Here is a 124,732-nt window from a genome sequence, read left to right as displayed (position 1 = left end):
TCTTGCCAACCCCCTGGCCACAAGCAGTGACCTATAGTGCTTCCACTGCTGCTTCTCCTGGTGGAGCCACCTCAGTTGGAAATTTTAAGGAAAAAGTGCAATGTAGACAAGGCCTTTAAACCTGGTTATTTGGACGTAAGGTCCCAATTGTACCCCTGACTTTACTAGATGAGACGCATCTCACTGGGCAGATCTCGTCTGCTCTTTGAAGAGGGTTAGGGACAGCTGATTGCACCATAATTTTCCTTACACTAGAACCTGCCTGCCAGTGAGGTGGGGGATCCAGGGCTGGGGAAGAGGTAAAGCTCAGGACAGGTGAGCATGTATTCTCTCCACCGTGCACTAGCAGAAAGTGAATGCAACCTCAGGCTGCATTCGCTAACTGCTTCATAACATCTGTGCTGGGTGGGCGGCGTGGTTGACCTTTGATAGGCTTGTAAAATACATACATCCCTATTGTGCCATATATCCTATACAGCTGGGGTTTTAGTTACATAGTTACATACTCGGACATGGGCCACTGTGGTGGGGTGACTGCCCCACTCTGGAGGAAAAAGGGTTAAAGGAGGCCAGTGAGGCTGTGCAGACAGGCAGCCAATTAAAAAGGGCCTGTGGGCAGCTAATCAGGGCCAGGCTGGGCCCTATAAAAAGGCTGCTGAGTAGAGGTGAGATCAGTTTCTCCCTGACCACCAAAGGAGAAGGACTGGCTCCTGGTAGAGGGACTGACTTCCTGACAGCATGCAGGGTAATGGGAGCTTTGGCTGACCACTGCCAAACTGCAGGCCTAGATACACAGGCTGAGTGGGTGCTAAGGACTATGGGGAGGTGGCCCAGGGAAGGCAGGCAGAAGAGGGGAGTGGAGGAAGGCAGCAAGTGGCTGCTGCTCAAGGGTCCCTGGGCCAGGGTCCAGAGTAGTGGGCAGGTCTGGGTCTCCCCCTTTGCTCTGCTGGAAGGGGAGTAGCTAACAAAAAGGACTGCAGTTGTCCCCTGAGGGACAGGCTAGACTTGGAACTACAGTTACCCACTGCTGGTGGGACTGGACTGAGGACAGCCGATTACCCCAAAAGTGGGGAGAATGGAGTTGGGGGGCATGGCTGTGGAAGCTATTTCCTGAAGAGGATGCCATGGTCCAGAGACAGCCACATAGGGCAGGGCTGCCCAGAGGGGGGAGTAAGTGGGGCAATTTGCCCAGGGGCCCCCATGAGAGTTTTCAGGGCCCCTCCCCCCCACAAGAATTTTTGGTGGCACTTTGGCAGCGGGTCCTTCAGTGCTGCCAAACACACCCAGAGTGAAGGACCCGCTGCTGCTTCTACTGCTCCAAGTTGGCGGGGGTCCTTCCGCTCTTTGTCTTTGGCGAAGTGCCCCGAAGACCCCAGGCCCCCTGAATCTGCTGGGCGGCCCTGAGAGAAGGTGGAGACAACAGAGCAGACAATGGGCGAGACACCTGCTGCAGGGGTGCTCCATGGCTGCACTGAGCTAATTCCTGGAGTGACCAGCAGGAGGCGTTAGAGTGGTGAGTCAAACTGCCCTGTTACAGCCAGCTATAACCTATGAGCAATTATTGCAGATGTTGCATCATCTGGACAGCCACATGTTAGTTAATATCTAAGTTGGTTCAAGAGTTTCACCGTTCAGGAAAAAATCACTTAGGAGAATAGCCGAGAGAACTGTGTACAATGATTAAGTTGTGTTTCCATGTTACTTTAACACTTTAAAAATGAATCTCTGTATACAGGAGAGGGCAGAGGTTCTTACCTATTGTCCCAAGTGTTCTGGGGCTTCCTCTTTCCCTAAAGAAAGAGAGCCTGAAATCTTTGTTTCATGCATCAGTCACACTTTGCTCATTGTGCTAACCTTGCCCTGGTGTTGGGAAAACCAAACCCCTCCAAATCCATTTACTAGTACTCCAGGGAGGAAGAATAATCCTGCTAATTCCAGAGCAGCATGGATTTGGCAAAAAGGCTCTAACAGCTAATAATTTGCTCAATAAGGGTGAATTCATCCATGGGCAGAAGGCTAGCAAAAGGTCTAGGCAGAGCTTGAGCCCACTAAATAAAAGCTGAAGCAGGATGTAAGTGGTGTGTAGACCCTTCGCTGACTGTGTACACAGGGTGAATGTCACCTGGGGAGGGCATGGCTAGACTGAGTCACAATATCTACTCTCCTTTTATTTTGCCTTGATCTGACCCTGCTACCACTGTTCAAGCTAATCTCCCATTGAGTTCAAGCAGAATATTTCATGAGTGAGGGCTCTGTTAGGATTTCAAGAATAGTTCCTGTGGGTTCTATTCTGTGTAAATTTATCTGGTTGATACAGTCTGTAAGTTGCTGTTATCCTGTGGGTGGTTTGGATAGGGATTCTCAACCTTTTCCATACCTGGTGCTCAGGACACCCCTCCCATTTAGCTGGGATGTTTTTCCATTTAGTAATGTGGGATGGGTAGAGAGGTTGTAATCCCCAGGCTCAGAACCCCGGCTCTGATTGTCTGTTTCCAAAGGTGCATTACTACCAGTCTGCAGCCCAGGAGACTGAACGTATTTTCCAGTCCCAACTGAAGATGTTGGAACTGTGCACCCCAACTCCTAGAACTCATGAAGTGTCAAACCAGGCATATCACTTTTCAGGAGGAGCCTGTTCAGGGATAGCTTGCAGTGCGTCTCACTCAGGGCCAGAGATGTACCTTTCAGTCCTACAGCTCCGGGTTCACCTTTGGGACTGGGTGGTTCTGTGGTTCCAGGGCTACCTTGGAGAATGGCAAGTTTGTCAGAACTGCTGAGTCCTGCTGTTTTCACCTCTGGGGAAAGAAATAAATGGATGATGTTTGTAAGGAGAACCTCGGGGTCTGAAATATTCTGCAAATTCCAGACTGTCGTGAACACCTTAGGTCAGAGCTCACAAGGCTTCATGGATCTTTCTCACTGTCTAAAAACAAAGTAGCCCCCTTGGTTTTAGGAATTAGCTGGATCTTTAATATCATTACAAACAGTGATACTAAAGGAATGACTTTATATAGATTAAGACATGCCACCAGTAGAGCTAACCTTAGATGTTCCAATACTTACCTGAAAGGTGTTGGTGCATCTTTAGGTGGGCAAAATTCACAATTTTTGTGTCACAGAACTTCACACAATGTTTTCCAGTCTTTTTTGTTTTCTGTCATTTCAACCCCCCCCATCCCCATCAATCGTGTTTTATGGGAAATCAGTGACTTGGCTACTCTTCCCTTGCAAACCTGCAAAAACACAAATTTTCAGATTTTTGATACAAAACAATTTTCACTCAAAGTAGCCCATTTTGCAGAGTCCAACAGGTGCACTGACGAATGATTCACAATTTTTACATACTTTTAACATGGTACTTTCTGAGTCCCTGATTCTGTGACCTAGGGAGGTCGTCTAGTCTAACCCCCTACTCAAAGCAGGACCAATCCCCAATTTTTGCCCTAGATCTCTAAATGGCCCCCTCAAGGATTGAACTCACGACCCTGGATTTAGCAGGTCAAACCACTGAGCTATCCCTCCCCCAGAAGTGCAGGGCCTGCATTAGGGGTGGCAAGCAATATGCAATTGTCTGGGGCCCTGCACCACTGGGGCCCCTGCAAAGCTAAGTTACATGCTTCAGCTCGGGCTTCAGCCCCGCTGCCTGGGGCTTTGGCTTCACACAAGGCTCACAAGTGGGGAAAAAAAAACAGGCTCAGGTATCACACTGAAAGGTAAGTACAATATTTATATTCCAATTGATTTATTTAGAATCATATGGTACAAATGAGAAAGTCGGCATTTTTTCAGTAACAGTGTGGCTGTGACATGTTTGTATTTTTTGTCTGATTTTTTGTAAGCAAGTAGTTTTTGAGAGGTGAGTCTTAAGCCCTGTCAGACCCCTGAGAGGGGTAGGGTAGTCTGGAAAGGCTGAGAACCACTGGACTAGACAGCTAGTGGAATTGCTGCTTGCTGGCCTGAGACATGGGCTTGCATTTAGCTTGGTACCTTTGTTTAGATTATTTAAAATTACACTTTTCCTCCTGAAGAAGAGCTCTGTGTAGCTCAAACTGTTTCTTTTGCCATCAGATGGTGGTCCAATGAAGGGATTACTTCACGCAGCTCGTATCTCTAATATCCAGGGACCAATGCAGACACAACACTGCAAACAACTTTTCCTCCTTTCAGCTGAGTGGCAGAACTAAATATCATGCTATGTTGTATCTGGGCTGTCTCATCCAGCACAATCCAACCATTACCATGTGCCCGACCCCTTTCAGAGTGAACAATCCTGATGGGATCAGAGAGACATATATTAGCTATTACTCTGTGTGACATTAAACATTTGTTTAATGTGATGGAAGGCAGGTGATGGGTCAGTCTGAAAAGTGTTCAATGCAATGGATTAACCTGTTTTCTGACGTCTAGCTGTTCTCTCACATCCACATCATGGTGATTACTTACAAACTGAAACATTTGATATCCTTTTTTGTTTACCGTGACACTGAAATCTACGAATGAGACCATCCTGCAGCACAAATTCTACCAGCCGGTCTGCGAATCAAAGTTGGTCTTCAGTTCCTGGGTTTGTGGTTCCTGGGTCGTTAGCGAACAGCTGTAGTTTTAGAGTTAGAAAGGAACACAAGCAACGCAGTGTTTAGAGATTTTTATTATTATTTTGGAATTATATTAAGAAGGATCTTGCTAATGGTGACTTTAATTGGATCAAATCTTAAGGGCCTTATTGAGCTTCTACTAAGGCAAACTCCAATTTTCTACCATGGGATTTTTCCCTTATTAAGGGCTGAGTAAAAACTTAGTAAAGACCTCAAGATTTGGTCATGGAAAAGGCTTTCTGTTTCACCCTTTTCACCAGCTCTTCCTTTCTCAAATAGCTGACGAAAAGGATGTCAAAATTTTGGGGCACATTTTAAACTCTTTGAAAAGATGCTCACACATATTCTGATTAACCATAGCATGCACCATGCTGACAACTTGTCCTTGAAGAACTGAGCAGCTATTCACATTCAACTAAAATGAATGCAACCATCTTTTCACCTAAGGTTCTCTAATTTCCTGGCAGGTTTTCCAGAGACAGGTGGATGGGTCAGTGAATTTTTTTCCATGACTGGGAGTCATACAAGAGAGGTTTTGGCAACCAGCAGATGGAATTCTGGCAGGGGAACGACAACATTCACCTGCTAACATCTCATGGTAAGAAATCACAGATGCAATTTAACATATATATATATATATAAAATCACCATGCCCTCCGTTTCCTTGGTAACATGGCACAGCGTGATGATGATATGGTAGCTTTATGTAGTGCTTTTCATCTGTAGATCTCAAAGTGCTTTACAAGGGAGGGTAAGTATCATTAACCCCACTTGGTGAATGGGGGTTTGAGGGAAGCAGAGATGAGGACCATATCTAAGTCCAAGTTGTGTATCCTGTCCACTGGACTATGCTGTAGTGAAACTGCTCCCAGAGTCACCACTGGCTGCTCCTGACACACACACACACACACACACACACACACCTGCAAGGAAAAGTTTCTGAGAGAGATTACACTGGAGCTCTTTGGACTCCAGTCAAGGCTAGCTCACCTTAAAGAGCATTAAGTGTACAGATCTGGAGATGTACCAGTCCTTGTTACAGTGCGTAGGACAGAATATCTGTTGAACCATCGGTGCTAAGACAGGAGCTGTAATTGTCCCTTGCTGCTTTGTCAGTGGATTGGTTCTGGCAGAGGCCATAGGGAGATGGATGCTATAGATTCTGGTCACTTAGCTGGAGCGCAGATGTTAGCTATGAGTGCTGTTTGCTAATGGACAAGAGATATAGGGGTATGCAACTAGGTTATTAAAGGCATCCCAGACTGAGCATTCAGGGATAGGCTGGTGGATGAATGATGTACTAAACCCAGATGCTGAAAAATGTTAGTGGAACACGGAATAGCTGATATTCTTCCTGTTTTTAACAGGAAGTAATAAGCTGCGCATCAACCTCATGGATTCTGAAACTGAAGTATTTTGCCAAGTACAAATCATTCCAAATTTTAGGAGAATCTGAGAACTATAAACTGATTCTAGGAGACTCTCAATGGCACAGCAGGTAGGTGCTCGCCGGGTTTTACTGTGATCACAGCTAAGAAGGAATAGCAAATTCAGCTGAGATGTGCTGAAGTCTGGGGCAGCCAGCAAAGTAAATTCTGCCCTGTCTGCACAATCTGAATTTAGCCACTTAGAGAGGCACATGCTCAGGTTCAGATAAAACCCCTGAAAGTTCTGTCCCAGGCCCCTATTGGGAAGATGCCACCTTATGTACCAGTGGGTTAACAAACAGGATTCCTGGGCATCCCTCACACACATTGAGAACATGCTCTGAAATCTCTGACAGCTGGCTTCATTTGGGGGCAGTGAAATGCATTGGTGAGGATTCTCCAAAATCAAGAGGAAGAGCATCTCCTCTTCTCCCAGCGGGATAGAGCAACTTCTCAGTTCTATCCCTCTGATTACCCTGTGGGGTAATGAGCACCTCCCGTCTCTCTCCTTCCCAGCAGTTCTCCCGTGAAGACAGGGAGGGAACATCATCCCTTGGAACATGGCTCCCAGTTTCACTCATCACTGAGGACCCAGGACACTGGTACCAATCACAGAAGTGCTCTTAAATCAAACCCACAGAACAGGAAGTACATCCTGTAGTCATTGCTGTGCTAGCTTTGCCTGGGCCCAAGGTCAAACCTGAACCTGCAGTGGTGGGTTTTGGTTCTGCCAAGAGCACAGACCCAGACTGGCTTCAGGTTTCTACATTTTCCATCTAGCACCTCCTGTCACCAGCCCCAAAGCCAAATCCCGTGGCCCTTACCCAGGCCAAAGTGTCAGGTCACACTGAGATCAATAAGATTTTGGGTGAATGAGGTCTGAGTACAAAGCTCAGGAACAAGGCCTCTGTTTAGAGGGGTTTGAAAGTTTTAGCCCAGTTTTGGCTTAAAACGTGGCCCAAAAATATCCCTTGGATCTGAACCACCAAAACTTTGGGGGTAGTTTGGAACTGGACTTTGTAGCTGGACTCATATCTGTAAAGGGATGAACCAAAATCTCTGATCCAAACTGTCTGAACTTGGGGAACACTTGGATTTTAAGCCAAAGTTTGTGATTTGTGCCATCCTGGTTCTGGCCCTAGCTGTAAAGCTTACGGGTAGTTTTCAGGGTCCAGATATTTGAGCATAAACCCAGTGTAAGCAAGACCGAATGTGTCATTCTCGGAGCACTGTTATAAAAAGCTTCCTCTTCTTCCCTATTCCTGAGAGGCCTCCAGAGTGAAACAGCAGCCTCCCTGCCCTGTACTGTGAGGACTTTGGGATGCCCACAAGGGGAGTGATCAATCCCCACACTGGAAGGCCAGGCCCTGCATTTGGGAGACTGAACTACAGGGAGGGAGGCAGTGTGGGCTAGTGGATCAAGCACTCTGTTGGGACTTGGGACAACGGAGTTCTATTCCTGGCTCTGCCTCTGGTCTCCTGGGTGACCTTGCACAACTCACTTCCCCTCCCTGTGCTTCAGTTTCCCCATCCATAAAGTCAGGACAATGTCTCTGTCAGAGAGTTATTGTATTACAACTTGGGAGACAGCTACAGCTCTTTGTTACAGGTGATGCCTTAACCTACCATAGGAACATGATGTTTTCAACCAAAGAAGGGCTGTGTGTCACAGTGGGGTCATCAAGGCCAGATTAACGCATTGGCAAACTAGGCATGTGCCTAAGGCCCAAGCGCGGTCGGAGGCCCAGTATGTTTTGTTTCTTCCCATGAGAGGCAGCCGGCCAGGCCAAATTAGAGTGAGTGGTGGTATGACCTAGTCAAAGTACTGCTCAGGTTTGGGCCAACCAAACCCTCCATCATGACTATAGATTAACCCCCTGCTTCTGGACTAAGTACTGGTTGGGGGAAGAGCGGGGGTTCCTGCTGCCAGCCCTACCTCTTTGGAGAGGAAAGAGGTCTCTTCGGAGGAAGAAAAGGATGCCCCATGCCATTGTCTGTGACTCCCTGGGAGGGAGGAGGACCCTGCCACCAGCAAGCCAAGTTGGTGGGGGCCATGTTGGGGTACGTCTAGGGCCACGGCTTGCTTTAATCCAGCCCTGGGAGTAATACCAGCGTCCTGAGGCCTGGACTGGGAGTGGGATTTTCTAGTACAGATGTAGCCTGAGGTCCTTGCAGAACTCTTCTATTTGCACCACTGCTCTTTTCCGACATGCCCCCTCCAAGGAATAGTGCTCCTGGCAGAGGTAGCTACCCTCTCTTGCACTCCCCAGTGTACCCAGACAAATTGTCTGCTTCTAGCATGATTATACATTGCCTTCCCACCTCTCTAATTCACCTACTGCACGGCCAGGCATGTTTTTAGCTCTGATGCTATTGAACTGTCTTGTATGTTTTTTTTTTTTTTTTAAATGTCTGTGAAAGGCACATAATGGAGCCAGTGTTTGCTTTACTAACGGAGGGGAAAGTTCGCCAATGGCAGATGCGGCTTCCAAGGGCAATGATTCACTAACAGCAGAGGAAAAATTGCATGACAGTGGTAGGAGCTGTCGTGGTGCCTCTGGGAATGGAAGCAGCAGAGGACAGAACCGAAGAGGAGAAGAGAGATGACCTAGTTAGAGCTGGTTGAAATTTCTGGAATTAAGGGAATGTTTACACTGCACTAAAAGACTTGTGGCATGACCGCAACTGGCCTGGGTCAGCTGCTAGGTTAGACTCGGGCTGGATCCCAGGCGATGACAGCACATAAAGAGGGAGTCTCAGAGCTCCAGCCCCAGCCTGAGTGTCAACACTGCAATTTTACAGCCCTGCAGCTTAAGCCCTATGAGCCTGAGTCAGCTGACCCAGGCACCAAGACCTAGTGCTCTGGGTTTTGTCACAGTGTAACCATACCCTAAGAGTTTTTCTAGGGAGAAATAGCTTTTTTTTTTTTTTTTCAAATGAAATTTTTAATCTATCACTGACATCATTCTAATGTTTTGTTTGACTGGAAAATTCACAATATTTTTTTACTGAAACTCTTTAGCATTTTTTTATATCAAAAATGTTCTCGGGATGATGCAATTTTTATTTTTTTGTGTGTGTATAGAATGCCAGGGCTTTGGTAAATGAGAACATTCAATGGCATTTTTGCTGATGCATATCAGGGGGAAAGAATTGGAAAAAAATATACAAAAAATTAAAAACAAACCCAAAAAACCTTTGAAATGAAAACAACTTAGAAATTTCATTTTTTTCCCCCCACAAAACTATTTTTGCCTTATTGTTACCAGCTCTAGTCCTAGTGCATTGCAGTGGCTGAATGTGTAATTTGATGTCTTCCCTTAGTGGGTGGTATACAAAGAAAATGGCCCCTTACACACAGCTAAAAGATACTAGCTTAGCTCAGGTATTGGGGGCTTGCAGTTATTGTGCTGACAGGTGATGGGCTCTAGCCTTACTTAGGACTTTGGGTCCATATGTATTTTACCATTTATTTAGTATTTTACCATTGTACCATATATTTTACCATTTATTTACTTATGACTTTGGGTCCATATGTATTTTACCATTTATTTGAGCCCATATTTCTACTTTCTGTTACATAAATGGCTGCACATCTCATTGGGTGAGCAGAAAAAAAGACGTAAAAGACAAAACATTATGGTATAAAAAGAATTCATCTGAGCACATCTCCAGCTAAATGATCAAGATGATAAATATGCAAGCCTGTATAAGAACTAAGTGTAATTACTATAACTGCCTCCCTGATTGGCTACACGGGCCTAAATTTCATTTCTGACACCTTGTAGGAGTACTTGTGCCCTTTGCCGGTCTTCCAGTTCACCCCATCAGCGTAGCTTTCATGGGCTCCTCTCAAGTATAATCCATTCAGGTTGGACCAATGACATTCCTTGTACCACCAGGCCCCTTTAAAGGATGTTGCACAGTTACCTGAATATAGGTCATTGTCTCGGTCTTGGGTTGTAAACGGCATGTTGTTCTGCATGGTTAATGAATCCCCTGTGGAAACAACTGTGTGTACAGTATTTACCACATGTTTTTACAGTTCAGGTCCCACGGCCCAGCCTGGCAGTTCTGCAGTGGGGTTGCTAAATTTCACCTTTCACCAGGCAATAAAAATCTCCCTGGAGTCCAGGAGCAAGACTGCATTTCTACTTCCTAGAAGGAAGATTTTCCACCAGACCATATTCTGATCTCGGTGACACCACTATAAATCAAGAGAGTAACTCATTGCAGTCAATGTGCTCCTAACACTAACAGCTTACCAGAGAACGGGTTGAGGATTCAGGTCCAAGGAATCAGAGTCACAGAGATATAGGGCTGGAAGGGACCTCATGAAGTCACCAAGTCCAGCCCCTTATGTTGAGGGAGGATCAAGTAAACCTAGACCAACCCTGACAGGTGTTCAGCCAATCTGTTTTTAAAACCCCCATTGGTGGGCATTACACATCCTCCCTTGGAAACCTATTCCAGAGCCTTAACTATCCTCATGCTGTAGTTAAGTTTTTCCTCATATCTAAACTAAGTCTCCCTTGTTGCAGATTAAGCCCACAACTTCTTATCCCACCACCAGTGGACATGGAGAAGAATCGATCATCGTCCTCTTTGTATGAGCCCTTGAGACTGTTCTCAGGTCCCCGCTCAGTCTTCGTTTCTGAAGACTAAACATGCCCAGCTTTTTTAACCATTCCTCATAAGTCAGGTTTTCTAACCTTATATCATTTTTGTTCTCCTCTGGACTCTCTCCAGTTTGTCCACATATTTCCTAAAGTGCAGTATGCAAAAATGGACACAGTACTCCAGCTGAGGCATCACCAGTGCTGAGTTGAATCGAGCAATTACCTCCAGTGTCTTACATGCAATACACGTGTAAATAGATCCCAGAATAATTCACAACAGCATCACATTGTTGTCTCATATTATTTGCGACCCACTCTAACCCTCAGATTCTTTTCAGCGGTACTACCATCTAGCCCAGGAGATCTCAGACCCAGGGTCATGACACCTCAGGGGGCTGCAAGGTTATAACACGGCGAGCCGCAAGCTGCCAGCCTCCATCCCCAAACCCTGCTTTGCCTCCAGCAATTATAACAGTATTCTTAGACTTGCTGTGTGAAAGGAGTCACTCTCCCAGCGTGGTGTCATCAGCAAATTTTAAAAGAATAGTCTCCGCTCTATTAGCCCAGTCATTAATGAAAAGATTGAATAATACCAGATACAGGACTGACCCCCGCTAGACTCTACTTGATATTCCCTCGCTGTTTGACAGTGAATCACTGATAATTCCGCTTTGCGTATGTTCTTTCAACCAGTTGTGCAACTATCTTAGAGCAATTTCATCTAGATTTCATTTCCTTAGTTTGCTTGTGAGAATGTCATGTGGGACTGTGTCAAAAGCCTTACTAAAATCAAGATGGATCACCTCTATTGCTTCCCCCTTATTCACGAGGCCAATAACCCTGACACAAAAGTAAATCAGGTTGGTTTGGCATGATTTCTTCTTGACAAATCAATGCTGGCTCTTCCTTATAATACTATTTTCCTCTAGGTGCTTACAAATTGATTGCTTAATAATTAAAGGATAGGGCTTATGTTTGCACTTCTCCAGTCCTCTGGTATCTCATTTGCCCTCCAGGTGTTCTCAGAGATAATTACTAATGGTTCCTGGGATGAATTTTGTCAGACCCCATTGACTGGAGTACATCTAACTTATTTAAATATTCTTTAATGTGCTCTTTCCCTATTTTGGCTTTCATTCATTTCCCCCTTATCGCTGATATTAATTGTGTTGAATATCTGGTCACCATTAACCTTTTTAGTGAAGATTGAACCAAAATAGGCATTAAACACCTCAACCTTCTCAATATCATCAGATAATAGCTCTCCATCCCCACTAAGCAGAGGATCTACACTTTCCTTCATCTTTCTCTTGCTCCTAATGTATTTAAAGAACCTCTTCTTACTGCCTTTTATGTCCCTTGCTAGGTCTAACTCTTTTTGTGACTTAACCTTTCTGATTTTGTCCCTGTGGGTGATGCTGTTCTTTTGTACGCCTCCTTAGCATTTCGTCCATGTTTCCACTGATGGTAGGATCCCTTTTTGATGTCCAGGTCATTGAGGAGCTCCTGATGGAGTCCTAATTGCCTCTTCCTATTCTTCCTACCTTTCCTTCACTTTGGGATAGTTTGCAGTTGTCTCCTTAGGAAATTACCAGCTCTCCTGAACTCCTTTTCCCCCTAGATTGTCTTCCTGTAAGACCTAACCTACCAGTTCTCTGAGTTTGTTAAAGTCTGCTTTTTGAAATCCACTGCCCTTCTTCTGATACTTTCACTCCTTCCTCTCTTTAGAGTAATAAAGCCTATCATTTCATGATCAGTTTCACACAAATTGCCTTCTAACTTCAGATTCACTACCAATTCTTCCCAGTTGGTCAGAATTAAGTCTAAAATGGCTGGTCCCCCTGGTTACTTCCTCTACTTTCTGAAACAAAAAAGTTATCCCCAATGTATTCCAAGAATTTACTGGAAATTTTCTGTTTTGCTGTATTACTTTTCCAACAGATGTCTGGGTAGTTATATTCCCCCATTATTATCAGGTCTGGGTTTGCCTATTTTTGCTATTTGTTCTAGAAATATCTCATCTTCCTCGTTTTTACCACTTTTATCTTTATCCAGAGACTGTCAAATGGCCTGCCTCTCACCTTGTTCAAGGCCTCAAAACAAGTGTATATATTCTTGGTGTATAATGCAACACCTTCTCCCTGCCTGTCTCTCCTGAACAAGCTACACCCCTCTATACCAATATTGCTGTAACAATTCTTATCCAACCAAGTCTCTGTGATGCCAGTTAAGTAATAAGAACATAAGAGCGGCCATACTGGGTCAGACCAAAGGTCCATCTAGCTCAGTATCCTGTCTTCTGAGAGTGGCCAATGCCAGATGCTCCTGAGGGAATGAACAGAACAGGTAATCATCAAGTGATCCATCCCATGTGCTCTGGCAAACAGAGGCTAGGGACACCATCCCTGCTCCTTCTGGCTAATAGGCATTGATGGACCTATCCTCTATGAACCTATCTAGTTCTTTTTTCAACCATATTATGGTCTTAGTCTTCAGAACATCTCCTGGCAATGAGTTCCACAGGTTGACTGTGCGTTGTGTGAAGAAATACTTCCTTTTGTTTGCTTTAAATCTGCTGCCTTTTAATTTCATCGGGTGACCCCTAGTTCTTGTGTTATGAGAAGGAATAAATAACATTTCCCTATTTATTTTCTCCACACCAGTCATAAGTTTATAGGCCTCTATCATATCCCGCTTTAGCTGTCTCTTTTCCAAGCTGAGAAGTCCCCGTCTTTTAAATCTCTTCTCATATGGAAGCTGTTCCATGCCACTAATCATTCTTTTCCAATTCCTATATATATCTTTTTGAGATGGGATGACCACATCTGCATGCAGTATTCAAGATGTGGGTGTACCATGGATTTATATAGAGGCAATATAATATTTTCTTTCTTATTATCTATCCCTTTCCTAATGATTTCCAACATTCTGTTAGCTTTTTGAACTGCCGCTGCACATTGAGTAGAGGTTTTCAGAGAATTATCCACAGTGACTCCAAGATCTCTTTCCTGAGTGGCAACAATTTAGTCCCCATAATTTTATATGTATAGTTGGGATTATGTTTTCCAATGTGCATTACTTTGCATTTTTCAACATTGAATTTCATCTGGCATTTTGTTGCCCAGTCACCCAGTTTTGTGGTCTGCCTTTGTAACTCTTCGCAGTCTGCTTCAGATTTAACTATCTTGAGTAGTTTTGGATCATCATTTGCCACCTCATTGTTCACCTCTTTTTCTAGATCACTTATGAATATGTTGAACAGTACTTGTCCAGATACAGACATCTGGGGGACACCACTATTTACCTCTCTCCATTCTGAAAACTGAGCATTTATTCCTACCCTTTGTTTCCTATCTTTTAACCAGTTATTTATCCAGGAGAGGACCTTCCTTCTTATTGCATGTCAGCTTACTTTGCTTAAGAGCCTTTAGTGAGGGATCTTGTCAAAGGCTTTCTGAAAATCTAAGTACACTATATCCCCATTGAAGGGGTGAACAAGATGGAGACAAAGAATTCTAGTATATTGGTGAGGCATGATTTTCCCTTTACAAAACCATGCTGACTTGTCCCCAACAAATCGTGTTCATCTATGTGTCTGATAATACTGTTCTTTACTATAGTTTCAACAATTTGCCTAATACTGAAGTTAGGCTTACCGGCCTGTAATTGCCGGGATCACCTCTGGAGCCCTTTTTTTAAAAAAAAAAAAAAAAATTGCATCACATTAGCTATCATCCAGTCATCTGGTACAGAAGCTGATTTAAATGATAGGTTACATACCACAATCTGCAATTTCACATTTTGAGTTCCTTCAGAACTCTTGGGTGAATGCCATCTGGTCCTGGTGACTTATTACTATTTAATTTATCAATCTGTTCCAAAACCTCCTCTAATGACACCTCAGTCTGGGCCATTTCCTCCAATTTATCACCTAAAAAGAATGGCTCAGGTTTGGGAATGTCCCTCATATCCTCAGCCGTGAAGACTGATGCAAAGAATTAATTTAGTTTCTCCGCAATGGCCTTATCCTCCTTGAGTTCTCCATTAGCATCTCAATTGTCCAGTGGCCCCACTGGTTGTTTAGCAGACTTCCTGCTTCTGATGTACTTAAAAAAAATTTTCCTGTTACTTTTTGAGTCTTTGGCTAGCTGTTAATAATTAATAATTTTAGCTATTGAGCTAATACTGCCAGTTCTTCCTATTCATTTGTGTGTAGACCTCTAAGGTGTTGAGCTGATATCCCACTCGTGTTGCTCCTCTTACCATACATACCCCCCCAACATCTAACCCTGTGTTAAGGTGGCCCTTTTTTATTCTTAGCGGTGGGCTTTGATCACCTACCCCCTTTGAACCTAATTTAAAGCCCTCCATAACAGGTTGGCAAGTTGGTGTGGCTAAGCAATCCTGCAGTGGCCTGCAACAGACTCTGTATGCCAAAGAATGTCTCGGTCTCTAGTGTGTGTGAGTCTGGATGCATAGTTTGCACAAAATGCACATGTTCACCCACTCAGTGACTTGTACCAATCCAGGTGTGCCTACTTAGTTTAATTTAGATGTTTCTCACAGGCATTTAGGTTTAATTTAGGAAAACAACAAGGAGTGGCTGTGCTTAACTCTGCTCAGAATTCTGCCTTCTGTCTTCCTGAGGCAGGATATCCATATTACACTTCATAGCTGGTGTCGCTAGAACATGTGTTCCTGCCAGAATAGTTCAAAAGCAGAATGACTGACCTTTTCCAAGAGAGATCACTTCCACAGATTACATCGCCTTTTGGGGCTACCACAGAATATTCTGCATCTCACTTGCTTTCCATTTTACCATCTGCCACAAAGGGTAAAGGACGAGCTCAGAACCTACCTGCAGTGCCATTAACAAAGGGTCCAAGGATCAGCTTGTATTTCTCTGTCTCCCCTGTAATTTTGAACGATCCGAAGGTAGCAAATTGATACTTGTTGTCAAAATCTCTGAGATCGACACGAAGCTCGTTGGTTCCTTTGGAAAACAATTTGAAAGCAAAAGGTTCAGCAATTTCAATCCAGTCTGTAGCATTCCTCATTAATGTACTGTGAGCGAACCACCGCACTCAGAGGACAAATGCTACTCCAGGCATCATGACTGGAGCCAGGCCAGCTACCCTAGCACTATCGGTTTCAATAGCTTTGTGCAGCAGGGCTGTAAGGAACAGGAAGGGGTGTCTGCAGCAGAAGTGTTACCTTCTACAACTCTATACCCTGTATCTATGGCTAAAGTGATGTCTTTACCAAGGGATGTCAGCAGGTGGATATTGTCGTTCCCCAGCCAAAATTCTGACAGCCGGCTGCCAAAACCTCTCTTGTATGAATTCCAGTCACGGTAAAAATCCACGGAACCATCCACCCGTCTCTGGAACACCTGCAGGGAAACAGGAGGTTCTTAGCTGGGAAATCCCACATTGTTTTCCATCCTACGTAGAGCAGGAGCCCAGAAACTCAGACTGTAAATCGTTGGATGAGATTTAACATGGTCAGATTTATTTCAGCCTCAGGTGACTATCACAGAGGGAGGCTTGTCCCAAAGGATCGTATTAAATCTTGGCAGCAACAGCACTAGGTTAAAGAATCACATGGGTCAAAATCTACAGGACTGGACTGGCAATCAGGAGGCCTGAGATCTATACCCAGTTCTGCCACTTGGGCAAATCACATCCCCTCTGCTTTCTGTCCGACCCTTTGTCTGCCTTGTCTATGGAGACTGTGAGCTGCAAAGGACAGGGGCTGTCTCTCAGTATGTGCGTTCAGCGCAGTGGGACCAGTGGTGAGCTGGAGCCGGTTTGCACCGGTTCGCTCGAACCAGTTGTTAAATTTAGAAGCCCTTTTAGAACCAGTTGTTCCACAAGAGAGAACCGGTTCTAAAAGGGCTTCTAAATTTAACTGGCCAAAAGTGGTGCCTTAGGTGCCGGCTCCATGGGTGAGTCGCAGAAGCTGGGGGGGGGCAGAGAAGCAGAGCTGCGTGGCACATTCAGGGGCAGAGGCGGAGCGGAGGTGAGCTGAGCTGCGGGGAGCTGCTGGTATGTGTGTTCAGCACCCAGCGCAATGAGGCCTTCATCAGATTCTCTAGGCACGACTGGGATATAAATAAACACAATAAATTGGAAGGTTTAAATGTGATGTGTATACAGGGTTCAAACCCCTTGTCTCCTCAGCTCCCTACAATGCTCTCTCCACTCATACTCAGGGGCTGCCTGAGTGACAGAGCAGCTGATGCATCAGGACTTTGACCACGGTAGAAGGAAGAAGGAATTCTGGTTCCAGAGCTTGGGCAGCTATTGAGGAGGCTTTGAGAGCCAGGCGGGGAATAGCCAGGAAAAGGGAAATCTGTGTCAGAGCAGTGAGAAATGTCCCCTCAGGGTCATTTTAGACTCTAAAGCTCCCAGTTCCTTCCATGAAACCCATTGTGTTCACAACCAAGGTGGCTGGAGACTTTGACAGGATTACTAGGAAGTGTATGTGTTTTTGTTCAGCTAACCATGCTCACTTTGTTCTCCTAGCTGCCACCCACGGGTTAAGGGCCACCTCCCATTCTTGGGACAAAAAACTGTTGTTCAAGGAAAAAATATCCAATAAGCTTCCTTAGTCTCTGTTCTTACAATCCATCCTCCGCCATCTGTGTCCATGTCACACAGCACGGTCATGGCTTTACAGTCGTGCGGGTAGATGGTGTACCAGCCGCTCAGGGTGTACCCTCTAACTAACAGCTCCTTGCAGTTCTTTGCTCCTGGTCGAAAGAGGAATTGAAATATGTAAATTGGTTGAATAATTCTCCTTGGAGCAGGGATTCATGGGCTGCTTTACATTGCACTAAGGGCCAGATCAATTGCAGAATCAGGTAACTCGAAAATAATCTTTGAGCCACCATCTTCTCTCCTCCCCACTGTAGTGTTTGGGAATTGGGTAGTATCCCTTTAAATAGTGTATGGTCCCTCTGTGTTCTATCTTTGGAAACCTACCACAGCAGCAGCATACGTAGCGAGCGAGGCTTTTCATGCTCTCTCTAGTTAGCAAACACAATTATTTAGACTTCACTGTGCTAGTGTGGTTCAAATTATATTTGTTTGAAAGAGGAAAAGAGACAACAACTGCCCAACCCCATCTGTTCTGTGTGAGAACAGCTCAACCTGAACAGGGGATTGGCTCAAAGTGTCTTGAAAACTCATGGAAATTGAAATGTGCACAAAGATTTGTACTGGTGGAAGTGCCTGTGCAGCCATTTTGAAATCCCTTGTGAGTCAGAAGGGCTTCTGGTTATCACGTGACTTGGGTGAGCAATCACTGCAAGGGAATATCAAATACTCATAAGAATACTCACATCAAACAGATTACAAGTGAACCCATTGGCTGAAATGTGTTTCCACAAAAGATTCACTAGCTAATTGCACAAATTGTTCATTTAAAAATACCCAACTCTCTGGTGAGTAAAACAGGCTGAGTTGTCATATTAATCATTTTAAAATATTTGTTCATCATTCCTGAGGGTTCAGCCATCACGGCTGTGTTCCCTGGATGGAATGAGATGATAGTTCACTGGTTATAAGAAATGCTCACCTTTCTGACACTGTATATTGTCCAGCTCTTCCTCTCCTGGAGAGGAAAAGAAACAATGGAAGTGAAACTTGAACCAGAAAACATTGTATTGTCTTTTAAATTGTGCCAACCGTGATAGCTGGGTTAGCAATGTACTAGAAAATGCACTAGACAGGTTTGTACTTGTGCAACACCAAGTGTTAATGGAATCACACCCATCTCTGATCTGCGCTTCCTGTCTGGAATAAAAAAGATGTCATTCATAATTAGCCAACACTGTTGTGTAACCCTCTCATGACGTTCCTACTTGCATGGGTAAGAATTGGTCCTTAACGGACTAAATGAATTGCTGGTCAGGAAGTAGAAGCAAGTTACACCTGCTTACACTAGCTGTGAATTTGAGTCAATATGTTATAAAAAATCCCAAGTGGAATAAGTTAAACAGAAAAAGGGGAACTCCTTTAAACGAGCATTTAAACCAGATCCATTTCTTATACTTCATGCTCCCCACCCCCAGTATGTGAGGAGTATAAGGAGGGGTAAGAGAAAGCAGTCTTCTCCAGGATATACATCTGGATCTTCAGCTTTCACTTACATGCCAAATCTTATCTGTAATACCAAAGATCATCTGCTTGGAGTTATGGCAGATTTTGCAATACTGTACTGTTTACTTGTTTTGTAGACAGAGCTATTTCTCTCTCCAAACATTTCAACACTGACAGGAATATTGCTGAGCTCGATACTGTGGGCATGGTAACTATTCAAGAAGCAAGATTCTTAAGCCACTTAAATTAAACTGAAGTGATGTGCTCAGTATAAAGGAAAGTGCAGAGGGTCTCACCAACTGTTCCAAGGGTTCCCAATGCTCCTTTATCTCCTAAAGAAAGAAAGAACTAAGAATAAAATTCTTTTCCCTAGAGATCATCTCCATAATTTGAGCTCTCATTTCAACACCCACTTGGGGGTTATGTGCAGGCGGCTAGTTCACTCCACACAATCTGTTAAAGTAGCCTGCTAGTGGGACTTAAGCGATACATGTATCTTCTTTTGTCCTCTTCACTGGCTGAATTTCACCCTTAGGATATGTCAACACTGCAACTGGGTGCATGCTTCCTAGCTCCTACGTAATGAGCGAAAATGTGTTAGCCTACCACAGTGGTTCTCAAACTATGGGTTGAGACCCCAAAGTGGGTCGCAACCCTGTTTTAATGGGGTCACCAGGGCTGGCGTTAGACTTGCTGGGGCCTGGGGCTGAAGCCCAAGCCCCTTCACCTCGGGCTTCATCCCTGGGTGGAGGGGCTCAGGTTACAGGCCTCCCACCCTGGGCGGTGGGGCTTGGGCTTTGGCCCCCGCCAAGGGCAACAGGGCTCGGGCTGGCTCAGGTTTCAGACACCCCTCCTGGGATCGTATAGTAATTTTTGTTGTCAGAAGAAGGTCGCTGTGCAATGAAGTTTAAGAACCGCTGGCCTAGTGTGGTTTGATTCCTGGAGTAATTTCCTGTGACTGCCAAGGACCTTGTGATATGTCAGACATTATAATTAGAGCTGTTGAAATGTTTTCAGCTAATATATTATTCACCAAAAAAATACAGTTTCATGTCCGAAACAGTTCGCAAATTCAGTTCACATTTGGCAAACACGTACAGCCAAAGTAAACAAACAAAAATAAATGAGGGGAAATTTTCCCACTTACTCAAAAAGTTTTGCTTTGACATTATTAAAATGTTCAAACCTTTCATTTTGAAACAACATTTTGTTTAGTCATTTGACTATTAAGCAAAACCAAAAAGAGATTAGAAAAACCCACCTAAAACCTTTTGGTTTGGGTAAAATGGCACTTCTTGTTCAACCTGACCCAATTTTTTTATTCAGCTTTTTCTTTCAGAGAGAAGACAAAAGGGAAAATTGAACAGTGGCATGGGGGGAAATGTGGCTCCTGGTTCTTCTATCACCGTGAACAGCATCATAAAGTGCCCTGCTCTGCAGTGAGAAGAATCATCTGAGGTCTCTCACCTTTCGCTCCAGGGGGGCCAGCAGGACCTCTTTCTCCTGATTGAACAAAAAATAAGATAGTAAAGACTGATCAGAGATAGCGAGATCTTGACACTGGATCAGAACTGAAGTTCTGTTGCAATAATAAACCCTTTATTGTCAAATATAGAGTGAAGGGGAGCTATGGTGGTTTTTGGAGCCCAGATATTATAGGAATTGGTGTTTTATAACTAGTTCTAATTGATATTTGATCAAAAACAAATTTCCTGTTCTTAGGTCACCTATAGGAAAACACAGTTCTCTGCCCTTTGTTACTTTACCTTTTGGGCCAGTTTGTCCTGCCTTTCCAGCGATCCCTGGAGGTCCCCGTTCTCCTGCAAACACAGAAAATTGACGGAATATTTTCCAAGGTAGCGTAAATACTGTGTATATAATCCTCACCCACCACCCCTATCTGGAATTATAATAACCCACTGGTGTCAAAATTCAACTCATGTATCTGCATCTGGCTCGTTGAGTCCCTGATCTCACATCAGGATCCACTAGCATGGACTCTTGCATGGAGGCCATTGACGTCAATGGGACAAGCACATCTTGCTGCCAGGTGAGAACCAAAGCTGGGAAACAACCATTTTCTACATGCTACCTGTGACGCATGGTTAGAAAGGGTTAAACATCCTGCAAAATAAATAACCCACAAAAGACATGTGGGGAGCTAATGTTTGTGGTTTTGTGTATTTACATATGTATAAGTAGGGTCGACAATGTAATCAACAGTCCCTGTCTGTGCTATTTTCTGATCATTCAGAAGACAAAACAACAACATCTCAATTCAATGAATTGTAAACATGGGATAGCTCTGAATATGAGATTTGGACATTGGACTATGACCTATGAACTGAATTCTAAAGGAACTCTTTGCAACTACAAAGCTCACCATATCTGCTGTGAATCTGAACCTCAGTGAGTTGAACTCATGTTTGTATGTATATTGATCTTTTAACCATACTCTCTCTCTCTCTTGTTTTTTAATAGATTTTAGTTTAGTTAATAAGAATTGGCTGTAGCATGTGTTTGGGTAAGATCTGAAACATTCATTAACCTGGGAGGTGACGTGTCCGATCCTTTGGGATTGGTAAATCTTTTCTTTTATGTGATGAAATAAAATTTACAGAAATTGCCATCATATTTAACATGGGTACCTGGATGGAGGCCTGAGGCTGGATCATTTTAAGGGATCTGTGTTGTTTGGACTTCTGAGTAACCAGTGAGGTAATAAAGAAGCTGTTTTATTCTGGCTTGGTAAATCTAAGGATTGGAATATCCACCAGCTTTTTGGGGATTGTCTGCCCCATTCTTTGCAGTTCACCCTACTTGAGTGAGCACAGCTGGCTCCCACTAGGATCCCGGTCACACTACCATTAAAAAGTCAATGGCTCAAAATAATCATCATCATTTGTTCTTCTCTAGCCCCTCTCATCCAAAGTTCTCACAGTGCTTTACACAGGTCAACGAAATATGCCTCAGATAACCCCTGGGAGGTAAAGGACCATTATAGCCATTATACAGAGGGGAAAATTGAGGCTAAGGGAGAGGAAGTGACTTGCCCAGGGCCACACAATGAGACAGTGACAGAGATGCAGAATGATCTAGAAGACTTGATTGCCAATCTGATGCACCAAAGAGAAAGGATAATATTTCAAAGTTTGTGTATTCTGAAGTTCCAATCCCTCACCAAAGGATATGGAAGATTTGCCCTATGAGTTGGGCAGAGTTTCCTCATATCAGAGTTGAGGGGAATCTCCAAAGTCTGAGCATATTACATAAGTAACTCCCATTTACATCAGCACCATCCATGCCTGATTCCCTTTCCGTGCCTGGGAATGTACCTCTCATTCCTGCAGCTCCTGGGTCTCCTTTGTGTCCTGCGGCACCAGGAAACCCAGGGCAGCCTTGGAGAACGGCGAGTTTATCGGAACCGCTGAGTCCCACTATCCTCACCTCTGGGGAAAGAAATGAATCCATAAATAATATGTGTTATTTTCTCATTGTCTGAAACATTCTGCAGAAAACCAAGCAAACGAGAGCCTAGATAGTTCCTTAATTTTGTTTTCTCTATTAGTGATAAATGCAACATTTTCTTCAGGTTTATGAATTTGAGACAATGCCCTAAAATTAAAGGGTTGGGGGTGATCATTTCTCTCTGTTTCTGTTTTAAGTTTTAGTGAAAAGTTAAAAGAAAAAGACTTATTAAATTTAAGTGATTTTTAAAAAAACACGTGAGTTATTTTGATGTACATATTGCCCTGCCGTGTTTGCATCACAACCATTGTGGAATTGTACCAGTTCATGAGAACCTCTTAATGACGTTAACTAAAGAGAAACAAAAATTACACAGACTAGTCGGTTTTCATTGTGCAAGCAGAATGAAATGCAGAGAAAAAAAAGAAAGCTGTCATTCAGTGAATAAATTGTCCAAAAGCAAATTAATTTTAAAAATAGTTAGTATTTCCTGTAGGCATAGGATACCTGCCTCCTAATTTGGAGCATTTGGGCATAAATCAGAGGTACCAAATGATTTTTTAAATAATTATGAATGTAAGGAAATGAAACTTAAATAGCCGTACTGCTCTGAAATAATACATTAATTTATCCATAAGAGGGTAAATCCTGTATTCATTCCTTTTTCAGCAAAACACCCATTTCCTTCAAAGGGAGTTTGCTTGAATTAGGTCTGTACAAAATTGATTAAATCCTGCATAAGGACCATAGGATTTTATGGTGAACTAAAATTAACCCCCAAATGCTGCTGGATTTTCAATCCAAAATACAGCAGTGAAAGTAAGTATCATTATACAAAGATCTCTATTGTGGATGTCTGCTATTAGATATACAGTACTAATATTTTTTAAAATGATAACCTTAACTTAGTAACCACGAGTTTTAAAAAGGCTAATCTACTATCAGAGGGTTCTGCTGAGCTTTAAAGGTCGGGTTTAGATTTCCTAGAATGTATTAAGTGGACATTTCACAGCTTGTGGGTTGGTCACTTATTGGGTTAAAAATGCTTTGGTGTCAACATACAATGGTGATAAGAGCTTTAGATGGAGAGATTCCAGCAGCAACGGGGGGAGGTTAGAAGTTAGGAAATGAGTGTGAGGAAAAGCAGGTCAAAAAATGTCAGATTTCAGAAAATTTCATTTAAAAAAAAGATTTTCACAAAATTATTTGCAAAAACCGTGTCCTATTTTTGACCACTTCTCATCCGCGGTGGCCATTTCTGCAATACAGATGAATTTTTACAAAGTAATTTTGGTCAAAGAAGCTGTTCTTTTTATTATTTATATTCCACCATGAGCCTGAAAAGTACTTTATAGACCCGTAGGACAACAAAGATCCCTGAAGACCTTACACTCAGCTGCCTTCAATATGTAACAGTTCCCAGTTCTCCAGGGTCCAGGTTGGCAAGAAGCATAGCATGAAATGCTGTTGTGAACAGGGATTGTCTTTCACTCACCTGGGCAGGTGTCCTGAGCCTGACAAACCGTTGCTGCTAGACAGAGTAAAGAGAGGAGGGTTTTCTGGGCAACCCTTTCCATGGCTGGTGCTGGTCTCTGCAATAGCAGCTCCACCCTCTCTTGCCACCCTCTCTTCTGCTTAGCATGTAGGGCTCTGCAAGCTTTTCATATTGAATGACCCATACAGAACTAATCCCACCTCTTAGCACCACCTTCCCATACTCCACAATCCACTGGTTCAACTGAGATTGCAACATAGACAAAGTTCACAACTGTAGCTGATCTAAATGGTCTGGTCGGATATGTTCAGTGTTGGACTAACAGCCACTGCGTCATCCACATGGCAAGCGCAGTATTGTCCAGTGATGATTATTGAATGGAGCTAGTCTGAATCCTGTCTCACAAAAGTTCATGAGAATGTGTCTTCTTAAAGATTAAAATAGGGTGCCAAATAATGAGCCCAATCTGACTTTCTCCTTCCCTTCAAGTCTCCTGTCTCCTTCAGTGGGAAACTTCGGGTGAACCAGGGGAGCAGGATTGGGTGAAATTAATATCCAACTGTGTTCTTGTTATTTTTTGTATGACAGTAGCCACAGGAGGCCTCATATCGGCTTGGAGCCCCACTGTGCCGAGCGTTGTACAAGCCCACAGTAGGAGACAGTAACAGATTGCTAGATTCCAAGGCCAGAAGTGACCATTGTGATTATCTAGTCTGATCTCCTGTATAACACAGACTCCTAGATAAATGATTTCTAGAGCTGATCTTTTAGAAAAACAGCCAATCTTGATTTTAAAATGGTCAGTAATGGAGAATCCATCATGACCCTTGGGAAATGAGTCCAATAGTTAATTACTCTCACCATAATTTCCAGTCTGAATTTCTCTAGGCTTAATTTAAGAACATAAGAACGGTCATACTGGGTCAGACCAAAGGTCCATCAAGCCCAGTATCCTGTCCTCTGACAGTGGCCAATGGCAGGTGCCCCAAAGGAAATGAACAGAACAGGTAATCATCAACTGATCCATCCCCTGTCGCCCATTCCCAGCTTCTGGCAAAAAGAGGCTCGGGACACAATCCCTGCCCGCCCTGGCTAATAGCCACTGATGGACCTATCCCCCATGAACTTCCAGCCAACCCTGCCCCAAAGATGCTACAATGTAAATAGACAAGACAAATGAAGGATGGGAGAAAAGAAAGGTTGTTATTTTTGCAGTACTATATGGCCCCAGATCTACTGAGGCAGTGCTGCTGCATTTTCTGATACGTACATGTGATTTTTCAGTGACTGCCACATGTTGGATGCTCCTGAGGGCAGATCACTGCCATGGTTTATTTCTTTATGTGCTTGTGTGTCTGCATGACTCCAATCTGTAGAGCAAGAATGCCACTATTCTCCCTGGGTGCAATGGGTATTTCCTCTTTACACCGGGGAAGCATGATTAATATTGTATTGTGTTTTCTGGTCTCACACAGGTTTCGTGTGATAGACCTTGTGCTGCAGGATTTACCTTGGGCAGGATCTGCTTCTTTGGGCATGCCATTGCATGTCAGATGGGTTGTACCATCAGTGAATGTTAGTTTGTCCTCTTCTCCAACTGCCAGGGTATGTATTTTTCTCATGGGTGGGACATCAGCAGGAGGAATTGAACCTGGGGCTTCTGTAGCTAACCATATAAGTTACTGACAGTTCATCCGATGAAGTGAGCTGTAGCTCACGAAAGCTCATGCTCAAATAAATTAGTTAGTCTCTAAGGTGCCACAAGTCCTCCTTTTCTTTTTGCGAATACAGACTAACACGGCTGTTACTCTGAAACATATAAGTTACTGCCTCTTTAGCTGAAATACTCAGGTATGTAGCCTACAGTGCTGTAGTAGACTCATCAACCTCTGTCTGTGGCCCAGCCATCACCAGATGAGGACAGAGCACCACACAGCGAGAGGAGGATACAGCGGGGGAGGGGTGAAATTTGGATGGCTGCAACTAGCCAACCCCATCTTACCTGATGTTGGTGCAATGCCTTTGAAAATGTGCTGTGGGAAAATGTGCTAGGCACCGTTCACTTCTCTGCCAGTCCCAGTGATGGACTTAGCTGGCATCATGATCCTGGACCCAGCTCTCCCAGTTGCTGTCACAATACACACGCCCAGTGTCAGATGACCCTGCTATTGGACAGAGAATCTGTTTTATACACTGTCACACTCTTTTTTTCACCAGAGGCCAGTCCACCGCGACCCAACACAATCACTCTTCTGTGTCTGAGATGAGATCTTTGGGGCAGGGACTGCCTTTGTGTTCTGTACTTGTACAGTGCCAAAGACAACAGGATGTTGTGACTGGTGTTCCTAGGTGCTACCATAATCCAAATAATAAACTATTAAGATAAGTAATAATTCCCCTTCATTGTGAGCCCAGGGGGGCATAGGGTTCATTCAGAGCTTCCCAGGGGCAGCTTGAAATTACTATCCCCCGTAGCAGGGCCATCGCATGGCCATGGACCAGCTGGATATTGGCCACACCTCTTTCGTGAGCAGCTCAATTTTTAACAGTCCACCTCTCTTTATCCCTGCCATTGGTCCTTCTTACATGAGCTACAGGATGGGCAGTTTTGCCATTGACCTCGGTGGGAGCAAGATAGGGCCTCTTATGCTTTTGTAAAACTTGGTGTCCGCGACTCCCCACCTGGTCTAATGAGTACAAACATGGAGTGAGCCCACCGATGTTAATGGAGTCACTCTGCGGTAATCAGGGCTGGATTAATGCATAGGCCATCTGGGCACGTGCCTACGGCCCAAATTCAGGGAGTGGGAGGGAGGGATTGTTGTGTTGTTTTGCTTTGACCATGATAGAGTGAGGACCAAGCAAAATGTGATGGAGTGGCATTGCGAGCTGGTGTGCGGGGTTGCAGCACTGCTCAGGCTTGGCCCAGCCACCCCTCCATCATAATGGAGGCTGGCTGGGCCAAATGTGACCTGACATGTGGGGTTGCAGCCAATGCTCAGGTTAGGCCCAGCTGCCCCTCCATCATGACTACAGAATAAACCCCTGCTTCCTGGGTAAGTACTGGGGGACTCTCCTGCTGCTAGCGCTACCTCTTTTAGAGGGAAGAGGCTCCTGCTTCTGGGGAAGAAAAGGATACCTCATGCCTGTCATAAATATAAAGGGAAGGGTAACCACCTTCCTGTATACAGTGCTATAAAATCCCTCCTGGCCAGAGGCAAAACCCTTTCACCTGTAAAAGGTTAAGAAGCTAAGATAACCTCGCTGGCACCTGCCCCAAAATGACCAATGAGGGGACAAGATACTTTCAAATCTGGAGTGGGGGGGACAAAGGGTTCTGTCTGTCTGTGCGATGCTTTTGCCAGGAACTGATCAGAAATGAAAGCCTTCCAACTCCTGTTAAGTTAGTAAGTAATCTAGCTAGAACATGCGTTAGATTTTCTTTTGTTTAATGGCTAGTAAAATAAGCTGTGCTGGAGGGAATGCATATTCCTGTTTTTGTGTCTTTTTGTAACTTAAGGTTTTGCCTAGAGGGATTCTCTATGTTTGGCATCTGATTACCTGTAAGGTATTTACCATCCTGATTTTACAGAGGTGATTCGTTTACCTTTTCTTTAATTAAAATTCTTCTTTTAAGAACCTGATTGATTTTTCATTGTTCTTAAGATCCAAGGGTTTGGGTCTGTGTTCACCTGTACTAATTGGTGAGAATTATTCTCAAGCCTTCCCCAGGAAAGGGGGTGTAGGGCTTGGGGGGATATTTTGGGGGAAGACGTCTCCAAGTGTTCTCTTTCCCTTTTCTTTGTTTAAAACGCTTGGTGGTGGCAGCATACTGTTCAAGGACAAGGCAAAGTTTGTACCTTGGGGAAGTTTTTAACCTAAGCTGGTAAGAATAAGCTTAGGCGGTCTTTCATGCAGGTCCCCACATCTGTACCCTAGAGTTCAGAGTGGGGAAGGAACCTTGACAATGCCACTGCTGGTGTATCCCCTGGAAGGGAAGAAGGGCCCTGCCACTTGCATTCCAAGTTGGCAGAGGCCATTTTGGGGTATGCATGGGGACATGGATTGCTTTAATGTGGCCCTGAGGGCAGGTTTAAGGGTTAGAGCATGGTCATCAAACATGCAGCATGGGGCCCAATGGTCACATCACCGTAGGCTTTTATTTTGAATCATAAAACATTTTTTAAAAACCACAAAACATGCGTCTCTGTGTCCCGCAGGAAGAGGAGGCTACGGAAACGACATGTACCAGCAGCAGCCCCTCCAGCACTGGCCCATGCCCAGTGGCTGCGGCCCCTGCAGGATGGGGAAGGAAACTTCTACTACCAGCACCATGGGCTGGGTGATGGGACTTTCTAGTGCAGGGTTAGCCCGAGATCGTCTCAATGCTCTTCTATTTCCACCCTCACCCTATTTCGACATGACCCTTCTGCAGCCACAACGCTGCTGGCAGAGGTAGCTCCCCTCTCTTGCACTCCCCAGGGTAGCCAGGCAAATAATGTCCCCTTCTGCCCAGGGCACGCTCTGCCCACAATGTTCACAACGCAGGGCCAGGCACATTTGGGCTTTAATGCTATTGAACTGTCTTGTGTGTACAAACAAATCTGAGACGTGGAACTCATTGAGCAGCCCTTGCTTTATTGACAGAGGGGAAGGTTCTCCAGAGGCAGACGCAGCATCTGAGGATAATGAGTCCTGAACACCACAGGAAGAATTGCATGGCAGTGGTAGGAGCTGTCGTGGTGCTTCTGGTAATGGAATCAAGAGACAGCAGAGCCATGCAGGAGAGGAGACATAACCTAGACAGAGCTGGCTGACATTTCTCAAATTATGAGCTCTTCTGTGGACAAACAAACTTTTTAAAAAAAAATATGACATTTTTCATGACATATCACTGATGTGGTTGTAATGTTTTGTTTGGCAGGGAAAAAAATCAATTTTTTAAAATGGTTTCAGCAATTCTTTTTGAAAATGTTCTCAGGGTAACAACCACATTTGTTTCTTTACAGAAAGCCAGGTGTTTTTTTTAAAGGAGAAAATAAAACACTGTCTGGTCCTACATATCAGGGAGAGGAATGAAAACAAAGTCTGCAAAAATGGGTTTATTTAGAACCCTTTGCAATGAAAACAACTTAGACATTCCATTCCCGCCCCCCCAAACTATTTTAATCTTTTTTTATCAGCTCTGGTCCTAGTGCACTGCACTGGGTAAGTGTCTATGATGATGTCTGCCCCCTCGTGGCTGGTGCATAAAGAAAAGATCTTTCGTGTCATCTTCAGATTAATGTTCATTATGACAGGCCTATAATGCTATATAAGAGCTCAGTATAATTATTATAACTGCCTCCCTGATTGGCTACGCGGGCCTGATTTTCATCTCAGACAGCCAGTAGGAGTACTGGTGCCCTTTGCCTGTAGACCAATTCACCCCAGCACCATAGTTTTCATGGGCTCCACTCAGGTATAATCCGTTCAGGTTGGACACATGACAATCCTTGTACCACCAGGACCCTTTAAAGGCTTCAGCACAGTTAAGTACAGACAAGTCGTTGTCATGGTCGTAGGTTGTAAACATCATACCATTGTGTTCAGTTAAGGAATCCCCTGTGGAAACAATTGGGTTTGTTTATTACATGTTTTTACAGAGACAAGGTGGATGAGATAATCTCTTTATTTTTTACAGCTCAGTTCCCACAGCCCAGCCTGGTGGCTCTGCAGTGGAGTTACTAAATTTCTCCTTTCACCCCACAGCAGAACTCTCCCTTGGGTGCAGGAGAGAGACTGCAGTTCTACTTCCAGTGAGGAACATTTTTCACCAGGCCATATTTGGATCTCAGTTACACCACTATTGATCCAGAGTAACTCATTGCAGTCAATGTGCTCAGTCCTTCGGTGTCCTGAAATCAGTTTACACCATTGTGATGGTCTAATGTGAGCCCAATGTGCTCCTAACACTAATAGCTGAGCCAGGAGCCTGCTGAAGATTCAGGATCATAGAATCACAGAATCATAGACATGTCAGGCATGAAGGGACCTTGAGAAGTCATCAAGTCAAACCCCCTGGGCTGAAGTAGCACCAAGTAAATCTAGACCTTCCCTGAGAGGTGTTTGCCCAACCTGTTCTTTAAAACTTCCAGTGATGCAGATTTCACACCCTCTGTTAGAAACCTATTCCAGAGTTTAACTACCCTTATACTTAGAAATTTAATTCTAATTCTGATTTAGTTCTCTTTACCGCAGATTAAGTCCATTACTTCTTGTCCTACCTCCAGTGGACATAGAAAACAATTGATCACAGTCCTCTTTATAACAGCTCTTAATGTATTTAAAGACTGTTACCAGATTCCTCCCCCTCAGTCTTGTTTTCTCAGGACTACACATCATCAGTTTTTAAACTTTTCCTCATAGGTCAGGTTTTCTAAACCTATTATCATTCTTGTTGCTCTCCTCTGAACTCTCTTCAATTTGTCCACATCTTTCCTAAAGTGAGGTGCCCAGAATTGGACACTGTTCTCTGGCTGAGGCCTCTCACCAGTGCTGAAGAGAGCAGGACAATTCCCTACTGTTTCTTACATGCCACACTCTTGTAAATACACCCCAGAATGGCATTAGCTTGTCGTGCAACTGCATCACATTGTTGACTCAGATTCAATTTGCGATCCGCTCTAAATGCCAATTCTTTTTCAGCAGTACTACTGCCAAGCCAGTTATTCTCCATTCTGAAGTTGTGCATTTGATTTGTCCTTCCTAAGTGAATCACTTTGCACTTGTCTTTACTGAATTTCATCTTGTTGAATTCAGACCAATTCTTCAATTTGCCAAGGTCATTTTGCATTCTAATTCTGTCCACCAAAGTGCTTGCAACCCCGCCCATCTTGGTGCCATCTGCAGATTTTATAAGCATGTCCTCCACTCAATTATCCAACTCATTAATGAAAATATTGACGACTACCGGACCCAGGACTGACCGCTGCAGAACCCCATTAAATACACACTCCCAGTTTGACAGCAAACCATTGATAACTACTCGAGTACAGTCTTTCAACCAGTTATGCACCCATGTTATGGTAATTTCATCCAGACTGCATTTCCCTAGTTTGCTTATTCCAAATGTCATGTGGGATTTTGTCAAAAGTGTTACTAAAATAAAAATATATCATCTCTACTGCTTTCTCCTTATCCACTAAGCCAATAACCCTCTCAAGAAGGGAATTAAATTGGTTTGTCAGGATGTGTTCATGAGAAATCCATGGTGGTTATTGCTAATTAATCCTAATGTCCTGCAGGTGCTTAGAAATTGATTGTTTAATAATTTGAGTGAGTGTCTTTCCAGGTATCAAAGTTAGGCTGACTGGCCTACAGTTCCTTGGGTCCTGTTTGTTCCCCCTTTTAAAGATAGGTATGATGTTTGCTGTTCTCCAGTCTTCTGGGACCTCTCCCATCCTTCAAGAGTTCTCCAGATAATTATTAATGATTCTGAGATTGTTTCGGCTGGCTCTTTAATTCCCCTAATATAAATTTCATCAGGCCTTGCTGACTTGAATACTTCAAACTTATCTAAATATTCTTTAACCTTTTCCCTCCTATATGGGCTTTCATTCCTTCCCCCTTGTTGTTAATAGTGTGTTGAGTATGTCATCACCAGTAGCTTTTTTAGTGAAGACTGAAGCACACTAGCCATGAAACACCTGAGCCTTCTTGATGTCACGAGTTATTACCTCTCCATTCCTGCTAAGTTGAGGAACTACACTTTCCTTCATCTTTCTCTTGCTGCTAATGTATTTAAAGAACCTCTTTTTCCTGAACTCCATTTTCCCCAGATTGTCTTCCCACAGGACCTAATCCATCAGTTCTCCGAATTTGTTAAAGTCTGCTATTTTGAAAACCATTGTCCTTCTTCTACTGTTTTTAGTCCTTCCTTTCTCAGAATAAAGAAATCTGTGATTTCATGATCACTTTCACCCAAATTGTCTTCCGCCTTCAGATTCACTCCCAATTCCTCCTTGTTAGTCAGAATTAAGTTTATAATGGCTGTTCCCCCTGATTACTTCCTCCAGAAAATGGTGTCCCCAACACATTCCAAGGACTTATCAGAAATGTTGTGTTTTTCTGTATTACTTTTCTAACAAACGTCTGGGTAGTTAAAGTCCCCCATTACTATAGTACACGTGTAGCAAGAGGTCACTTCTATTTTTTACCCTTTTTCTCTTTACCCAGAGACTATCAATTGGTCTGCTTGGAGCAGAGAACAAATTTATATATTCTTGCTGTATAATTCTACACCTCCTCCCTTTTTACCCTGTCTGTCTCTCCTAAACAAGCTATACCCCACTATACCAATATTCCAGTAATGAGACTTATCCCACCCAGTTTCTGTGATGCCACTTAAGTAGCAATTCTCCTACTATGCTAATCATAGAATATCAGGTTTGGAAGGGACCTCAGGAGGTCATCTAGTCCAACCCCCTGCTCAAAGCAGGACCAATCCCCAACTAAATCATCCCAGCTGGTGCTTTGTGAAGCCAGGCCTTAAAAACCTCTAAGGAAGGAGATTCCACCACCTCCCTAGGTAACCCATTCCAGTGCTTCACCACCCTCCTAGTGAAAAAGTTTTTCCTAATATCCAATCTAAACTTCCCCCGCTGCAACTTGAGTCTGCCACTTGCAATCCTTCCAGTTCTGCCTGTTTATTCCCCATCCGCCTGGCATTTACATTTCGGTATCTGAGATGTTGAGCAGATTTCTTTACTGATTTCCCACTTCTTCCTCCTCTGACTGTACATGCTCCCCCCCCACCCCCAATCTAGCCTTCTGTTAAGGTGGTCCTTTTTTATGCTTAACTCTTGGTTTTTGTCACCTGCACTTTTAAATCTAGTTTAAAACCCTTCTCCCTAGTTGGCTTGTGGGTGTGCCTAAGTAATCCTGCAGTGATGTGTAGTAGACTCTGCATGCCACAGAATATTCCTGTATCTGGTATACAAGAGTCTGGAATGCATCGATTGTTTGAAATGGGGCTTATCTACCCACGCAGTGACTTGTACCAATCCTGGTGTGCCTACTTAGTTTAATTCAGATATTTCTATGGGGCATTAAGGTCTAATGTAGGAAAGAAACCAGCAGTAGGCAGGCTATCCATATTATACTATATGTTTTGTAGTCACTAGACTTTGTATTCCTCCTATAATACTTCAGTTGCAGAATAACTGATGTTTCCTGACAGACATCACCTGCACAGATTACCTCGCCTTTTGCTTCTGCCACTGAATATTCTGAATGCCTTGGATGAAGTGAGCTGTAGCTCACGAAAGCTTATGCTCAAATAAATTGGTTAGTCTCTAAGGTGCCACAAGTCCTCCTTTTCTTTTCGCAGATACAGACTAACACGGCTGCTACTCTGAAACCTGAATATTCTGCATCACTTTTGCTTTACATTTTTCCATCTGCTACAAAGGGTAAAGGATAAGCTCAGAACCTACCTGCAGTGCCATTCACAAAGTCTCCAAGGATCAGCTTGTATTTCTCATTCTCCCCTGTAATTTTGAATGATGAGAAGAGAGCAAATTGATAGTTGGTGCCAAAATCTCTGAGATCGACGCGAAACTCATTTGGACCTTTAGAAAACAATTTGAAAGCAAAATGTTCAGCACCTTCCATTAGTGTTTATTACTATTATTGATTGTTTCTATTGCACAAGCCCCTAAAGGCTCTACACACAAATCAGGCTCCATTACGTTGGGACCATTATGATCATCTAGTTTGAATTGCCTGCATCACACACATCACAGAATTCCACCCACTGATTCTTGCATCAAGCCAATATCTTCCTATCGACTTTATCAATTTAATTTCCATCCACCAACCTGACCTCCCTATTAAAAACCTGCTCCATGTTATGCTTTGCGAAGGTAGTTCAGAATCGATGACCTCATCCAGGCTGTAGCATCCCTTATTGCTGTACTGTGGGCGAACCACCCGAGGACAAAATGCTGCTCCAGGAATCGTGACTGGATCCAGCCCATCTACCACAGCATTATTGGCTTCAGTAGCTCTGTGTGGCAGGACTGGGCTGTAAGGAACAGGAAGGGGTGTCTGCAGCGGAAGCGTTACCTCTACCGATAGTACAACTCTATACCCTGTGTCGTGGCTAAAGTGTGGGAACAAAACTTGGTGGAGAAGGTTGCTGTAAGGAAAAGAATGCATCAGTGATGTCTTTACCAAGGGATGTCAGCAGGTGGATATTGTCATTCCCCAGCCAAAATTCTGACATCCGGCTGCCAAAACCTCTCTTGTATGAATTCCAGTCACGGTAAAAATCCATGGAGCCATCCACCCGTCTCTGGAACACCTGCAGGGAAACAGGAGGTTCTCAGCTGGGAAATCCCACATTGTTTTCCATCCTACAGAATGAGGAGTAATGGTCTCAAGTTGCAGTGGGGGAGGTTGAGGTTGGATATTAGGAAAAACTTTTTCATTAGGAGGGTGTTGAAGCCCTGGAATGCGTTACCTAGGGAGGTGGTGGAATCACCTTCCTTTGAAGGTTTTAAGATCAGGCTTGACAAAACCCTGGCTGGGATGATTTAGTTGGGAATTGGTCCTGCTTTGAGCAGGGAGTTGGACTAGATGACCTCCTGAGGTCCCTTCCAATCCTGATATTCTATGATTCTATGATTCTACTAGAGCAGAAAACCAGAAACTCTGAGACTGTAAATCATTGAATGAGATTTAACGTGGTGAGCTCTATTTCAGCCTCAGGTGACTATCGCAGAGGGAGGCTTGTCTCAGAGGATCATATTAAATCTTGGGAGCAACAGCACTAGATTAAAGGATCACATGGGCCGAAATCTACAGCACTGGACTGGCAATTAGGAGACCTGGGTTCTATACCCAGTTTTGCCACTTGAGTAAGTCACATCACCTCTGCTTTCTCTCTGGACTGCCTTGTCTATGGAGACTATGAGCTGCAAAGGACATGGGCTGTCTCTCAGTATGTGTGTTCAGCACCCAGTGCAATGGGACCCTGATCTTCATCAGATTCTCTAGGCACGACTGGGATATAAATAAGCACAATAATAAATTGGAAGGTTTAAATGTGAGATACATTCAGGGTTCAAATCCCTCGTCTCCTCATCTCCCTAGAATGCTCTCTGTACACTTGAGAGAGCAGCTGATGCATCATGCCTGTGACAGATGTGGAAGGAAGAAGAAAATCTGGTTTTGGAGTCTGGGCAGCTATTGAGGAGGCTCTGAGAGCCAGGCAGAGAATAGCCAGGAGAAGGGAAACCTGTGTCAGAGCAGTGACAAATGTCTCCTCACTTGGGGTCTTTTTGACTCTAAAGCTCTGAGTTCCCTCCATGGAACCCATTGTGTTGACAACCAAGGTATCTGGAGAATTTGACAAGGACTAGGGAGGATTAGAAGGGCTCAGGAAGTGTCTGTGTTTTTATTTCAGCTAACCATGGGGAGCTAACAGCTTCAGAGTTTCTGTCTGCATGCTTTTCTTCTAGCTGCAACCCACTGGCTAAGGGCCACCTCCCATTCTTGGGACAGAAAATTGTTGTTCAAGAAAAAACGTCCAATGAGCTTCATTATGCTCTGTTCTTACAATCCATCCTCCACCATCTGTGTCCATGTCACACAGCACGGTCATGGCGTTACAGTCACGGGGGTAGATGGTGTACCAGTCGCTCATGATGTTCCCTCTAGCTAAGAGCTCCTTGCAGTTCTTTGCTCCTGGTTGAAAGAGGAATTGAAATATGTAAATTGGTTGTATAACTCTCTTTGGAGCAGGGATTCATAGGCTGCTTTATGTTGCACTGAGGGCCAGATGAATTGCAGAATTGGGTAACTGGAAAAGAATCTTTGAGTCATCTTCTCCTCTCCTCCACACTGTAGCATATGGGAATTGGGTAGTATCCCTTTAAATAGTTTGTGGTTCCTCTGCGTTCTATCTTTGGAAACCTACTAGAGCAGCAGCGTATGTACCTAGCGAGGCTTTTCATACTCTCTGTAGTTAGCAAACCAAATGATTTAGACTCCAGGGTGCCAGTCTGGTTTGTATTAACTTTGTTTGAAAGAGGAAACACCTGTCCAACCCCGTGTGTTCTGTGTGAGACCAGCGCAACCTGAACAGAGGATTGGCTCAAAGCATCTTGAAAACTCATGGAAACTGTAATGTGCACAAAGACTTCTACTGGAAGTGCCCATGCAGCCTTTTTGAAATCCCTCTCTGAGTCAGAAGGGCTTCCCGTCATTATGTGACTTGGTTGAACACTCACCCCCAAAGAATATCAGATACTCTCAGAAATACTCACATCAAACAGTTTGCAAGTGACCCCACTGGCTGAAATGTATTTCCACAAAAGATTCACTGGCCACCTAAACACCTTCATTTTAAAAGATTAAAGTCTCTTTGCTGATAGTTTGAGAACAGCAAATAGGGTAAATCACAGATGTATTTTTTTTGTAATTTGTCTACCTCTAATGGGTTTTCATGTTTGGGTCTCTGGATGGAATGAGATGACATTCAGTGGTCATAAGAAACTCTCACCTTTCTGACACTGCATGTCTTCCAGCAGTTCCTCTCCTAGTCACGAAAAGAAACACAGTAGAAAGTGAAATGGAACCAGAAAATGTTCTACTGTCTTTTAAACTATGTAATTGGCCAACAGTGATAGCTGGGATGGCAAAGTACTCGTTATATTGAAAATGCACTAGACAGGTTTTTAATTGTGAAAATCCAAGTGCTAATGGATTCACACACGCCTCTGGTCTGAGCCTTCCAGCCTGAACCATCAAGACAGCTCTCATTATGTACCAACGCTATTTGTAACCCTCTCATGAGGCTCTTACTTGCAGGGCTAAGAATTCGTCCTTAATAGACTAAATTAATTGCTGGTCAGTAACTAGAAGCAATGCCCACAAAGTCAAGGGAGTTATATATGCTTACGCTAGCTGAGAATTTGACTCAGTACTTTTTTTTTAAAATTCCAAATGACAATGGGAGAATAACAGTTAAATAAAGTACTGGTAGAAAAGTGGTCATTCCTTTAACTGGACATTTAAACAAGATCCATTTTTTTGTGATTCATACTCCCCACTCCCAGTATGTTGGAAATATAAAGAGAGGTAGGCAAAAGTAACCTTCTCTAGGATACACAGCCAGATCTACAGATTTCACTTACATTTTAGCTGTTCTCTCTCATACCAAAGGTCATCTGGCTAGTGTTGTTCCAGATGTTACAACACATGGATGGCCACCTGTTTTTGTAGGCACAGCTATTTCTCTCTTTATAGATCCCAAATCTTACAGGAGGATTGATATTGATATTTTGGACATGGTAACTATTGTGGACATGGTATCTATTCAAGAAACACGCCTTTTAAGCCCCTTAATTTTTAGTGCTGCAGAAATAAAACTGAAATGTTGTGCTCAGTATAAAGGAGAGTGCAGAGGGTCTCACCAGGTATTCCAGGAGGTCCAGGGTCTCCCGTGTCTCCTTTATCTCCTAAAATATAAACTCAGAATAAGATCCTTCTTTTGCCTGGAGGTGACCTACATAATTCAAGATTTCACTGCAGCAATCACTTGGGTGTTATGGTGTAGGGGGCTAGTTCAAGGCCTATGTGCCACCTACATTCTGCACAATCTGTTAAAGCTGGTGTTTTGTGGGACTTAAGTGATGCATTTACAGTGTTGCCAACACTCAGGATTTTATCATGAGTCCCATGATAACTATTGTTTTCCTCAAAGCCTGGGGTCCAGTGGATATGACATGATTTCAGCCTTCAGTCTGAAAGAAAAAGTAAGTTTCTAGCCCTTGAGGCTTTGAACAAATCTTCAAAATGTGATCCCAGTGCACCGTAAAGGCTCAAAAAGCAGAAGGCAATAAAAAGGACACCACAGCTATAATTTGTACATAATCTCATGATTCTAAAACAGTCTCCTGATTTTTGATGAAACTGACCCAAGATTTTCAAACATTTGGGGTTCGCAGGACTGCATTTATCTTGTCTTGTCTTCTGCATTGGCTGAATTTCACCCTTACACTATGTCTATACTGAAGTTGGGACCTATTTCCTGTGACTGCACTGGACCTTGTGACATATCAGACATTATAATTAGAGCTGGGTGAAATTTTTCCAGCTAATATTTTATTCACCAAAAAATGCAGTTCCGTCTCTCTAACAGTTCATGAATTGGGGTCAAATTTGTTAAATACATTCAGCTAAGTAGAAGAAAACCTTCCCACATACTCCAAAAGTTTTGTTTCAACATTTTTGAAATGTTCCAACACTTCATTTTGGAACACCGTTTTGTTTTGTCATTTGGCTATTAAACAAGAACAAAAAAGGGACATTCTTGTTCAACCGGAACCAATTTCATTTCAGCTTTTGTTTGGCATAAAGTGCCCTGCTCTGCAGAGAGAAGAATCATCTGAGGTCTCTCACCTTTCGCTCCAGGGGGGCCAACAAGACCTCTTTCTCCTGATTGAACAAAAAATAAGATAGTAAAGACAGATCAGAGATAGCGAGATCTTGAAACTGGATCAGAACTGAAGTTCTATTGAAATAATAAAAGCTTTATTGTCAAATATAGAGTGAAGGGAAGCTATGGAGGGGGGAGGGATAGCTCATTGGTTTGAGCATTGGCCTGCTAAACCCAGGGTTGTGTGTTCAATTCTTGAGGGGGCCATTTAGGGATCGGGGCAAAAATTGGGGATTGGTCCTGCTTTGAGCAGGGGGTTGGACTAGATGACCTCCTAAGGTCCCTTCCAACCCTGATATTCTATGGTGGTTTTTGGAGCCCAGATATTATAGGAATTGGTGTATTATAACTCGCTCTAATTTATAACTAGCTCTAATATTTGATTAAAAACTTATTTCCTGTTCTTAGGTCACCTAATAGAAAAACAAAGTTCTCTTCCCTTTGTTACTTTACCTTTTCGGCCAGCTTTTCCTGCCTTTCCAGGGAACCCCGGAGGTCCTAGTTCTCCTGCAAACACAGAAAACTGACTGAATATTTTCCAAGGTATTGTAAATACTGAGTACATAATCCCCACCCACCTCTCCAACCTGGAATTATAATAACCCACTGGTGTTGAAATTCAAATAATATATCTGCATCTGGCTCCCTGGAGTCCCTGATCTCTAAGGTCACACAGTGAACAAGTGAGAGAGATGGGGAAAACACCAGAAGACTTGGTTGCCAATCTGATACCTCAAAGGGAATGGACAATATTTCAGAGCTTGAAGCTCCAATCCCTTACCAGTGGACATGGGAGATTTGCTATGTGATTTGGGCAGAGTTTCCTCATATCAGGATCAAGGGGAATCTCCAAAGTCAGAGCATACTACAAAAGTAGTTCCCATTTATGTCAGCCCCATCCATGGCTGATTCTCATTCTCATATGGCAGGCGACCAGCTTGGCTTAACGGTGAAATCCTAGTGGATCTTAAACATAAAAAGAAGCTTACAAGAAGTGGAAGGTTGGACATAGGACCAGGGAAGAGTATAAAAATATTGCTTGGGCATGTAGGAATGAAATCAGGAGGGCCAAATCGCACCTGGAGCTGTAGCTAGCAAGAGATGTCAAGAGTAACAAGAAGGGTTTCTTCAGGTATGTTGGCAACAAGAAGAAAGCCAAGGAAAGTGTGGGCCCCTTAATGAATGAGAGAGGCAACCTAGTGACAGAGGATGTGGAAAAAGCTAATGTACTCAATGCTTTTTTTGCCTCTGTCTTCACGAACAAGGTCAGCTCCCAGACTGCTGCGCTGGGCATCACAACATGGGGAATAGATGGCCAGCCCTCTGTGGAGAAAGAGGTGGTTAGGGATTATTTAGAAAAGCTGGACGTGCACAAGTCCATGGGGCCGGACGAGTTGCATCCGAGAGTGCTGAAGGAATTGGCGGCTGCGATTGCAGAGCCATTGGCCATTATCTTTGAAAACTCGTGGCGAACGGGGGAAGTCCCGGATGACTGGAAAAAGGCTAATGTAGTGCCAATCTTTAAAAAAGGGAAGAAGGAGGATCCTGGGAACTACAGGCCAGTCAGCATCACCTCAGTCCCCAGAAAAATCATGGAGCAGGTCTTGAAAGAATCAATCCTGAAGCACTTACATGAGAGGAAAGTGATCAGGAACAGTCAGCATAGATTCACCAAGGGAAGGTCATGCCTGACTAATCTAATTGCCTTCTATGATGAGATTACTGGTTCTGTGGATGAAGGGAAAGCAGTGGATGTATTGTTTCTTGACTTTAGCAAAGCTTTTGACACGGTCTCCCACAGTATTCTTGTCAGCAAGTTAAAGAAGTATGGGCTGGATGAATGCACTATAAGGTGGGTAGAAAGTTGGCTAGATTGTCGGGCTCAACGGGTAGTGATCAATGGATCCATGTCTAGTTGGCAGCCGGTGTCAAATGGAGTGCCCCAGGGGTCGGTCCTGGGGCCGGTTTTGTTCAATATCTTCATAAATGATCTGGAGGATGGTGTGGATTGCACTTTCAGCAAATTTGCTGATGATACTAAACTGGGAGGAGTGGTAGATACGCGGGAGGGCAGGGATAGGATACAGAGGGACCTAAACAAATTGGAGGATTGGGCCAAAAGAAATCTGATGAGGTTCAATAAGAATAAGTGTAGGGTTCTTAGGACGGAAGAACCCAATGCACAGCTACAGACTAGGGACTGAATGGCTAGGCAGCAGTTCTGCAGAAAAGGACCTAGGGGTGACAGTGGACGAGAAGCTGGATATGAGTCAACAGTATGCCCTTGTTGCCAAGAAGGCCAATGGCATTTTGGGATGTATAAGTAGGGGCATAGCGAGCAGATCGAGGGACGTGATCGTTCCCCTCTATTCGACATTGGTGAGGCCTCATCTGGAGTACTGTGTCCAGTTTTGGGCCCCACACTTCAAGAAGGATGTGGATAAATTGGAGAGAGTCCAGCGAAGGGCAACAAAAATGATTAGGGGTCTGGAACACATGACTTATGAGGAAAGGCTGAGGGAACTGGGATTGTTTAGTCTGCAGAAGAGAGGAATGAGGGGGGATTTGATAGCTGCTTTCAACTACCTGAGAGGTGGTTCCAGAGAGGATGGTTCTAGACTATTCTCAGTGGTAGAAGAGGACAGGACAAGGAGTAATGGTCTCAAGTTGCAGTGGGGGAGGTTTAGGTTGGATATTAGGAAAAACTTTTTCACTAGGAGGGTGGTGAAACACTGGAATGCGTTACCTAGGGAGGTGGTAGAATCTCCTTCCTTAGAAGTTTTTAAGGTCAGGCTTGACAAAGCCCTGGCTGGGATGATTTAATTGGGGATTGGTCCTGCTTTGAGCAGGGGGTTGGACTAGATGACCTCCTGAGGTCCCTTCCAACCCTGATATTCTATGATTCTATGATTCAGTACCTGTATTTCCTGCAGTTCCTTGGTCTCCTCTGGGCCCTATAGCACCTGGAATTCCGGGGCAGCCTTGCACAATGGTGAGTTTCTCGGTACCGTTGAGACCCACTACCCTCACCTCTGGGGAAAGAAATGAACCCATAATCAATTATTGTTAGCTTCTCAGGACCTGAAACATTCTGCAGAAATCCAGAGGGATAAAACCAGCAAATGAAAGGCTAGATAGTTCCTTGATTTTTTTCTCTATTGGTGATAAATCCAATATTTTTTTCAGTTTTATGCATTTCAGAGACAATGCCCTAATATTAAAAGTTGGGGGTTATTACTATTAGTCTTTGTTTTAAGTTATAGTGAAAGCAAAAGTTAAAAAGAAGTTATTAAATATTTGTATTTAAAAGAAATCACTTCAGACTTAATTTTGATGTACACATCCCTCTGCAGTATTTGCAACCCGACCATTGCAGCATTGTGTCAGTTCATGAGAATTAGTTAACTACAGAGAAACAAAAGTGACACTGACTAGTCAGTTCTTATTATGCAAGCGGAATGAAATGCAAAGGAAAAACAAATAGCTGCCATTCAGTGAAAAACTGTCCAAAAGTAAATTAATTTAAAAAACAGTTGCTTTTACAAACACAGGTAATACATTTGAAAGAATTAAATATGTTTTTTAACCTAACAGTCCCCTCTCCATATTATACACATTGTGAGTTTTAAAATTATTAATAGGCACATCAGTGAAGAAAAATAAAAACACACCTGTCAACGGTATTGAGCTCCATCGATGTGGACATTTTTGAGGTAAACAAAGTGGGGAAATGGTTTATATTTCCTGTGATATAGGAACTCCACTTGCCCAATTTGGAACTTTTTGGGTAGAAATTGTACATAGCAAATGATTTTCAAAATGTTCATGAATGTAAGAAAATGAAATGCTGCTCTGAAATAATATTAAAATAAACCTTCAAATGCTGCTGGATTTTCAACCCAAAGTGCAGAAATGAAAGTGTTGACATGGAAAGAATTGTGTTGTGGATTTGCAGTGATAGATACACAACAGTTGTGATTTTATAAATTTCATCTTAATTAGGTAAATGTGAATTTTAAAAAGCAGAGGGATCTGAAATCATAGGCTCACTCTGAGCTTTGAAGATTGAGATTTTATTTTCCAGAATTTAGCTCATCTGCCTGTGTGGGTCGGTCAGTCACCAGATTAGAAAGGCTTTGGCCCCAATTTGCAAAGGAGATGGGAGCTTTAGACAGAGAGATTCCAGCAGCAACATAGAGAGGTTAGAAGACAGTATATTGAAGAATCTCAATGAAGACAAGAGACAACATTTTCACAACATGGTCTGCGAAAACTGTGTCTGATTTCTGAACACCTCAAGTCTGTGTTGTGCACTTCTGCAATATAGATTAATTTCAACACAGGAATTTTGTACAAAGAAGCTGTTCATTTTATTATTTAAAAAGCACCATGAGCAGGAAAAGCACTTTATAGATGTGTAGGACAACAAACATTCCTGAACAGTTCCCAGTTCTCCAGGGTCCAGGTTGGCAAGAGCCACAATATGAAACGCTGTTGGGAACAGGATTGTCTTTCACTCACCTGGGCAGGTGTCCTTAGCCTGACAAACCGTTGCTGCAAGACAGAGTAAAGAGAGGAGAGTTTTCAGAGCAGTTCTCCCCATGGCTGGTGCTGATCTCTGCAATGGCAGCTCCATTTGTCTTCTCACCTTCTCCTCTCCTTTAATATTTCAGTCCCTTTAAGCCTTTTATATGCAATAACGATACAGCCTAGAGCAAATAAAACTCTCTGCCTCCGGCATGTCAGTGCCTCCTTCCCACTCTCCACATTCCAGCAGTTTCCACTGAGATTTTTATGCTGCAGCGGTCACAACTGGAGCTGATTAAATGGCCTGATAGGAGACGTTCAATACTGGACTAGCGGCCGTTGCTTCCCCCGCACAGCAAATGAAGTATCGTGCAATGATGATTATTGAATGGAGCCAGTCTGAATCTTTCCTCACAAAGTTGATTCCTGTCAATGTGTCTTCTGAAATAGTAAAATAGGATGCCAAATAATGAGCCCAAACTGACTTTCTCCATCCCTTCGAAGCCCCCTGTTGGCTTCAGTGGGAACCTTTGGGAGAACAAGGAGAGCAGGATTGGGTGGATTTACTCGCCAACTGCTCTGTTACTATTATGTGTGTGACAGTAGCCACAGGAGGCCTCGTGTCAGATTGGACCCCCCTGTGCTGAGTGCTGTGCAAACCCCCTGTAGGAGCCAGTAATGGAGGGATAGGTTCCAAGACCAGAAGTGACCATTGTGATCATCTCGTCTGACCTCCTGTATAATGCAGGCCACAGAACTTCCCCAAAATAATTCCTAGGGCAGAGCTTTTAGAAAAACACCCAATCTTGATTTTAAAATGGTCAGTGATGGAGAATCTAGCACGACCCTTGGGAAATAGCTCCAGTGGTTAATCACACTCACTGTTAAATATTTACACCTTATTTCCAGTCTGAATGTGTGTAGCTTCAACTTCCAGCCATCTCTGCCCCAAAGACCTTACAATCTAAGCAGCCAAGACGAATGAATGATGGGGGGAAATAATTATTATCCCAATTTTTGCAGTGTTACGTGTCCCTGTGTCATAGAACTAATAAATAATAATGATGCATGCCCAGGCCATATCTGCTGATATACCACTGCTGCATTTTTCTACATGTCCATGTGATTTTTCAGTGACTGCTGCACGGCAGACGCTCCAGATGGCAGATCACTGCCAAGGTTCTTTTCTTTATGTGCACGTGTGTTTGCATGGTTCCAGTCTGTACAGCAAGAAGGCAGCTGCTGTTCTGGCTGTGTGCAACAGATATTTCCTCTCTTTGCACTGGGGAAGCGGGATGACACTTTCCACTGTGGTATTGTTGTTTGTAATTGGAATCAGAGATCCAAAGTTGCAAAAGAGACGATTGGACGATATGATTCTCACTTTGGATAAAGCCGTAAGACTGTGTCAGGCAGCAGAAATCATTCAACAGCATAAAAATAATAGAAGGAAAACAGAACAGACTGCCACACTGGATAGAGTGACATGAGAGACAAAAAACTGGCAAGCAGTCAGTCAGTAGAAAACAAACAACAGAGATGCATGGAAAATGCAAAGCACAAGAGTTTGTAAAAACTTCAAAGATTGCTCAAGATGTGGACAAAAAACGACAACATTTTGGTAAGTGCTGCAATATTTGCAAGAAATACAATCATTGTGCCAACGTCTGCAACCAGGTTCAGCAACTGCAGAAGAGGAAGCGAAGCCTGTATACTTATGCAAGTGATCCAGGAAGGGAGCACAGACAACAGCTCAGGAGTTCTATCTAGGAGCTGTATCTGAAGAGGAAGGAAGAAACGAATGGACAATTTCCTTAGACACTAATGAGACTCTTATAACCTACAAATTGTGCACTGATGTCAGGTAAATGTTGTTTCAGGTATTAGTGTCAAAAGGTTGGAAAAAACTCAGGGAACATGGTGAGCAAACTGGTCAAACTGAAAGCTTATAATGGGGGAACTCCTTCCTACTACAGGTACATGTGTACTAGCAGTGACAGTAAAAGATCAAACAGAATTGTTGGATTTTGAGATCGTGAAAAGGAATAAAGCACGTACATTGGATTTAAAAACGTGCCCAGCCCTTGGGCTGATTCAAAGAGTGCCTGTGGGTGAGGACGTAAGGGACACATTGTCCAGAACATTTGATAAAACTGTAATAGAAACAGAGGTGGAGTCAGACATAGTGCATGTCAGACGGATCAAAAAAGAATTGTCCAGCCTCAGACAGGAAGTGGAAAGAATTTGCTGAGGCTACAGCTAATGATGGTTCTTTACAGAGGGTATTAAGGCTATTAGTACAGGGTGGCCAGGACATTCCATACCATGTCCCTATTTACAGTTTAAAGCAGAACTATCTGTTCTTCGAGTGATTGCTCGTGTGTAGTCCACAATAGGTGCGTGTACCTGCCACATGCACCAGTGTCGGAAGTTTTTCCCCAAGCAGTACCTGTAGGGGAGCTTCCCTAGTGACCTCTGGAGTGGCGCCTCCATGGTGCGGTGTAAGGGGTGCTGTGCGCTCCTCCTACCCTCAGTTCCTTCTTGCCGCCAGTGAAGGTGCTTTGGAACGGCTCTTCTCCAGCTTTGCTGCAGCTCTTCCTCAGAACTCTTGTTCCTTCAGTGTTGGTACCTGTAGTTAGTAGTTTGATTAGTTTTAGTTTAGTTTAGTTAATGTGCCCGGGCTGGGGCATTCCCACGCCCCGGGTTTTAAGTTGTGTGACACTCATAGGCGACCAATGCCAGTGAGTGAGCCACATATGGACTGTTTACGCTCTTTGGGTGAAACCCATCTCAGCAATCGCTGTAAGATTTGCAAGTTGTTCAAGCCTCGGACCAAGAGAGAGAGAGACATTAGGCTCCGAGCCATCCTGATGGAGTCGGCATTGACCCTGACTCTGGGGCACCACTCCGAGTCGGCACCTGGTACCAGTCGGCACTGCTCCCCATCCATGGGGCATGCCAAGAAGGCTAAGAAGAAGCCTTCTCTGCCGCAGCATCGGAGCAAGACTGGGGGAAAGCCTAGACCCATGTTGGGCAGTCCTCGGCCCCCATTGGCCTCTAGACCTCCCACTCAGGTCAAGCAGAGTAGGCTGGCCCATTCGGAGCAGGCTTCCCTGGATGTCTGGATGCCCTCCAGGCCAGAGGCCCTGCAGGTGGCCCAGGACGTTATGTCCATGCCAGTACCAGGAGCACCACCAGTGTGGCCCCGCAGTCCAGAGGCAAGCTGCCGCTGGGATCTCCGCAGTCGCCCCGACTCGGTACTGGTCACAGTTGAGGGAATGTTCCCGACGCCATTTGCACTCAGCAACCATCCTGTGTGTAGTCCACTCAGGTTGCCGTCAACCCCCACCAGGTTGTCTGGCTGGGTTCCGACTGACAGAGACTCCAGGCACCACTCCACCTTGTGGAGCAGACACCGATGGGACCAAGGCAGACACCACAGAAGATCCTCGTCTCGGAGCGGCTACTGTAGCCAGTCTCAACATGAATGTCGATGCCGTTCCCATTCATCATCTCACTCCAGGACCCCGCCACAGCACTGCTCCTGCAGCCCTGGGCGTCGATCGCTGACGCCTCGCCGTAGCAGATCCGCCCACCGGCGCTGATTGCAGAGCAGCTGGTACTGGTGGTACCGTTCCTCCACGTCGGGATCATGGTCTCGTGGTTGGCACCGCTCCCCGCGCCACCAGTTCTCCCAGTCTGGGGACAGCAGCAGGTCATACTTCAGCCTGGCCTCCCTTCATAGTCATCTACTGATGGGTCAGGCCAGCCAGGCCAAACAGCCTGCTCTGCCGGTGCCACAGCAGGCGGAGTGGTACCGGGCCCCGTGGCCGGCACAGTGGTACCGGTGGGCACCATGGCCCCCAACGCAGCCCCCAGTGGGGGCTCACTCAGTGGCCGGAGCCTCAGAATGGCCATCAGCCACCCTCTCCCAGCCTCCGAGGAAGGAGTCAGTGGGACGTGAATCTTCGGCGCCGTGCCCAGAGAGCGACCAGGTGGTGGATTCTTCGGTCCTGGGGCAAACGCAAAGTACCGCGCCCACCACCTCACCCTCCCCTGAGGAGGCGATTACGGCCCTGCCTCCCTCCGTCCCGCAGGAGGACTCTGAACCAGGAACTATTGATAAGGGTGGCATCAAACCTCAACCTTCAGGCAGAGGAGGTGGAGGAGCCCTCAGACTCCCTGTTTAACATCCTGTCTGCTTTGGTACTGGGCAGGGTGGCCTTGCCACTCCATGAAGGGGTGGTGAAAATTTCAAATGCCTTGTGGCAAACCCAGGCCTCATTGCCCCCCATCTCTAAGAGAGCAGAACGCAAGTACTTTGTGCCCACCAAGGGACATGGATACCTATACACCCACCCTGCCCCTAACTCCCTGGTGGTTGAGTCAGTCAACCACAGGGAGCGGCAGGGCCAACCAGCCCCCACTCCAAAAAATAAAGATTCAAGGAGGCTGGATTCATTTGGGAGAAAAATCTTTTTGTCCTCGAGCTTCCAGTTACGGGTGACGAACCATCAGGCTCTCTTGGGCTGGTATGAGTTCAATCTGTGGGGCTCTCTGCCCAAGTTCGAGGACTCTCTCCAGGAGCATGACAGGAAGGAGTTCAAAGCTCCGGTGGAGGAGGGTACAGCGGCTGCCAGGGCAATCCTGCAGACAGCACTGGATGCGGCGGACATGGCCACGCGGTCCATGGCCTCCACGGTGTCCATGAGAAGGGCGTCCTGGCTCCTGCTGTCTGAGCTGTCCAGTGAGGCACAGAACTCCTTGCAGGACCAAGGCTGTATGATGGCAAGGCTCTGTTTGCGGAACAGATGGACATAAAACTGCATGGCCTGAAAGAATCCCGCACTAGGCTTAAGACTCTTGGCCTCTATATTCCTCCGGCTAGACCTAAGTTTAAGCCACAGCAGGCTCCCACCCAGGCCACCCACTCTAAATATAAGCCCCTTTATAAAAAGTTGCGGGACTATAAGAAAAGCCCACAGAGGCAGTCTCAGTCTGCCCCCCAGCCTGGGTTCTCCAAGGGCAAACAGGCAGGGAAACAGAAGATTTGACAGGATGCCCAGGGGCAACCTACCAGTTCACATCAGGGATCCACCCACAATAAAGCTTCCCTTGTCCTACCGGTTGTGTGCTTTCCTCACGGAGTGGTCACAGCTGACTTCAGACCGATGGGCCCTCAGCACCATCTCCTGGGGCTATACCCTCCAGTTTACCTCTACCCCACCCAACCGTCCCTCCTGGGGGGCCCCCTCACGAGGTCCTGCTCAAGCAGGAGGTGGAGCAGCTCCTTGGCCTAGGAGCGGTGGAAGTAGTGCCAGTGGAGTTCAAATGCAAGAGGTACTTCTCCCGCTATGCCCTTATCCAGAAGGCCAAAGGGGGGCTCAGGCCCATCCTACTTCCACATCCATATATTTGAGGGGCACAGGTGCTTCCTCCATTTCACGGTTGGGCAGGAGCACTACCAATTTACGGTACTCCCGTTTGGCCTGTCCGCTGCTCCCAGACAAAGTATATGTCTGTGGTGGTGGCCTACCTCAGGTGCAGTGGGGGTCCAGATCTTCCCCTATCTGGATGACTGGCTGGTCAAGGGCAGCTCCTGGTTGCAGGTGCGGGATCATGTGGTGCTCCTTCTGTCGACGCACGCCACTCTTGGGCTCTTGGTAAACAACACCAAGTCCACATTAGCCCCGGTACAACGCATAGAGTTTATCGGGGCAGTCCTGGATGCCACGTTGGCCAGAGCCTTCCTCCCACCAGACAGGTTCGAGACCCCAAAAGGGCTCATCGACACAGTCACAAGGTTTCCAGTGACAACAGCCAGAGCATGTCTCCAGCTCTTGGGTCACATGTCAGCGTGCACATATGTGGTTCTCCATGCCAGACTCAGAATGAGACCCCTCTAGCTCTGGTTGGCTGTTCTCCCAGGCCAGACACAGGATGGACAAGGTGCCCGAACTGGTGATCGCCTCCCTATGATGGTGGTCCTCCCCGGGGAACATGCTCCGCAGGGTCCGATTCAGAGGCAGGCCCCCGTCGATAGAACTGGTGTCCGACGCATCAGACCTGGTGTCATAAATATAAAGGGAAGGGTAAACCCCTTTAAAATCCCTCCTGGCCAGAGAAAAAATCCTCTCACCTGTAAAGGGTTAAGAAGCTAAAGGTAACCTCGCTGGCACCTGACCAAAATGACCAATGAGAAGACAAGATACTTTCAGAAGCTGGGAGGAGGGAGAAAAACAAAGGGTCTGTGTCTGTCTGTATGATGCTTTTGCCGGGGACAGAACAGGAATGGAGCCTTAGAACTTTTAGTAAGTAATCTAGCTAGGTATGTGTTAGATTATGATTCCTTTAAATGGCTGAGAAAATAGCTGTGCTGAATAGAATGACTATTCCTGTCTGTGTGTCTTTTTTGTAACTTAAGGTTTTGCCTAGAGGGATTCTCTATGTTTTGAATCTAATTACCCTGTAAGGTACCTACCATCCTGATTTTACAGGGGTGATTCCTTTACTTCTATTAAAAGTCTTCTTGTAAGAAAACTGAATGCTTTTTCATTGTTCTCAGATCCAAGGGTTTGGGTCTGTGGTCACCTATGCAAATTGGTGAGGATTTTTACCAAACCTTCCCCAGGAAGTGGGGTGCAAGGATTGGGAGGATTTTGGGGGGAAAGACGTGTCCAAACTCCGTTTTTTTCAGGAACCCAGATAAAGTTTGGTGGTTGCAGTGGAAATCCAAGGGTAAAGGGTCAAATTAATTTGTACCTTGGGGAAGTTTTAACCTAAGCTGGTAAAAGTAAGCTTAGGAGGTTTTCATGCAGGTCCCCACATCTGTACCCTAGAGTTCAGAGTGGGGAAGGAACCTTGACACCTGGTATGGGGATCCAATGTGGGAGATGTTCAGACCCAAGGTCTGTGGTCTGCACAGGACCTGGCCCTCCACATAAACGTCAAGGAGCTCTGGATGGTTTGGCTGGCGTGCGTGGCCTTCCGCTTGCACCTGGAGCGCAGGGTTGTCAGGGTTCTCTCAGACAACACGGCCTTGAGGTTTTACATCAACAGGCAAGGCGGGGTCCAATCCTCTGCCTGGAAGCCCTCAAGCTGTGGGACTTCTGTATAGCCCACGACGTTTGCCTACCAGCTTACCACCTACCGGGTGCCTGAAACTCACAGGCCGAACGCTTGAGCAGGGACTTCTCCTCTCAGCACAAGTGGTCTCTTCACCCAGAGGTGGTACACAGACTTTTCCAAGAGTGGGGAACTCCCCAGATGGACCTGTTTGTGACTTGAAAGAACTGTGGCTGTCCCCGGTTCTGCTCCGGGGAGTGGGGGCTGGGACGGGGCACTATTACCGATGCCTTCCTCCTATCCTGGTCAGGCCAGTTTCTCTATGCCTTCCCCCGTTCCCACTGATCGGCAAGGTTCTGAAAAAGATAAAGACGGACAGGGCCTGGGTCCTCCTGGTTTCCCCGGCGTGGCCCAGGCAGCATTGGCACAGGACCCCCACAAGCCTGGTGGTGGTTGCCCCGCCATGGCCATTACCGTACCGCCCGGAGCTGCTCTCCCAGGGCCAGGGCTGCCTCCTCTACCCCAACCTAGCGGTGCTCCACCTCATGGCGTGGCTGCTCAATGGTTATGCAGGGAGGAAAGGATGTGCTCAGAAGAGGTTCAGCGCATACTGTTGGAAAGAGGCGACCCTCCACACGCCGAGCCTACTTGGCAAAGTTGTCTCGGTTTTATTGTAAGTAAACGGTAAGTGCTTCAGGATTGATTCTTTGAGGACCTGCTCCATGATTTTTCCGGGGACTGAGGTGAGGCTGACTGGCCTGTAGTTCCCAGGATCCTCCTTCTTCCCTTTTTTAAAGATTGGCACTACATTAGCCTTTTTCCAGTCATCCGGTCATGATGTCCATGATGATTTCCAGTCATGATGTCCATCTGTTTGCACTTGGAAAGGAAGATGATGTCTGTCAGTATCTATACAAGATTTTTCATGAAGTTGATAGATTTCCACTCCATATGGCTAAATGCAGTGCCTTGCATAATGACAGGTTTCAGAGTAGCAGCCGTGTTAGACTGTATTCACAAAAGAGACTTGTCATAAATATAAAGGGAAGGGTAAACCCCTTTGAAATCCCTCCTGGCCAGGGGAAAGCTCCTCTCACCTGTAAAGGGTTAAGATGCTAAAGGTAACCTCGCTGGCACCTGACCAAAATGACCAATGAGGAGACAAGATACTTTCAAAAGCTGGGAGGAGGGAGAGAAACAAAGGGTCTGTGTCTGTCTGTAGTCGTCTTGGCCGGGGATAGACCAGGAATGGAGTCTTAGAACTTTTAGTAAGTAATCTAGCTAGGTATGTGTTAGATTATGATTTCTTTAAATGGCTGAGAAAATAATTGTGCTGAATAGAATAACTATTTCTGTCTGTGTATCTTTTTTGTAACTTAAGGTTTTGCCTAGAGGGGTTCTCTATGTTTTTGAATCTAATTACCCTGTAAGATATCTACCATCCTGATTTTACAGGGGGGATTTCTTTATTTCTATTTACTTCTATTTTTTATTAAAAGTCTTCTTGTAAAACACTGAATGCTTTTTCATTGTTCTCAGATCCAAGGGTTTGGATCTGTGGTCACCTATGCAAGTTGGTGAGGCTTTTTATCCAACATTTCCCAGGAAAGGGGGGGTGCAAGTGTTGGGAGGATTGTTCATTGTTCTTAAGATCCAAGGGTCTGGGTCTGTAGTCACCTAGGCAAATTGGTGAGGCTTTTTACCAAACCTTGTCCAGGAAGTGGGGTGCAAGGTTTTGGGAAGTATTTTGGGGGGAAGGACGCGTCCAAACAGCTCTTCCCCAGTAACCAGTATTAGTTTGGTGGTGGTAGCGGCCAGTCCAAGGATAACGGGTGTAATATTTTGTACCTTGGGGAAGTTTTGACCTAAGCTGGTAAAGATAAGTTTAGGAGGTTTTTCATGCAGGTCCCCACATCTGTACCCTAGAGTTCAGTGTGGGGGAGGAACTTTGACAAGACTAACCAATTTATTTGAGCATAAGCTTTCGTGAGCTCCAGCTCACTTCATCGGATACATTCAGTGGAAAATACAGTGAGGAGATTTATATACACACAGAAAATGAAAAAATGGATGTTATCATACACACTGTAAGGAGAGTGATCACTTGAGATGAGCTATTACCAGTGGGGGGGGGGGAACCCTTTGTAGTGATAATCAAGGTGGGCCATCTGAAGGTAAAAAATAAATTGGTTAGTCTCTAAGTTGCCACAAGTCCTCCTTTTCTTTTTGTGAATACAGACTAACACAGCTGCTACTCTGAAACCAGAAAAAATAATCAGACCTATGGTATTTGTTGCTTTGATTCTATGAGTTGCGTTCTCCTGTACAGGCAGTGCCCTGCTTTGAGGGCAGCGTGGTGCCCAGCCCTCGTGGGAATTTCACGTACATCAGGGAAGTGCAGTGCCCCAGAGACCTTTAAGAGTCCACTTGCTCTTCCACCCATGAAGGTGACACAGCAGATGCATATCCTCTGGCCAGTGTGGATGGGAGGGGAGGACATAGTCCAGCCCACCACCTTTGTACAATGTTAGCACCTAAGAGTGTCCCAAGCCCTGCGGGGTCCTTGTCCCTCTTGCATGGAAGCCTGAGAGCAGGAAAATTGGGTTGCACACTTATCTCCTTCCCTTGCACTTGCACAACTGCCCAGAGGTGATAGGCACTTTGGAAATAAGAGGTAAGATAGGGCCAAACTGAGTAATGTGTAAAGGCGTGTAAGCTATACTGAGCGTAAGGGAGTGTGACACACTCGGGGCTTCTCTACAATAAAACCATTGCACCTGTTTCTAGCAATGGTGCCGCTGCCCGTGTAGACATGGCCCTGGCTTTTCATGACACTATGCAAAAACCAGCTGAGTCCAGCCCCCCTTAACCCATTGCTGGCCCACATGGAGGTGCCCTAATGGAGAATCTCAGGGCTGGGTTTTTACTACGTTGGGCCCCACTCTCAGGGAAGGTCAATGAGTGTGAGTCTAAATTGGTTAAAAGGGAGCTGGGAGTTGTGTGTTACACTAATTTAGACTCCCTTATTAGCCTTAGGGTACGTCTACACTTCAATCTAGGAGTGATTCCCAGGTCAAGGAGACAGACCGAATTTAACTCTGATTGAGTTAGTGCGCTAAAACAGAGCATAACTGCGGTGGTGTGAGCGGCAGGAGGTGCCAGCTGCCCTGCGTAGGTGCTCCTCTGAGACCGTGGGCACCTCTTCAGGGAGGCTACCCTCTCCCATCGCATGTGCAGCAGCAGCAGCTACTAGCTATTATTAGCATGCTAATGCGATCAGAGCCGGTCTCTCCTCAAGCTGGGGGTTATACCCCAAAATCAACGTGTAGCTTCACCCTTACCTAGACTCCCCCCTGAATTAGACTGATAATCTCAAGGATGGGGGAAGTGCTCAGAATTGAGATTCCCCAGTGATCAATTTTCCTCTTGGTTACCCCAATACAACCTTGTTGATTTCATGATGGTTATGCACCATTGTAATTGAGAGGAGAACCTACCCTTCTGGGGATACGCATTGGGGAAATGTACCATGGAGGGAAGACGCAAATGGGTTAGGAATCTCTCCCTGCTATTAAAATCACAGGTTGAAGGAACAAAGTTATTCTCTGCCACTGTCAGCCCTGGGGCAATGGGACTCCGGCTGTCAGCCGTCAGGAGCTGACTGCCTGAACAGTCAAACACAGTGTCTATACAGACACTGTGTCTACCTAACTACATTGACCTAAGCACTATACCTCTCGTTGAGGTGGCATTATAAAGTCGGTGTAATGGGTGACTTACGTCAGTGGGAGCATAGGTGCTGACTCCGTGGGTGCTCTGGGGCTGGAGCACCTGCGGGGAAAAATTAGTGGGTGCTCTGCACCCACCGGCAGCCAAGCTCTCCCCCCTGCCCCACCTCACCTCCTCCCCCGCTTCCACCTCCTCCCCTGAGTGCGCTGCGTTCCCACTTCTCTGCCTACCTCCCAGCACTTGCCGCCTCCAAACATCTGTTTGGTGGCGTAGTAAGCTCCAGGAGGGAGGGGGAAGAGCGGGAACATGGCATGCTCAGGGGAGGAGGTGGGGAAGAGGCAGGGCCGGGATTTGGGGAAGGAGTCCGAATAGGGGTAGGAGTTGGGGGCGGAATTGGTGCTGGAACTTTGGGGAAAGGGTTAGAAGGGGGGCGGGGTAGGGGCAGGAGGGGGCAGGGCAGGGGTGGACTCGGGGCAGGGCCAGGTGCAGAGGTGCGTTGAGCACCCACTGGCTCGAGTAGAAGTCTCAACCTATGGGTGGGAGCAGCATTGTAGTGTAGATTCTTACAGAATTAGGTTGACGTAAGCTGCCTGAAATTTAAAGCAGCACCCCAAAGCCACCTTGCAGCCAAATGTCTCGGTTTGTGTATTTCCAATTATTTGAACCTTGTACCACCTCAACACTTTCCCTTGGAAAAAAGAACAGGAGGACTTGTGGCACCTTAGAGACTAACAAATTTATTTGAGCATAAGCTTTCGTGAGCTACTGGCAAATTGTTCCATGATGCTATCCAGCTCCAACCTTGCTGTCTTGTCTTTCTCAATTGCAAGGAGAGCAAGGTCACTCAGCCATGTCTCTGATAGTGTTGAATACATGTAGCATTTGACACGTCTTAATGTGAACACAACATTTCCATTTCTGGTAAAACATCATCAAGAGAACTTGACACTATTCAATTCAGGTCGCTATGGACTCCAAGTGACGAAGTGAACACCTCCATGTCCTTTGTCAAATAACACACCTTGAAAGACATAATCTCATGGACCAAGTCAAAAGGAAAAGGTTAGTATTTTCCCAGGTGTTTAAAAATATCCTCCTCTGACTCATCTCAAGTCATATTTTGCAGTTGCCTGGGATGGAGGAAACCAAATGGAGTAGCGGTCTCTTTAAATCTCTCCATCAAGACTTTAGTTCCCCGATCGCATTGTCTAAGGCCTTGAAGTATTTCCTTCAGTGGTTATCCCTTCCTGATAACACAGAATCATGTGCAAATTCATCATGTGGTATACGTGTCTTTCTTGTGGACTGGATAGTTTGCATGAAGAAAACCCATTGCTTCCAACCTGCTCTGAAATTTGTTTACAATTTCCTCATGCTTTTCTCCAGATCTGAGTTTGCTGAGCTCATTCACTGTGCTCTCAAATGTCCAGGGGATTTGGAACAGGTCAATTTTCTTAGACTGAAGGATTTCATAAGCTGGAGCCGTGGTAACTAAGATCCTATGCCACCATAACACATTGAGGTAGGCATCCAATCCCATCAAAGACAAGTTGCTTTTTGCCTGACATATGTTCTCACTACTCCACATTCTGACAGTTTCTTCTTCTAGGCATGCATGTGTACTCTGAAAAGATACTATCATTACTTCAGTAGCTTTTATTTGAGCTTCCCATCTAGTCTTGCAGAGTGCCATTAGATGTAAGGATCTCCTTCGTTCTTCAGAAGCCTGTTCAGTTTTATCTGATGGATCGATTCTGTCAACTTCTTCAGGGTCCCGCAGCATATCATCAAGTTCCTCGTCATTTTGCAAAACTGTACTCTCTCGAGTGAGTGTTTGAAGATTAAGATTTAGTTTTAGACTTAGTCACTAGTTTTTCCCATCAGCAGTTAGAATCTGAAATGTTTACATATTTCCTGCAAAGAAAACCTTTAGGTCTGAACTGGCCTTATCTTCAGCAGCATGAACCAAAAGGTGATTAATTTGATGTGCTGGGCAACGGATGTATTGTGTATACCCTTTTTCTCCCTTGCCTGAATGATATTCTCTCATTTTTGCTTGCAGTCCTCGCAAGCTGTAGAGCTGCCATGTGACAGTGTGTGTTGTTTGCTTCGCCCATGAACAGACATTGACTTTAATATCTTCTTCCAATCATTTAACACTTTTAACAAAAGAACATAAGAACATAAGAAAGGCCATACTGGATCAGACCAAAGCTCCATCCAGCCCAGTATCCTGGCTACTGACAGTGGCCAATGCCAGTTGCCCCAGAGGGCGTGAACCTAAAAGGTAATGATCCATCTCCACCCTCTGACAAACACAGGCTAGGGACACCATTCCTTACCCATCCTGGCTATAGCCATTAATGGACTTAACTGCCATGAATTTATCCAGTTCTTTTTAAAACCCTGTTATAGTCCTAGCCTTCACAACCTCCTCAGGCAAGGAGTTCCACAGGCTGACTGTGCGCTGAGTGAAGAAGAACTTCCTTTTATTTGTTTTAAACCTGCTACCCATTAATTTCATTTGGTGGCTCCTAGTTCTTATATTATGGGGAAAAGTAAACAACTTTTCCTTATTCACTTTCTCCACACCACTCATGATTTTATATACCTCTGTCATATCCCCCTTAGTCTCCTCTTTTCCAAGCTGAAAAATCCTAGCCTCTTTAATCTCTCCTCACATGGGACCTGTTCCAAACCCCTAATCATATTAGTTGCCATCACATTGATGTTTGAGTATAATGATGTTCTGTATAAATGAGCAACCAACAAATGTGACAATATGCATAACCTGAAAGATATGAGTAGGCTAGACACTTAACATGCCAGCCTTTATGCAGTACATTTTTCATTCTGTAAAACAGTGGTCTCCAACCTTTTAAAGCACAAAATCACTTTTTGAATTTAAGTGCAACCCAGTGTCTCCCGCAAAGAAAATGTAGAAATAACAGTAATCACAAACCCAAACACCCTTACCCTGCCCTGCCCCTTCCCTGAGGCCACACCCCAATCCGGCCTCTTCTCCGAGGCCCTGCCCCACTCACTCCATCTCCTCTCCCTCCCTCGCTCACTCTCCCCCACCCTCATTCACTTTCACTTGGCTGAGACACGGGATTAAGGTGCAGGAGGCGGTTCAGGGTGAGGGCTCCGGGAGGGGGCTCAGGGCTTGGGCAGCAGACTGGGGTGCAAGCTGAGGACTCTGAGAGGGGGCTGGGGCAGGGAGGTTGAGGTGCAGGAGAGGCTGCGGGCCCTGGGAGGGGGTTGGGGTGCGGGAGGGGGCTCAGGGCTGGGGCAGGCGGTTAGGGTGCTCTGGGGCAGGGGGTTGGGGTGCAGGAGGGGGTGCAGAGTCTGGGAAGGAGTTTGGGTGCGGGGGCACTCAGGGCTGAGGGTTGGGTGGAGGAGGGGCTGCGTGGTGTTGGCTCTGGGAGAGAGTTTGGGTACAGGGGGCTCAGGGCTGGGGCAAAGGGTTGGGGTGCAGGAGGGGGTTCAGGGCTGGGGCAAAGGGTTGGGGTGCAGGAGGGGGCTCAGGGCTGGGGCAAAGGGTTGGGGTGCAGGAGGGGGCTCAGGGCTGGGGCAAAGGGTTGGGGTGCAAGAGGAGTTTGGGGGTGTGTGCTCCAACTGGGCACCACTTACCTCAGGAGGCTCCCCGGCGGCGGTGCAGCAGGGCTAAGGCAGGCTCCACATGCCGCAGAGCCAGCTCCGCAGCTCCCATTGGCCAGGAACTGCGGCAACTTAGTGTCGCAGTGCCCCTTGTGGCGTGGGTCCCCGGGGAAATGGCCCTGCTTCCTGCCCCTTAAGGCCAGCTGTAGCTTTGATTGGAGAAAAACACTTGTTGTGGTACAGGTGGGCCGTGGAGATTTTAAAGCCTGTTGGGGGACCTCAGAAACCCTGATCTGCAGGGTTTTTGGCTTTTATTTGATTGTCAGATCATCTATGGCAGTGGTTCTTAACCTGGGGTGCACGCACCCCCTAGGGGTGCGAGATGCCATTTCTGGGGGTGCGAGACAGGCCAGATTTTTTTAGAAGGCAAATCATCGAAAACACAAATTAAGCACAGGCACGTAAGTACAACTACTTTGTTCCATCAACCCTGTGTTTTTATTAACATTACACATTTTTTAACGATTACTGTAATATACAAACAAAAATACAGTTAGTTTTAAACAACTGACCTACTTCAATGATTTTTGATAAGGGATGCAAACACATATTTTAAGAACCAAAGGGGTTCAGGCTGTAGTAAAGGTTAAGGACCACTGATTTTGGGGATCTTTCGCTGTGTTGGTTTGTAGAATATCTGGTCTTCAGGTGTGCTAGGTTTCAAGCAAAGTTCCTCTGGAAATATCATTAGCTATTACTAAAGCTTCAACTTGAGTGGTATTCCTCACTTAAACTTTCCCACAATGACAGATTGGTGTGCCCTGAATTGAGATGCAGCTCACACACTTCTACTTTAGACTCCAGGGATTGATCAGGCCGTTTACAAAATGGTATTTTCACCTTCTTAGGATCTGTAGAGGCAGTTTGAAACAACAAAAAATCGCTCTTTCTTTTCGTGCTCTAAAATCAGACACATATTTTTATTTATGGCGTTCATTTTCAGACACCATCCAGTATGAGAGTAACTAAGCTGGCAGTGTAGGCCTAAATGAAGTGTGTTTTTGTGCTGCTTAATTTATCCTTAATTGTGGGAGGAATAAAAAAAAAAAAAGTTTTTCCATGCAGAATCTAGCAGAGATCAGCAAAGCTAGAGTGGGGCCAGGGAGAGGCTGTAGCAGGCAGATACACACCTCTCTGTGTCGCACTGCATGAGAAGACTATAGCCACAACACGCTGCTATTGTTTGGAGCCTGCTGGAACCCCGAGGAAGAGCCGTGCGCTGAGCCCCACGGCCCACATTTGAATTTGCCCCGGGGGCGGACTGCAAAAGGGTGGCTCTGCCGTGAAGTCTGATGAATGGGACTGGCAATGGCAGAGCCTCCATTTTGGTTGGAGGCCCCCCCGACACCCCCCGCTGCCTGCTAGGGCTCTGACTCCAGCTCCGCTGGCAGCAGCAGCTGTGGTTTGCAGCGCTGACTCCCGCGGTAGCAGGTCTGGCTTTGGCAGGAGCCGTGCTGATGGCTCTAGCAGCAGCAGCTCTGGTGCAGGGCGTGGACCTGGGTGGGGCGTTGGGATGGGCGGGGGAGCAGAGCAGGGGGTGCAGAAGCAGGGATGGGGGCTTTGGGGGGTGAGGGAAGAGAGAATGTGGGACTTGTGATGGCACATGGGGTCCGCAATAAAAGCCTGCACCGAGGCCCTTCTTTTTCTTCCTCTGCCCCTGGCACAGGGAGAGGGAGATGGGGGGAGGGGGTGGGACTAGGGGTCCAGTCAGCATTTGCTGTTAAATTGTTAAATCTTCCGCTGGGCATAATACCAGCATAAAGAGGGAAGATTATGGCCTGTTCTGTCTCACAAGGCACCATGGGCTGGGCGATGGGACTTTCTAGTGCAGGTTTAGCCTGAGATCGTCTCAGTGCTCTTCTATTTCCACCCTCACTCTATTTCGACATGACCCTTCTGCAGCTGCAACGCTGCTGGCAGAGGTAGCTCCCCTCTCTTGTACTCCCCAGGGTAGCCAGGCAAATAATGTCCCCTTCTGCCCAGGGCATGCTCTGCCCACAATGTTCACAATGCAGGGCCAGGCACATTTGGGCTTTAATGCTATTGAACTGTCTTGTTTGTACAAACAAATCTGAGACGTGGAACTCATTGAGCAGCCCTTGCTTTATTGACAGAGGGGAAGGTTCTCCAGAGGCAGACGCAGCATCTGAGGGTAATGAGTCCTGAACACCACAGGAAGAATTGCATGGCAGTGGTAGGAGCTGTCGTGGTGCTTCTGGTAATGGAATCAAGAGACAGCAGAGGCATGCAGGAGAGGAGACATAACCTAGACAGAGCTGGCTGACATTTCTCAAATTATGAGCTCTTCTGTGGACAAACAGCCTTTGAAAAAACATGAACATTTTCATGAAATATCACTGATGTGGTTGTAATGTTTTGTTTGGCAGGAAAAAAATCATACTTTTTTAATGCACAAAAGCCAAAAGCAAAAATGGGTTAATTTAGAATCTTTTGAAATGAAAATAACTGAAAAATTCAATTTTTTCCCCACAAAACTATTTTTATCTTTTTTTACCTGCTCTAGTCCTAGGGCACTGTGCTGGGTAAGTGTCTATGATGATGTCTGCCCCCTTGTGGCTGGTGCATAAAGAAAAGATCTTTAGTGTCATCTTCAGATTAATGTTTATTATGACAGGCCTATAACTGCTATATAAGAGCTCAGTATAATTATTACAAGTGCCTCCCTGATTGGCTACACGGGCCTGATTTTCATCTCTGTCATCTTGAAGGAGTAGTGGTGCCCTTTGGATGACTTCCAGTTCACCCCATCAGCATAGCTTTCGTGGGCTCCTTTCAGGTATAATCCATTCAGGTTGGACGCATGACATTCACTGTACCACCAGGCCCCTTTAAAAACTATTGCACAGTTTATTGATGACACGTCGTTGTCACGGTCGTGGGTTGAAAACATCATGCCGTTTTGTCCGAATAAAGAATCCCCTGTGGAAACAATTGGGTTTATTTATTACCTGTTTTTACAGAGACAAGGTGGGTGAGATATTCTCTTCTTGTTTGCCTTTTACATTTTTACAGATCAGTTGCCACAGCCCAGCCTGGCGGTCCTGCAGTGAGGTTACTAAATTTCTCCCTTCACCAACCAGCAGAAATCTCCCTGGGGTCAGGAGAGAGATTGCATTTCTATTTCCAGTACGGAACATTTTTCACCAGGCCATATTCGCAGTGTATCTCCACACAAGATCGGATAGGAAACTCTTCAACCTGTCATGACTTAACTCAAAGACCAAAGACAAAAAGGTGCTAATCCGGGAACTTCTTTAGGCTGATTATGCTGCCCTCATAGCCCATGATGAAGATCTGTTACAAGAATTCATGGACCTCTGTCAAGGTTCCTCCCCCACTCTGAACTCTAGGGTACAGATGTGGGGACCTGCATGAAAAAACTCCTAAGCTTATCTTTACCAGCTTAGGTCAAAACTTCCCCAAGGTACAAAATATTCCCCCCGTCGTCCTTGGATTGGCTGCTACCACCACCAAACTAATACTGGTTACTGGGGAAGAGCTGTTTGGACGCGTCTTTCCCCCCAAAATACTTCCCAAAACCTTGCACCGCACTTCCTGGACAAGGTTTGGTAAAAAGCCTCACCAATTTGCCTAGGTGACTACAGACCCAGACCCTTGGATCTTAAGAACAATGAACAATCCTCCCAACACTTGCACCCCCCCTTTCCTGGGAAATGTTGGATAAAAAGCCTCACCAATTTGCATAGGTGACCACAGATCCAAACCCTTGGATCTGAGAACAATGAAAAAGCATTCAGTTTCTTACAAGAAGACTTTTAATAAAAATAGAAGTAAATAGAAATAAAGAAATCCCCCCTGTAAAATCAGGATGGTAGATATCTTACAGGGTAATTAGATTCAAAAACATAGAGAACCCCTCTAGGCAAAACCTTAAGTTACAAAAAAGATACACAGACAGAAATAGTTATTCTATTCAGCACAATTCTTTTCTCAGCCATTTAAAGAAATCATAATCTAACACATACCTAGCTAGATTACTTACTAAAAGTTCTAAGACTCCATTCTTGGTCTATCCCCAGCAGAAAACAGTATATAGACAGACACACAGACCCTTTGTTTCTCTCCCTCCTCCCAGCTTTTGAAAGTATCTTGTCTCCTTATTAGTCATTTTGGTCAGGTGCCAGCGAGGTTACCTTTAACTTCTTAACCCTTTACAGGTGAGAGGAGCTTTCCCCTGGCCAGGAGGGATTTCAAAGGGGTTTACCCTTCCCTTTATATTTATGACAACCTCCTTTCAAGTACCTGTCAGGCATTTGCTCTCACCATCAGCATCAAGAAAACAGTTGTATTAGGACAGAGGGTTCCACAAGATGCTTCAATCAACTTAAATGCCAACCAGCTAGAAGTAGTCCAAAAGGTTCAGCTATTTAGGTTCTACAGTGACCACCAACCTCTCACTGGATGAAGAACTAAATGTTTGCATTGGAAAGGCTGCCACCACCTTTAGCAGACTAACTAAAAGAGCATGGAACAACTCAAAGCTGACCATCAAGACCAATATGCTAGTGTGCCAATCCTTCATCCTCAGCACTCTCATGTATGGTGGGCAAATTCAAAGGGCAAATTTACCAAGTGTGACAGCCCTGCTCAAGTGAAGATGACTGCAGTGGCTGGGCCATCTGAGTAGGTTGGAAGACGGACGCATACCCAAGAAGAAGCGATACGGGGAGCTCTCAGAGGGAACAAGAACATCAGGATGTCCCAAGCTTCTCTACAAAGACATATGCAAGCAAGACGTGAAGGAATTTGCAATTGATCCTGACCAATAGGAAATCTTGACAAGTGATCATAACAAGTGGTGCCATCGGCTCCATCAGAGAATCAAAGTCCGGGACAGGAGCTATCTCCGACAGCTTGAAGAGAAAAGAGCCCACAGGAAGCAAGGAGCTCCCAACCAAGATAGATACATTTGCAGCAACTGTTAAAGATCATGCAAATCTCGGATAGGACCATTCAGTCACATGAGACATCATAGGCTGCAATTCCCACTGTCTCTTGTAGATGAAAGGATGAGAAAAATGATCGTCTGAGCTCGGTCCTTGGGTGTCCTGAAATCAGTTTACACCATTGTGATGGTATAATGTGAGCCCAATGTGGTCCTAACACTAACAGCATAGCCCGGAGCCTGCTGAGGATTCAGGATCATAGATTCACAGAATCATAGAAATGTCGGGCTGGAAGGGACCTTGAGAAGTCATCTAGTGTAACCCCCTCGGCTGAGGTAGCCCCAAATAAATCTAGACAGTCCCTGAGAGGTGTTTGCCCAACCTGTTCTTTAAAACTTCCAGTGATGCAGATTTCACAACCTCTGTTGGAAGCCTATTCCAGAGCTTAACTACCCTTATACTTAGAAATTTATTTCTAATATCTAACCTAGATCTCCTTATCATAGATTAAGCTGGTCACTTCTTGTCCTACCTTCAGTGGACATAAAGAACAATTGATCAGTGTCCTCTTTATAACAGCTCTTAACGTATTTAAAGACTGTTACCAGATTCTCCCCCTCAGTCTTGTTTCCTCAAGACTACACATTACCAGTTTTTTAACGTTTCCTCACAGGTCAGTTTTTCTAAACCTTTTATCATTTTTGTTGCTCTCCTCTGAACTCTCTTCAATTTGTCCACATCTTTCCTAAGGTGAGGTGCCCAGAAGTGGACGCTGTTCTCTGGCTGAGGCCTCACCAGTGCTGAGGAGAGCAGGACAATTACCTACTGTTTCTTACATGCCACACTCTTGTAAATACACCCCAGAATGGTATTAGCTTTTTGTGCAACTGCATCACATTGTTGTGCATTTGATTTGTCCTTCCTAAGTGAAAAGTGATTCAATTGTCTTTACTGAATTTCATCTTGTTGAATTCAGACCAATTCTTCAATTTGCCAGGGTCATTTTGCATTCTAATTCTGTCCTCCAAAGTGCTTGCAACCCCGCCCAGCTTGGTGCCATCTGCAGATTGTCAGGCTTGACAAAGCCCTGGCTGGGATGATTTAGTTGGGGATTGGTCCTGCTTTGAGCAGGGGGTTGGACTAGATGACCTCCTGAGGTCCCTTCCAACCCTGATATTCTATGATTCTATGATTTTATAAGCATATTCTCCACTCAATTGTCCAACACATTAATGAAAATATTGACGACTACCGGTCCCAGGACTGACCGCTGCAGAACCCCATTAGAACCTCCCAGTTTGACAGCAAACCATTGATAACTACTCTTTGAATACAGTCTTTCAAACAGTGGTGCACCCATCTTACGGTAATTTCATCCAGACTGCATTTCCCTAGTTTGCATTTTGAGAATGCCATGTGGGATTTGGTCAAAAGTCTTACTAAAATCAAAATATATCATGTCTACTGCTTTCCCCTTATCCACTAAGCCAATAACCCTGTCAAAGAAGGAAATTAGGTTGGTTTGACATGATTTGTTCGTGAGAAATCCATGGTGGTTATTGCTAATTAATCCAATTGTCCTCTAGGTGTTTACAAACTGATTGTTTAATAATTTGAGTGAGTGTCTTTCCAGGTATCAAAGTTAGGCTGACTGGCCTACAATTCCCTGGGTCCTGTTTGTTCCTCCTTTTAAAGATAAGTACTATGTTTGCCCTTCTCCAGTGCTCTGGGACCTCACCCATCCTTCAGGAGTTATCCGGATAATTATTCATGGTTCTGAGATTGTTTCAGTTAGCTCTTTTAGTCCCTTAGCATGAGTTTAGCCAGGCCCTCCTGACTTGAATACATCTAACTTATCTAAATATTGTATAACCTTTCCCCCGTATTTGGGCTTGCATTCCTTCCCCCTTGTTGTTAATAGTGTGTTAAGTATGTCATTACCAGTAACCTTTTTAGTGAAGATAGAAACACACTAGTCATGAAACACCTCTGCCTTCTTGATTTCCTCAGTTATTAGCTCTCCATTCCTGCTAAGTAAGGAACTACATGTTCTTTCATCTTTCTCTTGCTGCTAATATATGTTAAGAACCTCTTCTTATGGCTTTTTCTTTTCCTTCCTAGGTGTAACTTATTTTGTGCCTTAATCTTTCTGATTTTGTCCCTACATGGGTATGCTACTCTTTTGTACTTCTCCTTCGCACTTTGTCCATGTTTCCACTCCTTCCTTTCCTTAGAATAAAGACATCTGTGATTTCATGAACACTTTCACCCAAATTGTCTTCCACCTCCAGATTTGCTACCATTTCCTCCCTGTTGGTCAGAATTAAGTCTAAAATGGCTGTTTCCCGCCTTCCTGCCCCCCAGCCCTCCCGGTTACTTCCTCTACAAAACGGAGTCCGCAATACATTCCAAGAATTTTTGTGTTTTTCTTTATTCCTTTTCCAACAAATGTCTGGGTAGTTAAAGTCCCCCATTACTATAGTACACCCATACAAAAGGTCGCTTTTATTTATTATCCTTTTTTCTTTGCCCAGAGACAATTGGTCTGCCTCTCATCTACTCCTGCAGCATAGAACAAGTGTATATATTCTTGCTGTATAATTCAACACCTTCTCCCTTTTTACCTTGCCTGTCCCTCCTAAACAAGCTATAGCCCACTATACCAGTATTCCAGTAATGAGACTCATCCCACCAAGTTTCTGTGATGGCACTTAAGTAGTAAATTTACAATTATACTAATCCTTCCAGTTTATTCCCCATCCGCCTGGTATTTACATATAGGTATCTGAGATTCTAAGTATTTGCCTCTACTGGTTACTCTCTTCTTCCGCCTCTGACTCTACATGTTCCCTCCCACAAAAAATCTGGCCCTCTGTTAAGGTGGCCCTTTTTTATGCTTTTCTGTTGGCTTTTGTCCCCTGCCCCTTTTAAACCTATTTAAAAGCCCTTCTCCCTAGGGGGCTTGTGGATGTGACTCAGCAATCCTGCAGTGGTGTGCAGCAGACTCTGCATGCCACAGAATATTGCTGTCTCTGGTATCCGTAAGTCTGGATGAATAGTTTACATGAAATGGGGCATATCTACCCACTCATTGACTTGTACCAATCCTGGTGTGCCTACTTAGTTTAATTCAGATATTTCTATGGGGCATTAAGATCTAATTCGGGAAAGCAATCAGCAGTAGATGTGCCTACCTCTGCTCGTTATTCTGCGTTCAATCCCTCACTAGGCAGGATATCCGTATTATACTGTATATTCTGTTGTCACTAGACACTGTGTTTCTCCTCTAATAGTTCAGCAGGAGAATAACTGATGTTTCCTGACAGACATCACCTCCACAGATTACCTCGCCTTTTGCTTCTGCGATAGAATATTCTGCATCACTTTTGTTTTCCATTTTTCCATCTGCCACAAAGGGTAAAGGATGAGCTCAGAACCTACCTGCAGTGCCTTTAAGAAAGGGTCCGATTATAAGCGTGTATTTCTCAACCTCCCCAGTAATTCTGAAAGATGAGAATGTAGCAAATACATCATTGTTGTCAAAATCTCTGAGATCGACGCGAAGCTCGTTGGGACCTTTAGAAAACAATTTGAAAGCAAAATGTTCAGCACGATCCATTAGTGTTTATTACTGTTATTGATTGTTTGTATTGCACAAGCTCCTAAAGGCTCTACACACAAATCAGGCTCCCTTATGCTGGGACCATTATGATCATCCCTTTGAATTGCCTGCATCACACACATCACAGAACTTCACTCACTAATTTTTGCATCAAGCCAATATCTTCCTATTGACCTTTATCAATTCAATTTCCATCCACCAACCTAACCTCCCTATTAAAAACCTGCTCCATGTTATGCTTTGCGAAGGTAGTTCAGAATCGATGACCTCATCCAGGCTGTAGCATCCCTTATTGCTGTACTGTGGGCGAACCACCCGAGGACAAAATGCTGCTCCAGGAATCATGACTGGATCCAGCCCATCTACCACAGCATTACTGGTTTCAATAGCTCTGTGTGGCAGGACTGGGCTGTAAGGAACAGGAAGCAGTGTCTGCAGCGGAAGCGTTACCTCTACCGATTAGTACAACTCTATACCCTGTGTCCGTGGCTAAAGTGTGGGAACAAAACTTGGTGGAGAAGGTTGCTGTAAGGAAAAGAATGCATCAGTGATGTCTTTACCAAGGGATGTCAGCAGGTGGATATTGTCATTCCCCAGCCAGAATTCTGACAGCTGGCTGCCAAAACCTCTCTTGTATGAATACCAGTCACGGTAAAAATCCACAGAGCCATCCACCCGTCTCTGGAACACCTGCAGGGAAACAGGAGGTTCTCAGCTGGGAAATCCCACATTGTTTTCCATCCTACTAGAGCAGAAGACCAGAAATTCTGAGACTGTAAATCACTGAATGAGACTTAATGTGGTCAGGTCTATTTCAGCCTCAGGTGACTATCGCAGAGGGAGGCTTGTCTCAGAGGATCGTATTAAATCTTGGCAGCAACTGCACTAGGTTAAAGGATCACATGGTCCGAAATCTACAGCATTGGACTGGCAATCAGGACTCCTGGGTTCTATACGCAGTTGTGCCACTCGAGCAAGTCACATCACCTCTGCTTTCTGTCTGGCCCTTTGTCTGCCTTGTTTATGGAGCCTATGAGCTGCAAAGGACAGGGGCTGTCTCTCAGTATGTGTGTTCAGCACCCAGCGCAATGGGACCCTGATCTTCATCGGATTCTCTAGGCACGACTGGGATATAAATAAGTGTAATTATAAATTAGAAGGTTTAAATGTGATGTGGTTCAAACCCCTTGCATGCTCAGCTCCCTAGAACACTCTCTGCACTCGTACTCATAGGTTGCTGGAGCAAGAGAGCAGCGGATGCACTAGAAGAGGAAGGAAGAACAAATTCTGTTTCCGGAGTCTGGGCAGCTATTGAGGAGGCTCTGAGAGCCAGGCAGAGAATAGCCAGGAAAAGGGAAACCTGTGTCAGAGCAGCGACAAATGTCCCCTCAGATGGGGTCTTTTAGACTCTAAAGCTCCGGGTTCCCTCCATGGAACCGATTGTGATCACAACCAAGTTATCTCCACAACCAAGGACTAGGGAGGATTAGAAGGGCTCAGGAAGTATCTGTGTTTTTATTTCAGCTAACCATGGGGAGCTAACAGCTTCAGAGCTTCTGTCCTCATGCTTTTCTCCTAGCTGCAACCCACTGGCTAAGGGCCACCTCCCATTCTTGGGACAGTAAACTGTTTGTTGTTCAAGAAAAAACATCCAATGAGCTTCATTATGCTCTGTTCTTACAATCCATCCTCCGCCATCTGTGTCCATGTCACACAGCACGGTCATGGCTTTACAGTCACGGGGGTAGATGGTGTACCAGCCGCTCATGATGTTGCCTCTAGCTAACAGCTCCTTGCAGTTCTTTGCTCCTGGTTGAAAGAAGAATTGAAACATGTAAATTGGTTGTATAACTCTCCTTGGAGCAGGGATTCATGGGCTGCTTTATGTTGCACTGAGGGCCAGATCAATTGCAGAATCAGGTAACTGGAAAAGAATCTTTGAGTCTTCTTCTCCTCTCCTCCACACTGTAGCATATGGGAATGGGGTAGTATCCCTTTAAATAGTTTCATAGTCGCAGCCATGTTAATCCATATCCGCAAAAAGAAAAGGAGTACTTGTGACACCTTCGAGACTAACAAATTTATTTGAGCTGTAGCTGACGAAAGCTTATGCTCAAAGAAATTTGTTAGTCTCTAAGGTGCCACAAATACTCCCTTTTTATATAGTTTATGGTCCTTCTGTGTTCATCTTTGGAAACCTAATAGAGCAGCAGCGTATATACCTAGCTAGGCTTTTCATACTCTCTGTAGTTCGCAAACCAAATGATTTAGACTCCAGTGTGCCAGTCTGGTTTGTAAGTTTCTTTGCAAGAGGAAAAGACACAACCACTAGCCCAACCCCATCTGTTCTGTGTGAGAACAGATCAACCTGAACAGAGGATTGGCTGAAAGTGTCTTGAAAACACAGGGAAATTGAAATGTTCACAAAGAGTTGTACTGAAAGTCCCCATGCAGCATTTTGAAATCTCTCTGTGAGTCAGAAGGGCTTCAGGTTATCATGTAACTTGGGTGAGCAATCACCCGGAAAAAATATCAGATTTTCACAGGAATACTCACATCAGTTTGCAAGTGAACCTGTCGGCTGAAATGTATTTCCACAAAAGATTCACTGGCCAATTGCTAACAGCAAAACACCTTCATTTTAAAAGATCAATTTGTCTATCTCTAACGGGTTTTCATGTTTGGGTCTCTGGATGGAATGAGATGACATTTAGCGGTCATAAGAAACTCTCACCTGTCTTACACAGTATGTCTTCCACGATTTTCTGCACTGTCATGAAAAGAAACACAATAGAAAGTGAAATGGAACCAGAAAACATTCTACTGTCTTTTAAACTGTGTAATTGGCCAACTGGTACAGCTGGGATAGCAAAGTACTTGTTATCTTGAAAATGCACTAGACAGGTTTTTAATTGTGAAAATCCAAGTGCTAATGGATGCACACACATCTCTGATCTGAGCCTTCCAGCATTAACCATCAAGACAGCTCTCATTGTGTAGCCAACACTATTTTGTCACCCTCTGATGAGGTTCCTGCTTGCAGGGCTAAGAATTGGTCCTTAATAGACAAAGTTAGTTGCTGGACAGTTCACAGGAGCAATGCCCACAAAACCAGGGGAGTTACATGTGCTTATGCTAGCTGTGACTTTGACTCAATATTCTTTTTTAAAAAATTCCAATCGACAACGGGACAATAACAGTTAAATAAAGTACTGGTAGAAAAAGGGTCATTCCTTTAACTGGACATATAAATAGGATCCATTTCTTGTGATTCATACTCCCTACTCCTCGTATGTGGGAAATATAAGGAGGGGTAGGAGAAAGTAACCTTCTCTAGGATACACCTCCAGATCTACAGATTTCACCTACATTTCACCTGTTCTGTCTCATACCAAAGGTCATCTGGCTAGTGTTGTTCCAGATGTTACAACACATGGATGGCACATGTTTTTGTAGGCACAGCTATTTCTCTCTTTATAGAGCCCAAATCTCACTTGGAGGATCAGTGAGCTTGATATTGTGGACATGGTAACTATTCAAGAAGCAAGCTTCTTCAGCCTCTTAATTTTTAGTGCTGCAAAAATAAACTGAAATGATGTGTTCAGTATAAAGGAGAGTCCAGAGGGTCTCACCAGGTGTTCCAGGCACTCCTGTACATCCCGGGGCTCCTTTATCTCCTAAAAAAAAAGAACTCAGAATAAAATCCTTGTTTTACCTGGAGGTCACCTCCATAATTCACCATCTCACTAAAGCAATCACTTTGGTTTCATTGTGTGGAGGGGCTAGTTCAAGGCCTATGTACCAGCTATACTCCGCATGATCTGTTAAAGTTGGCGTTTTGTGGGACTTAAGTGATGTATGTTGCCAACTCTCAGGATTTGGTCATGAGTCTCATGATAATTAGTGTTTTCCTTAAAGCCCCAGCTCCTCAGGTCCAGTGGATGTGACTTGATTTCAGCCTTTGGTCTTAAAGAAAAAGTAAGTTTCTAGCCCTCAAAGCTACGGCAAAAGCTTCAAAATGTGCCCCCTAAATACTCAAAAGCAGAAGGCAAATAAAGAGAACACCAGATCTATTATTTTTACATAATCTCATGATTCTAAAACCAGTCTCCGGATTTTTGATGAACCTAATTTAAGTTTTTCAAAGATTTGGGGTTGGCAGAACTGCATTTACCTTATCTTGTCTTCTGCATTGGCTGAAATGAAATAGGCTTAGGCTACGTCTACACTGCAGTTGAGATCTATTTCCTATGACTACATAGGACGTCATGACAGATCAGACATTATACTTAGAGCTGGGTGAAATTTTTCCAGCAAATATTTTATCACAATTTTGAAATGTTCCAACTCTTCATTTCAGAACAACAATGTGTTTTGTCATTTGGCTTCTAAACCAAATCAAAAAGGGGACATCCTTGTTTAACTGGAACCAATTTCATTTCAGCTTTTTTGTTTGGCAAGAAGTGGAAGGAAAAATTGTATAATGAAACGGGTAGGGAGATTGTTGGTCCCAATTCCTCTATCACCATGAATAGCACCATAAAGTGCCCTGCTCTGCAGTGAGAAGAATCATCTGAGGTCTCTCACCTTTCGCTCCAGGGCGGCCAGCAGGACCTCTTTCTCCTGATTGAACAAAAAATAAGTAAGTAAAGACTGATCAGAGAGAGCGAGATCTTGACACTGGATCAGAACTGAAGTTCTGTTGCAATAATAAACCCTTTATTGTCAAATATAGAGTGAAGGGAAGTTATGGTGGTTTGGAGTCCAGATATTATAGGAATTGGTATTTTATAACTAGCTCTAATTGATATTTGATTAAAAACTTATTTCCTGTTCTTAGGTCACCTATAGGAAAACACAGTTCTCTGCCCTTTGTTACTTTACCTTTTGGGCCAGTTTTTCCCTCCTTTCCAGGGATCCCCAGAGGTCCCTGTTCTCCTGCAAACACAGAAAACTGACTGAATATTTTCCAAGGTAGCATAAATACTGAGTACATAAATCCCACCTACCACCCCAAACTGGAATTACAAGAACTCATCTGTGTCGAAATTCAAATCTCACATCAGGATCCCCTAGCATGGACTCTTACATGGAGGCCCATTGAAGTCAAAGAGACAAGTACATCTTGCTGCCAGGTGAGAACCAAAGCTGATAAACAACCATTTTATACATGCTATCTTTAATGTCATAGCTCATGATAATAATCATGATTTCCTCTTCTCTAGCCCCCTCATCCAAACTTCTCAGAACGCTTTACACAGATCAATGAATTGTGCCTCCGATAAACTCTGGGAGGTAAAGGACCATTATCCCCATTATATAGAGGAGAAACCTGAGGCTCAAAGAGAGTGACTTGACTAACGTGACACAGCGAGCCAGTGATAGAGATGGGGAAAGAACCAGAGGACTTGGTTGCCAATCTGACACCCCAAAGGGAATGGACAGTATTTCAGAGCTTGGTTATTCTGAAGCTCCAATCCCTTGCCATAGGATATGGGAGATGCCATGTGAGTTTCCTCATATCAGGGTTGAGGGGAATCTCCAAAGTCTGAGCATATTACAAAAATAATTCCCATTTACATCAGCACCAGCCATGTCTGATTCCCATTCAGTGCCTGGGAACGTACCTCTTGTTCCTGCATTTCCTGGGTCTCCTCTGGGCCCTGTGGCACCTGGAATTCCAGGGCAGCCTTGCACAATGGAGAGTTTATCAGTACTGTTGAAACCCACTAAGTTCACCTCTGGGGAAAGAAATGAACCCATAATCAATGATTGTTAGCTTCTCAGGATCTGAAACATTCTACAGAAATCCAGAGGGATAAACCCAGCAAATGAAAGTCTAGATAGTTCCTTGGTTTTCTTTACTCTATTAGTGATAAATCCAACATTTTCTTCAGCATTATGCATTTCAGAGACAATGCCCTAATATAAAAAGTTGGGGGTTATTACTATTAGTCTTTGTTTTAAGTTACAGTGAAAACAAAAGTTAAAAAGATGTTATTAAATATTTGTATTTAAAAGAAATCACTTCAGACTTAACTTTGATGTATACATCCCTCTGCAGTGTTTGCAACCTGACCATTGCAGCATTGTGTCAATTCATGAGAGTCTTTTAATGAAATTAAGTACAGAGAAACAAAAGCAGAATGAAATGCACAGGAAAAACAAATAGCTTCCGTTCAGTTAAGAAATTGAGCAAAACTGAAATAATTTAAAAAACAGTTGTTCTTACAATCTCAGATCATGAACGTAAGGAGATGAACCGTGAAGGCAGTACTGCTCTGAAATAATACATTAATTTATGCGTAAGGTGGCAAAGCCTGTATTCAATCCTTGTTTAGCAAACCTCCCATTTCCTTCAAAGAGACCATTTGCCTGAATGAGGTCTCCACAAATTTGACTAAATCTTGCATTAGGATCACAGGATTTCATGATAAACTAAAATAAACCTTCAAATGCTGCTGGATTCTCAACCCAAAGCACAGAAATGAAAGTGTTGACATGGAAAGAGTTGTACAGTGGATTTGCGGTGATATGTACACAACAGTTGCAATTTTATAAATAATCATCTTAATTTGGTAAAGGTGAATTTTATAAAGCAGAGGGATCTGAAATCATAGGCTTACTCTGAGCTTTGAAGATTGAGATTTTATTTTCCAGAATTTAGATCATCTTCCTGTGTGGGTCGGTCAGTCACCAGATTAGAAAGGCTTTGGCCCCAATATGCAAAGGAGATGGGAGCTTTAGACAGAGAGATTCCAGCAGCAACACAGGGAGGTTAGAAGATAGTAAATGAGCATGAGGGAGAAGAGGTCAAGTCAAATTTTGAAGAATCTCAATGAAGACAAGAGACAACATTTTCACAACATGGTCTGCGAAAACTGTGTCTGATTTCTGAACACCTCTAGTCTGTGTTGTACACTCCTGCAATATAGATTAATTTCGACAAAGGAATTTTGTACAAAGAAGCTGTTCTTTTTATCATTTTAAAAGCACCCTGAGCAGACAAAGCACTTTATAGATGTGTAGGACAACAAACATTCCTGAACAGTTCCCAGTACTCCAGGGTTCAGGTTGGCAAGAGCCACAGTATGAAATGCTGATGGGAACAGGATTGTCTTTCACTCACCTGGGCAGGTGTCCTGAGCCTGACAAACCGTTGCTGCTAGACAGAGTAAAGAGAGGAGAGTTTTCTGGGCAGCTCTCCCCATGGCTGGTGCTGGTCTCAGCAACGGCAGCTTCACTTGTCTTCTCACCTTCTCCACTTTAGTATTTCAGTCCCTTTAAGCCTTTTATATGCAATAATGACAGAGCCTAGAGCAAATAAAGCTCTCTGCCTCTGGCATCTCAGTGCCTCCTTCCCACTCTCCACATTCCAGCTGTTTCCACTGAGATTTTTATGCTGCAGCGGTTACAACTGGAGCTGATTAAATGGCCTGATAGGAGACGTTCAATACTGGACTAGCAGCTGTTGCTTCCCCCGCACAGCAAATGCAGTATCGTGCAATGATGATTATTGAACGGAGCCAGTCTGAATCTTTCCTCACAAAGTTGATTCCTGTCAATGTGTCTTCTAAAATAGTAAAATAGGGTGCCAAATAATGAGTCCAAACTGACTTTCTCCATCCCTTCGAAGCCCCCTGTTGGCTTCAGTGGGAACCTTTGGGAGAACAAGGAGAGCAGGATTGGGTGGATTTACTCGCCAACTGCTCTGTTACTATTATGTGTGTGACAGTAGCCACAGGAGGCCTCGTGTCAGATTGGACCCCCCTGCGCTGGGTGCTGTGCAAACCCCCTGTAGGAGCCAGTAATGGAGGGATAGGTTCCAAGACCAGAAGTGACCATCGTGATCATCTCATCTGAACTCCTGTATAACGCAGGCCACAGAACTTCCCCAAAATAATTCCTAGGGCAGAGCTTTTAGAAAAACACCCAATCTTGATTCTAAAATGGTCAGTGATGGAGAATCTAGCACGACCCTTGCGAAATAGCTCCAGTGGTTAATCACGCTCGCTGTTAAATATTTACCCTTTATTTCCAGTCTGAATGTGTGTAGCTTCAACTTCCAGCCATATCTGCCCCAAAGACCTTACGATCTAAGCAGCCAAGACGAATGAAGGATGGGGGGAAATAATTATTATCCCGATTTTTGCAGTGTTATGTGTTCCTGTGTCATAGAACTAATAAATAATAATGATGCATGCCCAGGCCATATCTGCTGATATACCACTGCTGCATTTTTCTACGTGTCCATGTGATTTTTCAGTGACTGCTGCATGGCAGACGCTCCAGATGGCAGATCACTGCTGAGGTTCATTTCTTTATGTGCACGTGTGTTTGCATGGTTCCAGTCTGTACAGCAAGAAGGCAGCTGCTGTTCTGGCTGTGTGCAACAGATATTTCCTCTCTTTGCACTGGGGAAGCGGGATGACACTTCCCACTCTGGTATTGTGGTTTGTAATTGGAATCAGAGATCCAAAGCGACGATTGGACTATATGGATCTCACTTTGGATAAAGCTGTAAGACTGTGTCAGGCAGCAGAAATCATTCAACAGCATAAAAATATTAGAAGGAAAACAGAACAGACTGCCACACTGGATAGAGTGACATGAGAGACAAAAAACTGGCAAGCAGCCAGTCAGTACAAAACAAACAACAGAGATGCATGAAAAATGCAAAGCACAAGAGTTTGTAAAAACTTCAAAGATTGCTCAAGATGTGGACAAAAAATGACCTCAACAATGCCCAGCTTTTGGTAAGTGCTGCAATATTTGCAAGAAATACAATCATTGTACCAACATCTGCAACCAGGTTCAGCAACTGCAGAAGAGGAAGCGAAGCCTGTGTGCTAACGCAAGTGATCCAGGCAGGGAGCACAGACAACAGCTCAGGAGTTCTATCTAGGAGCTGTATCTGAAGAGGAAGGAAGAAACGAATGGACAATTTCCTTAGACACTAATGAGACTCTTATAACCTACAAATTGTGCACTGATGTCAGGTAAATGTTGTTTCAGGTATTAGTGTCAAAAGGTTGGAAAAAACTCAGGGAACATGGTGAGCAAACTGGTCAAACTGAAAGCTTTTAATGAGGGAACTCCTTCCTACTACAGGTACATGTGTACTAGCAGTGACAGTAAAAGATCAAACAGAATTGTTGGATTTTGAGATCGTGAAAAGGAATAAAGCACGTACATTGGATTTAAAAACGTGCCCAGCCCTTGGGCTGATTCAAAGAGTGCACGTGGGAGAGGACATAAGGGACACATTGTCCAGAACATTTGATAAAACTGTAATAGAAACAGAGGTGGAGTCAGACATAGTGCATGTCAGACGGATCAAAAAAGAATTGTCCAGCCTCAGACAGGAAGTGGAAAGAATTTGCTGAGGCTACAGCTAATGATGGTTCTTTACAGAGGGTATTAAGGCTATTAGTACAGGGTGGCCAGGACATTCCATACCATGTCCCTATTTACAGTTTAAAGCAGAACTATCTGTTATTGATGGCATGAGGCTTAGAGGAAGTAGGAGAGTAGATGTTACAAGCTGACATGCTGACTAGTATACAGGAAGGGTGCTGGGTATGGCAAAATGTAAATACAGAGCAGAGAGAGACTGTATTGGCCACAAATGAACAATGACAGAGAAAACTGCTAAAACGTGTGAAACATGTCAAAAATACCAACTAAAAAGAAAAAAGATCCTATGTTTTAGCACAATGAACAAAGAGCATGGTATGAAATTGGCATGGATTTATTTACCTATGCTGGTAAATACTATGTTTTGATGGTGGATTGTTATTCTCTTTGGCTTCAGTGAGGATGCTCGTGTTAATGCCGTGATCTTCCCACTTGATGCAAAGGATATTCCAGAGGCATCGTTGGTGGTACCTCTCCAGACGCCTGTGGTGCTGTCGATAGGTTACTCCGTTTTTGCATCCGTAAAAGTGTGTAGGAATAACAATTGTCTTATGGACCATGATCTTGGTGTCCTGCTGAAGGTCATGGTCCATGAAAAACCATTGGAGCAATTTCCCAATGGAAGCACTTGCACCCTTTATCCTGTGCTGGATCTCACTGTCAATTTTTGTGTTTTGAGAAAGTTGGCTACTGAGGTAGCAGAAGTGCTCGACTGTCTCCAGAATCTGACCCTCAATGGCAATTTGTGGTGAGTCATGTGCAAGGCCTGAAGCAGGCTGCTGGAACACTTTAGTCTTCTCAATATTGAATGAGAGTCCTAGGCTTTGGTAAGCTTGTGCAAAAACATCCAGTGTGGGCTGAAGGTCATTCTCAGCGTGCGCAAGGATGGCACAGTCATCAGTGTACTGAAGATCAGTAATGGACACCGTGAAGACTTTAGACACCCCGCCTGGCCATTCTATATTGAACGTCAACTCCATTGGGCAGGCTGTCTTTAACAAGGAGCAAAATGACTGCTAAATAGATCGAGAACGGGGTTAGGGCAATAACACATCCTTGCTTAAACCCAGTTCTGATTATGAAAGTGTCAGTCTCCAGGCCATTACAGAGAACAGTGGCAGACATCTGATCACACAGAAGACTTAGTACCTTGATACATTTTGGAGGGCAGCCAAATCTATGCAGCACCATCCTCACTGAAGCCAGTGTCACCAGCATTGAAGCAATGATCCTCATGCACCAGTTGATAGTCGTGCTGGGAGTAGGGGGAACCCATCCCCCTCAAGGCCCCTGTACCACAGCCCCAGTGAGGTGGGGGGGGCAGGGAGGCACGGGGGAAGGTGTGGTGGCAGTCATCTCCCTCGGTCCTGGGATGAGGCAAGAGCTGCTGCCTGGGGGCTGTAACATTGCCTGCCATGAGGCAGCAAGCCACCTGCCCGCCAGGCCTTCCCAGCCGACCCAGAGCTGGTCGCGGCGCACCAACTCAGTGGAAATGCGCCCGATGGGGGTCAGGGCCGTCCAAGCGGCAGTCCCCATCTGACACCGCCTGGAGTGGGGGTGAGGGCAATCTGTCATCCTGCGCTGGCTTACCAAACCCACCAGGTTTAATCCTCCAGGCAGACTGCGTGGATCCCACCCGTTTACCTCTTAATGGTTTCACACACTCTTGAAGTCTATCTTCAAAGTTCTTTTCAACTTTCCCTTGTGGTACTTGTTGACTAACGGTCTCGTGACAGTAATTAGCCGTAGATGGAGGTTACCACCTACTTTGGGCTACATTCCCAAGCAACCCGACTCCAAGAAGACCCGGTCCAGGTATGCTGGGGCCACTACCGGCCTCACACTGCCCACAGGCTGTGTCTTGATCAGAAGGACTCGAATACCCGAGAGCCGCACCAGGGATTGGGTCTTCTATACGCCACATTTCCTTTGCCCCACCTCAGGACGGGAATTCAGTGCTGGACTCTTCCCCGTTCAGTTGCCATTACTTTGGGAATCCTGATTAGTTTTTTTTTTTCCTCCGCTGACTAACATGCTTAATTTCAGCAAGTCGACTTGTCTGATCTGAGGTCACAGCTGGGTGGGGACCAAGAGGCAGTTTTCATGTCTGATAATGTTCCACAGTTCGATGGAAATGAATTTAAATAATTGGCTAGCAAGTATGGGGTTGGGCATGAAACATTGAGTTCCAGGTATCCTCAATCCAACGTACTTGTAAGAGAATGGTGTGAAAATGTTAAAATGGCTTTTGGAAAAGGCCACTGCCATGGGTACAGATCCATATTTGACTATACTGAACTGTAGAGCAGCACCAATGAATCATGGACTGTCACCTGCAGAGAGCCTGTTTGGCAGGAAACTGAAAACAAGACTCTGTAACTCAGTAGTGATCCCGAAAGACACTACAAATTTCTAGTTAAGACTCCAGGGACTGATCAGGCCATTTACAAAATGATAATTTATGCTTTTTAGGATTTTTAGAGGCAGTTTGAAATAAAAAAAAATTGCTTTTTCTTTTTGTGCTCTAAAATCAGACCCGTATTTTTATTTATGACGTTCATTTTCAGACACCACCCAGTATGAGAGTAACTAAGCTGGCAGTGTAGGCCTCAACGAAGTGTGTTTTTTGTGCTGCTTAATTTATCCTTCATTCTGGGGGGAATCCTTAAAAAAAAGAATGTGGATTTTTCCATGCAGAATCTAGCAGAGATCAGCAAAGCCTGAGTGGGGCCGGGGAGAGGCTGTAGCAGGCCGATACACACCTCTCAGTGTCCCACTGCTTGAGAAGGCTACAGACACAACACATCCCACCGGCTCTTCGGTCAGCACTGGTGCATGCCCAGAGGCTGTGGCCCCTGCAGGACGGGAAAGGAAACGTCTCCTAGCCGCAGCCAGTGCTGGGCAGGCTCAAACGCGGTGGAGTTTCAAAGGCATTGCAGGGCAGGTGGCCATGGGTCCCCTGGGAGCAGCGGCGATATGTAGGGCGCTCATGTGGGACCAAGTGCCCCCCTCCCCCGATTGGCCTGCTGAGTTGTGGGGCGGGGAGAGGGGCTCTGTCCTCCTGTTGTGCCTGCCCAGCCGGCACGCTTGGCCCCTGTCCCCGGCAGCAGGGCCCAGGCAGGGGGCAACCCACTGCTGCTGCCCGCTCCCCAGCCCAGCTCTCTCAGGCAGCCGCTGTGCTGCGTGGAACAGAGACCTGGAGCGGCCGGTTCCAGCCGGCGTGAGACGTGGCTCCATCCCGCTCTCCACTCGGCCCGGCTGCCGGAGACAGTGACTGATCATGCCTGGGCGGGGGGGGGCACCGTGGGAGAAGGACAGAGCCTCTCCCCAGGCCCCGGAGATAATATGGGGTGGGGAAAGCCTAGGCATAGGAAAGTGGGGGGTGGCTTGGGAGATACGTGGGGCGGTCACGTGCCCTCCCCTTTAGATTGTGCCCCCTCAGTATGGGGGAGGAGCAGGAGTCGTCTGTGCCTGGGAGCCCTATAAGAATTGGGGCTGATGGCCAGGGATGGGGTTAGACACGTGCAACCCGTGCAATGGCAGGAGCCCTGAGGCAGCCAAGGGGCCCCCTGCCATGGTGACTGCGTCGGGTGCTTGTGAAGGTGGGGTCAGGAATCGAGCGGGAGAAGGTAGACGACAGGGGCAGATGAATAGCTGGGGCAGGCTCAGGGCTGCTTGGCCGTACAACGTCTGCCCAGCGCAGGCCGCTGCTGTTGTTGGGGGCCTGCTGGAACCCCGAGGAAGAGCCGTGCGCTGAGCCCCACGGCCCACATTTGAATTTGCCCCGCGGGGGTGGGGACGGACTCCAAAAGGGTGGCTCTGCCGCGAAGTCTGATGAGTGGGACTGGCAATGGCAGAGCCTCCATTTTGGTTGGAGGCCCCACCGTCTTCCCCCGCTGCCTGCTAGGGCTCTGACTCCAGCTCCGCTGGCAGCAGCAGCTGTGGTTTGCGGCGCTGACTCCCGCCGCAGCAGGTCTGGCTTTGGCAGGAGCCGTGCTGATGGCTCTAGCAGCAGCAGCTCTGGTGCAGGGCGTGGACCTGGGTGGGGCGTTGGGATGGGCGGGGGAGCAGAGCAGGAGGTGCAGAAGCAGGGATGGGGGCTGTGGGGGGTGAGGGAAGAGAGAATGTGGGACTTGTGATGGCACATGGGGTCCACAATAAAAGCCTGCACCGAGGCCCTTCTTTTTCTTCCTCTGCCCCTGGCACAGGGAGAGGGAGATGGGGGGAGGGGGTGGGACTAGGGGTCCAGTCAGCATTTGCTGTTAAATTGTTAAATCTTCCACTGGGAATAATACCAGCATAAAGAGGGAAGATTATGGCCTGTTCTGCCTCACAAGGCACCATGGGCTGGGCGATGGGACTTTCTAGTGCAGGTTTAGCCTGAGATCGTCTCAGTGCTCTTCTATTTCCACCCTCACTCTATTTCGACATGACCCTTCTGCAGCTGCAACGCTGCTGGCAGAGGTAGCTCCCCTCTCTTGTACTCCCCAGGGTAGCCAGGCAAATAATGTCCCCTTCTGCCCAGGGCACGCTCTACCCACAATGTTCACAACGCAGGGCCTGGCACATTTGGTCTTTAATGCTATTGAACTGTCTTGTGTGTACAAACAAATCTGAGACGTGGAACTCATTGAGCAGCCCTTGCTTTATTGACAGAGGGGAAGGTTCTCCAGAGGCAGACGCAGCATCTGAGGGTAATGAGTCCTGAACACCACAGGAAGAATTGCATGGCAGTGGTAGGAGCTGTCGTGGTGCTTCTGGTAATGGAATCAAGAGACAGCAGAGCCATGCAGGAGAGGAGACATAACCTAGACAGAGCTGGCTGACATTTCTCAAATTATGAGCTTTTCTGAGGACAAACAGCCTTTGAAAAAACATGAAAATGTTCATGAAATATCACTGATGTGGTTGTAATGTTTTGTTTGGCAGGAAAAAAATCATACTTTTTTAATGCACAAAAGCCAAAAGCAAAAATGGGTTAATTTAGAATCTTTTGAAATGAAAATAACTGAAAAATTCAATTTTTTCCCCACAAAACTATTTTTATCTTTTTTACCTGCTCTAGTCCTAGTGCACTGCACTGGGTAAGTGTCTATGATGATGTCTGCCCCCTCGTGGCTGGTGCATAAAGAAAAGATCTTTAGTGTCATCTTCAGATTAATGTTTATTATGACAGGCCTATAACTGCTATATAAGAGCTCAGTATAATTATTACAAGTGCCTCCCTGATTGGCTACGCAGGCCTGATTTTCATCTCTGTCATCTTGTAGGAGAAGTTGTGCCCTTTGGATGACTTCCAGTTCACCCCATTAGCATAGCTTTCATGGGCTCCTTTCAGGTATAATCCATTCAGGTTGGATGCATGACAATCCTTGTACCACCAGGCCCCTTTAAAGGCTTCAGCACAGTTCAATAATGACACGTCGTTGTCATGGTCGTAGGTTGAAAACATCATGCCGTTGTGCTCCATTAAAGAATCCCCTGTGGAAACAATTGGGTTTATTTATTACATGTTTTTACAGAGACAAGGTGGGTGAGATATTCTCTTCTTTTTAACTTTTTACAGTTCAGTTCCCACAGCCCAGCCTGGTGGTTCTGCAGTGGGGTTACTAAATTTCTCCCTTTCCAGGCAGCAGAAATCTCCCTGGGGTCAGGAGAGAGATTGCAGTTCTATTTTCAGTAAGGAACATTTTTCACCAGGCCATATTCGCAGTATATCTCCACACAGGATTGGATAGGAAACTCTTCAACCTGTCATGACTTAACTCAAAGACCAAAGTCAAAAAGGTGCTGATCAGGGAACATCTATTAGCTGATTATGCTGCCCTCATAGCCCATGATGAAGATTTATTACAAGAATTCATGGACCTCCTTTCAAGTACCTGTCAGGCATTTGCTCTCACCATCAGCATCAAGAAAACAGTTGTATTAGGACAGAGGGTTCCACAAGATCCTTCAATCGCCTTAAATGCCAACCAGCTAGAAGTAGTCCAAAAGGTTCAGCGATTTAGGTTCTACAGTGAGTACCAACGTCTCACTGGATGAAGAACTAAATGTTTGCATTGGAAAGGCTGCCACCACCGTTAGCAGACTAACTAAAAGAGCATGGAACAACTCAAAGCTTACCAGCAAGACCAAAATGCTAGTGTGCCAAGCTTGCGTCCTCAGCACTCTCATGTGTGTTGGGCAAATTTGAAGGGCAAATCTCCAACTGTGACAGCCCTGCTCAAGCGAAGATGACTGCAGTGGCTGGGCCATCTGAGTAGGTTGGAAGATGGACGCATACCCAAGGAGAAGCGATATGGGGAGCTCTTAGAGGGAATAAGAATGTCAGGATGTCCCAAGCTTCGCAAAAAGACACATGCAAGCGAGATATGAAGGAATTTGGCATTGACCCTGACCAATGGGAAATCCTGGCAAGTGATCGTAACAAGTGGTGCCATTGTCTCCATCAGAGAATCAAAGTCCGGGACAGGAGCTATCTCCGACAGCTTGAAGAGAAAAGAGCCCACAGGAAGCAAGCAGCTCCCAACCAAGATTGATATATTTGCAGCAACTGTCAAAGATCATGCAAATCTCGGATAGAACCATTCAGTCACATGAGACATCAGAGGCTGCAATTCCCACCATCTTTCGTAGATGAAAGGATGCCAAAAAATGATAGTCTGAGCTTAGTTACACCACTATAAATCCGGAATAACTCATTGCAGTCAATGTGCTCGGTCCTTGGGTGTCCTGAAATCACTTTACACCATTGTGATGGTATAATGTGAGCCCAATATGGTCCTAACACTAACAGCATAGCCCGGAGCCTGCTGAGGATTCAGGATCATAGATTCACAGAATCATAGAAATGTCGGGCTGGAAGGGACCTTGAGAAGTCATCTAGTCCAACCCCCTCGGCTGAGGCAGCACCAAGTAAATCTGGACCGTGCCTGAGAAGTGTTTGCCCAATGTCTTCTTTAAAACTTCCAGTGATGTGGATTTCAGAACCTCTGTTGGAAGCCTATTCCAGAGCTTAACTTCCCTGGAAAAATCATGGAGCAGGTCCTCAAGGAATCAATTCTGTAGCACTTAGAGGAGAGGAAAGTGATCAGGAACAGTCAGCATGGATTCACCAAGGGCAAGTCATGCCTGACTTATCTAATTGACGAGATAACTGGCTCTGTGGGTGAGGGGAAAGCAGTGGACATGTTGTTCCTTGACTTTAGCAAAGCTTTTGACACAGTCTCCCACAGTATTCTTGCCAGCAAGTTAAAGAAGTATGGGCTGGATGAATGCACTATAAGGTGGGTAGAAAGCTGGCTAGATTGTCGGGCTCAATGGGTAGTGATCAATGCTCCATGTCTAGTTGGCAGCCGGTGTCAAGTGGAATGCCCCAAGGGTCGGTCCTGGGGCCGGTTTTGTTCAAAATCTTCATAAATGATCTGGAGGATGGTGTGGATTGCACCCTCAGCAAGTTTGCAGATGACACTAAACTGGGAGGAGAGGTAGATACGCTGGAGGGTAGGGATAGGATACAGAGGGCCCTAGACAAATTGGAGGATTGGGCCAAAAGAAATCTGATGAGGTTCAACAAGGACAAGTGCAGAGTCCTGCACTTAGGACAGAAGAATCCAATGCACCGCTACAGACTAGGGACCGAATGGCTAGGCAGCAGTTCTGCAGAAAAGGACCTAGAAGTTACAGTGGAGGAGAAGCTGGATATGAGTCAACAGTGTGCCCTTGTTGCCAAGAAGGCCAATGGCATTTTGGGATGTATAAGTAGGGGCACTGCGAGCAGATCAAGGAACATGATCATTCCCCTCTATTCGACATTGGTAAGGCCTCATCTGGAGTACTGTGTCCGGTTTTGGGCCCCACACTACAAGAAGGATGTGGAAAAATTGGAAAACGTCCAGCGGAGGGCAAGAGAAATTATTAGGGGACTGGAACACATGACTTATGAGGAGAGGCTGAGAGAACTGGGATTGTTTAGTCTGCGGAAGAGAAGAATGAGGGGAGATTTGATAGCTGCTTTCAACTACCTGAAAGGGGGTTCCAAAGAGGATGGATCTAGACTGTTCTCAGTGGTAGCAGATGACAGAACGAGGAGTAATGGTCTCAAGTTACAGTGGGGAAGGTTTAGGTTGGATATTTGGAAAAACTTTTTCACTAGGAGGGTGATGAAACACTGGAATGCATTACCTAGTGAGGTGGTGGAATCTCCTTCCTTAGAAGTTTTTAAGGTCAGGCTTGATAAAGCCCTGGCTGGGATGATTTAGTTGGGGATTGGCCCTGCTTTGATCAGAGGGTTGGACTACATGACTTCCTGAGGTCCCTTCCAACCCTGATATTCTATGATTCTATGATACCCTTACACTTAGAAATGTATTTCTAATATCTAACCTAGATCTCTTTATCACAGATTAAGCTGGTCACTTCTTGTCCTACCTTCAGTGGACATAGAGAACAATTGATCACAGTCCTCTTTATAACAGCTCTTAACGTATTTAAAGCCTGTTACCAGATTCCTCCCTCTCAGTCTTGTTTTCTCAAGACTACACATCACCAGTTTTTTTAATTTTTCGTCACAGGTCAGGTTTCTAAACCTTTTATCATTTTTGTTGCTCTCCTCTGAACTCTCTTCTATTTGTCCACATCTTTCCTAAAGTGAGGTGCCCAGAATTGGACACTTTTCTCTGGCTAAAGCCTCACCAGTGCTGAGGAGAGCAGGACAATTACCTACTGTTTCTTACATGCCACACTCTTGTAAATACACCCCAGAATGGTATTAGCTTTTTGTACAACTGCATCACATTGTTGTGCATTTGATTTGTCCTTCCTAAGTGAAAAGTGATTCACTTCTCTTTACTGAATTTCATCTTGTTGAATTCAGACCAATTCTTCAATTTGCCAAGGTCATTTTGCATTCTAATTAGAATCATAGAATCATAGAATATCAGAGTTGGAAGGGACCTCAGGAGGTCATCTAGTCCAATCCCCTGCTCAAAAGCAGGACCCATACCCAATTAAATAATCCCAGCCAGGGTTTTGTCAAGCCTGACCTTAAAAACGTCTAAGGAAGGAGATTCCACCACCTCCTTAGGCAACGCATTCCAGTGTTTCACCACCCTCCTAGTGAAAAAGCTTTTCCTAATATCCAACCTGAACCTCCCCCACTGCAACTTGAGACCATTACTCCTTGTCCTGTCCTCTTCCACCACTGAGAATAGTCTAGAACCATCCTCTCTGGAACTACCTCTCAGGTAGTTGAAAGCAGCTATCAAATCCCCCCTCATTCTTCTCTTCTGTAGACTAAACAATCCCAGTTCCCTCAGTCTCTCCTCATAACTCATGTGTTCCAGACCCCTAATCATTTTTGTTGCCCTTCGCTGGACTCTCTCCAATTTATCCAATCCTTCTTGTAGTATGGGGCCCAAAACTGGACACAGTACTCCAGATGAGGCCTCACCAATGTCGAATAGAGGGGGACGATCACGTCCCTCGATCTGCTCGCTATGCCCCTACTTATACATCCCAAAATGCCATTAGCCTTCTTGGCAACAAGGGCACACTGCTGGCTCATATCCAGCTTCTCGTCCACTTTCACCCCTAGGTCCTTTTCCGCAGAACTGCTGCCTAGCCATTCGGTCCCTAGTCTGTAGCGGTGCATTGGATTCTTCTGTCCTAAGTGCAGGACCCTGCACTTATCCTTATTGAACCTCATCAGATTTCTTTTGGCCCAATCCTCCAATTTGTCTAGGTCCCTCTGTATCCTATCCCTGCTCTCCAGCGTATCTACCACTCTTCCCAGTTTAGTATCATCCGCAAATTTGCTGAGAGTGCAATCCACACCATCCTCCAGATCATTTATGAAGATATTGAACAAAACCAGCCCCAGGACCAACCCCTGGGGCACTCCACTTGACACTGGCTGCCAACTAGACATGGAGCCATTGATCACTACCCGTTGAGCCTGACAATCTAGCCAACTTTCTACCCACCTTATGGTGCATTCATCCAGCCCATACTTCCTTAACTTGCTGACAAGAATACTGTGGGAGACCGTGTCAAAAGCTTTGCTAAAGTCAAGATACAATACATCCACTGCTTTCCCTTCATCCACAGAACCAGTAATCTCATCATAGAAGGCGATTAGATTAGTCAGGCATGACCTTCCTTTGGTGAATCCATGCTGACTGTTCCTGATCACTTTCCTCTCATGTAAGTGCTTCAGGATTGATTCTTTGAGGACCTGCTCCATGATTTTTCCGGGGACTGAAGTGAGGCTGACTGGCCTGTAGTTCCCAGGATCCTCCTTCTTCCCTTTTTTAAAGATTGGCACTACATTAGCCTTTTTCCAGTCATCCGGGACTTCCCCCTTTCGCCACGAGTTTTTTAATTTTTCTGTCCTCCAAAGTGCTTGTAACCCCTCCCAGCTTGGTGCCATCTGCAAATTTTATAAGCATATTCTCCAACTCATTAATTAATTAATTATCCAACTCATTAATGAAAATATTGACTTCTACTGGACCCAGGACTGACTGCTGCAAAACCCCATTAGAACCTCCCAGTTTGACAGCAAACCATTGATAACTACTCTTTGAGTAGTCTTTCAACCAGTGATGCACCCATTTTATGGTAATTTCTTCCAGACTGCATTTCCCTAGTTTGCATTTTGAGAATGCCACGTGGGATTTGGTCAAAAGTCTTACTAAAATCAAAATATATCATGTCTACTGCTTTCCCTTTATCCACTAAGCCAATAACCCTGTCAAAGAAGGAAATTAGGTTGGTTTGACATGATTTATTTGTGAGAAATCCATGGTGGTTATTGCTAATTAATCCAATTGTCCTCTAGGTGTTTACAAACTGATTGTTTAATAATTTGAGTGAGTGTCTTTCCAGGCATCAAAGTTAGGCTGACTGGCCTACAATTCCCTGGGTCCTGTTTGTTCCTCCTTTTAAAGATAAGTACTATGTTTGCCCTTCTCCAGTGCTCTGGGACCTCACCCATCCTGCAGGAGTGCATGGTTCTGAGATTGTTTCAGTTAGCTCTTTTAGTCCCTTAGCATGAGTTTAGCCAGGCCCTCCTGACTTGAATACATCTAAATATTGTTTAACCTTTCCCCCGTATTTGGGCTTGCATTCCTTCCCCCTTGTTGTTAATAGTGTGTTAAGTATGTCATTACCAGTAACCTTTTTAGTGAAGATTGAAACACACTAGTCATGAAACACGTCTGCCTTCTTGATGTCCTCAGTTATTAGCTCTCCATTCCTGCTAAGTAAGGAACTACATGTTCTTTCATCTTTCTCTTGCTGCTAATATATGTTAAGAACCTCTTCTTATGGCTTTTTCTTTTCCTTCCTAGGTGTAACTTATTTTGTGCCTTAATCTTTCTGATTTTGTCCCTACATGGGTATGCTACTCTTTTGTACTTCTCCTTCGCACTTTGTCCATGTTTCCACTCCTTCCTTTCCTTAGAATAAAGACATCTGTGATTTCATGAACACTTTCACCCAAATTGTCTTTCACCTCCAGATTTGCTACCATTTCCTCCCTGTTGGTCAGAATTAAGTCTAAAATGGCTGGTTCCCGCCTTCCTGCCCCCCAGCCCTCCCGGTTACTTCCTCTACAAAACGGAGTCCGCAATACATTCCAAGAACTTTTGTGTTTTTCTTTATTCCTTTTCCAACAAATGTCTGGGTAGTTAAAGTCCCCCATTACTATAGTACACCCATACAAAAGGTCTCTTTTATTTATTATCCTTTTTTTCTTTGCCCAGAGACTATCAATTGATCTGCCTCTCATCTACTCCTGTAGCGGAGAACAAGTGGTGTGCCTACTTTGTTCGAAGTGTCACTATAGGAGGTTTCAGAATTAATTGATAAACTTTACAGTAACAAGTCACCGGGACCAGATGGCATTCACCCAAGAGTTCCGAAAGAACTCAAATGTGAAATTGTGAAACTATTAACTATGGTTTGTAACTTGGCCTTTAAATCAGGTTCTGTACCCAACGACTGGAAGATAGCTAATGTAACACCAATATTTAAAAAGGGCTCTAGAGGTGATCCCGGAAATTACAGACTGGTAAGTCTAATGTCTGTACTGGGCAAATTAGTTGAAACAATAGGAAAGAATAATATTGTCAGACATATAGAAGAACATAAATTGTTGGGCAAAAGTCAACATGGTTTCTGTAGAGGGAAATCATGTCTTACTAATCTACTAGAGTTCTTTGAAGGGGTCACAAACACGTGGACAATGGGGATCTAGTGGACATAGTGTATTTAGATTTCCAGAAAGCCTTTGACAAGGTTGCTCACCAAAGACTCTTAAGTAAATTACGTTGTCATTGGATAAGAGGGAAGATCCTTTCATGGACTGAGAACTGGTTAAAAGACAGGGAACAAAGGGTAGGAATATATGGTAAATTTTCAGAATGGAGAGAGGTAACTAGTGGTGTGCCCCAAGGTTCAGTCCTAGAACCAATCCTATTCAGCTTATTCATAAATGATCTGGAGAAAGGGGTAAACAGTGAGGTGGCAAAGTTTGCAGATGATACTAAACTGCTCAAGATCGTTAAGACCAAAGCAGACTGTGAAGAACTTCAAAAAGGTTTCAGAGTAACAGCTGTGTTAGTCTGTATTTGCAAAAAGAAAAGGAGTACTTGTGGCACCTTAGAGACTAACCAATTTATTTGAGCATAAGCTTTTGTGAGCTACAGCTCATCCGATGAAGTGAGCTGTAGCTCACGAAAGCTTATGCTCAAATAAATTGGTTAGTCTCTAAGGTGCCACAACTTCAAAAAGATCTCACAAAACTAAGTGATTGGGCAACAAAATGGCAAAGGAAATTTAATGTAGATAAATGTAACGTAATGTACATTGGAAAAAATAACCCCCAACTATACATACAATATGATGGGGGCTAATTTAGCTGCAGGTAATCAGGAAAGAGATCTTGGAGTCATCGTGGATAGTCATCTGAAGACGTCCACGCAGTGTGCAGCGACAGTCAAAAAAGCAAACGGGATGTTAGGAATCATTAAAAAAGGGATAGAGAATAAGACAGAGAATATCTTATTGCCCTTATATAAAGCCATGGTATTCCCACATCTTGAATACTGCCTAGAGATGTGATCTCCTCATCTCAAACAAGATATACTGGCATTAGAAAAGGTTCAGAGAAGGGCAACTAAAATGATTAGGGGTTTGGAACAGGTCCCATATAAGGAGAGATTAAAGAGGCTAGGACTTTTCAGCTTGGAAAAGAGGAGATTAAAGGGGGATATGACAGAGGTATATAAAATCATGAGTGGTGTGGAGAAAGTGAATAAGGAAAAGTTATTTACTTGTTCCCATAATATAAGAACTAGGGGCCACCAAATGAAATTAATGGAGAGCAGGTTTAAAACAAATAAAAGGAAGTTCTTCTTCACACAGCGCACAGTCAACCTGTGGAACTCCTTGCCTGAGGAGGTTGTGAAGGCTAGGACTATAACAGGGTTTAAAAGAGAACTAGATAAGTTCGTGGAGGTTAAATCCATTAATGGCTATTTGCCAGGATGGGTAAGCAATGGTGCCTCTGTTTGTCAGAGGGTGAAGACGGATGGCAGGAGAGAGATCATTTGATCATTACCTGTTAGGTTCACTCTCTCTGGGGCACCTGGCATTGGCCACTGTCCGTAGCCAGGATAGTGGGCTGGATGGACCTTTAGTCTGATACAGTATGGCCATTCTTATGTTCTGATGTACGTAGTTCAATTCAGATATTTCTATGGGGCATTAAGATCTAATTTGGGAAAGCAACCAGCAGTAGCTGTGCCTACCTCTGCTTGTTATTCTGTGATCAGTCCTTCACTAGGCAGGATATCCCTATTATACTGTATGTTCTGTTGTCACTAGACCGTGTGTTTCTCCTCTAATAGTTCAGCAGGAGAATAACTGATGTTTCCTGACAGACATGACCTCCACAGATTACCTCGCCTTTTGCTTCTGCCATTGAATATTCTGCATGTTTTGCTTTACATTTTTCCATCTGCCACAAAGGGTAAAGGATGAGCTCAGAACCTACCTGCAGTGCCATTCACAAAGGGTCCAACAATCAGCGTGTATTTCTCAGTCTCCCCTGTAATTCTGAATGATGAGAATGTAGCAAATTCATAGTTGTCATCAAAATCTCTGAGATCGATGCGAAGCACATTGCGACCTTTAGAAAACAATTTGAAAGCAAAATGTTCAGCACGATCCATTAGTGTTTATTACTGTTATTGATTGTTTGTATTGCACAAGCTCCTAAAGGCTCTACACACAAATCAGGCTCCCTTATGCTGGGACCATTATGATCATCCCTTTGAATTGCCTGCATCACACACATCACAGAACTTCACTCACTAATTTTTGCATCAAGCCAATATCTTCCTATTGACCTTTATCAATTCAATTTCCATCCACCAACCTGACCTCCCTATTAAAAACCTGCTCCATGTTATGCTTTGCGAAGGTAGTTCAGAATCGATGACCTCATCCAGGCTGTAGCATCCCTTATTGCTGTACTGTGGGCGAACCACCCGAGGACAAAATGCTGCTCCAGGAATCGTGACTGGATCCAGCCCATCTACCACAGCATTACTGGCTTCAGTAGCTCTGTGTGGCAGGACTGGGCTGTAAGGAACAGGAAGGGGTGTCTGCAGCGGAAGCGTTACCTCTACCGATAGTACAACTCTATACCCTGTGTCGTGGCTAAAGTGTGGGAACAAAACTTGGTGGAGAAGGTTGCGATAAGGAAAAGAATGAATCAGTGATGTCTTTACTAATGGATGTCAGCAGGTGGATATTGTCATTCCCAAGCCAGAATTCTGACAGCCGGCTGCCAAAACCTCTTTTGTATGTATTCCAGTCACGATAAAAATCCACAGAGCCATCCACCCGTCTCTGGAACACCTGCAGGGAAACAGGAGGTTCTCAGCTGGGAAATCCCACATTGTTTTCCATCCTACTAGAGCAGAAGACCAGAAACTCTGAGACTGTAAATCGTTGGATGAGATTTAACATGGTCAGGTCTATTTCAGCTCAGGTGACTATCGCAGAGGGAGGCTTGTCTCAGAGGATCCTATTAAATCTTGGCAGCAACAGCACTAGGTTAAAGGATCACATGCTCCAAAATCTACAGCACTGGACTGGCAATCAGGAGGCCTAAGATCTATACCCAGTTGTGCCACTTGAGAAAGTCACAGCACCTCTGCTTTCTGTCCGGCCCTTTGTCTGCCTTGTTTATGGAGACTGTGAGCTGCAAAGGATGGGGTCTGTCTCTCAGTATGTGTGTTCAGCACTCAGTGCAATGGGACCCTGATCTTCATCGGATACTCTAGGCACGACTGGGATATAAATAAGCATAATAATAAATTGGAAGGTTTAAATATGATGAGTATACAGGGTTCAAACCCCTCATCTCCTCAGCTCCCTAGAACACTCTCTCCACTCATTCTCAGAGGCTGCTTGAGTGACAGAGCAGCTGATGCACCAGAAGGGGAATGAAGAAGGAATTCTGGTTCCGGAGTCTGGGCAGCTATTGAGGAGGCTCTGAGAGCTGGGCAGAGAATAGCCAGGAAAAGGGGAACCTGTGTCAGAGCAGTGACAAATGTCCCCTCAGACGGGGTCTTTTAGACTCTAAAGCTCCGGGTTTCCTCCATGGAACCCATTGTGTTCACAACCAAGTTATCTCCACAACCAAGGACTAGGGAGGATTAGAAGGGCTCAGGAAGTGTCTGTGTTTTTATTTCAGCTCACCATGGGGAGCTAACAGCTTAGGACCTTCTGTCCTCATGCTTTTCTCCTAGCTGCAACCCACTGGCTAAGGACCATCTCCCATTCTTGGGACAGTAAATTGTTTGTTGTTCAAGAAAAAACATCCAATGAGCTTCATTATGCGCTGCTCTTACAATCCATCCTCCACCATCTGTGTCCATGTCACACAGCACGGTCATGGCTTTACAGTCATGCAAGTAGATGTTGTACCGGCCGCTCAGGGTGTACCCTCTATCTAACAGCTCCTTGCAGTTCTTTGCTCCTGGTGGAAAGAGGAATTGAAATATGTAAATTGGTTGTATAACTCTCCTTGGAGCAGGGATTCATGGGCTGCTTTACATTGCACTGAGGGCCAGATCAATTGCAGAATCAGGTAACTAGAAAATATTCTTTGAGCCACCATCTTCTCCCCTCCCCACTGTTAGTGTTTGGGAATTGGGTCGTATCCCTTTAAATAGTTTGTGTTCCCCTTGTGTTCTATCTTTGGAAACCTACCACAGCAGCAGCAAACGTACCAAGCGAGGCTTTTCATGCTCTCTGTAGTTAGCAAAACAATTGATTTGGACTCCACTGTGCCAATCTGGTTTGTATTAACTTTGTTTGCAAGAGGAAAAGATGCAATCACTAGCCCAACCCGATCTGTTCTGGGTGAGAACAGCTCAACCTGAACAGTGGATTGGCTCAAAGGTCTTGAAAAGTCATGGAAATTGAAATGTGACCAAAGGTTTGTACTACAAGTTCCCATGCAGCATTTTGAAATCTGTCTGTGAGCCAGAAGGGCTTCAGGTTATAACGTGACTTGGGTCAGAACTCACCCTGAAAAAATATCAGATTCTCACAGGAATACTCACATCAGTTTGCAAGTGAATCTGTCGGCTGAAATGTATTTCCACAAAAGATTCACTGGCCAATTGCTAAGAGCAAAACACCTTCATTTCAAAAGATCAAAGTCTCTTTACTTATAGTTTAAGAACAGCAAATGGGGTAAATCACATATATATTTTTTTGCAAATTGTCTGTCTCTCATGGGTTTTCATGTTTGGGTTGCTGGATGAAATGAGATGACATTCAGTGGTCATAAGAAACTCTCACCTTTCTGACACTGCATGTAATCCAGCACTTCCTCTTCTAGTCATGAAAAGAAACACAATAGAAAGTGAAATGGAACCAGAAAATATTCTACTGTCTTTTAAACTATGTAATCGGCCAATAGGTACAGCTGGGTTAGCAAAGTACTCGTTATCTTGAAAATGCACTAGACAGGTTTTTAACCGTGAAAATCCAAGTGCTAATGGATCCACAAATGTCTCTGATCTCAGCCTTCCAGCCTGAACCATCAAGACTGCTCTCATTATGTACCAACACTATTTTGTAACCCTCTCATGAGGCTCCTACTTGCAGGGCTAAGAATTGGTCCTTAATAGACTAAATTAATTGCTGGTCAGTAACTAGAAGCAATGCCCACAAAGTCAAGGGAGTTGCATGCGCTTACGCTAGCTGTGAATTTGACTCAATATTCTTTTTAAAAAAATTCCAAGCGACAACGGGAGAATAACAGTTAAATAAAGTACTGGTAGAAAAAGGGTCGTTCCTTTAACTGGACATATAAATAGGATCAATTTCTTGTGATTCATACTCCATACTCCTGGTATGTGGAAAATATAAGGAGGGGTAGGGGAAAGTAACCTTCTCTAGGATACACCTCCAGATCTACAGATTTCACTTACATTTCAGCTGTTCTCTCTCATACCAAAGGTCATTTGGCTAGTGTTGTTCCAGACGTTACAACACATGGATGGCCACGTGTTTTTGTAGGCACAGCTATTTCTCTCTTTATAGAGCCCAAATCTCACTGGAGGATCAGTGAGCTTGATATTGTGGACATGGTAACTATTCAAGAAACAAGCTTCTTCAGACTCTTAATTTTTAGTGCTGCAAAAATAGAACTGAAATGCTGTGTTCAGTATAAAGGAGAGTGCAGAGGGTCTCACCAAGTGTTCCAGGGATTCCTGTAGCTCCCGGGGCTCCTTTATCTCCTAAAAAAAGAACTCAGAATAAAATCCTTGTTTTACCTGGAGGTCACCTCCATAATTCACCATCTCACTACAGCAATCGCTTGGGTTTCATTGTGTGGAGGGGCTAGTTCAAGGCCTATGTACCAGCTATACTCCGCATGATCTGTTAAAGTTGGCGTTTTGTGGGACTTAAGTGATGTATGTTGCCAACTCTCAGGATTTGGTCATGAGTCTCATGATAATTAGTGTTTTCCTTAAAGCCCCAGCTCCTCAGGTCCAGTGGATGTGACATGATTTCAGCCTTTGGTCTTAAAGAAAAAGTAAGTTTCTAGCCCTCAAAGCTACGGCAAAAGCTTCAAAATGTGCCCCCTAAATACTCAAAAAGCAGAAGGCAAATAAAAAGAACACCAGATTTATTATTTTTACATAATCTCATGATTCTAAAACCAGTCTCCGGATTTTTGATGAGCCTAACTTTTTTTTTTTTTTTTAGTTTTTCAAAGATTTGGGGTTGGCAGAACTGCATTTATCTTATCTTGTCTTCTGCATTGGCTGAAATTAAATGGCTTAGGCTACGTCTACACTGCAGTTGAGATCTATCTCCTGTGACTGCATAGGACGTCATGACATTATAATTAGAGCTGGGTGAAATTTTATTCACAATTTTGAAATGTTCCAACTCTTCATTTTGGAACAACAAAAAGGGGACATTTTTGTCTAACGGGAACCAATTTCATTTCATCTTTTTTGTTTGGCAAGGAGCTGAAAGGAAAAATTGTACAATGGAGGGATTGTTGCTCCCAATTCCTCTATCACAGTGAATAGCACCAGAAAGTGCCCTGCTCTGCGGTGAGAAGAATCATCTGAGGCCTCTCACCTTTCGCTCCAGGGCGGCCAGCAGGACCTCTTTCTCCTGATTGAACAAAAAATAAGAGAGCAAAGACTGATCAGAGATAGCGAGATCTTGACACTGGATCAGAACTGAAGTTCTGTTGCAATAATAAACCCTTTATTGTCAAATATAGAGTGAAGAGAAGTTATGGTAGTTTTGGAGCCCACATATTATAGGAATTGATGTTTTATAACAAGGTGTTGTATCAACCAGGCAAGGTACTAACAAGCAAGCATGCTTTTACTGTATTTTGAATTTGCTGATGTGGTGGTTTTTCATTAGTTTTCCTCTTGCAATTGTGTGTCTGCAGTGGTAGGGAACTTTTCCACAAAGGAGTCACAGCCTGGACTGTGGCTCCTGTATCCATGCTCATTATTTTGGCTTCAGCTGTAGCTGACTCAATCTGAGTAGCAATGGTTATTGCTTTTTCTAGTGTAAGATGTGGTTCTAGAAGTAAGCGTTCTCTTACACGAAGCATGGTTGTTTTCTCAATGAGCTGGTCTCTAATCATCTCATCTGCCATATTCCCAAAGTCACAAATTACAATCAGACTCCTCAGGGAAGCAATATACTGCATTATAGTTTCCCCTTGTTTCCACTCACACTGGCAAAAGCTGTAGCAACTACCTACTACATTCACTTTTGGCACCAAAAAAATTCTTTAATTCAGTGAGTGCTGTCTCATCTTTATCAACTGCAAAGGGAAAGGTGTAAAATATACGCTGCCCTTCTGCTCCAAGGCAGGGGATTAGCAGAGCACGCTTTCTTACTTCAGAAATCTCTGTAGCACTGATTGCAAGCAGATAAGCCTCAAACATATGGATCCAGGTAGTAAAAGCAATTGGAGGCTCACCTGGGCTTTGCAGAAAGGGTGCAGGTGGGTTCAGAGGCAGAAGATCCATGCTCGTTGCCAAAATGTTGTATCAACCAGGCAAGGTACTAACAAGCTTCAACAGGACTTTATTTTCAAAGTGGAAACCTCTTTACCAAGCTGCTGTTGCAGCCTCGGTAACGCTCTCCCAGCCTCTCAACTCCTTCCCCCTCCTTCCTGTTTCCTGTTCTTTCAGATTCCCAACAGCCAGTGCTCCCAATTCTAATAATTATAAGCAACTTCTAAATACCATACTAGGTCTAATTGATATTTGATTAAAAACGTATTTCCTATTCTTAGGTCACCTATAGGAAAACACAGTTCTCTGCCCTTTGTTACTTTACCTTTTGGGCCAGTTTTTCCCACCTTTCCGGGGATCCCCGGAGGTCCCCGTTCTCCTGCAAACACAGAAAACTGACTGAATGTTTTCCAGGGCAGCGTAAATACTCAGTACATAATTCCCACCTACCACCCCTACCTGGAATTACAACAACCCATTTGTGTCAAAATTCAAATCCTGTATCTGCATCTGGCTCGCTGAGTCCCTGATCTCACATCAGGATCCCCTAGCATGGACTCTTACATGGAGGCACATTGAAGTCAAAGGGACAAGCACATCTTGCTGTTAGGTGAGAGCCAAAGCTGGTAAACAACCATTTTATACATGCTACCATTAAAAATGTCCTGGCTCATGATAATAATCATGATTTCCTCTTCTCTAGCCCCTCTCATCCAAAATTCTCAGAGCGCTTTGGAGAGATCAGTGAAATGTGCTTCAGATAACCTCTGGGAGGTAAAGGACTGTTATCACTATTATACAGAGGAGAAAACGGAGGTTTAAAGAGAGTGACTTGACTAAGGTCACACAGCGAGCCAGTGACAGAGAGGAGGAAAGAACCAGAGGACTTGGTTGCCAATCTGACAACCCAAAGGGAATGGACAATATTTCAGAGCTTGGTTATTCTGAAGCTCCAATCCCTTGCCATAGGATATGGGAGATGCCATGTGAATTTCCTCATATCAGGGTTGAGGGGAATCTCCAATGTCTGAGCATATTATAAAAGTAATTCCCATTTACATCAGCACCAGCCATGTCTGATTCCCATTCAGTGCCTGGGAATGTACCTCTCATTCCTGCATTTCCTTGGTCTCCTCTGGGCCCTGTAGCCCCTGGAATTCCAGGGCTACCTTGGAGAATGGAGAGATTATCGGTACTGTTGAGACCTACTATGGTCACCTCTGGGGAAAGAAATGAATCCATAATCAATGATGGTTAGCCTCTCACGATCTGAAACATTCTGCAGAAATCCAGAGGGATAAACTCAGCAAATGAAAGCCTAGATAGTTCCTTGATTTTCCTTTCTCTATTAGCATTATGCATTTCAGAGACAATGCCCTAATATTAAAAGTTGGGGGTTATTACTATTAGTCTTTGTTTTAAGTTATAGTGAAAACAAAAGTTAAAAAGAAGTTATTAAATATTTGTATTTAAAAGAAATAACCTCAGACTTAGTTTTGATGTACACATCCCTCTGCAATGTTTGCAACCTGACCATTGCAGCATTGTGTCAGTTCATGAGAATCTTTTAACGAAATTAACCACAGAGAAACAAAAGCACTGGAATGGGTTACCTAGGGAGGCGGTGGAATCTCCTTCCTTAGAGGTTTTAAGGTCAGGCTTGATAAAGCCATGGCTGGGATAATTTGGTTGGGGACTGGTCATGGTATGAGCAGGGGGTTGGACTAGATGATCTCCTGAGGTCCCTTCCAACCCTGATATTTCATGATTCTATGAAAAGTGGAATGAAATGCAGAGGAAAAACAAATAGCTGCCATTCAGTGAAGAAATTGTGCAAAAGTAAAATAAAAAGTAAAAAACAGTTGTTCTTACAAGCTCAGGTAATATATTTTAAAGAACTAAATATGTTTTTAACCTAACAGTCCCCTCTCTATATTATACACATTGTGAGATTTAAAATTATTTATAGGGACATCAGTGGAGAAAAATAGGGACATACCGGTCAACTCCATTGAGATCTGTTGTTGTGAAAAATTTTGAGGTAAACAAAATGTGGACATGGGCAATATTACCTGTTATATAGGAACTCTACCTCCTAATCTGGAACATTTGGGCATAAATTGTACATAGTAAATGATTTTCAAAATGATCATGAACGTAAGGAGATGAACCGTGAAGGCAGTACTGCTCTGAAATAATACATTAATTTATGCATAAGATGGCGGAGCCTGTATTCAATCCTTGTTTAGCAAACCACCCATTTCCTTCAAAGAGACCATTTGCCTGAATGAGGTCTCCACAAATTTGACTAAATCTTGCATTAGGATCACAGGATTTCATGATGAACTAAAATAAACCTTCAAATGCTGCTAGATTCTCAACCCAAAGCAAAGAAATGAATGTGTTGACATGGAAAGAGTTGTATAGTGGATTTGCAGTGATATGTACACAACAGTTGCGATTTTATAAATTTCATCTTAATTTGGTAAAGGTGAATTTTATAAAGCAGAGGGATCTGAAATCACAGGCTCACTCTGAGCTTTGAAGATTGAGATTTTATTTTCCAGAATTTAGCTCATCTGCCTGTGTGGGTCGGTCAGTCACCAGATTAGAAAGGCTTTGGCCCAAATATGCAAACTATGCAAAGCTTTAGACAGAGAGATTCCAGCAGCAACACAGGGAGGTTAGAAGATAGTAAATGAGCATGAGGGAGAAGAGGTCAAGTCAAATTTTGAAGAATCTCAATGAAGACGAAAGACAACCTTTTCATAACATGATTTGCAAAAACTGTGTCTGATTTCTGAATGCCTCAAGTCTGTACTGTGCACTTCTGCAGTATAGATTAATTTCGACAAAGGAATTTTGTACAAGGAAGCCGTTCATTTTATTATTTAAAAAGCACCATGAAGAAGCAAAGCACTTTATGGACATGTAGGAGAATGAATATTCCTGAACAGTTCCCAGTTCTCCAGGGTCCAGGTTGGCAAGAGCCACAGTGTGAAATGATGTTGGAAAGAGGATTAAATCGTCTTTCACTCACCTGGGCAGGTGTCCTGAGCCAGACAAACCGTTGCTCCTAAACAGAGTAAAGAGAGGAGAGTTTTCTGGGCAGCTCTCCCCATCGCTAGTGCTGGTCTCTGCAACCACAGCTCCGCTTGTCTTCTCACCACCTCTCCTCTCCTTTAGTATTTCAGTCCCTTTAAGTCTTTTATATGCAATAACAATAGAGCCTAGAGCAAATAAAGCTCTCTGCCTCAGGTATCTCAGCACCTCCTTCCCACTCTCCACATTCCAGCAGTTTCCACTGAGATTTTTATGCTGCAGCGGTCACAACTGGAGCTGATTAAATGGCCCGATAGGACATGTTGAATACTGGACTAGCAGCCGTTGCTTCCCCCACACAGCAAATAATGATTGTTGAACGGAGCCAGTCTGAATCTTTCCTCACGAAGTTGATTCCTGTCAATGTGTCTTCTGAAATAGTAAAATAGGGTGCCAAATAATGAGCCCAAACTGACTTTCTCCATCCCGTCGAAGCCCCCTGTTGGCTTCAGTGGGAACCTTTGGGAGAACAAGGAGAGCAGGATTGGGTGGATTTACTCGCCAACTGCTCTGTTACTAATATGTGTGTGACAGTAGCCACAGGAGGCCTCGTGTCAGATTGGACCCCCCTGTACTGAGTGCTGTGCAAACCAGCAGTAGAAGCCAGTCATGGAGGGATCGGTTCCAAGACCAGAAGTGACCATTGTGATCATCTCGTCTGATCTTCTGTAGAACACAGGCCACAGAACTTCCCCAAAATAATTCCTAGGGCAGAGCTTTTAGAAAAACACCCAATCTCAATTCTAAAATGGTCAGTGATGGAGAATCTAGCACAATAGGAAATAGCTTGGAAAATAGCTCCAGTGGTTAATCACGCTCGCTGTTAAATATTTACACCTTATTTCCAGTCTGAATGTGTCTAGCTTCAACTTCCAGCCATCTCTGCCCCAAAGACCTTATGATCTAAGCAGCCTAGGCAAATGAAGGATGAGAGAAAATAATTATTGTCCCAATTTTTGCAGTGTTATGTGTGCCTGTGTCATAGAACTAATAAATAATAATGATGCATGCCCAGGCCATATCTGCTAATATACCACTGCTGCATTTTTCTACATGACCATGTGATTTTTCAGTGACTGCTGCACGGCAGACGCTCCAGATGGCAGATCACTGCCAAGGTTCATTTCTTTATGTGCATGTGTGTTTGCATGGTTCCAGTCTGTACAGCAAGAAGGCAGCTGCTGTTCTGCCTGTGTGCAACAGATATTTCCTCTCTTTGCACTGGGGAAACGGGATGACACTTTCCACTGTGGTATTGTGGTTTGTAATTGGAATCAGAGATCCAAAGCTGCAAAAGAGACGATTGGACTATATGGATCTCACTTTGGATAAAGCTGTAAGACTGTGTCAGGCAGCAGAAATCATTCAACAGCATAAAAATAATAGAAGGAAAACAGAACAGACAGCCACACTGGATAGAGTGACATGAGAGACAAAAAACTGGCAAGCAGTCAGTCAGTACAAAACAAACAACAGAGATGCATGAAAAATGCAACGCACAAGAGTTTGTAAAAACTTCAAAGATTGCTCAAGATGTGGACGAAAAATGACCTCAACAATGCCCAGCTTTTGGTAAGTGCTGCAATATTTGTAAGAAATACAATCATTGTGCCAAAGTCTGCAACCAAGTTCAGCAACTGCGGAAGAGGAAACGAAGCCTGTGTGCTAACGCAAGTGATCCAGGCAGGGAGCACAGACAACAGCTCAGGAGTTCTATCTAGGAGCTGTATCTGAAGAGGAAGGAAGAAACGAATGGACAATTTCCTTAGACACTAATGGGACTCTTATAACCTACAAATTGTGCACTGATGCCAGGTAAATGTTGTTTCAGGTATTAGTGTCAAAAGGTTGGAAAAAACTCAGGGAACATGGTGAGCAAACTGGTCAAACTGAAAGCTTATAATGGGGGAACTCCTTCCTACTACAGGTACATGTGTACTAGCAGTGACAGTAAAAGATCAAACAGAATTGTTGGATTTTGAGATCGTGAAAAGGAATAAAGCACGTACATTGGATTTAAAAACGTGCCCAGCCCTTGGGCTGATTCAAAGAGTGCCTGTGGGTGAGGACGTAAGGGACACATTGTCCAGAACATTTGATAAAACTGTAATAGAAACAGGGGTGGAGTCAGACATAGTGCATGTCAGACAGATCAAAAAAGAATTGTCCAGCCTCAGACAGGAAGTGGAAAGAATTTGCTGAGGCTACAGCTAATGATGGTTCTTTACAGAGGGTATTAAGGCTATTAGTACAGGGTGGCCAGGACATTCCATACCATGTCCCTATTTACAGTTTAAAGCAGAACTATCTGTTATTGATGGCATGAGGCTTAGAGGAAGTAGGAGAGTAGATGTTACAAGCTGACTTGCTGACTACTATACAGGAAGGGTACTTGGGTATGGCAAAATGTAAATACAGAGCAAAGAGAGACTGTGTTGGCCAGAAATGAACAATGACAGAGAAAACTGCTAAAATGTGTGAAACATGTCAAAAATACCAACTAAACAGAAAAAAGATCCTATGTTTTAGCACAATGAACAAAGAGCATGGTATGAAATTGGCATGGATTTATTTACCTATGCTGGTAAAAGCTATGTTTTGATGGTGGATTGTTATTTTCTTTGGCTTCAGTGAGGATGCTCGTGTTAATGCCGTGATCTTCCCACTTGATGCAAAGGATATGCCAGAGGCATCGTTGGTGGGACCTCGCCAGACTCCTGAGGTGCTGTCGATAGGTTACCCTGGTTTTGCATCCGTAAAAGAGTGTAGGAATAACTACTGTCTTATAGACCATGATCTTGGTGTCCTGCTGAAGGTCACGGTCCATGAAAACCCGTGGAGCAATTTCGCAAAGGAAGCACTTGCACCCTTTATCCTGTGCTGGATCTCACTGTCGATTTTTGCATTTTGAGAAAGTTGGCTACCGAGGTAGCAGAAGTGCCCGACTGTCTCCAGAATCTGACCCTCAATGGCAATTTGTGGTGAGTCATGTGCAAGGCCTGAAGCAGGGTGATGGAGCACTTTAGTCTTCTCAATATTGAGTGCGAGTCCATTTGGCAGGCTGTCTTTAACAAGTTCCAAAATGACTGCTAAACAGATAGAGAATGGAGTTGGCACAATAACACATCCTTGCTTAAACCCAGTTTTGATAACGAAAGGGTCAGACTCCAGGCCATTAGAGAGAATGGTGGCAGACATCTGATCACACAGAAGACTTGGTAACTTGATACGTTTTGGAGGGCAGTCAAATCTATGCAGCACCATCCTCACTGAAGCCAGTGTCACCAGCATTGAAGCAATGATCCTCAAGAACCAGTTGAGAGTCGCGCTGGGAGTAGGGGGGGACCCGTCCCCCTCAAGGCCTCTCTACCACACCCCTTGTGAGGGAGGGGCTGGGTGGCATGGGCGAAGGTGCGGCGGTGGTTATCTCTCTCGGCCCTGGGGTGAGGCAAGAGCTGCTGCCTGGGGGCTGTAACATTCCCTGCCAGGAAGCAGCGAGCCACCTGCCTGCCAGGCCTTCCCAGCCAACCCAGAGCCGGTCGTGGTGCACCAACTAGGTGGAAATGTGCCTGATGGGGGCCAGAGCCGTCCAAGCTGCAGTCCCCTTCTGAGCAGGGGGTGATGGGAATCTGTTGTCCTGGGCTGGCTGACTGAACCCGGCAGGTTTAATCCTTCAGGCAGACTGAGTGGATCCCACCCATTTACCTCTTCATGGTTTCACGCCTTCTTGAACTCTATCTTCAAAGTTCTTTTCAACTGTCCCTTATGGTACTTGTTGACTATCGGTCTCGTGACAGTAATTAGCCTTAGATGGAATTTACCACCTGATTTGGGCTGCATTCCCCAGGAACCTGACTCCAAGAAGACCCGGTCCCGGCACACTGGGGCCACTACCGGCCTCACACCGCCCACAGGCTGTGCCTTGATCAGAAGGACTTCAGTACCCAAGAACGGCACCAGGGACTGGGTCTTCTGTATGCCACATTTCCCGTGCCCCACCGCAGGACGGGGATTCATCGCTGGGCTCTTCCCTGTTCACTTGCCATTACTGCAGGAATCCTAATTAGTTTTTTTTTCCTCTGCTGACTAACATGCTTAATTTCAGCAAATCGCCATGTCTGACCTCAGGTCACAGTCAGATGGGGACCCAAGGGCAGTTCTTTTGTCTGATAATGTTCCACAGTTTGATGGGATTAAGCATGGAACATTGAGTCCCACGTATCCTCAATCCAACGGTCTTTTGGAGAATGGTGTGAAAATGGCTTTTGGAAAAGGCCACTGCCATGGGAACAGAGCCATACTTGACTATACTGAACTATAGAGCAGCACCAATGAATCATGGACTGTCACCTGCAGAGAGACTGTTTGGCAGGAAGCTGAAAACAAGACTCTGTACCTCAGTTGTGATCCCGAAAGGCAAAACTGACTTAGATGCCCATCTATAAAAAGGGAAATAAGGCCAACCCAGGAATTACAGACCATTCAGTTTAACTTCAGTTCCCAAAAAGATAACGGAGCAAATATTTAAGGAATCAATTTGCGAACACAGAGGAGATAATAAGGTGATAAGTAACAGTCAGCATGGATTTGTCAAGAACAAATCATGTCATGCCAACTTAATAGCTTTCCTTGACAGGGTAACAAGCCTTGAGGATAAGGGGGAACTGTTAGATGTGGTATATCTTGACTTTAGTTAGGCTTTTGATACTGCCCCGCATGACCTCCTACATGTTATGATGCCTCAGGCTGATTTGCTACTTTAAAAAAGTGCCAGGCAAATGAATAGTGTAAAATTAGAGAGACACGCCGATGAAGTGAGCTGTAGCTCATGAAAGCTTATGCTCAAATAAATTTGTTAGTCTCTAAGGTGCCACAAGTCCTCATTTTCTTTTTGCGGATACAGACTAACACGGCTGCTACTCTGAAACTTTTGGGGAGTGTTGTTTTTAACATGCTGGAAGCACTGTGGAAAATAGAAAGTATGAGACCTGGATAAACAGCATAGCCCACTGCACAAAAAATGCAGCTTCAAGCATTTTCCCTTTAAACATTTACACTTGCCTTGGCATGATATCAATAGGTGAGTGGTTTGTGGTCCCCAGTTATTCACACACTTATCCAGGGACTCTCAACTTTCAATCCAGTTCTCCCAGGATCACCTTTTTCTCCTAATCACAGAAAAAAAAATCAGACCTGTGGTATTTGTTGCTTTGAGTCTATGAGCTCAGTTCTCCTGTACAGGCAGTGCCCTGCTTTGAGGGCAGCGTGGAGCCCAGCCCTGGTGGGAACTCCATGTACACCAGGGAAGTGCAGTGCCCCAGAGACCTTTAAGAGTCCACTTGCTCTTCCACCCATGAAGGTGACACAGCAGATGCATATCCTCTGGCCAGTGTGGATGGGATTGGAGGATATAGTCCCTGCCTGCCTTGGCCCAGTGCCACTCCCGGAAGCGGCCAGCATGTCCCTGTGGCCCCAGGGTCTCCACGCACTGCCGGAATGCAGTTCCGCAGCTTCCATTGGCCAGGAATTGCAGCACAATGGTGGTGGTGTCTGCAAGCAGGGGTAGTGCATGGAGGCCCCCCCCCCAGGGGTCACAGGGACATACTGGCTGCTTCTGGGAGCAGAGCACAGAGGGGGCAGCGCGCAGAGCCCCCTAACCCCGCTTACCTCAGGAAGCTCCCGGGCAGCTGTGTGCAGAGGGGCTAAGGCAGCTTCCCAGAAGCCACCAGCATGTCCAGACTTGGCTCCTGCCGGGGTGGGGGGGAGAGGGCGGGTGGCTCAGAGCCCTGCCCCCATCCTCAGGCACCGCCCCCGCAGCTCCCTTTGGCCGTGGTTCCCTATTCCCAGACAATGGGAGCTGCAGGGGCGGTGCCTGCAGGCGAGGGCAGCGCACCGAGTACCCCTGCCCCTACCCCCCAGGAGCCGCAGCCGAACATGATGGCCACTTCCGGGAGCGGCGCAGGGCCAGGGCAGGCAGGGAACCTGCCTCAGCCCCACTGTGCCGATGGACTGTTAGTGGCCAATATCCCAGTTTGGCTGCAGGAGGATTGGCAACGTTAGGGAGCCTGAGATCGACTGTCAGAGGCTCCACGACTGACCTGTTGATCGTGATCTATCCGTTGGTGACCACTGCTGTAAAATGAAGATGAAAAATGGAGGTTTGTAGAAAAAAATGAAACTGTCCAGTCCATCTGGCTTATCACATTCATTGGCTTGGCAAGGACCAAGCTGTACAAGCTACACAATTGCTCCAGTGACAAAACTGAATCTTGAAAGTGCCTTTTGTCACTTGGGACCTTCAAACCTATTTTAACAGGAAGACTCCTCTGGCCTGCTTCATAATTGACCTACTCATAGGTAAGGTCCTAGGTTTTTCTCCTTTCAAGATCATCTACAGCAGTGGATCTCAACCAGGGGTCTGGTTGGGCCCGTGGGGGGCCACGAGCTGGTTTCAGGGGGTCCACCAAGTATGGCTGGCGTTAGACTCACTACGGCCCAGGGAAGAAAGCTGAAGCCTCACCATGGAGGACTGCAGCCCGGGGCCCTGAGCTCCAGCAGCTGGGGCTGAGGCTGAAGCATGAGCAACTTAGTGTCGCAGTACCCCTTGTGGTGTGGTTCCCCGGGGAAATGGCCCTGCTTCCTACCCCTTAATGCCAGCTGTAGATTTGATATGGAGAAAAACAATTGTTGTGGTACAGGTGGGCCATGGAGATTTTACAGCATGTTGTGCGGGGCCTCAGAAACCCTGATCTACAGGGTCTTTGGGTTTTATTTGATTTTAAGATCATCTATGGGATCTTTTGCTGTGTTGGTTTGTAGCGCATCTGGTCTTCAGGTGTGCGAGTTTCAAGCAAAGTTGCTCTGGAAATATCATCAGCTGCATCTTGACTGGTATTGAATGAATTGTTTTCCTGACTTAAACCTTGCCACAATGACAGATTCGTGTGCCCTGAATTGAGATGCGGCTCACACACTTCTACTTTAGACTCCAGGGATTGATCAGGCTGTTTACAAAATGATAGTTTCTGCTTCTTAGGATCTTTGGAGGCAGTTTGAAATAACAAAAAATCGCTTTTTCTTTTCATGCTCTAAAATCAGACATGTATCTTTATTTATGACGTTCATTTTCAAACACCATCCAGTATAAGAATAACTAAGCTGGCAGTGTAGGCCTAAACGAAGTGTGTTTTTGTGCTGCTTAATTTATCCTTGATTGTGGGGGGAATCGTAAAAAGAAAAAAGATTTTCCATGCAGAATCTAGCAGAGATCAGCAAAGCTAGAGTGGGGCCGGGGAGAGGCTGTAGCAGGCCGATACACACCTCTCAGTGTCCCACTGCTTGAGAAGGCTACAGACACAACGCATCCCACAAGCAGTTCCGTCAGCACTGGTGCATGCTCTTGTGGAAAAATTAACACTGCATTGTGTTTGGGTCAGAACAACGCCTGAGGTCCTCTTTATTTAAGCATGCGCATTCAGGGAGAGTCAGCTGGAGCTGCTCTGCCATGAACAGAAAATACAGGAGCTTATGTAGCTGAAAACCACAATTTGTTAAGCACACTTCCTTCAACAGCAATTTCCTTATTTGGCATATAGTGCAAGCTTTAGCGGTAGCTTTGCCTTATTTGGAATATAGCAAAACAAGTTTTACCTGTTATTGACAGGTGCTTCCTTTGTGGTTAACGGTCTTTTCTAACTTCTAGTGGTTGTGGTTACATTTTTAAGCTGAGCTGCTGCTATCTGCCTCTTAATGGAATTTTCCTCACCCTCTTCTTATGCTTTATACACACAGATAGCTTGACCAAAATTTTAGGCCTATTAGTTTAGGCCTACTACATTTTTCCTCCATAATGCCCAGAGGCTGTGGCCCCTGCAGGACGGGAAAGGAAACGTCTCCTAGCAGCAGCCAGTGCTGGGCAGGCTCAAACGCGGTGGAGTTTCAAAGGCATTGCAGGGCAGGTGGCCATGGGTCCCCTGGGAGCAGCGACGATATATAGGGCGCTCATGTGGGACCAAGTGCCCCCCTCCCCCGATTGGCCTGCTGAGTTGTGGGGCGGGGAGAGGGGCTCTGTCCTCCTGTTGCACCTGCCCAGCCGGCACGCTTGGCCCCTGTCCCCGGCAGCAGGGCCCAGGCAAAGGGCAACCCACCGCTGCTGCCAGCTCCCCAGCCCAGCTCTCTCAGGCAGCCGCTGTGCTGCGTGGAACAGAGACCTGGAGCGGCCGGTTCCAGCCGGCGTGAGACGTGGCTCCATCCCGCTCTCCACTCGGCCCGGCTGCCAGAGACAGTGACTGAACATGCCCGGGGGGGGGGGGTACAGTGGGAGAAGGACAGAGCCTCCCCCCACCCTCCCCGCTGCCTGCTAGGGCTCCGACTCCAGCTCCGCTGGCAGCAGCAGCTGTGGTTTGCGGCGCTGACTCCCGCGGTAGCAGGTCTGGCTTTGGCAGGAGCCGTGCTGATGGCTCTAGCAGCAGCAGCTCCAGTGCAGGGCATGGACCTGGGTGGGGCATTGGGATGGGCGGGGGAGCAGAGCAGGAGGTGCAGAAGCAGGGATGGGGGGGGTGAGGGAAGAGAGAATGTGGGACTTGTGATGCCATATGGGGGTCCACAATAAAAGCCTGCACCAAGGCCCATCTTTTTGTTTCTCTGTCACTGGCAGGGTTCCCCTTCCCCCACCTCTGACCCCGCAGTTTTGTGAACTAGTTACGTGCAGTGTTGTGTGTTTAGTGACTGTTTGGAAATTTGAATTGAAATTGAAACATTAACACACACTTTAAAAGCATATACAGTGTATGATAAAATATGTGCATCTGAAAAAGTATAATAGATTTGAAAAGTATGAACACAGACTAGCTTCCTTATTCAGCTGTTGTTTTTTATGACCATGTCAGTGCATTCATTTCGGTGATGTTGGTCAACCTAATAATTTCAAATTATGATTTGTAAGCAAAGTCTAAAGAGCTCTCCCTGACAGCTAGTGATGAGCTGTGGGCTGTGGGGAAAGGCTTCAGGACCAGATTATATTTACATTCACACCTAATCTACCTAGGTATTCAGCAAACAGAGCTGTGTTGCCCAAGTGATAGATTTTGGCTGGGTTGGGTTACAAATCACTTGAATGCAGGGGAAGGGCGGGTAATGAAATGTTGTTGTTCTTATTGTCTGAGTAAAGGGCAGTAGAACTATACTTAGCCTGTGCTGATTGAGGGCATCAAGAGAGAGGGTGGGGACAGGTGTTTTGCTTGATGGTCTGCCTCAGTCACAAGTACTATTTGACCTGCCCCTCTCCACTGTTTAAAGACAGAGCTGATTAGGCTCCGTAGAGAGTCTTTTGTTTTGTTAAGTGACCACTACAGCTGAAATCAGGTCTAAGTGCTTAGAGTTGCTGTGGGACAGTGTTTCTGTGGCAGAGACGGCCCAGTCTACACTAGCAGCAAGGTTCCCCCACTGAGAGCTCAGCTGAAATCACGGAGAGCCGGGTGGAACCTCAAAAGACCAACTAGCAGAGGTCACAGTGGCAAGTGTCAGCAGAAGGTGACGGTGCAGGGCCATTGGCAACAGAGTGATGGAGTGAACAGTGGCACAACGAACAGCAGTGGCCAGAGCGAACAGTGAGCAGCTGGAGGAACGAGGAAGGTGCCTTCTTGTCCCCCATCTGGGAGGTGAACTCATGTAAAAGCACCTCTGAACTCTGAGTCTCCACTGATCAAGGACAACGCCGGTGAGTGTTAATGTGGCTGTTAAGAATGCTGGAGACACAACGCAGTTCATGCGAACAAACATGGCTTTCTATTTAAACATACTTTCTATTTAAGCAAGAGATACCACACTCTACAAACTGGAGGCCAATGTTAAGTGCATGGTCACTTGTTCATCCTGAAGTTGAACACTGGTTCTGAACAAGACCAGCAAATGCTCACTGTCTTTCTGCAAGAAACTCAACTGACTGGCTAGACGCATGTGGTGTAACAGTGAAAGACTCAACAGTTGAAAAAATGAAGAACTCTCTCACCACAAAAAAAATTTGCATACATGGCTGATGAATGCACCAATGCAAATGGGCATCAAGTATTAAGTCACTGTGTACGTTATCTTGATGTCAGGGGTAGGCCAGTAGATGCATTTCTAGATGTTCAAGTTATAGAAGACACATCGGCTGCATCTGTGAAAACCCACATCTTAGAAGAGTTAAATGCCTGTCAATTGGACCCCAAACAGATGGCTGCTTGTGGATTTGATGGAGCTGCAAACTTCTCTGGAAGACATGGTGGAGCACAAGCTTTGCTCAGAGAAAAGCATAACCCTAATCTCTCCTATACACACTGCTCCAACTAGCGCTACTATAAGCGCCAGACTCTTCAAAAGACATTAAAAAACCTATAAATTTAAAGTCTTCATTATATTCTTTTTTCAGCAAGCATCCAAAAAGACTGAATATCTTGGAAAATATAGAAGATACACTGGGACTGAAGTTCAAATTAGTCCAACTTGGGAAAATCCTCTGGCTTTCTCATGAGCGATCCTTGGCTGTGGTCTTGAAATGACTGCGGCCATTATTACTCGCTTTGAAAAGTGTCTACCAAGATGGGATGGATCTAAGTAGTGAGGCTGGTGGATTACTTTTGCTACTACGTTCAGAGAAGACTATTGCCATTCTCTCCCTTGTAAGTCTACTGTTGAAACTACTTGGGTCATTAAACAATGCCATCCAGGCATCTGCTACAACAGTAGTAGATCTTTGTCCAGCAATAGAAGCTACATTTGGATCAATCAGAGAGCTATCCATTGAAAAAGTATTGGAAGAAGCAAAGACTTCAGTCCAGAAGTAATGAAGGCATTTCTATTGAATCCTTAAGTGAAAAGGACAAGAAGTGTTTGTTAAGACAACTGAAAAAGTACACAGACTTGATTCTTAAAAATCTACAGCAGCGACTTCTAGATTCTACTCAACCTCAATGTAGCTTTTACAGATCCCTGTCCTCTAAAACACCGACAGCTGAGTGGAGGGAGGCACTACCAGCAATGGGGCTGCCATGTGCTCAGGACAGAATAGAGAATTTGAACACAGAGTGGAATATCATACGACGAATGAATGAAGATTTGACTTCAACTTCTTTTTTATCATCACCAGTGGCTCTACCCAATCTTTGTGCTATGTTTCCTGGGATGAAAGAAGTAGGAATTCATCTCTTGTTACTCCCAGTCACAACAGCTACAGTTGAGTGTTCTTTTGCCTCAACTGAAGAGAATTTTGTGTTCTGAAAGAAGTCGCCGTCTGCCTGACCCTGTGAATGATCTAATGAGCATAGCAATTGAAGGAATGGAAGTATTGGACACATAAGAAGCCACCAAAGATAACGCATTGCATTCAAGATGTTCATTAACAGAGTTGTACAAAATTATAACAAGAAACCAAGAAGGATGAAGATGTCGTGCTTCATAGAAGGATTGAGTAGCCAAATTTAATTTTTGTGATGATTTTAAAACAAGAGTTAAATCTATTTAAATGGTCATGAAACATTTTTCAGTTTTTACTATGGTGCCATAGAGCCACCTTCACCCTCACGGTCTCACCCCTCATTGGCCCTGACCCCTCCCCCCCCCCCGTAAATTCGAACACTCCCCTAATTTCAATTCTTGGGAAAAACACTGGCAGAGGGAGATGGGGGTAAGGGGGTGGGACTTGGGGTCCAGTCAGCATTTGCTGACCTTGGTGACTGTTAAATCTTCCGCTGGGAATAATACCAGCATAACGAGGGGAGATTATGGCCTGTTCTGCCTCACAAGGCACCATGGGCTGGGCGATGGGACTTTCTAGTGCAGGTTTAGCCTGAGATCGTCTCAGTGCTCTTCTATTTCCACCCTCACCCTATTTCGACATGACCCTTCTGCAGCCACAACGCTGCTGGCAGAGGTAGCTCCCCTCTCTTGTACTCCCCAGGGTAGCCAGGCAAATAATGTCCCCTTCTGCCCAGGGCACGCTCTGCCCACAATGTTCACAATGCAGGGCCAGGCACATTTGGGCTTTAATACTATTGAACTGTCTTGTGTGTACAAACAAATCTGAGACGTGGAACTCATTGAGCAGCCCTTGCTTTATTGACAGAGGGGAAGGTTCTCCAGAGGCAGACGCAGCATCTGAGGGTAATGAGTCCTGAACACCACAGGAAGAATTGCATGGCAGTGGTAGGAGCTGTCGTGGTGCTTCTGGTAATGGAATCAAGAGACAGCAGAGCCATGCGGGAGAGGAGACATAACCTAGACAGAGCTGGCTGACATTTCTCAAATTATGAGCTCTTCTGTGGACAAACAGCTTTGGAAAAACATGAAAATTTTCATGAAATATCACTGATGTGGTTGTAACGTTTTGTTTGGCAGGAAAAAAATCATACTTTTTAATGCACAAAAGCCAAAAGCAAAAATGGGTTAATTTAGAAACTTTTGAAATGAAAACAACTGAAAAAGTCAATTTTTTCCCCACTAAACTATTTTAATCTTTTTTTACCTGCTCTAGTCCTAGTGCACTGCACTGGGTAAGTGTCTATGATGATGTCTGCCCCCTCGTGGCTGGTGCATAAAGAAAAGATCTTTAGTGTCATCTTCAGATTAATGTTCATTATGACAGGCCGATAACTGCTATATAAGAGCTCAGTATAATTATTACGGGTGCCTCCCTGATTGGCTACGCGGGCCTGATTTTCATCTCTGCCGTCTTGTAGGAGTACCTGTCCCCTTTGGATGAAATCCAGTTTACCCCATAGCTTTCATGGGCTCCATTCAGGTATAATCCGTTCAAGTTGGACCTATGACAATCCCTGTACCACCAGGCCCCTTTAGAGACTTCAGCACAGTTAGTTGAAGACCAGTCATTGTCACGGTCGTGAGTTGAAAACATCATGCCGTTTTGTGCCATTAAAGAATCCCCTGCGGAAACAATTGGGTTTATTTATTACATGTTTTTACAGAGACAAGGTGGGTGAGATAGTCTCTTCTTGTTTATTTTTTACATTTTTACAGCTCAGTTCCCACAGCCCAGCCTGGCGGTTCTGCAGTGGGGAACATTTCTCCCTTCACCAACCAGCAGAAATCTCCCTGGGGTCAGGAGAGAGATTGCAGTTCTATTTCCAGTAAGGAACATTTTTCACCATATTCTGAGTATATCTCCACACAGGATTGAATAGGAAACTCTTCAACCTGTCATGACTTAACCCAAAGACCAAAGTCAAAATGGTGCTGATCAGGGAACATCTATTAGCTGATTATGCTGCCCTCATAGCCCATGATGAAGATCTATTACAAGAACTCATGGACCACCTTTCAAGTACCTGTCAGGCATTTGCTCTCACCATCAGCATCAAGAAAACGGTTGTATTAGGACAGAGGGTTCCACAAGATCCTTCAATCACCTTAAATGCCAACCAGCTAGAAGTAGTCCAAAAGGTTCAGCGATTTAAGTTCTACAGTGACCACCAACCTCTCACTGGATGAAGAACTAAATGTTTGCATTGGAAAGGCTGCCACCACCTTTAGCAGACTAACTAAAAGAGCATGGAACAACTCAAAGCTGACCATCAAGACCAAAATGCTAGTGTGCCAAGCTTGCGTCCTCAGCACTCTCGTGTGTGGTGGGCAAATTCAAAGGGCAAATTTACCAAGTGTGACAGCCCTGCTCAAGCGAAGATGACTGCAGTGGCTGGGCCATCTGTGTAGGTTGGAAGACGGACACATACCCAAGGAGAAGCGATACGGGGAGCTATCAGAGGGAACAAGAACAACAGGATGTCCCAAGCTTCTCTACAAAGAAACATGTAAGCAAGATATGAAGGAATTTGGAATTGATCCTGACCAATGGGAAATCTTGACAAGTGATCGTAACAAGTGATGCCATCGTCTCCCTCAGAGTGTCAAAGTCCGTGACAGGAGCTGGTTCCTACGGCTTGAAGAGAAAAGAGCCCACAGGAAGCAAGCAGTTCCCAACCAAGGGTATGTCTACACTACCCGCCGGATCGGCAGGCAGCGATTGATCCAGCGGTGATCGATTTATCGTGTCTAGTCTAGATGCGATAAATCGACCCCCCAGTACTCTCCCATCGACTCTTGTGCTCCAGCTCCACGAGACATGCAGGCAGAGTCAACAGCGGAGTGGCAGCAGTCAACTCTCCGCGGTGAAGACACCACGGTAAGCCAATCTAAGTACATCGACTTCAGCTATGTTATTCAGGTAGCTGAAGTTGCATAACTTATATCGATCCCCTCCCCTAGTGTAGACCAGGGCTAATATAGATATATGTACAGCAACTGCCAAAGATCATGCAAATCTCAGATTGGACTATTCAGTCACATGAGAAATTGCAAACCATCTACATCAGAGGCTGCAATTCCCACTGTCTCTTGCAGATGAAAGGATGCCAAAAAATGATAGTCTGAGCTCAGTTACACCACTATAAACCCAGAGTAACTCATTGTAGTCAATATGCTCAGTCCTTGGGTGTCCTGAAATCTGTTTGCACCATTGTGATCGTATAATGTGAGCCCAATGTGGTCCTAACACTAATAGCTTAGCCCGGAGCCTGCTGAGGATTCAGGATCATAGAAGAGCAGAATCATAGAAATGTCGGGCTGGAAGGGACCTTGAGAAGTCATCTAGTGCAACCCCGTAGGCTGAGGCAGCCCCAAGTAAATCTAGACCATCCCTGAGAGGTGTTTGCCCAACCTGTTCTTTAAAACTTCCAGTGATGCGGATTTCACAACTCTGTTGGAAGCTTATTCCAGAGCTTACCTACCCTTATACTTAGAAATGTATATCTAATATCTAACTTAGATCTCCTTACCATAGATTAAGCTGGTCACTTCTTGTCCTACCTTCAGTGGACATAGAGAACAATTGATCACAGTCCTCTTTATAACAGCTTTTAATGTATTTAAATATTGTTTCCAGATTCCCCCCCCCCCCGCAGTCTTGTTTTCTCAAGACTACACATCACCAGTTTTTTAACGTTTCCTCACAGGTCAGGTTTTCTAAACCTTTTATCATTTTTGTTGCTCTCCTCTGAACTCTCTTCAATTTGTCCACATCTTTCCTAAAGTGAGGTGCCCAGAATTGGACACTTTTCTCTGGCTGAAGCCTCACCAGTGCTGAGGAGAGCAGGACAATTACCTACTGTTTCTTACATGCCACACTCTTGTAAATACACCCCAGAATGGTATTAGCTTGTCGTGCAACTGCATCACATTGTTGTGCATTTGATTTGTCCTTCCTAAGTGAAAAGTGATTCACTTGTCTTTACTAAATTTTATCTTGTTGAATTTAGACCAATTCTTCAATTTGCCAGGGTCATTTTGCATTCTAATTCTGTCCTCCAAAGTCCTTGCAACCCCTCCCAGCTTGGTGCCATCTGCAAATTTTATAAGCATATCCTCCACTCAACTATCCAACTCATTAATGAAAATATTAACTTCTACCAGACCCAAGACTGACCCCTGCAAAACCCAATTAGAACCTCCCAGCTTGACTGCAAACCATTGATAACTACTCTTTGAGTACAGTCTTTCAAACAGTTATGCACCCACCTTACGGTAATTTCATCCAGACTGCATTTCCCTCGTTTGCATTTTGAGAATGCCACGTGGGATTTTGTCAAAAGTCTTACTAAAATCAAAATATATCATGTCTACTGCTTTCCCCTTATCCATAAAGCCAATAACCCTGTCAAAGAAGGAAATTAGGTTGGTTTGACATGATTTGTTTATGAGAAATCCATGGGGGTTATTGCTAATTAATCCAATTGTCCTCTAGGTGTTTACAAACTGATTGTTTAATAATTTGAGTGAGTGTCTTTCCAGGTGTCAAAGTTAGGCTGACTGGCCTACAGTTCCCTGGGTCCTGTTTGTTCCCCCTTTTAAAGATAGGTACTATGTTTGCCCTTCTCCAGTGCTCTGGGATATTGACACATCCTGCAGGAGTTCTCCAGAAAATTATTCATGGTTTTGAGATTGTTTCAGCTAGCTCTTTTAGTCCCTTAGCATGAGTTTAGCCAGGCCCTCCTGACTTGAATACATCTAACTTATCTAAATATTGTTTAACCTTTCCCCCGAATTTGGGCTTGCATTCCTTCCCCCTTGTTGTTAATAGTGTGTTAAGTATGTCATTACCAGTAACCTTTTTAGTGAAGATTGAAACACACTAGTCATGAAACACCTCCGCCTTCTTGATGTCCTCAGTTATTACCTCTCCATTCCTGCTAAGTTGAGGAACTACATGTTCTTTAATCTTTCTCTTGCTGCTAATATATGTTATATTATATAATATAACATATAATATATATATTCTGCATCATTTTTACTTTACATTTTTCTATCTGCCACAAAGGGTAAAGAATGAGCTCAGAACATACCTGCAGTACCATTCACAAAGGGTCCAATGATCAGCCTGTATGTCTCAGTCTCCCCGGTAACTTTAAATGATGAGAATGTAGCAAATTCATACTTGTTGTCAAAATCTCTGAGATCGACACGAAGCTCATTTGGACCTTTAGAAACAATTTGAAAGCAAAATGTTCAGCACCTTCCATTAGTGTTTATTACTGTTATTGAATGTTTTTATTGCAGAAGCCCCAAAAGGCTCCACACACAAATCAGGCTCCCTTATGTTGGGACCAGTATGATCATCTAGTTTGAATTCCCTGTATCACACACATCACAGAATTTTACCCTCTGGTTCTTGCATCAAGCCAATATCTTCCTATTGACCTTTATCAATTCAATTTCCATCCACCAACCTGACCTCCCTATTAAAAACCTGCTCCATGTTATGCTTTGCGAAGGTAGTTCAGAATCGATGACCTCATCCAGGCTGTAGCATCCCTTATTGCTGTACTGTGGGCGAACCACCCGAGGACAAAATGCTGCTCCAGGAATCGTGACTGGATCCAGCCCATCTACCACAGCATTATTGGCTTCAGTAGCTCTGTGTGGCAGGACTGGGCTGTAAGGAACAGGAAGGGGTGTCTGCAGCGGAAGCGTTACCTCTACCGATTAGTACAACTCTATACCCTGTGTCCGTGGCTAAAGTGTGGGAACAAAACTTGGTGGAGAAGGTTGCTGTAAGGAAAAGAATGCATCAGTGATGTCTTTACCAAGGGATGTCAGCAGGTGGATATTGTCGTTCCCCAGCCAGAATTCTGACAGCTGGCTGCCAAAACCTCTCTTGTATGTATTCCAGTCACGATAAAAATCCACAGAGCCATCCACCCGTCTCTGGAACACCTGCAGGGAAACAGGAGGTTCTCAGCTGGGAAATCCCACATTGTTTTCCATCCTACTAGAGCAGAAGACCAGAAACTCTGAGACTGTAAATCACTGAATGAGACTTAATGTGGTCAGATCTATTTCAGCCTCAGGTGACTATTGAAGAGGGAGGCTTGTCTCAGAGGATCCTATTAAATCTTGGCAGCAACAGCACTAGGTTAAAGGATCACATGGTCCAAAATCTACAGCACTGGACTGGCAATCAGGAGGCCTGAGATCTATACCCAGTTGTGCCACTTGAGAAAGTCACAGCACCTCTGTTTTCTGTCTGGTCCTTTGTCTGCCTTGTCTATGGAGACTGTGAGCTGCAAAGGACAGGGGCTGTCTCTCAGTATGTGTGTTCAGCACCCAGCGCAATGGGACCCTGATCTTCATTGGATTCTCTAGACACGACTGGGATATAAATAAGCATAATAATAAATTGGAAGGTTTAAATGTGATGAGTATACAGAGTTCAAACCCCTCATCTCCTCAGCTCCCTAGAACACTCCTCCACTCGTACTCAGAGGTTGCTAGAGCGACAGAGCAGCTAATGGACTAGAATTGGAAGGAATTCTGGTTCCGGAGTCTGGGCAGCTATTGAGCAGGCTCTGAGAGCTGGGCAGAGAATAGCCAGGAGAAGGGAAACCTGTGTCAGAGCAGTGACAAATGTCCCCTCAGACAGGGTCTTTTAGACTCTAAAGCTCCAGGTTCCTTCTTTGAAACCCATTGTGTTCACAAGCAAGTTATTTCCACAACCAAGGACTAGGGAGGATTAGAAGGGCTCAGGAAGTGTCTGTGTTTTTATTTCAGCTAACCATGGCGAGGTAACAACTTCAGAGCTTCTGTCCTCCTGCTTTTCTGCTAGCTGCAACCCACTGGCTAAGGACCACCTCCCATTCTTGGGACAGAAAATTGTTGTTCAAGAAAAAACGTCCAATGAGCTTCATTATGCTCTGTTCTTACAATCCATCCTCCGCCATCTGTGTGCATGTCACACAGCACGGTCATGGCTTTACAGTCACTAGGGTAGATGGTGTACCAGCCGCTCATGTGGATTCCTCTAGCTAACAGCTCCTTGCAGTTCTTTGCTCCTGGTTGAAAGAAGAATTGAAACATGTAAATTGGTTGTATAACTCTCCTTGGAGCAGGGATTCATGGGCTGCTTTACATTGCACTGAGGGCCAGATCAATTGCAGAATCAGGTAACTCGAAAATAATCTTTGAGCCACCACCTCCTGTCCTCCCCACTGTACTGTCTGGGAATTGGGTAGTTTCTCTTTAAATAGAACTCAGAGGGACCACGCACTATCTTTGGAAGCCTAATGCAGCAGTGTACATACCTAGCGAGGCTTTTCATACTCTCTGTAGTTAGCAAACTAAATGATTTAGACTCCAGTGTCCCAGTCTGGTTTGTATTAACTTTGTTTGTGAGAGGAAAAGATGCAACCACCTGCCTAACCCCATCTGTTCTGTGTGAGAACAGATCAACCTGAACAGAGGATTGGCTCAAAGCATCTTAAAAACTCATGGAAATTGAAATGTGCGTGAAGATTTGTACTCCAAGTGCCCATGCAGCATTTTGAAATCTCTCTGTGAGTCAGAAGGGCTCTCAGTTATCATGTGATAACAGATACTCACAGGAATACTCACATTGAACAGTTTGCAAGTGAACCCATCGGCTGAAATGTATTTCCACAAAAGATTCACTGGCCAATTGCTAACAGCAAAACACCTTCATTTTAAAAGATCAAAGTCTCTTTGCTGATAGTTTGAGAACAGCAAATGGGGTAAATCACAGATGTATTTTTTTGCAATTTGTCTGTCTCTAATGGGTTTTGATGTTTGGGTCTCTGGATGGAATGAGATGACATTTAGGGGTCGTAAGAAACTCACCTTTCTTACACTGTCTGTCTTCCAGGTTTTCTTCCACTGGTCATGAAAATAAACACAGTAGAAAGTGAAATGGAACCAGAAAATGTTCTACTGTCTTTTAAACTATGTAATTGGCCAACAGTGACAGCTGGGTTAGCAAAGTACTCGTTATCTTGAAAATGCACTAGACAGGTTTTAATTTTGAAAATCCAAGTGCTAATGGATTCACAAACGTCTCTGATCTGAGCCTTCCAGCCTGAACCATCAAGACAGCTCTCATTAGGTAGCTAATGCTATTTTATAACCCTCTCATGAGGCTCCTACTTGCAGGGTTAAGAGTTGGTTCTTAATAGACGAAGTTAATTGCTGGTCAGTTCATAGGAGCAATGCCCACAAAGTCAGGGGAGTTGCATGTGCTTACGCTAGCTGTGAACTTGACTCAATATTCTTTTTAAAAAAAAATTCCAAGTGACAACGGGAGAATAACCATTAAATAAAGTATTGGTGGAAAAAGGGTTGTTCCTTTAACTAGACATATAAATAGGATCCATTTCTTGTGGTTCATACTCCCCACTCCTGCTATGTGGGAAATATAAAGAGGGGTAGGAGAAAGTAACCTTCTCTAGGATACACCTCCAGATCTACAGATTTCACTTACATTTCAGCTGTTCTCTCTCATACCAAAGGTCATCTGGCTAGTGTTGTTCCAGATGTTACAACAGATGGATGGCCACTTGTTTTTGTAGGCACAGCTATTTCTCTCTTTATAGAGCCCAAATCTTACAGGAGGATCAGTGAGCTTGATATTGTGGACATGGTAACTATTCAAGATGAATATCGAATGAAGTGAGGTGTAGCTCACGAAAGCTTATGCTCAAATAAATTGGTTAGTCTCTAAGGTGCCACAAGAACTCCTTTTCTTTATTCAAGAAACAAGCTTCTTCAGCCTATTAATTTTTACTGCTGCAAAAATAAAACTGATATGATGTGTTCAGTATAAAGGAGAGTGCAGAGGATCTCACCAGGTGTTCCAGGGGCTCCTGTAGCTCCCAGGGCTCCTTTATCTCCTAAAAAAAGAACTCAGAATAAAATCCTTGTTTTACCTGGAGGTCACCTCCATAATTCACCATCTCACTACAGCAATCGCTTGGGTTTAATTCTATGGAGGGGCTAGTTCAAGGCCTGTGTACCAGCTACACTCCGCACAATCTGTTAAAGTTGGCGTTTCGTGGGAATTAAGTGATGTATGTTGCCAACTCTCAGGATTTGGTCATGAGTCTCAAGATAATTATTGTTTTCCTTAAAGCCCCAGCTCCTCGGGTCCAGTGGATGTGACATGATTTCAGCCTTTGGTCTTAAAGAAAAAGTAAGTTTCTAGCCCTCAAAGCTACGGCGAAAGCTTCAAAATGTGACCCCCGTGCTCCCTAAATACTCAAAAGCAGAAGGCAAATAAAAAGAACACCAGATTTATTATCTTTACATAATCTCATGATTCCAAAACCAGTCTCCGGATTTTTGATGAACCTAACTTTAAGTTTTTCAAAGATTTGGGGTTGGCAGAACTGCATTTATCTTATCTTGTCTTCTGCATTGGTTGAAATGAAATAGGCTTAGATTATGTCTACACTGCAGTTGAGATCTATTTCCTGTGACTGCATAGGACCTCATGACAGATCAGACATTACAATTAGAGCTGGGTGAAATTTTATTCACAATTTTGAAATGTTCCAACTCTTCATTTTGGAACAATGCTGTGTTTTGTCATTTGGCTATTAAACAAAAACAAAAAGGGGACATTTTTGTCTAACCGGAACCAGTTTCATTTCAAGCTTTTTTGTTTGGCAAGGAGCTGAAAGGAAAAAATTGTACAATGGGGGGATTGTTGCTCCCAATTCCTCTATCACCATGAATAGCACCAAAAAGTGCCCTGCTCTGCAGTGAGAAGAATCATCTGAGGTCTCTCACCTTTCACTCCAGGGCGGCCAGCAGGACCTCTTTCTCCTGATTGAACAAAAAATAAGAGAGCAAAGACTGATCAGAGATAGTGAGAGCTTGACAGTGGATCAGAACTGAGGTTCTATTGCAACAATAAACCCTTTATTGTCAAATATAGAGTTGTCATAAATATAAAGGGAAGGGTAAACACATTTAAATCCCTTCTGGCCAGAGGAAAAACCCTTTCACCTGTAAAGGGTTAAGAAGCTAGGATAACCTCGCTGGCACCTGACCAAAATGACCAATGAGGAGACAAGATACTTTCAAAGCTGGAGGGGGGGGAGAAAGAAACAAAGGTTCTCTCTGTCTGTGTGAGGCTTTTGCCAGGAACAGAGCAGGAATGCAGGTCAGAACTCCTGTAAAGGGCTAATAAGCAATCTAGCTAGATATGCCTTAGATTCTGTTTTGTTTAAATGGCTGATAAAATAAGCTGTGCTGAATGGAATGTAGATTCCTGTTTTTGTGTCTTTTTGTAACTTAAGGTTTTGCCTAGAGGGATTCTCTATGTTTTGAATCTGATTACCCTGTAAGGTATTTTCCATCCTGATTTTACAGAGGTGATTCTTTTACTTTTTCTTCAATTAAAATTCTTCTTTTCAGAACCTGATTGCTTTTTCAATGTTCTTAAGATCCAAGGGTTTGGGTCTGTGTTCACCTATGCAAATTGATGAGGATTTTTATCAAGCCTTCCCCAGGAAAAGGGGTGCAGGGTTTGGGAGGATTTTGGGGGGAAAGACATTTCCAAGCGGGCTCTTTCCCTGTTATATATTTGTTAGATGCTTGGTGGTGGCAGCAATAAAGTCCAGGGGCAAAAGGTAAAATAGTTTGTACCTTGGGGAAGTTTTAACCTAAGCTGGTAAAAATAAGCTTAGGGGGGGTTTCATGCAGGTCCCCACATCTGTACCCTAGAATTCAGAGTGGGGAAGGAACCTTGACAAGAGTAAAGGGAAGTTATGGTGGTTTTGGAGCCCACATATTATAGGAATTGATGTTTTATAACTAGGTGTTGTATCAACCAGGCAAGGTACTAACAAGCAAGCATGCTTTTACTATATTTTGAATTTGCTGATGTGGTGGTTTTTCATTAGTTTTCCTCTTGCAATTGTGTGTCTGCAGTGGTAGTGAACTTTTCCACAAAGGAGTCACAGCCTGGACTGCGGCTCCTGTATCCATGCTCATTATTTTGGCTTCAGCTGCAGCTGACTCAATCTGAGTAGCAATGGTTATTGCTTTTTCTAGTGTAAGTTGTGGTTCTAGAAGTAAGTGTTCTCTCACACGAAGCATGGTTGTTTTCTCAATGAGCTGGTCTCTAATCATCTCATCTGCCATATTCCCAAAGTCACAAATTACAATCAGACTCCTCAGGGAAGTAATATACTGCATTATAATTTCCCCTCGTTTTTGCTCATGCTGGCGAAATCTGTAGCGATTAGCTGCTACATTCACTTTTGGCACCAAAAAAATTCTTTAATGCAGTGAGTGCTGTTAGGATATAGATATTCAGGCCTGTCTGTAAAGGCCTGTACTCTAAGAATTTAGGTGTATTCTTATCACTTGGCTAGTGATAGAGGTATAAAAGAAAGAATCAAAATCACTGTCTGCTGGTGTAAGGGCCTTCTCTTACTGTGACAGTTTGTGGCCCTGTTCTTAGGCTAAGGCCTTTGGCTAAGCAGCAGAGGCAGCCATAAGCTGGGAAGCGAACGGTCACATCCTCACATTCCAAACTAGTCACATTGAAATAAGGTGCTATTGGGCTGTTAGGCACTATCAGGACAGGATTGTATTCCTATCACCTCCAGAGAAAGGGAAGTGCCTAGAAAATGTAAAAGGAAACTTAGTTTGATAGCATCCTGTCTGGCAAGAACTCACTTATCAATACTGGGATGTGAAATCCTCACTTCTGTATTGTTTTGTCATTATAGTTCCCACTTTGCTGTTGTTTGTCTGTATAATCTCTGTCTGGTTCTGTGATTGTTCCTGTCTGCTGTATAATTAATTTTGCTGGGTGTAAACTAATTGAGGTGGTGGGATATAATTGGTTACATAATCATGTTACAATATGTTAGGATTGGTTAGTTAAATTTCAGGAAAATGATTGGTTAAGGTATAGCTAAGCAGAACTCAAGTTTTACTATATAATCTGTAGTCAATGAGGAAGTGACTGGGGTGGGGGTGGGGGTGGGCATGGGGGTGTGTGAGATGGGAACAGGGAATGGGGGTAAGAAAATTGGAATCATGTTTTGCTAAAGGGGGAGATGGGAACAGGGAATGGGGGTAAGAAAATTGGAATCATGTTTGGCTAAGGGCAGGAATGGGAACAGGGACACAGGTGTAAGGCTTTGTGGTGTCAGAGCTGGGAAGGAGGATACTAAGGAAGGAAACGAATCATGCTTGCTGGAAGTTCACCCCAATAAACATCGAATTGTTTGCACCTTTGGACTTCGGGTATTGTTGCTCTCTGTTCATGCGAGAAGGACCAGGGAAGTAAGTGGGTGAAGGAATAAGCCCCCTAACAAGTGCTGTCTCATATTTTCAAGGGGAAAAGTAAATGAGTACTTGTGGCACCTTAGAGACTAACCAATTTATTTGAGCATAAGCTTTCCTTATTCCTTTCAAGTACTCCTTTTCTTTTTGTGAATACAGACTAACATGGCTGTTACTCTGAAAGGGGAAACGTGTAAAATATACGCTGCCCTTCTGCTCCAAGGCAGTGGATTAGCAGAGCACGCTTTCTCACTTCAGATATCTCTGTAGCACTGATTGCAATCAGATAAGTCCCAAACATATGGATCCAGGTAGTAAAAGCAATTGGAGGCTCACCTGGGCTTTGCAGAAAGGGTGCAGGTGGGTTCAGAGGCAGAAGATCCATCCTCATTGCCAAAATGTTGTATCAACCAGGCAAGGTACTAACAAGCTTCAACAGGACTTTATTTTCAAAGTGGAAACCTCTTTACCAAGCTGCTGTTGCAGCCTCGGTAACGCTCTCCCAGCCTCTCAACTCCTTCCCCCTCCTTCCTGTTTCCTGTTCTTTCAGATTCCCAACAGCCAGTGCTCCCAATTCTAATAATTATAAGCAACATCTAAACACCACATTAGGTCTAACTGATATTTGATTAAAAACATATTTCCTATTCTCAGGTCACCTATAGGAAAACACAGTTCTCTGCCCTTTGTTACTTTACCTTTTGGGCCAGTTTTTCCCACCTTTCCGAGGATCCCCGGAGGTCCCCGTTCTCCTGCAAACACAGAAAACTGACTGAATGTTTTCCAGGGCACCGTAAATACTCAGTACATAATTACCACCTACCACCCCAAACTGGAATTACAGTAACCCATCCGTGTCAAAATTCAAATCCTGTATCTGCATCTGGCTCGCTGAGTCCCTGATCTCACATCAGGATCCCCTAGCATGGACTCTTGCATGGAGGCCTATGTGAGTCATATGAAGTCATGTGCCATGTGAGTTTCCTCATATCAGGGTTGAGGGGAATCTCCAAATTCCGAACATATTACAAAAGTAATTCCCATTTACATCAGCACCAGCCATGCCTGATTCCCATTCAGTGCCTGAGAACGTACCTTTCATTCCTGCATTTCCTGGTTCTCCTGTGGGCCCTGTGGCACCTGGAATTCCAGGGCTGCCTCGGAGAATGGAGAGTTTATCGATACTGTTGAAACCCACTAAGCTCACCTCTGGGGAAAGAAATGAACCCATAATCAATTATTGTTAGCTTCTCAGGATTGGAAACAATCTGCAGAAATCCAGAGGGATAAACCCAGCAAATGAAAGCCTAGATAGTTCCTTGATTTTCTCTTCTCTATTTGTGATAAATCCAACATTTTCTTCAGTTTTATGCATTTCAGAGACAATACCCTAATATTAAAAGTTGGGGGTTATTACTATTAGTCTTTGTTTTAAGTTATAGTGAAAACAAAAGTTAAAAAGATGTTATTAAATATTTGTATTCAAAAGAAATGACTTCAGACTTAATTTTGATGTACACATCCCTCTGCAATGTTTGCAACCCGACCATTGCAGCATTGTGTCAGTTCATGAGAATCTTTTAACGAAACTACCTACAGAGAAACAAAAGTGGACTGAAATGCAGAGGAAAAACAAATACCTGCCACTTAGTGAAGAAATTGAGCAAAAGTAACATAATTTTAAAAACAGTTGTTCTTACAAGCTCAGGTAATACATTTTAAAGAACTAAATATGTTTTTAACCTAACAGTCCCCTCTCTATATTATACACATTGTGAGATTTAAAATTATTTATAGGGACATCAGTGGAGAAAAATAGGGACATACCAGTCAACTCCATTGAGCTCTGTTGTTGTGAAAAATTTTGAGGTAAACAAAATGTGGACATGGGCAATATTACCTGTTATATAGGAACTCTACCTCCTAATCTGGAACATTTGGGCATAAATTGTACATAGTAAATGATTTTCAAAATGATCATGAACGTAAGGAGATGAACCGTGAAGGCAGTACTGCTCTGAAATAATACATTAATTTATGCATAAAGTGGCAAAGCCTGTATTCAATCCTTGTTTAGCAAACCACCCATTTCCTTCAAAGAGACCATTTGCCTGAATGAGGTCTCCACAAATTTGACTAAATCTTGCATAAGGATCACAGGATTTCATGATGAACTAAATAAAACCTTCAAATGCTGCTGGATTCTCAACCCAAAGCGCAGAAATAAATGTGTTGACATGGAAAGAGTTGTATAGTGGATTTGCAGTGATATGTACACAACAGTTGCGATTTTACAAATAATCATCTTAATTTGGTAAAGGTGAATTTTATAAAGCAGAGGGATCTGAAATCACAGGCTCACTCTGAGCTTTGAAGATTGAGATTTTATTTTCCAGAATTTAGCTCATCTGCCTGTGTGGGTCAGTCAGTCGCCAGACTAGAAAGGCTTTGGCCCCAATATGCAAAGGAGATGGGAGCTTTAGACAGAGAGATTCCAGCAGCAACACAGGGAGGTTAGAAGATAGTAAATGAGCATGAGGGAGAAGAGGTCAAGTCAAATTTTGAAGAATCTCAATGAAGATAAGAGACACCATTTTCACAACATGGTCTGTGAAAACTGTGTCTGATTTCTGAACACCTCTAGTCTATGTTGTACACTCCTGCAGTATAGATTAATGTTGACAAAGGAATTTTGAACAAAGAAGCTGTTCTTATTGTTTTAAAAGCACCATGAACAATCAAAGCACTTTATAGACATGTAGGACAATGAACATTCCTAAACAGTTCCCAGTTCTCCAGGTTGTCAAGAACCACAGTATGAAACGCTGTTGGGAACAGGATGGTCTTTCACTCACCTGGGCAGATGTCCTGAGCCTGACAAACCGTTGCTGCTAGACAGAGTAAAGAGAGGAGAGTTTTCAGAGCAGCTCTCCCCATGGCTAGTGCTGGTCTCTGCAATGGCAGCTCCACTTGTCTTCTCACCTTCTCCTCTCCTTTAGTATTTCAGTCCCTTTAAGCCTTTTATATGCAATAATGATAGAGCCTAGAGCAAATAAAGTTCTTTGCCTCTGGCATGTCAGCGCCTCCTTCCCACTCTCCACATTCCAGCAGTTCCCACTGAGATTTTTATGCTGCAGCGGTCACAACTGGAGCTGATTAAATGGCCTGATAGGAGACGTTCAATACTGGACTAGCAGCCGTTGCTTCCCCCGCACAGCAAATGCAGTATCGTGCAATGATGATTATTGAACAGAGCCAG

The 124,732-nt window shown here is 44.6% G+C and overlaps 5 protein-coding genes across 5 annotated transcripts; all 5 read right to left on the bottom strand.

Moving 5' to 3' along the window:
* Positions 1-9,773: 9,773 nt before the first annotated feature.
* LOC140899195 (ficolin-2) lies at positions 9,774-23,791 on the bottom strand. Its single transcript, XM_073314220.1, has 10 exons — positions 23,710-23,791; positions 22,082-22,195; positions 20,513-20,566; positions 20,214-20,249; positions 19,043-19,078; positions 18,223-18,258; positions 17,268-17,395; positions 15,904-16,033; positions 15,500-15,634; positions 9,774-10,021 (listed from the first exon to the last, which is right to left on the bottom strand). Exons 1-10 carry the CDS (start codon positions 23,789-23,791, stop codon positions 9,774-9,776), a joined length of 999 nt encoding a protein of 332 aa, XP_073170321.1.
* Positions 23,792-29,065: 5,274 nt separating this feature from the next.
* On the bottom strand, positions 29,066-42,797 carry LOC140899062 (ficolin-1). The gene is made up of 10 exons (XM_073313806.1): positions 42,716-42,797; positions 41,113-41,226; positions 38,648-38,701; positions 38,158-38,193; positions 37,170-37,205; positions 36,257-36,292; positions 35,312-35,439; positions 33,925-34,054; positions 33,186-33,320; positions 29,066-29,313 (listed from the first exon to the last, which is right to left on the bottom strand). Exons 1-10 carry the CDS (start codon positions 42,795-42,797, stop codon positions 29,066-29,068), a joined length of 999 nt encoding a protein of 332 aa, XP_073169907.1.
* Positions 42,798-59,263: 16,466 nt separating this feature from the next.
* Positions 59,264-73,445, bottom strand: LOC140899207 (ficolin-1). The gene is made up of 10 exons (XM_073314247.2): positions 72,855-73,445; positions 71,353-71,466; positions 70,610-70,663; positions 70,313-70,348; positions 69,358-69,402; positions 68,460-68,495; positions 67,407-67,534; positions 66,286-66,415; positions 65,545-65,679; positions 59,264-60,115 (listed from the first exon to the last, which is right to left on the bottom strand). Exons 1-10 carry the CDS (start codon positions 72,934-72,936, stop codon positions 59,868-59,870), a joined length of 1,008 nt encoding a protein of 335 aa, XP_073170348.2. The 5' UTR covers positions 72,937-73,445; the 3' UTR covers positions 59,264-59,867.
* Positions 73,446-80,055: 6,610 nt separating this feature from the next.
* On the bottom strand, positions 80,056-97,856 carry LOC140899050 (ficolin-1). The gene is made up of 10 exons (XM_073313765.2): positions 97,775-97,856; positions 95,841-95,954; positions 95,060-95,113; positions 93,830-93,865; positions 92,929-92,973; positions 92,030-92,065; positions 91,072-91,199; positions 89,944-90,073; positions 89,205-89,339; positions 80,056-80,623 (listed from the first exon to the last, which is right to left on the bottom strand). The coding sequence occupies exons 1-10, from the start codon at positions 97,854-97,856 to the stop codon at positions 80,376-80,378; spliced, it is 1,008 nt and encodes a 335-aa protein (XP_073169866.2). The 3' UTR covers positions 80,056-80,375.
* Positions 97,857-110,319: 12,463 nt separating this feature from the next.
* LOC140899051 (ficolin-1) lies at positions 110,320-124,416 on the bottom strand. The gene is made up of 10 exons (XM_073313766.2): positions 124,329-124,416; positions 122,569-122,682; positions 122,172-122,225; positions 118,960-118,995; positions 118,017-118,061; positions 117,016-117,051; positions 116,086-116,213; positions 114,969-115,098; positions 114,228-114,362; positions 110,320-110,757 (listed from the first exon to the last, which is right to left on the bottom strand). Exons 1-10 carry the CDS (start codon positions 124,408-124,410, stop codon positions 110,516-110,518), a joined length of 1,002 nt encoding a protein of 333 aa, XP_073169867.1. The 5' UTR covers positions 124,411-124,416; the 3' UTR covers positions 110,320-110,515.
* Between the last annotated feature and the right edge of the window lie 316 nt (positions 124,417-124,732).

Source organism: Lepidochelys kempii, chromosome 16, assembly GCF_965140285.1.
Source record: "Lepidochelys kempii isolate rLepKem1 chromosome 16, rLepKem1.hap1, whole genome shotgun sequence".
Taxonomy (NCBI): Eukaryota; Metazoa; Chordata; order Testudines; family Cheloniidae; genus Lepidochelys; species Lepidochelys kempii.
Note: the sequence above shows the minus strand (reverse complement) of the source record. Positions and strands in the feature narration are given on the sequence as shown.

What these genes read in the sequence shown, in the direction of transcription:
- LOC140899195 (XM_073314220.1), bottom strand. Translation starts at nt 23,791, where the DNA reads ATGGAAAGGGTTGCCCAGAAAACCCTCCTCTCTTTACTCTGTCTAGCA. An exon ending in GGGAACCCTTGGAACAGTTG is followed by an intron (nt 18,259 to 19,042) that starts GTGAGACCCTCT and finishes TTTCCTCTCCAG; the next exon opens with GAGAGGAAGAGCTGGACAAT. An exon ending in CTTTGTTAATGGCACTGCAG is followed by an intron (nt 10,022 to 15,499) that starts GTAGGTTCTGAG and finishes TTGTTTCCACAG; the next exon opens with GGGATTCATTAACCATGCAG.
- LOC140899062 (XM_073313806.1), bottom strand. Translation starts at nt 42,797, where the DNA reads ATGGGGAGAACTGCTCTGAAAACTCTCCTCTCTTTACTCTGTCTTGCA. An exon ending in AGGAACTGCAGGAAATACAG is followed by an intron (nt 38,702 to 41,112) that starts GTACTGAATCAT and finishes CTGTGTTTGCAG; the next exon opens with GAGAACTAGGACCTCCGGGG. An exon ending in TGGACCTCCTGGAATACCTG is followed by an intron (nt 36,293 to 37,169) that starts GTGAGACCCTCT and finishes TTTCGTGACTAG; the next exon opens with GAGAGGAACTGCTGGAAGAC.
- LOC140899207 (XM_073314247.2), bottom strand. Translation starts at nt 72,936, where the DNA reads ATGGGGAGAGCTGCCCAGAAAACTCTCCTCTCTTTACTCTGTCTAGCA. An exon ending in AGGAGTGCCTGGAACACCTG is followed by an intron (nt 68,496 to 69,357) that starts GTGAGACCCTCT and finishes TTTTCATGACAG; the next exon opens with TGCAGAAAATCGTGGAAGAC. An exon ending in AGACATACTGTGTAAGACAG is followed by an intron (nt 67,535 to 68,459) that starts GTGAGAGTTTCT and finishes TCTTTCAACCAG; the next exon opens with GAGCAAAGAACTGCAAGGAG.
- LOC140899050 (XM_073313765.2), bottom strand. Translation starts at nt 97,856, where the DNA reads ATGGGGAGAGCTGCCCAGAAAACTCTCCTCTCTTTACTCTGTTTAGGA. An exon ending in TGGCCGCCCTGGAGCGAAAG is followed by an intron (nt 92,974 to 93,829) that starts GTGAGAGGCCTC and finishes TTCTTTTTTTAG; the next exon opens with GAGATAAAGGAGCCCCGGGA. An exon ending in CAGATGGTGGAGGATGGATT is followed by an intron (nt 90,074 to 91,071) that starts GTAAGAGCAGCG and finishes GTTTCCCTGCAG; the next exon opens with GTGTTCCAGAGACGGGTGGA.
- LOC140899051 (XM_073313766.2), bottom strand. Translation starts at nt 124,410, where the DNA reads ATGGGGAGAGCTGCTCTGAAAACTCTCCTCTCTTTACTCTGTCTAGCA. An exon ending in AGGAAATGCAGGAATGAAAG is followed by an intron (nt 122,226 to 122,568) that starts GTACGTTCTCAG and finishes CTGTGTTTGCAG; the next exon opens with GAGAACGGGGACCTCCGGGG. An exon ending in CTTTGTGAATGGTACTGCAG is followed by an intron (nt 110,758 to 114,227) that starts GTATGTTCTGAG and finishes TTGTTTCCGCAG; the next exon opens with GGGATTCTTTAATGGCACAA.